Source organism: Patella vulgata, chromosome 2 (assembly GCF_932274485.2).
Source record: "Patella vulgata chromosome 2, xgPatVulg1.2, whole genome shotgun sequence".
NCBI classification, from domain to species: Eukaryota; Metazoa; Mollusca; class Gastropoda; family Patellidae; genus Patella; species Patella vulgata.
Genome location: NC_065880.2, coordinates 69,550,179 through 69,672,074, shown reverse-complemented (window position 1 = coordinate 69,672,074; position 121,896 = coordinate 69,550,179). Strand labels below are relative to the sequence as shown.

General features: G+C 34.5%; 6 protein-coding genes across 9 annotated transcripts; 3 read left to right on the top strand and 3 right to left on the bottom strand.

The window, feature by feature from the left end:
- Window positions 1-330: 330 nt before the first annotated feature.
- Window positions 331-6,697, bottom strand: LOC126811936 (kinetochore protein spc24). Its single transcript, XM_050538002.2, has 5 exons — window positions 6,563-6,697; window positions 5,147-5,332; window positions 3,984-4,218; window positions 3,211-3,287; window positions 331-2,421 (listed from the first exon to the last, which is right to left on the bottom strand). The coding sequence occupies exons 2-5, from the start codon at window positions 5,316-5,318 to the stop codon at window positions 2,315-2,317; spliced, it is 591 nt and encodes a 196-aa protein (XP_050393959.1). The 5' UTR covers window positions 5,319-5,332; window positions 6,563-6,697; the 3' UTR covers window positions 331-2,314.
- Window positions 6,698-6,777: 80 nt separating this feature from the next.
- LOC126811930 (uncharacterized) lies at window positions 6,778-18,979 on the top strand. Its single transcript, XM_050537992.2, has 8 exons — window positions 6,778-6,966; window positions 7,355-7,472; window positions 8,419-9,262; window positions 10,008-10,105; window positions 10,227-10,506; window positions 11,182-11,309; window positions 13,524-13,629; window positions 14,555-18,979. The coding sequence occupies exons 1-8, from the start codon at window positions 6,938-6,940 to the stop codon at window positions 14,731-14,733; spliced, it is 1,782 nt and encodes a 593-aa protein (XP_050393949.2). The 5' UTR covers window positions 6,778-6,937; the 3' UTR covers window positions 14,734-18,979.
- Window positions 18,980-21,221: 2,242 nt separating this feature from the next.
- Window positions 21,222-58,291, bottom strand: LOC126811928 (TBC1 domain family member 16). 2 transcript variants are annotated; one of them, XM_050537989.2, is made up of 11 exons: window positions 58,186-58,291; window positions 36,554-36,856; window positions 34,090-35,482; window positions 32,665-32,831; window positions 31,525-31,692; window positions 30,722-30,870; window positions 30,250-30,384; window positions 29,097-29,283; window positions 28,470-28,567; window positions 27,620-27,848; window positions 21,222-26,966 (listed from the first exon to the last, which is right to left on the bottom strand). In XM_050537989.2, exons 2-11 carry the CDS (start codon window positions 36,767-36,769, stop codon window positions 26,778-26,780), a joined length of 2,931 nt encoding a protein of 976 aa, XP_050393946.1. In that variant the 5' UTR covers window positions 36,770-36,856; window positions 58,186-58,291; the 3' UTR covers window positions 21,222-26,777. The 2 variants fall into 2 exon arrangements, with proteins under 2 accessions (XP_050393946.1, XP_050393947.1); XM_050537990.2 differs by lacking the exon at window positions 58,186-58,291 and adding an exon at window positions 45,842-46,033.
- Window positions 58,292-58,337: 46 nt separating this feature from the next.
- LOC126811935 (proteasome assembly chaperone 1) lies at window positions 58,338-65,290 on the top strand. The gene is made up of 6 exons (XM_050538001.2): window positions 58,338-58,608; window positions 59,554-59,657; window positions 60,411-60,616; window positions 63,638-63,836; window positions 64,479-64,612; window positions 65,171-65,290. The coding sequence occupies exons 1-6, from the start codon at window positions 58,520-58,522 to the stop codon at window positions 65,243-65,245; spliced, it is 807 nt and encodes a 268-aa protein (XP_050393958.1). The 5' UTR covers window positions 58,338-58,519; the 3' UTR covers window positions 65,246-65,290.
- A 353-nt stretch (window positions 65,291-65,643) lies between these two features.
- Window positions 65,644-77,597, bottom strand: LOC126811931 (CAAX prenyl protease 1 homolog). Its single transcript, XM_050537993.2, has 10 exons — window positions 77,419-77,597; window positions 75,233-75,379; window positions 74,050-74,136; window positions 73,486-73,602; window positions 72,279-72,431; window positions 71,326-71,467; window positions 70,190-70,353; window positions 69,183-69,380; window positions 68,638-68,778; window positions 65,644-68,316 (listed from the first exon to the last, which is right to left on the bottom strand). Exons 1-10 carry the CDS (start codon window positions 77,506-77,508, stop codon window positions 68,098-68,100), a joined length of 1,458 nt encoding a protein of 485 aa, XP_050393950.1. The 5' UTR covers window positions 77,509-77,597; the 3' UTR covers window positions 65,644-68,097.
- Window positions 77,598-86,920: 9,323 nt separating this feature from the next.
- On the top strand, window positions 86,921-101,294 carry LOC126810953 (organic cation transporter protein). 3 transcript variants are annotated; one of them, XM_050536383.2, is made up of 10 exons: window positions 86,921-87,216; window positions 88,157-88,385; window positions 89,990-90,093; window positions 92,165-92,319; window positions 92,755-92,923; window positions 95,956-96,189; window positions 96,916-97,142; window positions 97,895-98,076; window positions 98,739-98,890; window positions 99,499-101,294. In XM_050536383.2, exons 1-10 carry the CDS (start codon window positions 87,074-87,076, stop codon window positions 99,575-99,577), a joined length of 1,674 nt encoding a protein of 557 aa, XP_050392340.1. In that variant the 5' UTR covers window positions 86,921-87,073; the 3' UTR covers window positions 99,578-101,294. The 3 variants fall into 3 exon arrangements, with proteins under 3 accessions (XP_050392340.1, XP_050392341.1, XP_050392342.1); XM_050536384.2 differs by lacking the exon at window positions 86,921-87,216 and adding an exon at window positions 87,535-87,549; XM_050536385.2 differs by lacking the exon at window positions 86,921-87,216 and adding an exon at window positions 87,550-87,668.
- Window positions 101,295-121,896: the final 20,602 nt, after the last annotated feature.

Sequence of the window (121,896 nt, the reverse complement as noted above, 5' to 3'; positions counted from 1 at the left end):
CAACCTGCCGATGGTCGTCTGCCAAATGACGTTATTTAGAGGCTGTCGTCTTCCAATTGACACAGGAACGTCAATAATGCTAACAATAATGTGACAGGTTCAAATGGATACCTCATATGGCATGTAGATCAATCCAAAGAATTGTAAATGAACTGAGGTGACAAGAATGTACTTCCACATGAGAAGTGAGTGCATACAAATGGATGTGTAACTCTGATGTTTGTAATCTCTAAATACATAGATGACACAAGATGATCTTTTCCCAAAACAATTTGTAAGCTTATATACCACTTATCCACTAGAAAGTAAATAAAAAAGACAGACTTGAGTTCTTAAAATATTTATTAACCCATCAATGAACAACAAATGTAATATACAGAATCCGATTTAGACAGATTACTGGAATTAAAAACTTCAAATAAAAAGTTAGATGTATAAAATAACTGTTTTCTACAAAACAATGTGCAACATGTGTGTTTAAAATACTAGTATTCACTGCAGTCAACACAAAAAATCTCAAATTAATCAACCAGTACATGCAGATTATTACATTACACAGGCACATACACATATTTTTTTACTAGATAAACCCTGAAGTTAAAATTACTGTTTCCCCATATCAAGAAAATCCAAACTTTTTATGAAATGGATCTATGTATAAGTTATGAGAAATCAATTTTATAGCCTGTGAAATGTAAACTGATTGTATAGTCTATAAGTCCAATTCTGTGACATAAATAAGAAGACAATTCTAGACAGGTTCATTACTCTTGATAACGATAAGAGGATACTTGTCGACACGTCATGCTTTTAGAATAAAACTAGTCATTGTCTCCCTTAATGTGTTTCCCAGTTGCTAAATGCCATACAAAGATTAGGTTCAGTTGTTTTAGGATTTCAAGGGACAATTTGTTCAGAAAATATATGACATTTAAATACCTTCTCACCCATGTATACCACTTATTGTTATCGAGACAATCAGAAATTTTGAACTACTTGTCATAAATATGTACATGGGGAAATATATTTCAAACTAGACTTGACATACAATCTCTGTATATGGGAAAGATACTCTTTAACTGTGATATTAAATTAAAATATATTTAACACCAAAATGTTCCTTTCATTAGTTTACTCAAAGTAGCAGTACCTTGTTTGTTTTAGATTAGTCTCTATCATCCAGAAAAATATGGCTAGATTATCCGGTCTTTAACATTATCACAAACAAAAGTCTAAGGGAGGTAACTAGTCCTAAAACAAGATGTTGACGCCTATGAAATAATTTAAGAATGCTATTTCAGAAAATCCATTTGATTGCATTGCCAGTTCAATATCCAACACTCTTTAATTTTTTTTATAATAAAATTTCTTTTTATGGGCCATATCTAGTTTTTTTTTTTAATTAATCCTAATTCGTCGTCACGATTCATGTTTGTTTATATTAATGCAAGAATTATGGGATTTATTGCGGGAAGGGACGCAACTCTTACTTGACTTGGCCAAAGATATTGGATAATCAGCCAAAGAAAAAAACAAACTCCTGGTTACGCATGGGCAATGGAACTTTTCGTCAAATATTGAAGACTAGGAGGTTCTGGGTGACCGAGACTAGTTTTATGTCTCCTCCAACTATAATGTCTGTTTTGACTTATAGGGATTAGCTACATATTGGTTAAAGATACATTCCCACAAAAGTAATTATCGGGTAGTTATTTCCAATATGTATGGCAATTTTGGCATAATATGGAAAGTAGACACACCCAATCTTACTAGAAAAATACTGGATTTCCTGAAAAACGCTTATGGGGCGTGCACAAGACGAAAAAGTATGGGTATTTCAAAACGACAGTCTGTCAGTTTAGCTGTCTGCTTTAGTGGCATAAGATGTGCCTCTTGAGTGTTGATCTAATGGCTAACAATGAGAGAATTAGACGGTCAGTAGACTGCGATTAAACGGCGGAAAACGAAATTCACATAGGATAATTCAGGAATTTACTTAGGAAGGCTTAAATATTTGTAGTAGATCAAGTCATGTGATAAACACAGATGATTAAAAATAGAATAGTTTTCTGCCGATTAAAATATTTTGAGAGGGATCCAAAGCAAACTGTTGATAGATAAATTAGTTTGAATATGTTTTTAGTCCAAATATATCATCAAATCACACAGTTTGTACGCTGTCAAACATTATGTCTTCATAGGTCAAATTTCTGGGGAATTAATATGGAGGAATCACCGTTGGTGTGGGTAGTTTAAGAGTCAGAAATAAAATAGCACTGGGTTCTGAATAAGTTTATATAATCATCTGGTTCCTTCACCAATCTTCTTCCATTAAATCCCATAAATAATTAGATACGTAGAATTTTGAATGTTGTTTGGTGTTGAGTGAAAATGGTTGTACATCTGATTTCTTACATACATCTAAAGATCTTATTAAGAAAAATATGTAAAAAAAAACAACATATGTTTTATTATGTTTTATAGAATATTATTGTCTGCTTTACAACATTTGATAATGGTTCTATATTCCTGAGATTGCATTACTGTGAACATGATCACTTCATGAAAACTGAAGAGATTGGACCTAATGCAAAGCCATACATAAATATTTTTAGGTTTTCCAATCCTTCCTAAAAAATCTGGTGCATGAAGGGGGGTGGGGGTGTTTTTATTTTGCCAAAGCCTCTCTACTGGGCTAAATGACTTCTCATTAATATCCAGTTTCAAAGCACTATATTTATCTCATAATGATTGTTGTCAATTACATTTATCATAACTTTTATCAGGTTTGCAATATTTGATAATTGAGCCTAAAATTTTCTTTTCTGTAAATGTAGGATACATGTTTCTAACCAGCCACAGTAACTCATTATGGTAAAGAACGTAAACTAAATTAGATGAATAACAAACCAACAGTGAGCTGATGTCCCGCTGCCTCGATCCCAAAATAAATAGATGACACATATTATTTACTTGCCCATCTGAACTTGCAGAAAATGCTCACCATCAAACTTCGTCAAGGTATTGATGTGATGAAACTATACACCAAGTTTTACCACTCTCACTCAATTAGAATAAAAGTTATTGTGTGATCGCAAAGCATCAACACAATGTGGCAAGGTATTGTAAAGCCAACTACAAGTAAATAAACTAATATATTTAGCAGTACTGAAATTGATTAGTTTATATATTAATAATGTGAAAGGATACAGCCTTTAATATCATCTTGTGTAGAATCTAGCTGCCATCTAATATTACTGATATTACAATACAGGTTCACATTATACCTACAAAGGAAAGAACAACCAATGATTATGACATATTTAATAGTGCAGAGAAAATATTCTTGCGATAATATATTGTTACCTCACTATAGCATTGTCAACTACTAGGGGTGAAGGACAATCATTTTTCATTTGCCTTTTCATTTTATAGCATTAAGTAATACATATAATCAGACGTTTACTTAAAGTATCCAGAGCTGCCAAGAGAATTTTTATGTGCCAGAGCAAGACACATTTTGGGCCCCCCACCTCACCTGTGCCAGGACATTACTAAGACTGGATCTGGGGCTCTGTGGCACAAATACTGCATGTCAAATTCTTTTGATTGGCCTATTGTAACTGAAATTGAATCCATGTCAGGACATTATCTACCGTTAAGTTCTTAATCAAATGTTAAATAATCAATTCCAGTACATTTTAGTGTTGATTCTATGGATTTTCCAGTGGTGGGGATGGATGGGATATCCCAAAAAACCCCTTGACAGTTGGAATTTGAAGAAAAGTAGGCACATTGTATGGCGTATGGCAATCTTCATTAGGACTTTATGAACCATTTGATTTCATTTCAGGTCGAGAAAGATTTAATTTCATATTGTCCAAAAAATGGATAATGATGATCAATGGCTTACAGAAACTTTATAATTCCCTTAGAAAAAATATTAAATAATCCATGGTTATTTTAAAAGTCTATCAACATACTTAGCTTTAGGTAGTGAGTAGCTTTTGTTTTTTGTGACATCTAATAAAGTCTTTTTGTATGTTTCTTTTTCTTTTTCTTCTAATTTGACTTTTGATTGTAGTTGTTGACCCTCTTCTGATGCCTTGCCTAATCTTTTCATGGTTTCTTCACATCTTGTTGTCAGCTCAGTTTCCTGGTCCACTAATTTAGATTTTTCGTGTGGATCTTCTAATTCTTGTAATATGCATTGAAGAGCTACAAATACATAAAACTATAAATTTCAAATAAAAGTAACTGGAATGGTAGTAAGATACTTACATGTATTATATAAAGTTTTGTTATTCAGACAATTTTTGATGTAATTTGTTTACCGTACTTTAGATTAGGGATATATTTCTTTCACAGAATGGGGATCACGTGGCTTGGTGGGTAAGACGCTAGCTAGCTAGCCTGGAGGTCGGGTGTTCGATCCCTGCATTGGCCGAGAAAGTTCATCCAGATTTTCCGGCGTGGTTCTCCCTTGTCAGTGATGCAGGACGGAGGGGCTGACAAGGAGAGCTGTCTAGTCGTTCGGATGGGACGAAAAACCGAGGTCCCGTGTACACATTGGCGTGCACGTAAAAGATCCCTTGGCAGTTGGAATTCGATATAAGAGTACGCCGTAGTGCCGCTGTCCGGGCAAAATTTCCCTTATAGCACACTGTATGGCGTATGCCCGTCTTCATTAGCCTAGGTTAGGAGCAGAACAGTAGGACGTTAAACTCCATTTCATTTCATTTCATTTCTTTCACAGAATATGACAGTTTTTGTGATTATGTCAATTTTTTTTACACTTATACATGAATATTTTTAAAAAGTGTTTTTACACATAACAACAATAGTTACATGTACCAGTATCTATTCTTTTTGTGTTCTAAGATTAAATTCTTTGAAATTCTAATTTTATGAGATTCAAGTACCATTAACTGACAGATAAGTTTTTCAGTTGTTCAATTTCACTGCACCAGTCAATTTAGATTGAAATCTTACCGAAATGAGGGCTTATTAATTTGAATAAATTCTTAGTACTAGTACTAGTAGTAGCAGTGCCGAGTTCTAAAAAAAATCCCAAGCAGATAATTATCTTCTGCTTTTAAAAATTTAATATTTATTTATAATAAACTAGAATGAAGGATTATTAGACCTTCTATATCTTCCTTGATCTTTTGGTTGGATTTTTCTTTTAAAATATTTATTTTCTCCCATAATTCTTGAAGTTCTGCTATTTTGGTAAATTCTAATTGTTCTGTTGTTATTACAAGTATAGCTTCTCCAGCATGTGAGACACAATCTTCATACATATCTTCTTCCTCCATATTTAGTCTGTCAACTATAACAATACAAGTGTCATTTTGTAGACCAAAACATATAAATATTTGGAGACAGCACAACATTTTGAAACAATTAAAATCCTAGGGAAGTTACGGTACCCGCGAGGATTTAAAAATGTCTGAGCAGTTGACTTATAATCTACAGACAAAAAGTACTAAAATACACTCTGGTCCCTGACCATTGAGTAGTACCAGTAATATATGGTCCATACGACCAGGTCTACTTGAAATTTTATGTCTAATCTACGAAGTTACGATCAATTAATCAGTAAAAACTGTGTGTTTTTCAGTGGAAGTTAAAGTCTCTTGGTGGTCACTCTTTTAAAGACTTTGGATCTAGATAGTGGAATAAACTACCTTCTCCACAAAAGTCTAAGACTCAATCATCAGTTGAAATCTGACCTGAAAACTTATGTTTTAATTAATTTACTGCATAGTATTCCTTGTAGGCCTATTAGATAGGCAGTAGAGTAATAGGGGTAGCACATCATTTCGGACATATTTTTGGGAGTCCGAAATGACGTAAGTCCAAAATGACGCGGGACCGAAATGACATGTAATCACATTTTGCCATTTATGCACATTTTGTGGATTTAGCACTTTAATAGATATATTCTTTATTTCATATGATTAGTGGATGACCAGTGGCAGTAGCATTACTGATTCTAGGAGACAGCAGCAGTTAGCTTCAGTGACTGACAGTGACTGACTGTGACTGGTCCGTCGTGTCCTCAACTTTTTAATAAACTTTCTTTATGACTTAAGGCTTACTGGGGCGCTGTTGGTTGATCTGACAACTTTTTTCATTCATCTTTTCATTTGTTTTTCTTCTCTTTTATCCATTCTCTTTTAACCCTTTCTAATCTAAACCCTCATTTACTTTTAGTCTTAGGTTTGTATATGGGTTAGGGTTAGTGCCCATTAACTTTTTCCATTTCTGATATCATCTTGTGAAAAAAGGGCCGCCTAAAAAAGTAGTCAGATCAGCCAGCAATGCCAGAAAAAAAGATTTGGGCATCCAGATATTAAAAGAGTACGGTACAATCACAAAGTGAAAGAGACAATGTCTGAATGTAAATGAATGTCAAATAATTCATTAGCCCTGATGATCATGATGGCCTGTCTGTCTTGTCATCAACATCATGATAATCATGATTTGTACTGTAGCCTATTTCATGTCATGCCATGGCCTAGTCTAGATCTAAGGCCCTGACGGTTCCTCAACTTACATCCTGTCCGTTTTATTTATACAATTATCTCGACTTTGTTATAATCGAAGCAAAGTATACAGATGTTTTTGTTTTTAATCAACTTCGAAATTTCCGCCATCTTTAAATAGTTCTCACTCTGATTGGCTATTAAATTTAATCTTCGGCCAATGAAAGCTATAGTATAATGGAAAGTTTTGGTACGGTGAGTCACATGATTTGCGTAGACCCGCTTATCCAAAACGGCGTAATCAAGATGGCATTTCATGGCTGGAAGAGCAAACTAAGAATAATGTGATTTTAGAAATATTTTAGCTAAGAATCTGATGAATGGAAACTTAGGAAGATATTTTGAAATATTGCGAGTTACATTCTTGGCATACAAATAAAACAACAATGGAAGAGGGAACACCAACATCCAGTGGGTAAGGGATTGTGAATTACCATTTGGACACACACACCTGCTCCACGTAATAATATCCACATGAAAGTGAAAGTAGCACTGCCTGTTTTGACATTGACAGCTCATAATGAGCTGCATAATTGACAACTAATAATTATAATGAGCAGCATATTTCCGTTTTGTATGTTTTAACCATGATTATTAAATATGCAATTCATATGTATGAATTTAAAAAGAATTAAGAATATGTAAACCTCTGTATTACAAACTGAAAATGACCATACCATAGTCATGTTTTTTTTATTATAGTTAATTTACAAACAGTACACAAGGCCTAGTGCCTACTCTTGATGTAATTGCCTTTTATAATGTGTGTTTGAAATATATAAATTTTATATCTTTTTTCTTAGATCAAGTCGTCAGATAAAATGGCACACCAATTTATCTGATTTTGCTAACATGGTTAAGGCATTTATCGGATCCAACTATCTTAGCATATCATTCGCCTTTAGTCAGAGTGGACTAGTTGTAAGTATATATTAAATATTATTATTTTATTGAATACTCTTCAGTATAAACTATATCTATTCTTAAAGATAACATAAGTTTATACTTACTCAATATTATTATGTCATTATCAGGATCATTCTCCCAAGCTATCAGCTGCAGGATAAGTCAGGATATGATAATAGCAACAAATCGGTATTGAGATAATGATAATTAGGGTAATCAGGATTTGATACAATGCAACAAATAGTTACTAGTTTTTGATTTCAAATATTATGGAAGATATTGAGTTAAAGGTTTTACTTCTTTAATAGAATTTGGGAGGGTGTTTGCCAGGTTCCTGTTAAGGAAATTTGACAGTTGGCAATGCATGATGCCATCGTCTCCAATTTACACGGACATACAAACAGACAGCTTGTAAAGTGAGAAATTCAACATATTTGACATCAATTTTTATTATGAATTAATAGGATCAAATTGTGATTCAATTTCATTGATGCAATGCATTAATTGTGATATCACATATGTCTATTATCATTATCTCGCGCTTTGAATGTCCACCCCATCAAACCATTTGATGATAAAGCACAAGACCGTGACACTTTTCTCATAAAAGTGTTGTTTTACAATTTTTTTATGTTTGGATCTGCCCCTGCATTCATCACAGGTTTTGTATATCAATAGGTCATTGCACAAAATATGATCAGCAACATGTATATACACGTAATAAATGTCATTCTTGGTATGTTGAAGGAAAGGAAATTTAGAAATTTAATTTAAAAGAAATAATTTTCTGTGTACCACCCTGATCAAAGCATTTAAAATAAAAAGAGATCTTATATTAGAATAGAATAGATTATACAGAGTAACGTCTAGTTATTTAATGTTAATTAAAGCATATTCTACAACTTCAAACATATGTTTCATTAATTATATATGCTCTATGAATTGTATATTTGTTTTTCAGGCTGGAATGATCGGGTTGTTTCTAATTGCAAGCGTAACTGATCACTGCTGTCATCTGATTGTCAAATGTAAAAATTTAGCCATTAAAAAAGTTTTACGTGAACATCGAAAGCAGTTACTGGGGGATATAGCTGAAGAGGAGGAAGAAGATGATCACAGGGATGATTATTTTTCAGAAATGAAAGCTAAAATGAAGCGTAGTTTGACATATGGAGATGTCGGACAGATAGCTCTAGGAAATATCGGATTATATATTGTCAATGCATGTATCTTGTTAACACAATTTGGTTTTTGTGTTGGATATTTTATTTTGATAGGAAACACGATTTACTCCATGTTTCCTTTAGCGACTTGTGACATACTTCGAAATTCAACCAATCAAAGTTTCATTAACATGTCCAACTGTAAAATTAATTCTATCATACAATCTGATCTTCCAAAAGATTTACAGAAATTCCATTTAATTACTGAAGACATGCCAATACATGCCAGACATCCTCAGTTGGCTTTATTAGATAATTTAAAGAGAGAAGTCAGTCGTTTTCCTGATTTAAATTTAACGAATCTGTCTCATCCAGAAACCTCAGGAAATTCTTCATTTTTTGATGATGATGGTTTAGAGAATAGTTTAATGTTGGGAGAAAATAATTCATCATGGACTGTTTTATCTAATCATGTTTATACATCAACGGCTCCATTGCTGCAATATCTTGTACTCATTCCTTTACCTATATTTATTGGTTTCTCCTTTATGAGAAATATCCGCCATCTTGGACCTGTAAGTGTAGCAGCTAATATTTCTATATTGATCGGATGTGTCTCTGTAACTGTATTTCTTCTTGATGGTAAGTTAACATGCTGTATAAACTTGTGCAAATAATTTTAAAATATTTTCTTACATGTAGACAGTTTGTAAACAATTTTGGACTGGAGAAATGAAATGAAATGGGGTTTAATGTCCTACTGATTTCATTACAAAATGGTTCTACCTCTCGGTTGAGAACAACTGTCATCACCTTTTACATATATTAGTTTTACAATAATCTAATATAACATGTATTTTTCTCTCGTTACAAGAAATGCTAAATGTATTTCCTGGATACTGCTTAGCTTATTTTTCGATACAAGATACACTTAGCTTACTTTCTTGACACAAGATAGTTTAGCTTACTTTCTCGATACAAGATACACTTACATGTAGCTTACTTTCTCGATATAAAATACACTTTGCTTACTAGCTTGACACAATATATGCCTACTTCCTCGATACAAGGGAGTGGTGTAGTAGTGTCTACTCTTAGTGAGGTCCCCGAATCAATTGTAGTTTTGGCTGAGAAAGTTCCTTTGGGATTTTTCAGTCTGGTTTTTCGATTGCAAGCAACAGTGTCTAGTTGTTCGGATAGGAAGAACAACTATGATACTGTGTACACATTTTCTTGATACAATATACACGAAGCTTACTTTCTTCATACAATAGGGAAATTATGAAAGCTACATTTCACCCATAATAACAATATGCTATCCCTTATTTTCTTACTCATAAAATGTATATATAGTTCTAATAATAATGATTGATAATTTGTTTTTTAGGGTTTACACTAAGTAAAACATACAAACTTTTTGTCAACATGGAAGGACTTCCAGTATTTTTTGGAATGGTAACTGGTGCGTTTGAAGGTATTGGAACAGTAAGTATAAATTCACTAAATTAAATAGATGGAATACCAAATTGCCAGATGACCTTAATTAATCTGTATATGCTTTCCTAAGTTATTTGTAAGTAACTTTTAATTTTTGTGTTTATTAAAGGTTATCCCGATTGAATCAAGCATGGTCGGGAATCGTCATTTATTTTCTGGTTTTCTACACGGAGCTATCTTATTCCTTTCTGTGGTGTTGTCTTTTTTTGGTATTTTTGGATATTTACGATTTGGAGTGGATGTGGCACAGATGATAAATGGAAATCTTCCATTGGGCAGTGCTTTTTCTCTGACTGTGAATTTATGTTTGTGTATTGGAGTAGTTTTAACTTTTCCTTTAATGTTGTACCCGGTGATAGAGTTGATGGAAATCTATACTTTTACTGACGGTAAGTTTTGAATCATGTAAATTAACTTCATAAGATATCCATTTAACATTGTGCATCATTTTTATTTTTGGGAAACTATCAAACTGTCCACAACTTAAACATGCATTATGCAAGAGCTAAATCTGCCCATTGCAGGTCTTTCTTAATTAGACATTAATTAACATATCCAGATCATAATCAACTCTCGATGCCATTGCTAGCCTGCAGTATTTACTGGGTTTGATTTCATTGTGTGATGATGGATGATTTAACGTCAAAATGGATAATCAAGACTTTGTTTTTTTATCACATAGACTTTAGTAATGTAGATCAAAGCTACGCATACAATTCAATCAATAATATCTTGGTTCAGAGTGGAGCAATTTGACTGAAATTTTCAGCATATTCTTATTATGTTATCTATCTTTTAACAATTATAGCGAGACTTTATCTAATCTCCCATAATGCCCCTTTGATAATAAATGCTAACATATACTTAAATTGATTTCAAAATTAAACTTGATGATTTTCAAAATTAAATTTGATGATTTCCAAAACTAAACTTGATGATTTTCAAAAATGAATATTTTTTCAATGTAAAATCTCTGTTATTTCTTTTCTTTAATGTCTGATACAGTTAAGAGTGGTGTAACATTTTTATTGTCAAATAACCAGAAATAACATGTTTGTATTTAGGTCGTATTTGTGGTCCGAAGAAAAAATGTGTAATCGAAGAAGAAGGACTTGTGACGTCTGATGACAGTCAACCATTGATTGGTGATAAAACATCTGTATTACCTGTAGCTGCTGTAGTTTCACTAAGGGTAAGATGCACAACGACTTTCTGTTTGTTTATTTGTGGTTACTGTTAGTTCTTCAAGAGTTTAATTAAGGTTACCTGGTATCCAATAGTATTATCTGCTGATCTGCTACACGTCCTTGCCGTCAAATAACACCGATATAGGTCATTTAGAAGTTATTTTAAAATCAACGTGAAACGTCAACAATTTTGATAATAGCTATTAAAACTCCATCACCGCACAGATTTCAAGTGCGAATTAAAAATATAAGACCCCAAATACACAAGATGGACTTTAATGTGTGTTATAATAGGGTAAATGAAGTTTCATTTTCAACCAGTTTCAAAATTTTAATCTCTGTCCCACATACTACAATATCATAAATATAAGTTACCGAAGAGGTGATCATTTGAGCACTAGTATTATTAAACTTGAATTATTTCAAATTTTTTTATTGATTATGATATCTGAGTATAATGGTTTACACTCTCGATACTAATATTATGATGAAATGATTTGTTATAGAATAACCCTATACATGTAGCAAATATACATTGTACATGTATGTTTATAATTAAACATGCATTATGCAAGAGCTAAATATGCCTATTGCAGGTCTTTTTTTAGGCCTAAAATGTTATCTAAATTATTAATTAGACATTAATTAACCTAATCAGACCATAATCAACTCTAGATGGCATTGCTAGCCTGCGATCTTTAGTGGATTATGAGCCGATTTACTGCATAACTTTCCTTCACGATTTAACAATTAAATGGATAATGAGACTATGCTGTTTATCGTACTGACTTTAGTAATGATGATCAAGGCTAGCCGGAAATTTCAACCGCTTACATGTAGTTCTTGTTCATAGTGGATCAATTTGAATGAAATTTTCAGCAAATTGCCTTTACATTATCTAGTTTTTAACTATTATAGTGAGAACTGCCAACTCGTTATGGAATCTCCCATAATGTATCTTTAAGTATGCAAGTATTACCAGTACTGTACCTAGAATGTAGTTCTTTTTTTTGTGCCATCATGGTTTTGTAAAAACATTCTGTTATACATGTACATATAATGTCATATTGTCTTTATCAACAATATAAGCAAATTTGACATGTTCCTACATCAGTGCCGCAAGATCTTCCTAAGTATGCCGCGAAATTTTGAACGGCACACTAAGAAAATGCGAAAAACCATGTGATCCCAATTGAGTATTCACAGGTGTCTACTAAGAAGTTCATAGCTGTGTATTTCCTTATTTAGTTTGAGTCATTCTATGTGTCTATGACTAGTCTCTGTCTATGGTTGTATGCCGTCTGACTTACCATGTTTTTATTTTGTAAAATTCAAATATTTTTCATATATATTTAGCCAGGTGTGCCGCTATTTTTTCATGTGTTCCAAGGTGTGCCGTTGGCAAAAAAGGTTGAGAACCACTGTCCTACATATATGACAAAATTTTATGTTAGTATGTATGCTATGTTTATCATAGAAAGCAGGGGACAATTAAAATCTGGCCGTACATCATACTTTTTGGACACAATAACTCTGCTTCTAATTGAGTTGGAATGTAGGTGTTTATTAGGTCGAAGAGGAGCATTAAAAATGTTTATGCTTAGGCTTGGTGTATACGATAGTTTCATAACATCCATACCTTGACTAAGTTCAATAATGAGCATTTTATACACAGTAAAGTGATAAGCAATTTGATTGCTTAAAGTTACATTATGGGAGATTAGATAAAGAGCTGGCAGTTCTCACTATGATAGTTAAAAACTAGATAATGTAAAGGGAATTTGCTGAAAATTTCAGTCAAATTGGTCCACTCTGAACCGAGAATTTAGTGATTGAATTTTCGGCCTAGCCTCGATCATCATTACTAAAGTCGGTACAATAATAAACATAGTCTTGATTAGCCATTTCATGATTAAATTGAATGAAAGTTGAGCAGCAAATTGGTTCCTAATCCAGTAAATATTGCAGACTAGCAATGACATCGAGAGTTGATTATGGTCTGGATAAGTTAATTAATATCTAATTAATAATTAAGACAACATTTCAGGCCTAAAGAATGACCTGCAATAGGCAGATTTAGCTCTTGCATAATGTATGTAAGAATAATAAATGTGCCAGTAATTAATGAGTGTCCTCTATTTATATTGGGGATATCAGCCTCACTTATTACCGTATACCATCAGATTATAAGTTTCATTTTTTGCATTGATATAATTTAGATACCAGCATGGAAGAGAAATATATTGAGAACATTATTGGTATTAATGGCTGCTGGTCTAGCTGTTTTATTTAGAAATAATTTTGCTTATATCTTAGCATTTGTTGGTAAGTACATTTAAAATTGTGTCATTTGCATTATTTGCTAAAATATCAAATTTCTCACAGCTTAATCCATGCCAATACATTTAACATATCTTTGTAAAAACTGAACGAAATTCAATCTTTGATAGGATTATCGATCTATCTTTCACAATATTGTAGTTGGAAAGGGATTCCAATTGTGCTAGAATAACGCAATGAGACTTTATATTTTTCGTGTTAACTTGTTTTCCATTTCACCTCAGCTAATATGAATGAAATGAAATGGGGTTTAACGTCCTACTGTTCTGCTCCTATGCTGGGCTAATGAAGACAAACAGTGTGCTATGAGGGAGGCACTATCGCCTACTCTTATATCGAATTCCAACTGCCAAGGGATCTCTTACGTGCATTCCAATGTATACACGGGACCTCATCTGAAGGACTAGACAGCTGTCCTTGTCAGGCCCTCCGTCCTGCATCACTGACAAGGGGGAACCACGTCGGAAAATCTGAATGAACTTTCTCGGCTAATGCAGGGATCGAACACCCGACCTCCAGGCTAGCGAGCCAGCGTGATCCCCAAAATGTCTAGGGCCCTGGTGTGATGTATTTTAGCAGTGAGTATACTTTGGAACCTCAATACGCATTTGAAGCAGAAGTGAACTTAAGTTCATACATGTAATTACATGTAGCAGGGGTGTTATAATGGTCATATTTGATACAAATTGAGTTTATATGCATATAATCTATCATTTGGACTGTGAAATTAGCTTTGTGTATCTCAATATCGTTTGTGTATCTAAATATCATAACAGCCTATTATGATTGGGTTACTTAGGAAGAAGCTCGAATTTAAAATTAATCTTCATCAACTGCCACGAAATGAACTCAAAAGGACAAATAAACATTTAAAGATTATCTATAATATATTTAAATGTTTTAATTTCAGGTGCAATAGGTAGTTCATTACTAGCCTATATATTACCCTGTATATTTCATATTAAACTCTCCTGGTCTAACATGTCAGTATTTATAAAGTTTAAAGATATATTATTAATTATTGTTGGTAGCTGTTGTTCAATAGTCAGTTGTTATTCTGTTGTTGTTAGAATTGTCAACAACACATAAATACACATTTATTCTCCACTTGAGGGTATATTTTAGGGTATATTTTCTGGACAATTGACATCCTAAATATACAACGATCAATTAAAAAATGTATTCAAACTACCAGGAAAAATTTATCTTTTACCAAACACAGTATATTCTCACAGATATTATTTGTAAAGCCCATTTTATAATCGTATTATATAATTTTAATACTGCCGCCATTGTATATTATGATAAATCGAAGATAAGCATTGGTAGTCGAATAGATGACCCAATTGTGCTCAAAAGAATATATCTTTAAGTCTGAAAGCTACGCCCCCTTTTTCCAATAGTTTTCATATTTTCAGTGTGATTACTAGTTCTTACTTTTCGGTTAATGAAGTAACTTTTGATGATATTTATAATGTTGAGTTTTAACTGTTAATAACAACAGTTTGTTTAAATATATATATATATATATATATACTGGTGTATTTATATTTTTCTACTGAACTTAGTTTTATAAAACTTAGAGATTTTTAATTCTGTGTTGTAGCAGTATTTTTTATCATGGTAATTAAATAAGAGGAAATTGAATGTGATACAATATTTTATATTAATAATCCAATTGATATAATTTATCAATATTATAGTACCGGTAAATGAAATATTTTTATATTTTTCTTTAGTAAAACAAATTGATAATGATCTTAATTTCTATTATTGCCCAAAATATGGGATACTTTTAAAGTATGATTATTGTGAGGGAGAAGAACAGATTATTTTTATATGCCCATATTTTCATGTGGACGTATTATGTGGTTGCCCCAGTCAGACATAAATTGTTATAAACAAATAATTTTAATGAGATTGTTGTGAATTTGGTGTAAAGTGTTTTATTGTAAACATTTCATTTCATTTCATTTAAATCTCAAATTCAATATTTTCCATAATATTCTAAATTAAAATTCGAATTAGAATTCAAGATTGGTCCATTTTAATCAATATTGATGTTGTTATCTTGCCTGGAAAATACATGTATGGGATCCTTATATCAAATATTTAAGACACTGAATATTTTAAAATCAGTACATGAGTTGTTTACTCAATGGTTTCAGGCAACTTTTGTAATGAAAAAAGAAATTCATATCCTACAATACAATGTGGAAGTAATTATTAATGGCTGAATCAAAAACTACAAAATAATAATAAAAAAGAAAAGAGTGTTGAATGGCCTAAGCAGGCATAAATGACTGCCGTAAATTTGGACTCTTTACATATTTCACAGAACATAATTGATTAGAAATTACAATTCTTTTTTGAAAATTGAATATAGATGAATTTATATACATTCATATGTGCTTTAACAGGTCCACAGAATAGAGTCGTATGTCCTTTAAGTACATTCCACTTTTATATGGCCATTTTAGGTGCTCTTTAAATTGATCACTGATGTTAATATGTAGAAAATAGATGTATATAAATTTAAATGGCATTTTATGTGTGTATTTTAAAAATATTTATCAGGAATTGTTTCCAGGAATTTTTGATTTTATAGTCAAATTGACCACAAATGGCAAACATTCAAAATAGTAAAAGGACACTAGCCATTATATTGGTTGTATTGTTAAACTTGAAACTATTGATGTTTGTGTGCAGATTAGGTACAAAAAAAGAAATTTGAGTGGGGGGGTTGACCCAAGTGGTGAGGAAGGGCAAGCTCAGTACTACAGAATTATCAATTCGGCTAATTTTATTTCTGTTTTTTTTTTATGTTCCTCCAATTTCTATTTTCTAACAACTGATCTCCGAAATGCTAATAACTCTTTTAGTTGAAATGTTATATGCCAAGAAAAAAAAATACTTGTGTTTACCCTTATACTTCGCTATATAAAATAGAGTTGGTCGGAGACTCTTTTTATTATTTTTAAATTTCATGGGGTTTGTATTATTTATTTCCAAGTATTTATAGCTTAGTTACTGGATAAGGTTCTTGAAAATAATACCGAAATTTCAGCATCAGAATTTGTTTGGTGAGAATCACACAAACACTGAATTATAGAGCCTGGGAAATGAAGAAAAGAATTTATGGTCAGCGATTTTGGATCATAAAAATGGGGTCAGGTATTTTTTTATTTTGGCCTAATACAGTTTAATTGTCTCTTTAAGAGTGTTCATCCATTATAGATATATTAATACTCATTCATGGGTCAAAGTTTCATCCTGTCACAATGTTTACTAGTACTTGTATTTAAAATAGCCATTTCCTTTTTGTTTTGTTCTCAATTGAAATTTCACTTACATATATATCATCTTTAATGTACTAGATATTCTTTACTGTAGAATCTGTTTTCAAGTTAAGGGGTTGAAGTAGAATTTTGCCTTATAATTTGCCAAATATCTGTCCAGTCCTGATTTGTAGTGAAAAATCCCTGTTCCTGACTATGTGTAGAATGTAAAAATTCCTGTTCCTGACTATGTACAAAATGTAAAATAAAATCTCTGTTCCTGACTATGTACAAAATGTGTAAAATCCTTGTTCCTGACTATGTACAGAATGTAAAAAATCCCTGTTCCTGACTATGTACAGAATGTAAAAAATCTCTGTTCCTGACTGTGTACAGAATGTAAGAAATCCCCGTTCCAGACTGTACAGAATGTAAAAAAATCCCTGTTCTCGATATAGAGAATGTAAAAATCTCTGTTCCTGACTATGTACAGAATGTTTAAAATCCCTGTTCCTGATGAACAGTATATAAAAATCCCTATTTCTATGTACAGAATATAAAAATTCCCATTCCTGACTACATGTATGTAACCTTATACATGTAAAACTTGAATAGAAGTAAAACTGTTTAAGAATGGAATTAAAATACAGCATATACTTGGTTTATGTAAAATCTTAAAACATTTTAACAATGTTAGCTATCATTATATTTTTGTGCGTTTGAAAAAATATTCCTTCTAATTTAAATTCATTTGTGTGATGGGAAATCTGTCTATAAACTTATTACATTAATGGCAGTAAAAATGATTAAATGGATTGATAAAACCAGTGTTCCAGATGATAATATAGATATTTTTGCTTTATGTTGTTTATAGTATATTCTATTGTCTTACACAGCTGATGTTCAATGCTTCAATCTACCTGAACTAATGGTTGTACTTTTATTTATTTTTCATTACTTTTATTTGATTAATATTTGAATAGATAATAATCGGAATAAGTGTTTTTAAACATGTATACAGTATATTGGTTTAGGATTGAATTCAAGCATTTATTTTAGAATTTTATTTCTGTTGTGAAACTCAATCAGTGTAATTCACATTTATATGGACTTTATTACTCTTTGTATACATAAAACCTGTTCTTATATCAAGGAAATTTAGGCAGGTGTACTTGATTAGATATGGAGTGCATTTCATCTTTTATTATTGCATGTTAGCATAGGTTAGAAGTGGAACTTTCCATAAAGAGCCCTCCAAGCTTTAAGGTTGTGCCAGTCTTGCTGCTACTGCATTTTGGATGTTTGATGAATTTTGGCAAATGGAAATAATCATGTGCAATAACATTTATAAAATGTTTTATTTTTGATAACAAGATTGTATGTACATGTATTTCTTTTTTAAAAAAATATAAATGAAGGAAAAGTTGTATATTATGTTGGAAATACATGTAACTTTAGATGTTAATTGTTTTTACCATTGTACAAATTTGTGTGGGCTTTCATTACTTTTTATTTTTCATTGCACAAGGACTATATTAACAAGGCATTATGTGAGATGCAGAGAAATTGAATTGGTTGTTCTTTCTATTATAGTTAAAAATAGTTCAGTCAAATTTACTGAGTGAAACTATGCATGGTTACTTTTATCAAGTTTCAGACAGCAGGCTCTATCAGGGAGAGACGTCATGCATTTCTGAAAGATTTTGGCTTGGTGAGTGATAGAAATGTTTAACGCAGATATGGTGGATTTTATCTAATCCACTCAATATCCAAGCCACCCAGTGGTCTAAAGAGTTGATTATATTGGGCTTGTAATGTGAATAAATGTCTAAAAATTAATTTATACCTCTTTAATCATAAATTGCTCAAGAAATATAACTCTGTATTTTCAAATCGATTGATTTAGGCTATATCTAAATACTTATTACTCTAAACAGTATTGGATTGGAGAATACTACCCTTATTGGGAATTATGTTTCAGAATCTATTTGTTTGTAATGTGGGTGCATTCTGTTATTGCTACTGGTATGGAATAAACATGACTAGTGTTTTGGTTATTTTTGTCTTTTGTTTTAATACATAAAAGCAGGACAGGAAAATGTTCATCAGAGGGGAAAATGAAATGTGCTTTTATACACCAATGGGGCTAATGAAGATAGACATATGCCATTCAGTGTGCTATGAGGCAAATTTTGCGAAGACGGCGTCACCATGACCTACTATTTCAATTTCCAACTGTCAAGGGAATTTGTTTTTTTACCCATCTGAACAACTAGACTTGCTGAGTTCCTCAGAGGTGATGCAAGAACTAATTCCTCTGATTGGGCAGGACAATTTACCAAATACTATCTCATTAATGTAAAAAAAAAAATGACTTCATTATATCAATAATAATGAGTTAATAATGTGACAGTCAGAGGGGTGTGGTGATAGAGAGTTTCCTAGTACAGATACTCATGTTCCACTTGGTTACTTGTGCCACTCTTATTTCACACAGAATTTTGCCAAGGAAAAGAAAAAGTTGAAGAAATATAGAAAGGAAAATATATTGGGCCAAATCTGAAAAGGTGAGTACATGATTCATAAACAAAAGTCTTATGGAATTTTCATGTTTTTGTGTTTTATGTTTCGAATATCTCAGTTTCAAAGTAAATATATATATAGAGAGAAATGAGGTTTAACGTCCACTCAATGCAGACTAGGTCATTTCAGGACTAGCATGGTTCAATTTTATTTAGCAGTGGGAGGACCCGGAGAAAACCCACGAGGTTAGACAGGCGACCCTACCCCTTGTCACTCACAACCGGGGAATGAAAACACTGTGAGTTGACTCAATGACACCTTATGATACAGTGCACACGTGCTAACTATTCGGCCATCCAACCCGCCAAAAGTAAATATAATTAATAGTTAAATCAAATTATTTCTCATTATTCACTAAATCTTTTTGCTAGGCCGATTCAAGGATGGGGTGGGTTTGTTAAGCAAAACGATGCATCAAATATTCTTAGATATACTAGAAAATGGACCTTCGATTTAACCATTATTTAAATTTTCTCAAGGGCAGGGTGGAGAGAACATCCCCCTCCCCCCACACCTACATTTTTGCACCACTCTGGACCACCCATACTATCAGACCTTTAGTCCTCACCACGTCCCTGGTGATAGCTAGCTATATCCATGATTTTGCATATTTTGAGTATTTGACGTTTGAGTACACGAAACAAGACATTAACCGTAAAGTAAGGAAAATAGTCTTCAACCAGAACTCCTTGATGAAGATGCCAACACATGTAATTGTCCTCGCCTTTTGAAGAAAGCAGGGGACTATTACAAATGGGTCTGTCCGTTCGTCACACTTTTTGGGACACAATAACTCTTCTAATTGAGCTAGAATGTCCAAACTTGGTGTAGGCGTTCATTAGGTGAATGTCTTGATGGAGGGCAAAGATGAGCATTTTCTGCTTAGGGTAAGCAATTTGATTTGTTGATGCTTTGGGACACAATATCTTTAGTTCTCATTACATCAATACCTCAATTTTTGATAATGAGCATTTTCTGCTTAGGCTAAGTAGCAATAAGCAATTTGATTGGTCAAGGCTTTGGAACATAACAAGGTAGAATGTTTAAACTTGATGTAGATGTTCACTAGGTAACTGAGTTCAATGATTAACATTTTCCACTAAAGCTTAGTAGAGCTAAGCAGCAGTTTCATTGGTTGGACAAGATAACTTTGATTCTAACTGATGGAGAGTGATGAAACTTAGTGTATAGTTTCACTACCAGGTACTTCAAAACATTGACTGGGTTTGATCGTGAATATTTTATGCTTAGACTAAGTATAGATAATCAGTTTGATTGCTCAATACTTTTGAAAAAAGATAAATGTGCAATTAAATCGATATGTGTCAAGCCTTCTATTGAAGATGGGACTCAACTTGCTACTCACTTGAAATCAGTAATTATGAAATTTTAAATGTAAACTGGTTGTACCCAGAGGTGGTAACTTGAGTCCCACAACTCAAACTTAAGTCCGGCTTAGGTTGCATCAAAGACCCGTCTTGCTACTCGACTCAAAATATTTATCACGACTTGAGACTTTGGCCTGTCCAACATCGTGGGTTTTGTCTGGGTGCTCCTATTTCCTCTCACTGCAAAAGAACCCTACACTCAAGTGACTCTCTGAAATAAAATTGAAGCATATGTGAGTCCCGAAATGACCTAGTTTGTGTTGAGTGGAGGTTAAAAAAAACAATTTCTTTCCCTCTGTAGGGCTAAAATAAAACAAACTAATTAATATAACAGAATGATACATTGTATTTTTACACAATGACTAGTGATTAGGAAGAGAAAAACAAACAATTAACAATGTTAAATAATGTACATAGATGTATAACAGTAAGTAATTATGAGGTTTAATCTGTTGAGAGAATAAAATTTTGAGACCATATTCGGTGACAAGTCAAATTGATCACTTCTTGCATGAATTATAGCCATTTCAAGTCAATTGCATGAATTATAGCCATTTCAAGTCAGTTTCTATTTATGATCTAATTCAAACCCTGTACCACATCAGTTCACAGATTGACCGAATTCGCACTGTTTCTAGAAGTTAATTTAATGCAAGTGGTGTCATCAATGCAAATGATGTGGTGTGGTTTCAGTCCCACATTTATACATGACAAACACACAGACTATATAGCCTATATAAATATATACTGTGTTAGTCCTGAAAGGATGTTAAAACTCAATATTGTCTCTTATGTAAAGAGAAATATAGGAATGTAGTATATGAAAACAACATTTGGTCACAAGAGAAAAAGGTAAACAAGAAAAGATACATGGGCCTTCATTCATTGAATGACAAATTTGAAACCAGACATATATGTATTTAACGGTAGATACATGAACACAAACAAATCTAATCTACAGATCACTAACTAATTGAGTAATCTGAATATATAACAATACTGAACATAACTGGAAGTAGTTATACAAAACAAATCTCCTACTGTTTTATCTACAGATCATATACCACTTGAGTAATTTGAGCTTGCACATGAGATAACAATATTATGAAACATCAATAATACAATAGCATGCAACACAATTAAATTAATAATAAATAGATCTTTCCCAGATTAAACGAGTAATATAAATAATGACACTGATCATACTCACAACAATATTTAACAGTTTAAACTAGTAATATAAATAATGATATTGAATATTGATCATACTCACAACCAATATTTTCCTCACATTTTAAAAGCTAGTAATATAAATGATGACATTGATTGTACTAAGCAAATATTTCACAGTTTAGTAATACAAATAATGACGTTGACCATACTTCATTTCACAGATTAAACTAGTAATATAAATAATGACATTGATCATACTCATAATATTAGCCTACACAATCATTAACAAATAAATTCTACGATAACAGAATATGAAACCTATAGTAGGCCTATATGTAATTTTTGAGTAGCACAGAATGGTATGTGATTCTTTCACAAGATAACAATATACATGTAATTAAAGGAATCTCTATGTTTAAAATGGTAATCTGTGAAAATCTGTGATATTTATATAATGAGTTGTCGAGATATTGCCATCTGAAAAGCTATTTGGAAATAATGTGACTCGCATGAAAAGGTAACCTAAAGTAACTTTAGGAACAACATATACAGCTAAAGAAAAGATCCAGGAAAAAAGGGGAAAAGTATATTCCCCTGAAAAAGTAAGCTTCAAACTTATGGACTGAGACACAGTGACCCATGGTATGTAGCTCTAACACGGCATTGAGATAATTATATCCTTTTAATATCTGTGAATTTGTGGTAAATAAGTACCCTATTGCCTTGTAGTCTTGTAATACGGTGGTATCAATGTTGTTATGTAATATCTGTAGACCTATTATATAGATTGAATAAACTATTGTACCATAATATATGCTATATAATAAATCGTTAGTTATTAAATGCCAGGTAATCTGAGTACTGGTATTTATAATTTATATTTTAAAACTCAAATAAATGTGTAATTCTGTTTTAACAAAACAAACATTTCTACAGGAATGTTAGGTACCCGTACTTCTTAAATTTTACAAAATCCCAATGCTATGTATAATATAGGTACTATAAAAATATTTGATAATTCATTGAAATATTTAAATTTAACCGTGAAATACATGAATAAAAAGAACACAATGCGTAATAATTAACATGAGTGTAATATATACTGATATATTTTATGTACAATCAATAATGATAAATATATATTATTACACTATGAAATAAAGATTACGCTACAACCCACACACAGCTCTAAAACTATAAATATATTACCAGTAGGCAGCAATATGAGTTGGATGTCATTGTTTACGATAATACATGAACAAAATCTAAACTTTTACCATTCCTGGTATATCATTAAAAAGATAGTTTTAGCCTATTTTAACATTATTGTTCATATCGTAAAAGACTTGCAACCGACTCATTTTGCTATGACGAGTCCACATAATATGTAGTCTACAAACACAACTAATATAGTGTCAATCAATGATGAGACTGTAACAATATTAACATATTTATTAACAATATAAAGTTTTTACAATCGGATTAAAATACAGATCCATATTTCGTTTCGTTTTTTATACTTTCGATGGACTCTACTATTTGAAGATTTGACCAGTTGTAGTGGAAGGTCGCATCAGGGGTCAAACGAGCGACTTTTGACCATATGACGTCAGACATTTAATTAACCAATCAGCGTTGATGTTTCTAGTAGGATACCCACAGTTCTGTACTTCACATGCCAATAACTCATGGCAACAGACCCTTTCATCAACTAACCTCTCACCTCAACCAGAATGCGAGTTATATAACAACTAAATTTTTAACTATAAAAAACTAAACAAAATAGGATCTGTGTTTTAATCAGATTGAAGTTTCTATAGACATTGTACAAATACTCAGACAATAATTTTAAATATCTGAAACCATGTCATCATCAATTCTTCTTAGCTATTTTTTGTGGTGATGGCTGCTATCAGATTATATAATTTTAATACATTTTTGTGAGGAGAGTTTCGTGTATACAACGAAAATCTTCATAAAAATGAATACAGCGACAACTTAAAGAAACAAAAACTTAATATACAGCCTTTTCATTTTTTGAGTGTTGAAATCAAAGAACATATCTGTTCGCTCTTAACAAATGAAAAAGCTACTTCCATAACTTAGCTCAATTTAAGAGTTCATGAACATTACCAAAGTATTTCCTAAGTCATCTGTATAAAATATGTAATATATTTTGCTGCAAATCACATGCCACACAGCGCCAATCTTGATTATTTGTTCAAACGTTTATATATTATTACTTATACATCATTTATTAATATTTGAATCCAGAGTATTAATATGTAATTTCTAGCGATTTTGTTCAATGCTTTTTAGCTGCCTGATTCAGTCAAATGTTTAATAGGGAATATATAGTACAATACAATGTTTATACAAGGTAGTTAAATACAATTTATATAATTCATATAATACATCAGTCTCTAAATACACATCTTAATGAGTCTATAAATTTAACTAATTTTTACAAACAAAAGAGGTCCATTCTCAATTGATATTGGAATTCTTATTATGACTGTCATATCGATCATCGTAACCATGTCTGAACATATTACATGAAATAATATTCTATCAGGAATGTTAATAAATATGCAAAATAAATTAATAATAACATTAGTTTTTGTAAATTATAAATAATCTTTCACAAAATTGAGTAATTAAGATTCAATGTTTAAATTTGACTGGAATCTTGGAATGGCAGTATATTGAGATTCAATATGATCAGTATATAATAATCTTGTTCTTCAATTCATCTTAATTAAAGTCCGCAACCACATTAAACGAAAAAACAATAAAATTTTAAAACATAATATAATTTAAATTATATGGAATATTTGTAGATAGCTAAATAAATCTTATAATATCTATAGATTGCTAAATAAATCAATAATGATAAAATTTGTATACTTAAAGACACAACATGCCCAAATAACCTGCAAGTATAGAGATGACACATGTAAACGACTATCCCTAAATGTTATTGGTCCAAATATTATTCAATATAATCAATCCTTAATATTTGTATTATTTAAGCCACCCTTTTTGTTTTAATCTTTAAATACATAACATTTTTGACCTTATATTTGTTCGTATATATACGTATTGCAATAAATGTTCAGCTAATTGTATACAAGCCTTACTAGGTTTATATGTATGATAGCCATCTTAAAATCATGTTGGCTCTTGGTCATGTGTACATAAAGTTATCTTATTTAAATATAAATAATATGCCCGATCAATATCCTGGTAACACAATACATTCATACTATGGTCATAAACAGATATTCTGGTTCTCAGATACAAATTCATCAGGTAATTTATTTTTCTAAAACATAAAAACATTCACACAGATTATGCCATGTTTCTGTTTCCCATGCTAAAGGGAGGTAACTGTAGTAAACATTTCCTGTTGGAAGTCAGAAAGCTCCAGTAGGTTTAATTATAGTGTACATATATAACCCTGATAAATGTAATTGAAATTGACTCATGTTCATCAGGAAGTGAAAACCATCAAGACAAGTGTGCTTATAAATCAAATAAACTTGACATATATAACCCAAGAATTAGTAATTATGTAAGTGAATTCCATTATACAGCATGCCTAAACATGTGATGAAATAAATGTTAGGGTGACCCATGTACACACAGAAATACAGCCCACCGCTGATAGTTCGAGACTACCACTGAAGCGTGCACATTCGCCGTGCCGAGACCAACTTTCTGACAGTATGATACTATAAATAGCCATGGCACGTGCAATTCTCTACAAATCTATCAACTATTACAGCCGTAAAAAAATTATTGTTGACGATTTTGAATAGCAGTAAAATTAAGCTTCTTGGTTATTACAGCAGATTTAGAAATTACGTTTGTTTCATTTTTTAAATCGCTTTATCATTAACTGTACCGTTAAGAGCGGCATCTTTTGGTTTAGTACAAATAATATCTCTGAATCACTCGGGTTAGGCAGGAACATGATACTAGCAGTAGTTTCATTTTACTTTTACAAGCTTCTTAAAACGATTGTTGAGCTACCTAACGTGCTTATTTCTAAATTCAATTTCTTGTTCTAGCTTTCTGCTATGTTTCGTAAAAAAGTAGTCTTGATTATCCCGACCTGTCAATCAGACGTAGAATGGTCGATAGACTGGTTAAGCGAGACAAATTTCAAAACAAGGGCACGTAACCTATCTTTTACTCAAAAGTGTCTGGATGTTATGGACGACTCTTGGAACCAGTTTTCAGTCTATTATTTATACATGATTAATGGTCATAGCTTATTAAGTACAACATGATCGTTTATTTGGTGACTATAATTGTGTGAAACTGATTTGAGGCTTGGCATATATATAAATATTGTGGCGTAATTGTCGAGATATATGGAGATATTTATTTATGGTGGGTCACCCTATAAATGTAGAACTTTGGAATTTGATGTTTGTAATAAGCCACGTGTTCCTTTCAATAAATAAAATCAAAAATATCAAAACCTCTCTCCTACATCAGAATGTTTTAAAGGAACAGAATATTTTTTGCATGACCTTTATTAATTTCCTTAAATAGTACCGGTACTCTAGTTGGAAGTAACCTTGGTAACAAATTCTGGAGGAAGTTATTAAAGGGAGATCACCTCTCTTTCAGAAATAAACAAATAAAATCCGGTATGGACAAAAAAAAAAAACGTGTTCATTACTTGAGATCGATGGTATGATTAGTTAGGGGAACTGGGAGAACTGGGTGTACTAGAATAAGGACATGGAGTATCATCTGGATGTCCAATACATTCTACAGTAGGTACATGTCCACTGTCCCACATACCTGGATCACAATGGGTACAGAGTCCATGTAGAGTGCAGGGGATTTTCCTTCTTTTACGATACTGATGTAATAACCCTCTTGCCTGAAACAATCAAATACAACAGATATATTGATATTTCTGCAAAAACCTAAATCCTATCACATTAAATAAAACACTAGTAGAAAGCAGAATTTTGTACACTTTTCAAAACATTTATTTCTCAAGAAGCTTCAGCTGGTCATGTTACTGTAAACCATTTATCTCCTTTCATATTTTCTAGTGTATTGGTCATGTAACACGGGTTGTTTGAGGGTGAAACACTAAACTGGGGTGAGTTTCAATCTGATTAAAATACAGATCTATATTCCGTTTTTTTTTTTTATATACTTTCGATGGCCTACACTACATGAAGATCTGACCGGTTGTAGCGATAGGTCGCGTCAAAGGTCATATGAGGGGCTTTTAAACCTATGACGTCAGACATTTGAATAACCAATCAGCATTGATGTTACTAATTGATTAACCACAGTTCCGTGCAAAACACGCCTAAAGCTCGACGTAACAGACCGTTTCATTGGCTAATCCCTCACACCATTCCGAACACGTCAATGATAACAACTCTTAGTGTAGTAAAGACAAGTAAAACGAAACTTTGAACTATAAAAACGAAACGAAATAGGATCTGTGTTTTAATCAGATTGGGGTGAGTTTATTGAGGTGATGTTCTTTCATTGTTGCCAGTTGTTTTTACTTACCTTTTTTAAGACCATTCTACCGTTCATGTGTAAAGCTAAGCTACTAAAATGAAGGAGGATTTCATCAGCAGGAAGATTTTGTTCAACAACATCATCACCATAGATACATACGATAGCAACACAAATAAATAGATGAAAATAATCTGTTTGATAATGTGACCAGCAGACTTCCCAAATCACCAAGGCATCACGTTCTGAAAATTCTCTCTTAAAACACAGTAATATCCATCTGAAATATAATAATTATCAAATACATTCATTAAGTGGGGGGTGTTTCTTGGGGGATATATACTAAGTTGGGTGTGTGTGTTTCTTGAGGGTTATGCATTAAGTGGGAGTGAGTTTCTTGAGGGTTACACACTGAATGAGGGGGTGGGGGTGGTTTTTTTTTTGAGGGCTATGCACTAATTATAAGCAGGAGTGAGTTTCTTGAGGGTTATATACTAAGTGAGGGTGGAGGTGAGAGTTATACCCTAAGTGGGGAGGGGTTGCAAGGGGTGTTTCTTGGGGGTTATACACAAAGTGTGCGTGTGTGGGTGTGTGTGTGTGGGTGGGGTCTTTTGCTATTTTGGATTTTCTTTTGAAATTGATTGAGTATGTAAAATTACGATTTTTTAAAATGTTGGATTTCTAGCAATGTCCATGTAAGTATGATTTCAAAAATATTGATTGTTTTTAATTAAAACCATTTGACAATATATAAATTGGGCATCACCATTATCATTTATAAATTTCATTTTCTTTAATATTTATATAGCCAAATGCAATCCGTTTCATATCTTTAAAATTCTATTAAATGAAACAGGTTAATCTTGATCATAACTCTATAGATGATAGACAAAAATAATACCTGTGACAGAATAAAAGTTCCATAGCATCATCTCCTAATTTTACCAAATGTTTGTAAAATTTGGGCACCATTAGATTCAGCAAGTCACGTAAATAGCTCTGGAAATCAATAAAAACATCACTGATTGTTGTTATTTCTTTTTGTGTGTTACTCATCTGGTTGTTCTTCTTGGGGGCAACACTGTTCAAAATAAGCCTAATGCTCTGGCAATTTCAAGTATGATTGACATTAAACTTGGCAAGTTTGTTCCTTGGACAACTGCGCATCGATTGACAGACTTTGATATGTCATGCCCATTACCTGGTCTATATAGCACTATCATACTTGTTTTAATTCTTTAAAATGTTCATTCAAAAGTTCATGTCCTGGTAGGTGTCAAAATACATTTTTTTTACATTTCTTTTGACACCCTCACAGAGGAAGTCATAAGTCTGGTCTATTTCACTAAGCAGGAACAACCAATAAATGTAAAAACAAGTATGTTTTTAATGTCACTTATATTTGAGCAGAAATATAAATCAGATAAAACGCAGAGAGCATAAACAGGTATTACCGGCACAGCTCAGAGGAAAATTTGCACCCCTTACTTTCAAATGAAGAAATTATTGAAATAAAAAGTACACTTACAAGTTGTTTATCCATGTCACTGTCACGAGGTGAACTAACAAATATAGTTCTCTGCATGAGTCCCTCAAAACACCAATAAGCATAAACTTCATGTTGTATTTCTGCTAGAATTGGTGCTAATAAATCTGACATGCCTTGAGTATAACCCATCTGTGGATGAGCTGTAGCGTAGTTCAGCAGTATATTTCTGAAATTAAAAACAAATATGCTAAACCAAACTTTCAAAAATTCATTAGAAATATCCAATTTCCATCACTCTGAATATACTTGACTAGGTTTTTACAATTGCTTCAATCTAAATCAAAACATGCTAGAAATTCAAAAGATGGCTTTTGATCACATAGTGAAGTTCAGCAATAAGAAGTGAAAAATCATACTCGAAAGGTGGAAACTTTTACTGAGAAATATTAGAGAACCTTTGTCAAAATGTTGCCAGAAATAAACGTATGTTCCATATGAATGTGTCACTATTGATAGTCAAACAAATTTAAGGAAATTGTTAACATTTAGTTTCTAAAATTCAGTATGTCTCTTCTCCTCCTACTCGAAATCGAGTACTGGGTTTATATCTTTTTTATAATGTTATCTATTTGTGACAGGGCTGGAACAGTACTAGATCATTGGTCACAAAGGCAAGAGGACTAATGCTTAAAGCAGCCAGTAATTTGTCCTCATAAATTATACCAATTATAGAATATGTACCTGTAACAATTCAGAAATTCTAACAGTTTAATGGTATTTGTAATATTCTTAAATAATGCCCATAATTTATTTCTCGGTAACATCTATTACTGTACACAAATGTTATTTTGGTTGACAACCAATTTAAGAAAGGTTGTTTTCAAATGTTTTATTTGAGAAATGTGGCGGTTTGTAAAATTCACTAAGTACGTAGATGGCCATTATATAGTGTCTTTTAATTGCATACAAAGACTAGATGTGTTTCATAAATTATGAAAATATTGTTTCTTCAATGGATTGAACTTGACAACCCTTTCTATAACACTAGTCCAAGGGAAGCAACTGGTCTTTAAATAAAAACATTAGGGGCTTTTCATATTCGTTAATAGAGTAGAATCACTTTCGTCACAGTTGAAGAATTTCAGGTCAATACCAAAAGGCTAGCTGGTTAAATTGTAAACATGAAACTTACTTTAATATTTCAATGTTGGGATTGTTTTCACCACGGAAATAACGATGACTTCTATCTGTCCTAACAACATCTTTTTCTACTGTACACTGAATAGCTCGCCAGAACCTCTCAGCGTCTTTTTCATTCATAGATTCTCTAAAACAAAATCATAGACAAAAATCATCAAAATCAACAAATATTACATGTAAACAGTTCTAATATGGCAATATGTTGATTATTATCACATTAGAAATTGGGGTGGGATGGGGGGGGGGGGGATGTATATCACAGGGTATGTCATAAAAACAGGAGTATATGCCCAAATGACCTATTTTGTTTTGATTTGAATGAATGTTAAATCTCTCTGTTCTTCACTTTCACGAATAGATTCAAGATGCGATTTGGTTGTGGTGTACATGCTTCAGACAAAAACAAATTTAACATAATAATATTTTATAAAAGATATATTTTTATCAAACAAAATCCTACCTACCTTTGTTTTCTGATATTCTGATACTCAATATATTTATCATTACGGATTTTCTCTCGTTCTTCAAATGTTGAATGAAAAGGATAGAATTTAAGTAAAAATGGCCAAGCTTCATGTCGAAGTAGAGGATCAAGTCCTCCAAAAAATACTGCCTGAAATATCAACAAAAAACAAAACAAATGTTATTTCTGATCACCTCACAAAAGATTAGGAGCTATGGTTGTTAAATGAGCAAGGCACTGGGTCGCTAACCAGAAGTTCCCTTGGATTTTTGAATGTGTTTCCCTTATAGTGGTACAGGAAAGAGGGTCTGGCAAGGTATATGTCTAGCCATTCATATAGGAGGAAAAACTGAACTGCGTGCATGTTGGAATGCAATTTAAATGACCTTTGATAGTTGCAATTCGAAGGAGAGTAGACAAAAACATCTGGGCAACATTTTCCTCAAAGCACTCTACATTGTACATGGTGTATGCCCTTCTTCCTCCCTAATGATAAACATTAGGATTTAGTTACGTGCAATAATACGTCATAGCACGAGATCACAGCTACTTTATGATGACAAGAATGAATTCTTGTCTGAATCTAAATAACTAACTATTTTTGCATGGAAACCGATCTTCTGAGTCAAGAATACATATTTTTGTAAGACTATATAGATACTGGCATGATAAATATAGGGAGTAGAAACGTTTTGGTATTAACATCTTTTTCATCTATGACAACCTGTATGACATTTTTTCAACTAAATTGATTAAAGAACTTTTAAAAATGAAATAATATACCAGTTCAATTAATAAACAAACCTTTCTGAGTTGATAATCATCTTCTATGATGCCATCATCCATCATATGTGATTGCCAAACGTCCTCTGTTACCCTGGGATACACACCTTCCTCAGGATGACACTGGTCGTCGGTGACTTGGGGTTTCATAACTAGAAACTGTCGATATGGTGTGTCGCTATCTTTTGTCTACAACAAAAACACTTTGTTCACTACATATAAGATAAAAACCAGAAAATAAACTACTGAATTCAATATTTTATAGCCTATGCTGTAATTATGGAAATCAAAATTCAACTGCAGATAATCTCCCAGCTATGATTCAATCCGACTAAAATGAGGCCCATCAAAAGATATTACCCAACACATATAGTAGGCACTGACAAAATTTTGAATTCTTCATATCTTTGTAAATACTTAACAGAAGTGAACCAATTTTTGATTAATATTCCTTTTAGAGATTCAACTTTCACAATATTGTAGTTTACAAGGGATTCAATATAATAAATATCAATGGTTTTAAGTAAGGTTCTTCTAAATCACAAACAATAAGATACAAGTTATACAAGCTCTCAAAAATAAATTCTCATTTCATCATCTTAGTTTTAGCGCAATAAGAATTCCTTGTAAACTACAATATTGTGGAGGATGAATCTCTAATATCTGTCCAAAAATGGTTCAATTTCGTTCAGTATTTACAAAGATACATTGAATTAAAATTTCATTGATCTTTGTTGTTCGCTATGCTATAAGCCTGCAGCCATATAATTGTGGGCGAACATAATTGATAGGAGGTTATCTAGCGTTGGTATTTTGATTTCTTAATTAAATAATCAATATGAGCACATATTAGCATGGATTAAAATATGAGAAATTTGATATTTTAGCGGAGATTGCCGAAGAATGCAAATGATGTATCGTTACTTTAATGTGCCAATTTTGTCAAGTTTCATTAAAATAATTAATAATGATCGATTGTTAACTAATGGATTTATTTCTGAACAACATCAAGTTTCTTTATAACATGACAAATGTTGACTTGCAAAAAACCCAACATAAGCCCTTTGTTTTCTTCTTTTATTCTGTCGTGATATGTAAAAATATATATTTTTAAAAAAAAAAAATATATTTTTATATTTATAAAAAATTAAATTTACTTACTTGTGATTTCCTGAAAAGATCCCATTGTTCAAATATTTCTGCTAGCTTATCCAGTCCTCCACTATGAAAATGTAATATTTTATACTGTGATTCAGGACTAGCTATAACAACTTGCCCCTGGGTACATTCGTTATCACTATAAAATAATCGCAACGACCTCATCTGACCTGTAATATATTGAGAACCATATTTACTATTAAAAGACACAACACATTTTATATGGGAAAAAATCAGTAGTTTGTACACAAATAGGATGACATTGAGCGTTCTCTTGTGCTTGATAACAATCAGAGAAGACTTGTCCAAACGTTCAGCTATATGTGTACTAACCAGTGATTGTTTTGTGTTTTATATTGTGTTCAATTGCAAACTGTCACTCAAGGCTTATATTTACTATCAATGTACTAGTTTATTTCTTTGCAATTGTGAAATCACATCATACAGGTAGAGTGACATCAAATGTACATGAATGTCACTTTCATTTGGTTTCCATAATAAATTATATATTAAGTTTCATTTAATTATTCCTCAAATTTAATTTTCTGTCTGCACTGTAAAATTTTGATATATGAATAACATGACAGAAAAACCTCTACTAAGATAAAATATGTTTGACAGAAAAGGAAAAAAAATTGCCCAATGTGCATGGTCTGTGAATTAAACTTGACTCGAAAAGATTTAAAGAGAAACTGTTACAATGGTGATTGTCACTGATCAGTAGATTTAATATTTTATTATTATCACGATTTAACTATAAAATATTGATACTGATATAAGACAATTTGAAGGTGGGCATTGTACATATCAGAATTGGAACACATTTTCACAGTCGTAAAATTAAGCTTTGACTACTTTTTCTCTGCCAGCCGTTCGGATTTTACTAAAAACCTGGGTCCAGTGAACACACTGCCGTGTACGTAAAACACCCCTTGACAGTCGGTGCAGAAAAGTTGGACGTTAAACAGTTTAACTTAAACCCCATTTTATTTCCTTTTTTCTCTGTAGTTATATTATTCTAGTTTATGTCATAACCAACTGCGTGTTTACAATATATCTCAATAGTAAGTGCAGGGGGACTGCACCACACACAAACAAGACACAATATACAGACATCACAAACAACAAACGTACACATCAGATCAAGTGTAAGTATCCATGGACTTTTGAGTCCCAGGCCTGTAGTGATACAGATTTCACTCAAAATGAAAAACGAACTAACAATAGGGGAATATTTCACAAATGTTGTATAATACTAGTGAGTCATGATTGACTACATGTAGGTGCTAAATGAAATATAAATGTAGGCATATTGAATGAAAATACCTTTATATGAGTAACCATTTACATAAAATTTAGTACATGGTAGAAAACGGTTTAGAACTCATTTCAATATGCTTGGATTTGGCACACTGAAAACATACTCACCCAGGTCTACAGAAAATACTCCACAAACTTGTTCTTTGGCACTTTTTCTTTCTTTCCGATAATTAGAATAAGATACTGAGTTCTCTGGGAAAGTCATATTATAGGTAGTTATAGACCCAGCACTACTTGTTGACAACGAGTGAACAGAGTCCTCTTTTGATGGGGAACAAGGAAGTGATTCAGCATCAGAGGAGTAAGGAGTTGGAGGATGGGAGTCAGGTCCCGAAGTTGTTGTGGAAGAAGAAGAAGAAGAAGAATCATTACGGCAACGAGTCACAGAAATATCTGGTGTTAGCATTGGTGTGTTGGGTGGTGGAATAATAAAATTACTTAAATCTAGTTCATTAGGAACTTGTATTCCACACTTAATACTTTCACGTCTCTTACCACTGTCCTCTAGAGTGTCACAATAATAATTAATCTCAGGAATATTCTGACCAATACCGTTTTGTCTTAGTTCAGCCACTAGGCTTTCATATCGACTGTCAGACGGGCTAGGATTGGTTGAATCAGAACTTAAAGATTCAACATCTGTGGATTGAGAACTACTTGTTTCAAATTTACTTTCGTTTTTATTGATGTTTTTTTCGTGGGGATCTTTGGATGCTTCTAGGAAAACATCCTTTTCTTCTGTCACGACTTGAAGTTGATCGCCATCCATGACGATGCTTTTAACAGCCCGAGCAGGATCAGTAGAATCACGAGCTTTAGCATGGAGTTTGTTACGTTTCATCATGGCCGCTAATTGTTCTTCTGAAGTTAATCCATCGCTTTCCTGAGATGATGGATCATCATCTTTAGAAGGAGTGGTATTCAACAAATTTTTAACTTCACCATTAGAGTTACAGTTCTTTTCGTGCAAGTCATTCACATTAACGCCTACTTTCGAAGGCTTGGTTATTAACCCTGTACCTTTTTCATTATTCTGTACACTGGATATATTATGCGTTGTAATGGCTTCCTCAGAGCCAATACCCGAATCTGTTTGAGATTTACAACTAGAGCTTAACTTGTTTCCCAAGCGACATCCTCCATCTTCTTTATGCTGCCAGCTATCCAGGCTGTGAGATTCATCGCGCGAACCAAGAGAAAAATCGGAACTAAGACTTGTATTATCTACACTGTGTTTTTTGTTCTGGACTGGTACTTGATCCTTATCTAACTTTTGTTCACTGAGACAGTTTGAGGTTACACTGGCTTGGTCAACTGGGGATCCAACAGGAGATGGAGAGGTATCTTCATCAGGTTTAGCAAATTCTTGTTTTGGTGCCTTCCTAGGACTGGCCCGTGGAGTAAACCCTTTAGGTTTACTTGGACTACTTTCAATACTTTTTGGATTCTTTTTTAGAGAAGCATTCGGAATCCATGTTAGAAATAATGTTGGACCTTTATCCTAGAAAGAAAAACATACATTTTAAGACATCATAAAGTGACCATTGATCTAGTAACAAGACTTTTTAATAAGATTTCCACAGTATCGTCTTCATTAGCAAAAATCTTATATTAATTTGTACAAAAGATTTCCCCAGTATTGTTTTCATTAGCCCGGACAGAGCAGAAAAGTAGGACGTTAAACTCCATTTTCATTTCATTTCATTTTCCATATTACTTTGTACAAAAGCTTTCCTAGTATTGTCTCCATCAGCCCAGTATTACTTCGTAGAAAAGTCTTGAATACTGGTGACATGATTAGAATCAAATTTTACTTCTAATTGTCCATAGGTAATATAAGAAATATGGAATATTAATAAAGCAGTAAATTAAAATATAGAAATAACTGGCATTTGTTGACATTTATTTGAGATTACCTTTCTGAATAAATCTACATGGACAGACTTTACTTAATTTGTATATAATGAAGATATATTTAATGAAAAGATGAGAATGAAATAGCTGTCTGCGTTTCTAGTTAATATCTTATTAAGTGCACTGAATTTTGGATTCTTCCTTGGTAGATTGTACTGTCACACTATAAGGACCAATAAAGCAATCAGAAACGATTGCTTTATTGTAATCTATATTTAAGAGATACAGACATGTGTATTATCAGGTAGCAATCGATGTACATGTATGGATGGAATATAGTGCACATACATCATTATTTAATTTAAATAGAATCCAAGGCTGTGACAAATTAAATCCTTATTGAACTTATAGCAGGTGGGTGGAAGAATCCTTGGTACAGTGGATCTCAGTGAGACGAATGGGTATAAAAGGAAAAATAATAATGTATATAAGTAATATTTCCCAAGTAATGAAATTGATAATACTGTATTTGAAGAAGGTTAGATCTCGGTGATACGGTTGGGATTAAAAACCAAAAATAATACTTCCAAAGCAACAAACTCGACAAGACTGTATTGGAAGAAGATTAGTTTTAATCCAGTATAAATCTTCTTTAAGTACTGTCTTATTGAGTTCGTTACATGACGAATATTACCCATGCATTATGAAATATACTTACATCATCTTGTTGAGCTCTAACTGTTAAATAACCAGGATGATGTTCTACTTCTAGTGTTAACGGTGCTGGTGGATGTACACACACGTTATTCTTACAATATATAATCTCTCCATCTAATGGTGGTGATTTAACACTATCTGTACCTATACCCAACAAGTTCGTCGCTTTCTTAAATATACTACTAAAAGACATGTTGACATAGGTATCCATAGTCATTTACACATGTAGCTTCATCTGTTCACTGGTTAAGAGAGACTTGAGATTAGAATAACAAGTTCTCACTCCCATTTTAATTCATTTATTCTGGAAAGAAAAAAAAATCCCATTTCTATAATTTATTATAAAATAAAAATTTTCACCAATAACGAAATAAACAAACTTATGCCTATGGTAAATTGATTATCATCAAGTGGTAATTATACTATTATGTAACTGTATATTATCTCTGCTTAGCTGTAATAGAAAATGCTCATTATCGAATTTAGTCAACTCAGACACAGAGAGAGAGACATACAGACAAACCTATTTTAATACTGTCACTCTAAAGTTATGAGCTTGATTTATATTTATCTCACTATTACAAAGAAAGGAAAAAAACAGACATTATTCTTCTAAACTATCAAGGCATACAAAATTGGGGTTCTGGCAAGAGGTTTTTAATTATATAAGTATTGCGCTAATTAAGTTAAAACTAAAAGATAACGATATACAGCTTTTTAATATTCTACGTCAGCCATTGTGGTACAATTCAAATATAAAAATAAACAATAAAACAATATATTTTGATGTTTGGTATGAGAAAGGAAATCAAGTAGGTTTTCTATAAAGGTGATTTTATGACATAGGACACATTCAATCTATTTTTAATTTCTCTCCACACTTTACAGCCTTGGATGGATTTAAAAAAATCCCTTCTGGCTAAATAGAGCACATTAAAGAATATAAATCCCAAAACAACAGATATCAGATTAATACTACCCATTTACCCTCAAAATATTTATCTTATGTTGGATTAAACTAAAGGCAAACAATGATTTTGATATCCCCTTGATAACATGTTTATTTGGTATTGATACTGGTGATAATAAAATTCCTAATTTGATACATGTATATGGTTTAGCACAAAGGCTTAAATACAGAGAAAATAAACCAATTTTGAATGTATTTAAAAAAAATTATTATAGGCCTACTATTTATTTCAAAAAAGAACAAATTATACTCAGTGACAAAGTTCAAGATAGATGGAAACAATCTGAAGGTCTTTTCATCTGAGTTTTTCCCTGCTAATCGTTTAGTAAGATCTGTGATACCCCTGTGGCTTGTTGAGGGGTTTTGCTTTGTATTGTATAATGTGTAGTATATATACAATAATTTTTGTCAATGATGTAACTGTCTATTGCTTGAACATATCTTTACTGTTTCCTAGTTTTTTGCTTTTGCTAAATGTATAAAAAAATATTGTTCAAAACAGAAAAAAAAAGAATAAACCAGACATATACTTTATAAAACATATTCAGTTGATTTGGTACATACAGTCAAGAACCTTATTCAAGTACTCGGTAACTGTTTATACTTGAAATAATTTGCCCTGAGCTTATATTTTTTTTCTTCATTAAACATGTATTTAAGTCAACATATATATACAGTGTAGCTATCATAAAGTACTTGGGGACCTAGCGCTCAATTTAGGCCCTACAGTGGATAACCTCCCTCACCCCACTCCCCAAAAATTTTGAATTTAGTAATTGAAAGTTAAGAATATTTACCTTACTACCTATAAATAGAGCTTGTTTTTTTTTTAAATCCTCAAAACTACCCTGCTAAGCTCTGTATTAGGCCATTAATCATTTTCATGATCTATATAATTCCCATGGAGTACTTGATTCATGATAGTTAACATTAATGATAGACATATAAGTTTAATGATATACATATAAGTTGAATTATTGAATGATGCCTAATGTATCCATAATAACTAATTGGTCTCTTTATTCATAATCTATTGTTTAACACAAAGTGACAGATGTGACAGCATTTGGCAGAAGGCAAAGCAGATCATTTTAATTTCTGTTTTGTTTCATGCATTATGTATTTCAGAATCTTTCAGTTTATTCCAATGACATTTGTAATAATTAAAGCTGCCCACAATTCCTGTGTATTGGTATAATTATCTACATTTTTTTGTACGTAATTAACAACGTCTCTTAGACTAGAAATTATGTATAGCAAATGATAAATGTTACCGTCTATACCTTCAGGCATTTTCTGATGTGTCAAATTGATTTGTTCAAATGACTGAAGATAATGGCCACATACTACTGCATGGAGGCGAACAATGATGAAATTGCGAACAGATAGAATTAATTTCCAGAAGGCTTCTTTTTATAAACGTCTTCCTTGTGTCTTATTCATGAAATAACTAGACAACTGCTTTCACCATGCAATGGTTTTCTTATTCTACTGTATTTAAAATTATGACTTGTACCACCCAAACATCTCCATATTAATGAATTTTAACATGTGTAATAAAGTGTCAAACTCGAACACATCCATCATTTTACTGTATCAAAACAACATACTACTTGCAAGAAATGAAATGGGGTTTAATGCCCTACTGTTCTTCACCAACCAAAATGAAAAATGGCATATTCCATGCAATGTTCTATCAGGGAAATTTCACCCTGACTGTGGCATTTTCAAAGTCTTGGTAGAATTCCAACTGTGACGGGTTACATGCATGGAAATGTGTACATAGAATCTTGATTAATTGATTTTTAATCTCATCGGAGTGACTAGATGATGTTTCTTGCCAGTCCGACCATCCTGCATCATTGCTCTCCCCTTGCAATATTTTACTATAATTATTTAATCCATCCTTTTCCTATTACATCACTCTGATTTCATGATACATGTACCTTGCTGTTGTATATTACTGTGATCTGACATTATTTAATTGACTAAGTCAAATATGGATCATAAAACAAATATGGCACAAAAAAATAACCTGAAAGAATCAGACGAAATTGATAATAATAAATATAGCCTTTAGCAATCAGCTTATTTATATAAAAGATATAATAACTACATGTACATGTAACTATGATAACATCCTCTTAATTCTTTAAATATTCCTAACTTTCTTGTACGATAATTAATTGATCCTTTTCTACATTATGTTCTAAATTAATGATATGAGTCTACTTAAGATACTTGAATGGCGAAAACAATTTATTCCTGGAATACCAAACGTACAACTCTGTCAATGTCCCTTTTAAGAACCAAAATGACTCAGATGTATTGTAAATCAGTTTTAATAAATTGTCATTCAAACTATTTTGTTATTCAATTAAATCTAGTTCAGTTCCCACCTACATGCAGATCATAAGCCATATATATTGGCATCAGAAAACCTATTACTGTCTTGATATATATAATTAAACCTATTATCTGTGGCGCCAATGGCACCACGACAAGTTCCTGCTATATTTAATAGTAATTTAGCTGTCACCTGGGGAATTCTCTTACAAAGCCGGCTTGCTAAACAAATGACAGAACGGTAGAATACATATAATTCATATCTGATGCTAACCTAATCAGCCAAGATAATTAAGAATCAATAAACTGCTAATTGGTATCAACAAGACAGATCAAAGTACATGTAATCATGTAATATTGAAAAGATGTGAATAAATCAAGATATGACTAGGGTTGACAACAAACAATTAAAACTCTCAGGACAAACCAATTTTATTTTCTGTTCTTTGGGAACAACTGTCAAAATTTTGCTTCTTACAATGTATTTCTTTGGGATAACAACTAATTTAAAAACCAAAAGTACAATGTTGCTCTGTTCAAAAGTTTTTAGTTCCAAATATTTAGGTTTTGAAATTTTAAATAAAACATGATTTATCAAGATTCTGAAGAACAGAAAATTAAATTGGATTGCTGTGAGAGGAAACCAGAGCACTGCAATAAACCACCAACATTCAGAAGATGCTCTTATCTCCAAGTCACGTTCATTCAAACAAGGGATTCAAACAGCGATGGCCAGCTAGAGCTTGATATTACATGTAGGTAGGTCATCCCAACTCCCATATGTATAGACACCAGTTAATATTCACAGCCTATTGGTAATATTACTACCAATACCTTCTTGTGAGTCAAGTCTGGAAATAAAGCCACTTGTCACTGCAGTCACTGACAAGACAAATTTAGACACAAATTTAGTCTTTGTCTCAGAAAAAATCTGGTTTTAGATATCGATATTATGAAATCTATCTTTGATGGAGTTTCAAAACCTTATTATTATTATTATTAATAAAATGATATTTATACAGTGCTCATCTTCCACCATAGAGCAATACTCAGAGGCGCTTTACAAAAACATAAATTGAAACAATGCAAAATGTAAATGTACATAAAAGTACATACACATAGAAAATTACATTATCATATGATAAAAATGCAAGATATATAAATTTTTTTAACTAAAAGCCTGTGTATAGAAATGTGTTTTTAGTGATTGTTTGAATATTGTAATAGATTTTGCTGACCTTATGAAAAAAGGGAGCTTATTCCAGAGTTTCCGTGCCTTGAAAAAGAAGGATTGTTCTCCGAAAGAAGAACGATTTACAGAGATGGGTTTAAGAAGAAACGAGTCACTAGATGATCTCAAACACCTGGTTGGCGTATATACAGTGGGTAAATCTTTTATATAAGCGGGTGAAGTGTCATTAAAGCATTTATAACAGTAAAAGTATTTTAAAATTAATGCTGTGCTTAATGGGTAACCAGTGTAAAGAAGCTAAAATTGGAGTTATGTGATCATGTTTTTTCGAAAGAGTTGATCAATCTGGCAGCATACATTCATGAAACTCAAACTAATCACTGGAAGCATAAATAATGGATATCTATAGTTAATTTACCAAAAATGGACATCCCACTTATTTTTTATTCTTAGCAGATTGATATTCATTATTTACAGCTATCAACCTCACACCATTTAACAGTCCAACACTATATAAATCAATCGACATACATACAGGTTGAGATAGAGACATCTTGTCTACCAGACATTTGATGTGCTTCCAAAAGGATGTTCACATCACTTGTCTGCCATCAGGTGAAAAGAGATTGACATTTAAATAAGCTTTCAGCCTAATAATAAGACACCTAAGTAGATGCTGTCTGCCTGCAATTAATGTTAAAACCCGAAGAAAACAGATCAGTACCTTGTAAATACATGTAAATAAACAGTAGTTAAACCGGATGTCTAACAGCAATTCAAAGATTTTATCAGATTTAGAATAGCCTTTTACATACTAATTATCTGAAAATAACCCAATCACCACTGATACAGCATTTTTGGTCGCTAATCTCACTGAAACACTAACAACAACTGTATGACTTGAAAATATATAAAATACATCTACATGGATAGAGTGACATAAATATTACATTATTATGTAACCTCAATTTGCAAGCCTAGTGAACATTTCTGAACCACTCAACATCTGGAGCTGAAACTTTCAGACAAACTATTTGGGATACTTTTTCACATTTTGGTGTTTAACATGGAGGCCTATACTTAAAGGGCGTATAGCTCTATTTTTTTTAAACCATAAAATAGATGAAAATGGTTCTAAAAGCACATATTAATGTAACATGCATGTATGTAAACTGATTTATATTCAATTTTTGAAAATAAATAATGTAATTTCTAATCAAATGTTCAGTGAAATATGTTAACACTGAACAGTTCAAATTGAACAGCAGTCGTTTACGCTTGCTTAGTCCATTCTGAAGTGACGAGTGATAACAGATACATGGGCGAATTTCTGCTCACTAATAATAATTCCTCCGAAGACCAGAAGTTATTTTTCTCGTGTTCTCTTATCTAATGACATTCAATTACTTTTTTGAATCGTCAGATATCCTCTTACAGTCTCATATAACAACTTTTGGTCTTTGAAGGAATTATTAGTGAGCAGAAATTTGCCTGTGTATCTGTTATCACTCGTCACTTCAGTCAGTTATATAGAGGGATAACTCGTGTTTTCCTTTTGCGTTCGTCACTTCCGATTGTTGAAACCTTCTTTACGCATCAATCGTAGCAATGATCTCCGTGTTAAAATTATATTTGGAATGTGTTTAACTAGTTCTATCACATATGTGATAATGACTGACACCAATATTGTCCTTTAACAAAACATGAATATATCTACATGTAACAATATAATTTGCACTTTTTCGTCTTTATTTCATTCAATTATTTCTCTATGTAACGTAAATATCTTAATATAGAATTTCTCCATTTAATGTTTGACAATTTATATATCTACAGATTGCATCAACACATTTAGAACATATATTTTTGATTAATTCCAAGCGAATTCTCTCCATAAATGATCTTGAATGTGGCCTTTCATCTTCTTTTTTTTGTAGTTAGCTCATCAATAGAATCATCAGAGTGAGGGGAAGTAATCTTGTATTCAAAGAAATGGCAAGTGATGAGAAAGAGAGGGCGTTAAAAAGTTGAGAGTGTTTTATAGGAGAAGAAACATTGATTTATCTGAGTATAGTAATAACTTGGAGCTCGTCTAAATACAGGAATAAGAAATAACCTCATCATAGCTTAGTCTGCTATCAGTTGGTCCTCTACTTATGTATCTGGTATATAAGCAGACATTGTTGATCATATAATTATACCCTATAGTAATTATTTCCAATAGAGAATGTATTCCTTTGGTACATAATATTATTACTCTACAATATCCACAGCTATTTAACAACTTTCTTTTCAATATGGTACTAAAATATGGTCGAAAACAAGCATCAATTGCATTCAAATCTAAATATTTGTAAGCTTATCTGAGCTCCTCATATGACAAGTGGTATCTAGTGTTCTAGCATGCAATAAAAGCACACTCTGCTTTGTACACAATACCCAAAGTCACAAGCAGAGTTTTGGCTCATATAGGCAAATATTAAAACAAACCTACATGTATCATATGCACAAGGACAATACTGTTATCCCTCGCTGAATTACCCTACTTTGTGGTGAAATTAAAAGAAATCTATATATTATATGGAAAATGGCAATGACAATGTAAAAGAAAGTACTGGCTCAAGATCAGTATTCATTACAAATGTTATAAAAAATAATGCTTCACTTATAAGAAGATCGAAGTCGTTCTAAGCATATAGATCGCACGCAATCATATCTAATTCTATTATTTGAAATTTCTGTAAACATATAAACTACCCATTAATTGTGACCTCATCTGCACATACTCTGATAAACAGGCAGTCAAATATTTTTGCATCATTTTCGAACTGGTAGAAGGTACAATTAAATAAATTGTATTCAAAATGACACAAAGTATAAGCAAAATCTAACTTTGGAGGCTGGCTCTATATCCACTTCCCCAAAGTGTGTAAAATATTGACTATTTTCAACACGTAATAATGAGATAAAAGTTAAAACATTTTGTACAGTTGTACCTTGTTTCATCCAGCAATGAAGTAAAGATTCCACTTTCAATATGCCAAGAATAATTTGAATCCTATGATAATACCATAAGGCTTACTTATTTTCCTATCGGTATTGATGGCTTTCAGATATAATAATATATTTTTTCTCTCACACCTTTTTGTGTTTGGTTCTTGAATAACTAAAATCGCCATGTGAACATGGAAAATTATATCTACATAGTGGTATATTTAAACCAGGCGCACACTGATTCAAATAAACAATAAATGGAAAATAAAATCGTGTACCTGCTGTTTTGTTTTTCGTATCAATGTATGGCAATAAAAACGTCTTTCTGTTTATGGTTTATCTGAATCAATGTATGTCGATCTTATATCTGAGAAAGATTACTGAGAACAAAAGAATTTCAGTGATCTATAAAAAAATATTTATTACAATCATTTTATAACATCCTGCTATAACATTCTATTTTAAAATTTTTACTTCTATCTAATATTCTGCTATAATATTCTATTTTAAATTTATTCTTATATTTAATATCCTGCTAGTACAGATTTTACAAAATTTATTCTTATATCTAAAAGCAACACATCAAATGGGAGGCTTTATTTCTCATAAACACAGTCCTCTTTTACAAGGTCCATTTCTCTATCAAATTAGAATCAGCAATCAATTTAATGGTATTTTTTCTCTACTGTAGCTGCCTTGGGTTAAAATATCCTTCAATAATTCATGAATGGAAAATCAAATACCAAAACCCATTTACCATTTTCTGACTTTTACTCTCATTCACAAATTACCCAGAAAGCAGAAAAGATGTTGTACTTCTACATGTATGAGCTGTTTATATAAAAAGGTTTACAGTCAATATAATCATAAAAATCTTGTTTTCAGATTACAATATATTTGTCTTATAATTCTGGTATCAAAAACAAATGGACTAATACACCATTAAGAAAAACTGTAGAAATGTTTTTGTTTTTTTTAACATATTACTTTTCTGCACCAGCTGGGCTAATGAAGACGAGAATAGTGTGCTCCGAGGGGAATTTTCCCCAGATGTATGCTCTACTTTAATTTACACTGCCAAGTTCTGTGGTTTGTTCCAACTGAAAAACTAGACGATTTTCCTTGCCAGGCCATCCATCCTGCACAACTGATCCGGAGGGAAACAAGACTAGAAGTTTCCTAAAACCTAGACTCAACGATACTGGCATCAAATTCGAAAAGGGGGGTTGGATGGCTGAATGGTTAGCATGTGCACGCTGTATCATAAAGTCTGTCATTGAGTCAACTGGCGTGGTTTCGATTCCCCGGTTGTACGTGACAAGGAATAGGGTCGCCTGTCCAGCCTTGTGGGTTTACCTCGGGTCCTCCAGTTTCCTCCCACTGCTAAACACCCCTATGTGCAAGCGAAATTATGGAAATAAAATTGAACCATATGTTAGTCCTGAAATAACCTAGTTTGTGTCAAGTGGACATTAAACCCCATTTCTCTCTCTCTCAAATTCGAAAGTAGTAATACATTAAAATCAAAATATATTTCTAAAACTCAAAGAATATAGGATCAAAAACTCTATGTAAACTTGCTATATGAATAAGCAGTTGAGTTCCCCTCGGATGAGCAATTATACGTAGTTATCATGTATGCTGGAAAGTGTATGCTAAGCATACACTGCCTAGTTCTACAAGCACATCACAAATCTACGTGTTATTACTGACATTAACCTTGGCCTATATATTTTGCATTCCTGTGATTTAAAGACCTAAAGTATATGTATACAACAATACCTTACCTGAAAAATCCAATAAACCATTGCTAATAATCCAAACATTCCACGATACTGATAACATATAACAACTAATCCAGTTTCAATCGTCTGTTTTTCTATAAATCCAATATCTTTGCAAGTTCTCTAAATTTCATTAAATCAATTTTAATATTTGATGAAGAAAGAAGGAATAATATTATGATTGGAGGGTTGAGTATTGTGTAAGTCATAGCCAGCTGTTGGTATATTGAATCCAGAGTATTAGGATCAATATTATAGCGACATCATTATGACGTTACATGTACAATGTACTAGTAAAGTAAATCATTAAACATGCTGATGAATCTCCTTTAGGACCACCTCTTACACACTAACAACATTCCTGGCTTTTCTCTAGGGTATTAAACAAATACAATACTCTCAATTAAAATCTACTTGAACATACTTGAATAAATTCTAACATTGTCTTTATGGACCAAAAGGCTTATTTATTACTTCGTTTTAAATTTAAATGTGTTACTTTTCTAAAACTATCAACTCCACTAATAAATTGAGAAGAAAAATTTAGGTTTCCTCAGATTATTAGTATCTTAAGATGAAGAAAGGAAATGAAATATCTGGTTACTAATATAAAATGGTGAGAAGAACATAACTTTCCTTTAAAACTTCTAAAAGAGCACACTTGGTTTTCAGAGCAATGTCAATAACACCGTAAACAGATAAAAGATAAAAAATTCTGTAAGAGAAAATCTCTTGCAAGGTTAATAATAATGTAAATTAAGTAAAAAGAGCACATCTGCTTTTAAAAGCAAGGGTAATAATACTGTAAATAATCAAGCATAAACTTAAGAAAGACAACATCTGAAACACAATTAAAATCTAAAACCTTTACAGAAACCTTAATACTATAACATTAGTAACCATTAAAAGGATTCAAATACATCTAAGTTCAGTGACAAGCTGAATGGCTGGTAATGTGTTAAAACATTCTTAATCACAACAGATGAAAGAATGTCACAAAGATACTTCATACTTTACTTATTTCCTTTCAATACCACATACCATTTGCTTATAAAGATTTGATGCATCGTTTAGAGTTATAATAGCAATCCGTTGCCAACTACAATATTGTGAAAGTTTAATCTCTAATCGGATTAGGATCATCAGTCCAAAAATGGTTCAATTCTGTTCATTATTTACAAAGTTATGATAACTTGAAATCTCATCGATCTATGCTGCCTGAGGGTAACAAGAACAATGTGCCGCTATCTTTTATTGGAGGCAGAGAAACCTGATGGGCCTAACTTAAATCCGATTGAATCTGTGACGGGAGGTTATCTAGCATTGATATTTTGATTTTGTTTTCTGAACTTAAATGTTAAATAGTCAATCTGAGTACATATTTAACGTGTATTAAGCTGTGAGAAATTTGATATTTTAGCAAAAATGCAAATGAGACATCTGGCCTTTAACATATGTAATTTAAAGAATAGTCAATGGTGCAGTATCAAGACATGTCTTCAAGCTCATAGATTGTGGGTGATGTAATTAATAGGACAAAACTGACAACCTACATGTACATGCAATCAAACCTAAAGCCTACAGGTAATCAAATTATTGTCTCTATCATTTCTTCCCGTCTTCATTAGCCCAGTCATTGTAGAAAAGTAGGATGTTAACCCTATCTATCATTTCATAAATTCTATGACTTTCAGATGAGGAACCAGCAACCAACCATCCAGCCATTTGAGACTTTAACCAATAACTACAGGATAAGAAGAATACAGATATTAATAGCCCTTCACAATTCTATATTTAGAGTAATTATATTGATTTTTACACATACATACATATACAAAAAATCAATCGCAACTAAATTAGTACCATAATCAGTAAAAACATAAATACAGTATATCACATGTATGAACAAAGATAATATGTATTATAATGATGCTTATCGTTAGTGAACAATTTTAACTAACTACATGTATACAAGTTACTTACATACAGATGTAAACATAAATATATTATGCTAATAGTACAGCCAGTCAAATCCTCAAGGAATAGGTACTATGTGACTATTCTAAGGCAAGAGTTTGCGAAGAAAATGAAAATATCGAATCCTTTCTATAACTTTTTGATTCAGTCCAGTTCATACCCCCAGATTCGTCAGACTTTTATCTCTGGTCTCCTGGTCTTGTGTTGGAATAATAACAACAATTTACATTAATAGTTTACTCTAGGACAAAATTATCATTATATCAAATCCACAAACAACCCAGATGATTTCAGCATACCAGTGATACTTTGTAAAAAAGTCAGACTGATTCCCCTCTAGAATATACACACTGTTAAATCTTCTAAGGCTTGAGTTTATAGTGTAAAACAGGGGTGGTCAATCTTTTACATACCATGCATCAATTTGTTCACACACGAATTCAGATGCACCATACCCTGGTCTACTTCTTGTAAATAAAACGTATGTTTATAATAGACCTAATGTAATGACCATTACAGAACACAAGTTTGTCTTTCCTTGTTTGATTTATTAAGAACATTTTTCTAAACTGAAATAAAATTATTAATGTGAGAGAAGAAAACATTCGCTAAAAAAGATGTGCTAAAAATAATAACATAGCAAAAAATAATAAGTAGGCTTACTGTCTAACTTTATTATTGTAAAAGGAATGCCATACGCCACTTCTAATCATCCAATGTGTAATGTTGGCTATTCTTGGTATAAAATATTAGTTACAGAATAAGCAGAAAAACTTCACAACCAAGTATGTCACTAATTAAGTCTCTAAAGAGTAAACAGTTTGTTAAAGTCTCTTATCGTCATTTGAGGGATTATCAATCACTTGCAAACTACAATATTGTGAAAGTTGAATCTCTTTAAGGAATATCAGTTCAAGAATGATTCAAATCTGTTCAATATTTGAAAATCTGTCAACATTTGGTATCCTCTGCATGTGATATACCATCTTCATTAGCCCAGTTTGGAGCAGAACAGTAGGACGTTAAACCCCATTTGATTTCATTTATGATATAAACCTGGATATGATCAAAACAAGCCATTGCCACCTATAATCTTTGCTAAAATCCTCTGATGGATCATTTTTTAAACTGAAAAGTTTATGTTCCGTTGTTAAATGCTTTTACTGTCTTAATTAAACTTTAAATTGTCAATTTGAGTACAATAAGATGTCCGAAAAATTAAACTCATAATCATCGACTTTTTAAGTCTCTATTACAGGCAAGGCAGGTAAACTTCACAACCAAATGTTACTTTGTTGAATCTTGAATAGATTGTTCAGAAGCATGTTATTTAAAGTTGATCCATTTTGATAAGACCAAACAAAAAATAATACTGTGTTTACGGTTCCTTAGCCACAAAGAACTGGGTCAAATTTTGTTTTACTTTTTTATGGGAGGGGGGTTGGATGGCCGAATGGTTAGCATGTGCGCGCTGTATCATCAGGCCTGTCATTGAGTCAACTGGTATGGTTTCGAATCCCCAGTTGTACGTGACAAGGAGTGGGGTCGCCTGTCCAACCTTGTGGGTTTTCTCCGGGTCCTCTGGTTTCCCCCCACTGCTAAAGACCCCTACGCGCATACAAATTATTTAAATAAAATTTCAATGGAATTTGTGGGGTAAAATTTGATAGAACTAACTGAACTAATAAATCAATCTTTTAATGCCATACAATGATACTTGCAAAAGTGTTTATTAATTATTTCCTGGCAATTCCAGCTTGATTACTGATTAAGGGCTTGGAAAATCATACTGATTCAAGGTGTTGTACATAACAAAATTTCAGTGTTTGAATTTGTCTGCAGAAATCCATGACAAGACCAACTTGTAGAATCTGGGAAATGAGAGTAAAAAATTAGGGTTGGTAATTTGGGTCACAAAAAAAGATTGTCCAAGTTACTCTAAACACATGGCCTTAACATGTGAAAAGTAATATACCATTGTAAATTTCCACAACAAAACCAAATCAAGTGTTTCACTTCATTTATTTATTTAATATAACAATACTGCAACAATCAATTAATTTACATTGTACAATAACGGAAATATATTGTATGTATGACTCGGTAGTTTAATGATGTTTAATGATATATTAGCATCCTATAAAATCAATATTATTTCTAGATTAGAATAATAATAATAATTTCCAACCTATTAAAGAATTTATAATTTAATATTTTATATTTCTGTATTTATTGATTCTTCATTGAATGAGTTTGTCCTAAGGTTTTCAGAAATAGACATAGGTGTAGAGGGAATGACACATCAAGTGGTGTATCCAGGACCTTCCAAAAGCGGGTGGGTGGGTGGAGGTATGCAGCAAAATTTGAAAGTGTCTTAGGATTGGGGATATACGGCACAGAATAGACAAAAGAGGCATCCCCCCTGAATACACCACAAGTAAATGTCTAAGGGTCGGATTTCAGTTGGAAACATACCTTAAACATACCTTATTACACAATCTGTATAACATAACTGCATAATGTTTGCAATTAAGCAAATGTAATGGCTTCATCTTAACCATATCGGAACTATTTGAGACATCAGGAAATGACTTGGTCTCAAAATTCATTTGACATACATGTACATATTGTACATTGTATAATGTCAAAATCAACTCTTGTGATGGTATAAACCAATCAAAAACTATATAAGGGATGACAATAATCTGATTAAAATACAGATCTATATTTCGTTTTTTTTTTTTTTTATACTTTCGATGGCCACTAAATGAAGATCTGACAAGTTGTACTCAAAGGTCGTGTCAGGGGTCGTACGAGTGGCTTTTGACCCTATGTCGTCAGACATTGATTAATCAATCAGCGTTAGCGTTTCTAGTGATTTACCCACAGTTCTGTGCATGGCACGTCAAGAAGTCACTATAAAAAAACGAAATGAAATAGGATCTGTGTTTTAATCAGATTGGGATAACCATAAAGTAGAAGGCTCAAATCTTTAGTGTCAAAATTATCTTGTTAGTCTTAAAAATGCTCTCCCATGTACAAACTGGGTGATTTGATGATATACTTGGACTAAAAACATATTCAACCTAATTAATCTATCAAACATTTGCATCAAATCCCTGTCAAATCATTGTATTCACCAGGAATACACCAAGTTCTAAAAAGTCTATTTAAAGAAGCCATGTGTGTCATGTGTCTTGGCGGTTGCGGAAACTGGCCAAGTCGAGGGAGAATTCATTGAATATAAAAAAACGATGTCTTTATTCGCTGTCCATTTACCAGAAATATTGAAGCCTAAGTAATTTCTGGGATTATCCCCTGTCCACTTCTTTTTCCGCAGTTTAGTCTAAGAATCTGCTGTACCTCTCACTTTTTCCATGTCCACTCGCCATCATGTTTAACAACATATAATTAAGAACTCATTTTTGTCCTTGGCGCGCTCCATAGTTGTTTTTCAGGGAATCCAGTATTTTACTAAGATTGGGTGTCTCTACATGTTCTTTCCATATATACCAAAATTGCCATACTTTTATTGGAAATAACCACCCAATAAATACTCTTGTGGGAATGCATCTTTAAATGAATGAATTAAATGTGTCAATTTGAATTTGAGGACAATAATTTTCTCTGATTGTAAACATTAATGTCCTATCTCATAATATTAATTTGAATATAAAATACTCATTTCATTGATTCAAACATACACACAGTAGCAATTACACATGCATCCATTCCATAGATCTCAAGATTAAGGGTAATATTCCTGTCTTGACGGTCCAAGTGAATTCATGGTTCGTAATAAAGAAAGGGTTAAGTTAGGTCAGCTTGGTGTGGGGTTAAATCTTTATCCTACAATAAATCAACTTTATGGTCTTCTCGTAGAAACCTTTACATGTTGACGATCTTCTCTGTCATGATATCATAAACTTGGCAATCAATAAAAAAAAACAGTTAACGTATGGACATATGTTTACAAAAACAGGGTACTTAGCTCTCATCCGATTTATGCGGAACTCAACAACATATTTTGTTATTTCTTTAATATCTTTACCTTTCAAAGCTGACAAAATGATTACATTTAATAATGATCACAACTATAGCATACATTTATTTCATTTTAGTTTGCGGAAACATTAAGCAAGCATTATGCAAGAGCTAAATCTGCCTACATGTATTGCAGGTCTTTCCTTAGGCCTGAAATGTTTTCTAAAGTATCAATTAGACATTAATTAACTGATCCAGGTCCTAATCAACTCTCGATGGCATCAGATTTCTCCGATATTAAATAGATTAGAATGGTTCAGCGATACTTTGATTTAATCAAATATGGAGGACCGAGACTTAGCTTCGATCAACCAGTACGGTGGTTGAAATTATTGCACACGTCTGTCAAACCTTCAAAGGCTAATATCTTCGCTTACAATAGAGTAATTAGAATGAAATTTTCAAATTATTCATTTTACATCATCTACTTTCGAACTATTATAGCAAGAATGGCTAGTTCTTTATCTAAATCTTACATAATGTATCTTTAAATGATCATTACAACTGTATTTATGGGCATTCGATCCTTGGTAAATTAGTTAAAGATGTTGTGTTTCAGTTATCAAAGGAATACTGAGTACATAATAATGCCTTACACAACGCGACGTGATGTTGTAAAATTGTCATAAATATGTATTAAAGGATAATTGTGGGAAACTAAGTCAGTCTTTTGTTCACTATCATTGGCACCTTAAAAGCTAATATTTCATTTGCTATTGTCTTTAACAGTTCCGATGTTCTGGAAGATTTTGTATGGCAAACGGTTGTCATGGAAAATTGTTGCTAAATAAGCGATAATATGGTGAATGTATTAAGTGATTACATCCTTATATACCTGCCTGGAAATAAGGCACCTGTCACAGATATTGTCAGGAACAAATTGAGCCTTAGTCAGGCGCAATTCCTCTTGTGCCACTGACTGTCATTTTGTCCGGCACAGATTTGTCTATTTGCAGTGTTTTAGTGATATTTATAATACATGTCTGGTACTACATGTAGTTCCCCGTCAAATCATCCATCACAAAATGTATTCAAATCCAGTAAATATTGTAGGCTAGCGATGGCATCAAGAGTTGATTATGGTCTGGATAAGTTAATTAATAGATTATATGACATTTCAGGCCTAAAGAAATACCTGCAATAGGCAGATTTAGCGCTTGCCTAATGCAAGTTTAAATAACGATAAGAGATATACCCCTTTATTTTCGGTAAAAATGTCCGACATTAAATTTTTTAAATAGTAATACTGGGATAAACCAAAGGAATCTTATAACATATCCCAGCCACAGCCATATATATAGATAGTCTTATTGCCTCAATTGTGATTGGGTAACAAATCACATTTTGGCTAATCCTAAAACTGCCTCTGACACACTATATATATTATGAAATGTCATTGTTTTCAAAGACAGTCATTATTTTATAATTGTTTTATTATAATTTATTTTATTATAATTTATTTCAATGTTTTATATTATTATTAAACTCACAGATTGGGTAACAAAATGGTGACCATGGACAGACTCTCTCTACATATGCTCTGATCCCAGTTAAACACATGTTTTTTCATACAGGCGTCTGTAACGTGGTAAATCTCTATCCAAAATAACATTGAGCTGTGACTAAGTATAATGTTTGAAGTCTATCGCGTCCATGTTTGTGTAAGCAATATTCTCAAATAACTGGTCTGAAACTGATTTTCTTATTTAGGGGAAATAACTCATCGGAACCGATTCTCTATTAGTAGATATAATACCAAAGGTGAGAAACCGTTGTCCAACTTAAGGTGGGATCAAAGTCTACTACCCTACATTTAGTCAACCACTCACCAATTTTCACTAGTTAAACAATTTTAATTCTATGATGACGGTTTAAAAATCTAGACATGACCCACTTCACCGACCAGTGAATGTCTATAAAATATGAATGCCTCTTAAACAAGAAATCTATGTAGATTATGATTTAAATGGGTCTTTTTAAAGTTTTTAAACCTGTAAATGATTGACAACAGTTTTTCTTGTAAATCACAACCTAATATGAATGTTTGCACAAACTCAAATTCATAAATCGGATTGTTCAGTTATGCATCACTATTTATAAACAACATATTCTTACAGGATATGCATGCATTACATGAATTGTACCCTAAAGGTATTTTATAGCAATAAATGACATGTTTAGTTTATTGATATTGGGTGTAACATTATAATTTATGTTGATACAGTTTACATGTGAAATGAAATGGGGTTAACGTCCTGCACCGATTTCACATGTACATGTGTACTACATGTACCTACTCAATGAAATCAAAGCAATGTACCCACTACCTGTTGTAAATTTTAATAAAATTTCTGTTAAATTCGTTTATGGAATACAAACAGATCTTGGAAACTTGAGATGTCTGTCAACTTCCACACAGGCTTTGCGTTCCTGTCATCTATTTCAGACAAGCTTTGCTGGGATAAAATATTAATTTTGCAAGCCTAATGGAAATATATGTAATGCACCTGTCTGGTCACTTCACAGACATTGTCAGACACAAAATCCGGCTTTGTCAGGCACAATCCCTCTGGTGCATTTCATTTTTTTCGACACTAATTTGTCTTTTTTCTGTGTATTTACTGATAATATTGACTAATACACATCTGACACAAAAGTTTAAAATGTCTGGTACAAGTTCAGTAGTTCCTATCCTATCAGACAAAACTAAAATCGTTATTTCCAAGCCTGACATTTTGGTAAATTGTTTTATTGTCTACAATTGAATATATATTTTTTTCCCCAGTAATTCGGTTTACATGTACATGTACATGTACATACAACTAAATAGTTGGTTAATAGACATATAGGGCCGATGGACCTTTCAATACTGAAAACTCAGACCTTGAACTTACACAGAATGTGGACATATTTTCATTGAGAAAATAATTAACTTTTTTGTTCATTATAGGGAATGCGTTTACGATACGGCTGTAAGGGACAGTATTAAAACAATTTGGAATCCAAGTTGAGGAAATTCTTAATAAATCATGTCTATTAAACCATGGTTCTTAGAAATAAGCTGGCCTGGTTGACATCAAAAGAAGCCATTATCTATCTATGAAAGGTCGGTTGTCAAAATGACATTTGTTGCGACATGGCATTATGAAAGAGAGACAAATGCTGTCTGGAACTGACTATATTTAGAATGTTTATTCTTAAAATAACTTATTATTAAATAAATACATGACATGCAAATAGAGAGGGATATAATTTTAAATCAAACATCCACAAGTCTTTGATTCCGGCAATAGGCAAAGCTTTTTTGTGTGAGCTTGGGGCCGTGGGCATGGCCTGTCTGTGTGTCTTGTCTTGTAGGTTTTATTTGCGTGTAGTGCGATCATCCTACACTTACTATTAGATCGGCATTGACAGACAATACAACCTGAAACCAATAGACTACAATCTCTAATTCCTACTTCCCTTAATTCGTTAGCAATTGCACTGCCTAACACCAGGGCTCCTTAGAGTGCCTGAAACCACCTGAGTCAGTGGAACAGCTGAGATGCCCCAAAGGACTGGTATACATATATATGTACAATAAATATTCACATGACTGGCAGTTTGAGGCGGTCTAGGGAGCAGTAGTTTGGGATGATTTTAGATTCCCACTCCCAGGGATATAACCGTAATTACATGTACATATATCCAGGGCTAGAGGGTAAAATTATTTTAGACATGTTGGCCAGAGATTCTATGCAGACTCGAAACACCCAGGGATGGTATTGTACAATGTAGGAAGGGATTTTAAGAAATGGTAAAGTAAGCCAACAAGGAGGTCCTGGATGCAGTGGTTGTCTGCACCTTTCCAGAAACTATATATTACAGCTCATGTGTTGTTCCTTGTGGTGTTACAGTTGTGGTGGTCTGTGAAACATACAGTAGCCTTACACTGCTGGCATATCATATAATAGTCACTAGCCTCAGTAAGCCTAGAAATGACATATCTTTCAACCACTCATATAGTTTTTCACCTACATATATGCATTTCTGTTTTGAGGGGTAGTAAACTTATCTAATACATGAAGATTAAATAGATAAATATTGTAATTTTATATCTTGTGTAGAGTAAACATTATAATTCAAGACAAATATATGCCTATAATTTCTGTTCACCAGATATGAACAAACCTCCATATCCAATAGTAAGTACAGGAGAACCACACTACACACAAAACAAAGCTGACAAGAAAAACCTCTGACAAGATAATCTACATAGGCATTGCAATAAATAAACAACAAACATCACATAAAGTGAATGGATACGGGGGGCAGAATGTTGAATGTGAAAAATTCATAAATATAACTTGTGAGAAATTAAAATGTGTCATATTTTCAAGAAAAAAATACTTTTATCTTGAACTCCAGGTCATTTCAGCCATTTATGGCCAAAAAGAAATACATGTAAATGTAGCAACATTATTATATTTGTTTTCTTCATCCATTTTAAAATTTCAGCTTAAGATCTACATGTACAATAAGCTTCTTATTAAACCATAACAAACAGAAGGGCTAAAAACTATTTTTTAGACACAATTTACAAGATTAAGACAAAAAAGTAGGTTAGATACCAGCTTGGCATTGATGTACATGTACATGGACAGAATTGAGTTATTGTTCTGACTTATCGGCAGCTGATTAGAAGACATTAAAGACGGTTGCAGAGAATCAAAAACACACTTTTATGGATAACAATTACTATGGTTTATTTCACTGCGACATTTCAACAAGGTTTCACAAGTCGTTATCAAGCATAAGGTTGACAGCCACATCTCCATATTGCAGAGAATAATAGAAAATACTTGTAATTTGAACTTAAGATGCCATAACTTTTAAGTTATGACTTTTTGATTTTTTAAATTTGTGTATCATTTGAAAGACTGTATTTGCTGCTGGTTTTCTTTTTAATAAAATGTTTTCTTCTGATCAGTTAAAAAATAATTCTATCATCCCATATATACATGTATCTACAATATTGTTTCAATTAGTTACAAATACTTCGATTTTGACTTTTACTTTTCATTTAAGGAAGATATTTGGTGATAAAATCTCATTCCAAGTATTTTTTAGTATTCTAGTATATGCCAGCTTGGTTAGAGATCCCATTATCACAATAATTTGCCTACAAATTGCCTTATAACCAATGGCCAAAAGTTATTTCATGTATCATTGTTAGATGCTACTTTCGTACAGCGCAGCGAAATTATGAAGTTCAAGGACTAACATGGAGCATGAGGTGTGACAGGATTAGCCTACCCTTAGGATTATATAAGTTACATCCTAACAGATAACAATTATGCTAGAAAAAAACAATTAGGCTACAATATCCAAACGATTTTAGTCAACCATTTCTACTTCTTTCACTCATGAAGCGGCACTCTCTGTGTGCAGTGCGTGTTGTATAGATGTACATGTAACTATAAAAAAATGTTATTTTAAACGGAATGTGGTCATAACGGCCCCAAGCCATAATGACCAAAAAAGATTTTGGTCAAAACGGCCCTCTTCCTTTGGTCATAATGGCAGTTTTGTTATAACGGCCAAAATATTTAGTCATTTACATCATATGTAGTTATGGGACCAAATTTTGGGGCCATTATATTATGACCACATTTTTAGGCTGTTATGCCATGGTCTAGGGCCATTATAACTGTTCATAACCCTTTTAAACATATTTTTATTGGTGTGCACGATCCCCTTGACTTTTTAAAATTAAATTTGGCAATCATTTTTGATCCAACTCCCTTTTTTCTAACTTTTATTACTGAAACCCCATTTAAACTCATACCTGCAAAAATTTTCATGCATGTTATAGTTATCAACGTGAATGACAATGAGAAAAATTTTTTACGGTTTCACAATCCAATGCCCCAATGGCAATATTCCAAGCTAGGCCTAATCCTAATAATAGTAATTGGCTTTAAAATAAATATTCAATTCATCATAAATATGACACTTGTCGATTGCTTCTGTGAAACAAATAATGATCTATTACCTGCCATATTTTTTGAACGCTATTTAGAGGGGAGCGTGCAAAATGAAGAAAAAAAAAAGAAAAGAAAAAAATTCAACCTGACTTACATGACAATTATGACAGTCATGCCTCTCACAGTCTCAGTCTCAGAGATGCCGGCTGCCAAGTGACGGTTTTTTACGCTAAAAATATTAATTTGGTTTGCTGTAAAACTGTGTTTGTTCATGAAGCTGCCAGTCGGCAATTCCTGTTTGTCTAACAAAATTGAACAAAGCTTAAAGAGCATAACAGATGCGAAATTTATTTGACTTACCCTGACAGTCGCATCCATTGTTGTTTTCGTCTTTCGTGTATTGCACGATGACAGTCTTGAAAATCCAGTCTATTTTACATCAAACTAGATAAATACGGACTGGATAGCAAGTCTATCCATATGGCGCTTAAAAATTTGTGCATAAAATAAACGCTGTATAAATAAACAAAGGTCACGTGACAATGTTTAGCGCCGTAAACTCAACCCCCCTTACTAAAACATAATAATGAGAAATGACATATAACATCTAAAAACATGTCACATTTTCAAACGATTTAGAAATGAATTTATACCACAATTTCAATGCGAGAATTTGCGAGAAGCACCTGTTAAAATGGCGACTTTCTTTGGAGAAATTTTGCCGGTCAGCTCCAGAGCTGTTGAAGAAGAGGATGATGATGATGATTTGCCATCATATTACAGGTTTCCCTTAGTTTTTAATATCCTCCACTGATTTCATCCAATCAAAGTGAGCTTGAGTTACGGAATCTTTAAATACAATAAGCACAGTTCCCCCCCCCCCCCGATGATCGTTGAAAAAAGTCACTCCAACGATTCTATGATGATTAGTTTTTTTGTGTTTTGCAATGTACAGTAAACCTCGCATAAGTCAGATTCGTATAAGTCGGATCTTCACTCAACTCGGAGAAAATCGTTTGGACCCTGTGATCCTGCATGTTTTTCTTATTAAATTTCTGCACGTAAGTCGGATTAACTAAGTCAGATTGGCACTATGTTCACAGCATGCTGTTAAAAATACGTCCCCCTACGCCAAATACAGGGCAGCGCACAAATTTGTGCAACTCTTAAGACGAAACGAAATTGAAATTTTTGAAAAAATTTGATTTTAATTGAGCTAGACAAAGCAATAATTGACTGAAGTTTCTCAGCTTTTCAACGATTCTAATTTTTCCCCACCCCAGCTTACCTAAATTTCGTTTCGTCTTATATGGCCAAGCCACGTAAATCGGTACGCCGACCCACATCTAGACCTCAATGGCATCCGCCAAAGCCTTTAGCAGAAGGGGACAGATTTTTATCAGCATGTTGTGTTGCACATACTGACTCTAGCGAGGTAAGCAAGGTCTCATTTTCTCACTAAAATGTTCCTTTACATTGTTCAGGCGTTCACCGAAACTGAAACACGACCGTTTAGCAGTAAAAAGTTGCCTAGTAAAATTGACTGGGAAACGATTTTATTTCGACAAGGATTCAATAAGACGGTTCCTGAACGTACAGGGTGATAATGAGACCTACGTTCAGAGCCAACTTGGATCTTCACGCAACTCGGATAAAATTGGTCAGTCCATTTAGATCCGACTTATGCAGTAACAATATCTTTTTTTTCTCAAAAATCATTTATTTCAGTAACTCAAAAGTGTGTTGGACAGATGATGTAACAGGCCAATTAAATAAAAATGGAAAGTTGACTTGTTCTGTGTTGATGATAGCAACAGATAATGTCTCATGTGGTAAGCCTTTATATTTCACAGTTTTAGATTTTAACAAGGAATTGTTAATCATGAAATAACATACCCTCTCTTATTTTATAGATATATAAATATATAGTCCAAATTTTCAAAGTCAAAATGCTGAATTTAAATAAACAGATACAAACTTTTTTATCAGACGTTATAAATATGCTGATTATACCTGGGTCCTGGGTACATGCGTATACAGTCATTTACTCTGCTTTGTTAATTGTTTATCAGGTTGCATGTCACTTCTCTGGAGTTTTTTTTCACAATACACTATAAATATTTGATGTAATTTGAAATTTAAACATTGTAATATATATAACCCTAAGAAAAAACAAATTAAGTCTGTTTTCAGTGACCTTCAGTCTGCACTTTTTATCTATGTTGTTTATCGCATGAGACTGGACTACAATGTACATGTACTTTGGAGATGAAGTCAGTTTAACCCTTTAGCACTTAAGACCATCCCAAACTGCCCAAACTAGGATTCCATAGACCTCACCTTCACGTGCATAGTTGTGGTACAGGCAAGGAAAACTATTCACACATGTTAGGTAGTTTGAGGCAATCTAAGGAAGAGCTGTTTTACTTCAGTCCAGACATGTACCTTTTCTCTAATTTCCTTCAAATAACTGGGGTAGTCAATATTTACATGTACCATTTGCTATAGGGTTAATCATGACACCAATGTTAAGATGTTGTCTCCACTGGGACAATTGTGATTTTGTATTTATTTTCTATTGACAGCTTTTCTGGAAGCATATCTGAGATCTGATGACGATACGTTACTTGGTGGTGTGTTTTGTGGAGTTAGTGATGAAGAACAGTTATCATTACAATCAAAAATTAATAAAATAAGTACTATCTACAGAGTTGCAAAATATCCATCTATATTTGTCTGTCAGTGTCAAACAAAAGTCCATCCTGAACAAAGTTTTTCATGGGTTCAGCAGGTACATATACTTTGTGTGACTTATGTAACTACATATTGTATTTTAATCTGGGATTAATAGAAAATATCATCTGTTGATATATTCGCTATTTGTGTTTCAGTGTAATATATGCTTTTAAATGCCCTGATCTCCATTTGAGAGATTTTTAATATTTTGCAAACTACTATAAATAAAAGTTGAAGTTCTAAAAGGAATACAAGTCCAAAAATGATTCAAATCCGTCTAGTATGATATACAAAGATATGTTCAATTGAAAATTTGTCAACATTATGCAGGTGTTATCAAAACAAGCCAGCACTATATTTCACCTTTGCTTGGAACTTGTTTAATCTGATTGAGAAACACAGGCCAGGAAATTTTGTTTCCATTATAATTAAATGATATGTAAATAATTTGACAACATTTTAGTGTCGATTAAGCCATAAAAATTATATATCCGAAAAATGTAATTGATGATCAGTGGCTTTAAATGTCATTTCCAAATTAATTAGAAAATCCCTTCTGTGTGAACCATCGTAAATTTTAAACGGATTTCTTCGATTATGAACAAACTACTTAACTTTGGTTATTATAAACTTACCTGTGTGTTTGTAATGAACTCCCGTTCGATAAAATCCATTGCACAACTAATTATCACAACGATGAGAACAAGTTCTCTCTTGAAAAATTTGAAAATTTACTTGTAATTTCGACAGAGTCGATGTCAACAATGTCTTCGTGACATATTGGTCGAATCCAATATACCTGTTGCGGGGGTTGGTTAACATTGAAAGATAGTTTGACAGCGCGATCATTTTGATCGTATATGGGTTTGGGCGACGAAAAATATCAATTGAAGGCAATTACATAGGAGATTTATATGGAAACCATTGATCGCCAGTCTATCAAATTTTCTTCACAATTAAAATATCACCGATTGCACGGATACTCGTAAAAATAAAGTCATGTATAAACTATAAATATCCTATCTTCTTTATGTTATAAATAATTTAACAAGGATCATGAAGCTTACCTCCGAATTCTCTGAGTGTATTTTTAATTTTATACGCATTCTTTCGATCGAATAATAACCGCTTCAGTAACATCTTTAAGCGTGTTGCGGCAGCCCTCAGCGTGTCTATTGGGTGCCCGTTGGGTATATAATGCTACTAAGCCCGTATGACCCCGTAAGAAGCGGAACATTAATTCTCGATTCGACAGTTTTGACCGAAGTGTGATAAAGCCCGTAAAACGAATGTATAGTTGTGTTTGTGCGGCATGCGTGTTCAAAAGTAAATAATCCCATCCGAGTCGCTAATCAAATAATTAGAACAAAATATTTCAAAAAGTAAAGCTATAAAATTTGCAGAGATTTTACTAGAATGTAAAAGACGGTAAATAAATACAGGAATGCGGGTAGTTATGTGTGCGAACGCTCAAACTCAATGCCAATTGTCGTAGGTATCCAGACCACTCGGACCAAAGACTACTCGGACTAAGACCAGTCGGACCAAAACAAGACCAGTCGGACCAATTAAATTATATTATAAGGCTAGGCAATATGCTATTTATTTATTATTAAATCACAATACAAAGAAGCAAATAATTGTTATACGGAATTCTTATATTTAGAGTTGTTTGGTTCAATTTTGTGTACGGAAAATAAATCAACGATTAGTTTTAAAATTAATTAATAATGGTGTCAAAAAAAAATATCAATCTAATTTTTCTTTACTCTTGCAATGAGACTCGGTATGTCCAGACTTTTGACAGTTTCTACATATACGGGTATACTGTTCTTGTCTGATAGCCTAATTTTACTTTTTCCACATTCGCGGTATCCCCAGTGGTTTCATTCCGTTCTACCCCACTAACCCCTGGGTTACTATATATGGGGGGGGGGGGAGACACGTTTTCAAGTTATCCGCCCTTGATGCGTTAATATAAACAGCACATAATAATACGAAGACCGAACGTTTATATGCCCCTTATTAAACGTGACTACAAGTGTGGTTCTCGATATTTTGCGATTTGGAATACAATTATCAATTTATTCAAACAACACGTAATTATTAGTTCGAGTAGTCATATTAAAACACACACAATTATCAATTTATTCAAATAACACTTTATTATTGGTTCGAGTAGTCATATTAAAATAAACACAATTATCAATTTATTAAAATAACACTTTATTATTGGTTCGAGTAATCATATTAAAACAAACGCAATTATCAATTTATTAAAACAACACTTTATTATTGGTCCGAGTCGTCTTTCTGTTGGGTCCGAATAGTCTTTTTGTATGGTCCGAGTAGTCTTTTTGTATGGTCCGAGTAGTCTATTTGTTTGGGCTGAGTGGTCTATCAGTTGGTCCGACTGGTCTTTGGTCCGAGTGGTCATGGATTCTTGTCGTAATTGTACTTGAATTTCTGTCACCCCTAATACGAAATGATATCTTCCGCAGAGTGACGTAACCATCTTCCATATTGGTATTTTTCTCTGGGAAAAGTTTGTGATATTTCAATTTTTCAAGAGAGAACTTGTTTTCATCGTTGTGATAATTAGTTGTGCAATGGATTTTATCGAACGGGAGTTCATTACAAACACACAGGTAAGTTTATAATAACCAAAGTTAAGTAGTTTGTTCATAATCGAAGAAATCCGTTTAAAATTTACCAAGACTCAGACAGTAATACTAATAATCAATGTTTATCAGTAAACATATTCCCAGTATGAGCAATGTGAGAGTATTTTACTCTAAAAGAATTAGGGAGCCATAGTGGCTCAGTGAGTAAAATGCTGGCTCGCTAACCAAGAGGTCTTGGGTTTTGATCTCCAGCATGGTTTCCCCTTGTCAGAGGTGCAGGACGGAGGGCCTGACAAGGGACCATTTCCTTCATAGCACACTGTATGGCATATGCCTGTCTTCATTAGTCCAGTTGATGCAGAAAAGTGGGATGTCAAATCCCATTTCATTTTAATTGTGAAAAATTGTATCGGGAGCACAGCACTACTTTACATTATTTTTTTTTGTTTCAGATTTTTTCAAACCTAGACTGTACAAATTGTGATATAGTTGTGTTATCTAGTGCTGTTACATGTGACTATAAAACTGATGTTCCATTATCTGAAATAAAAACTCCATTTTTAAAAGCCCTGTACACAGATCAAATGAAGCCATCTTGTATATGTTCAACTTTAGAACAACCTAATATCATTTCATCTTTACCAGCACAAAGTTAGTACAGTGTTATACTCTACAGACAGTGCTCTATATAGATAATAGAAATCATAATTACATTAAACAACCCTCTACATGCACATGTTTGAATATATGTTGGTGTACATGTAAGCTATGTATAAAAATAAGAATCAGTCCTTTTGAGAAATATAATTCACAAATGAGCATCTTATTGAAATGAATAGTTTTGGAAGCCAAGGTGGTCCAGTGAGTAATGCACTGGCTCACTAACCAGGAGGTCCTAATTTTTGATCTCAGTGTAGTCAGAGAAAGTACCTCTTGATTTTCTAGCCAGATTCCACCTTGTCAGTGTCTAGTCGTTCAGATGGGACGGAAAAAATAGATCCCGGGTGTAAAAGAGCTGGTTGGATTTGATGATGTGTTGGCGAAAATGCTGCAGCCCATGCAAAAAATTGCCCTCACAGCACTCTGTGATACCATGGGGATGGCGATAATTAGGTCTGGAACATGCCAGAGATCAAAACAAACTTTCTCATCCAACTCCGGAAGTTGCAACCTTACACAGCACACTGCAAGGCATTTGTCCTGTCTTCATTCACCTCTTTGGTCAAGAAAAGTAGGATGTCATAACACATTTCATTTATCAACCTATTATTATATTAATGATCTGTTTTTCAGTTTTAGCATACAGTCAGATTAATGAACTAAAATCTAGTTTGTTTGTGTGCTATACAGATGTGATACATTTTGACATAACAACAGTGAAAGCCTTTTTACCAGTTTTAAAGTTACCAACCTTAAAGAATTTACAGGTAGATTACTTTTTCATGATAGTTCATATAACTCAAGAGGAAGCCTATATCTCATTGTAATATACAGATATGAGGAGAATAGATTTCAATTTAAGTTGGACTTCGTTATTATTGTAACTTGTTTTACATGATTAACTGTGTTGTGAATTTGGGGTGAAGGAGGCTGAGTTGGTAGCTGAATTGTCTAATGTGTGCACTTTGCAGGGTTTCTCCAGGTCCTGCTAAAGATCCATACGCGCAAGCAATTTATTGAAATAAAATTGGCCCACAGGTTAGTCCTGAAATAACCTGGTTTGTGTGGAGTGGATGTTAAACCCCATTCATCTCTCTGTGTTGTAAATGAAGCCTGACATAGAAACAGTGTCTAGTTCTTTGGATGGGACAGAAACTAGGATCCTGTGTATACTAAAGAATATTTTGATGAGTCTGCAGAAACCCTGTTAAATGGCACATCAAGTTTTCTGTAGTATTAATTGACTTACAAATGAATTATATAATTTGTATGAAGGGGCACAGTTGATCTCTTTACATGAGTATATTTGTTTTTTTTTATTACAGATTAATCCTGATGCAGAGAAGAAATTAATACAAATAATGAAACGAAATAATGATGGTTCATTGTTATATTTATAAACATAATATATCGTATTTAATGTAAATAAAACAAGTGTCTCTTCATATTTTGAAGTTTATTCTGATGGATAAAAATTTGGACTAATTTCCCAGTAAGGGATATTCTAATAATACTTGTACTGCTCATGTACATTGAAGTGGTCCTATGATTTGCTCTTGTGTGCCCAGAATTAAACTAGGCCATTATTTTGTTAGTGAGGGTTAACATCGCAGACAAATGTTTTCTTAGAAACTTGCCAGAAGAGCCTGTTGTGATTGAGAGTCTAGTCCAGTGTAGGGCAGGTATTGGAGGATGAAAAGGGTAATTTGTAGCCACTATTCCTGGAGTTAAAAAGTGCAGTAATGCCTTCAAGAAACAGTGTCAACTAATGTGTTATAATAAGAAGATAATAAAATCATAACATTATAAAACTGTATTTCAAAACATGATTTTATAACCTGATCTATCAACAATAGTTTCTTTATAAAATCATATTTAATATAACATATACAATGAAATTTACAATAAAGCCACTTGACATTTATAATAAAATAAATAAAATGATGGTGTGCATATTTATACTTCTAAATGAATGTCAACAAGAAACACAAGCGGAAATGGGTTTTGATTCACTGTAGCTTACTTGTAATTAGAATCAGAAGTAGAAAATATATATAATGCCCTTAAAATACACTCGATTTGAACTGCATACATGCAACAATAATGATAATTAGTGAGTAGGGCATTTCAAATGGGGTTTAATGTCCACTCAACAAAACTAGGTTATTTAAGGACTAACATAGTACAATTTTATTTCAATGATTCACTTGCATGTAGGAAGTCTTTAGCAGTGGAAGGAACCAGAGAAAATCCATGATGTCAGGCAGACGAGCCTACTCATTATCAGGTACAAAATGCGTGATCAAACCACACCAATTGACTCAATGACTGACCTTATGATCTAAAATGAACATTAGGCACCACTCCTATTTCAAACTACACTACTATTTGTACTTGTTACATCTGATTTTCTCCTCTGTCAATTGTGGACAAAAGAAACTGAAGTGTGAAATGGAATGACTTCAAATGAATTATATTATTAGTCATTTATTTTACAATCACAATATACATTTATGCAGGTAGGTCTTACTGTATAATATTTAAAACAGGATTTATTTCAATCAATCAACTGATTATTATGACAAACAATGTCTATTTATTTAAAACTATTAGGATTAATGTCACACTAAGCTGGCTTAAATTTTGTAAATTTTGAATGCATAGATTACATAATTATTCCAATACTATTTGTTTATATCATAATAACAATTGTCTGAATCTGAAGGCGTGATACCAGTACAGAAATACCATCAATGAAAGCAGATTGTCCTTAATATTTATGAATGGAAAAATGGGTCTCTGCTCTTCTATCACCATGATAAAGATATGAATTACAAATGAATATAATTGTACATACATATAAATATACATGTACTTACAAAAAAAACAAGGAAAATTGTATACATTTCATTTTAATTTTCACTTCTGAAATCATCCAACCGTTGACCCATGTAATAGTGATGGACAGATTCATATTTTAGATTTTATAGACTAGTTTCTCTGGTTTAGATGATCATTTCTTCACTACCTCAAGCAATTACATAACATCTGAGAGACTGAGTTCTGCATTAGCATACCATATCTGTCATATAGTAGCTATGGGGATAATATATGCTGTAATCATTATTACTTTATAAATAAAATTTCACTTCAAATTCTCAATGCACAGAAAGCAAGACATTGTTTAACATTATTTAACATATATATTATTAAAAAAAATTCAACCACCTATTGTTTTCATGTATTCAAACAGTATATTTAACATCATTCAAATTGTAATTAAAGCTGCTCATCATCATTTGCAATTTTTTCGGACAATATCTAATTTTTCACAGCTTAATCCACACTACAATCAATAATCTATCATTTAATAAAGGAAAGAAAATCCAAATATCAATGGTAGATAACCCCCTGCTTGAATTCAGTCTGATTGAAAAAGAGGCCAATCAAAATATTTTAGCGAAGGTTATTTGGCTTGTTTTGACCATATTAAGCCTGGGACAGACAAGCATATTTTTTTGCCTGATCGCACTGATTTAAATTCAGCAGCAATTTTTTTTATGAACGATCATGAACGGCTAGATGTAGCGATCGTCTGGAGAGCGTGGCCCACTCCACGAGTAAATTACGTCGATATCATGTGATCTCAATGATGTCTCCGATTGGCTCAACAATGTATGCTGAACATGGACAGATGAGCGGGTGAATGGTTCACCAAGCAGAATAATTGTTGCCGTGAACGGCACACAGGCGATTTTTTAGAACAATTTTTATAATCGGCACAATTGGGTGAGAAAATACGCTCGTCTGCCCTAGACTTTATGTTATCCCATCTCTAGAGGGTGCCAAATTTTGACCAATTTTCAATTTATTATATCTTTGTAAACACAGAACAGAATTGAATATTTTTTCACTGATATTCCTCTTAGTGATTCAATTTATACAAGTTTGCAAAGGTCAAAATATCCCTAAAATGACAATCAGCGACTTTAAAAGATTAGGCCATTTCGCAATATTAAGGCTTGTGACATACATCTTATTCTGTAACTTGAGTTACCTGACTTTGTTGTACAATATGTTAACTGAATGATGACTGATGATAGCAATGATCAGTTATCTGTTATTGCAATTATTCAATACATCCAGACTACTGACACATCTTTCAACTTGCAAAATTTTTGATAACAAAGTCAGGTAATACAGCACGACATATAGACTACCAGTCGTTGAGATCTTAGTAATAATGTCATGTTTATTCTGTTTTTTCTAAAGCATTAAGACGTTCTATTAATGGTGGATGGGAATAATGCCATGTTGAGAATAACCAGTCTGATATAGGAAATCCCAAGTTGTCTTTATTCAGTTTAATCAATGCTGATCGCAGAGCTGTAGCTCTCTGTAATTTCTTGGCAAAAGCATCTGCTTGAAATTCAAATTTCCTACTTAAAGCTGTCATACAGAATGACAAAATCTGAAAAGAAAAAAAAAATGTTTTGATATTTTTGTGAATCCAGTAGAGTAGTGCTAACATAAATATTTGAAAATTGTAATTCAAATTGTTTTTCTGGGACAAACCAAATGATTTATCAGTGCATTTCTGACCCAGTCCTATGGACCCAAGGAACATTTAAAGTATGTTGGAACAAATTTGTTGAAATAATTCAAGTTAAGTTTCAAGTTTCTTAATTTGCACATTAAAAGCTGTAAAATGCTTACAGCTGCATGAGAAACAGGAACTATATGTTCACCTTAAAAGCAGATAAATAGCAAAATGAATGTTATAAAAACCTACCTCATTATAAGGTGAGAAAACAAACTGGAATATGATTAGTAGACCAATCAATGTTGGTTGTGTATTAAAGCCAAAAGCTGTAAACAGTTCTTTACGATTGATTAACATAGCAAACATCATAAAACATAGAAATGTATTCACCTGAAAAGAAAATTGCAAGATTATGTTTCATATGAGATTTTTACATTATGAATTTATTTCAAATTGTCATATAAATTGCATCAGTATGTTTTCTGATGTTTTATTTACAATGAACACTTGGTTCATGTAAATAATCACTACCCTAGTTTCTGGGAAAAAAAATGAAATAAGTGATATAATTCATATCGATATATGCCTGTACAGTCTGAAGCTATTGTTTCAGTTCTCCAGAGTCTCTGTATCGTAAGACTGAATACTAGTACTTGGGGGAGCCCCAGCTACTTATGTTACTTGAGCAGTTTGGGGCAATCTCAGCAACCAAAGCGTTAAAGAGGGAAAAAAATTAATTTTTTAAAAACTCTTTACATGAATATGCTTCAAATATTCAGAAAAGATCAATTTACCTGGCTAATAACAAGATTTTTAAGAACATGATTTAGTTTCCAATGTCCTAATTCATGAGATAAAACAGCCAAAACTTCTTCATTATTACAACCAACTTTCTTCCTATCTTTAGCTTCCGTCTTCTCTTCATCATCTTTTGTTGTTTTATCATCTTCTGATTTCTCTGTAACTTCATCTCCCTTGGCTTTATCTTCTGACTATCAACAGAATATTATTTATCATTTTCTTTTAATACAATGAATTCATAATTCGATCAGCCATTAAATGTATATCACAATAATGTATGGACATTTGTTCAAACTAGTGTTCTAGATAAATTCTATGAAATAAAGATGTTGATTTAACTACCAATAATGTGAATGAGTATCTTTAAAATTCTAAGAACTTGTTAAATATTATTAATGCTTATTGTAATTATCAAATTGCTTGATTAAAGTAATAATCACAGATTGATAACAACACTCTAAATGATACAAAAACATAGCAGAAGGCAAACATTGTTATGGTAGACCAAGGTTTTGGCCATCAACGGTAAGGCTACCAAGGCTAAATAGGTATTAAATGGTGCTATTACTAGAGAGCGAGAAAGAAATGTGGTTTAATATCCACTCAACATAAACCAGACTAACATACAGTACAATTTTATTTCAGTGAAGACACAGAGAAAACCCACAAAGTTAAGCGTGACCTCCACGCCTTTTCACATAGAAGCTTTGAAACGAAACCACACCACTTGACTCAATAACAGATATTATGATCGAAAGATAACGTCTTAGGCCACTCGACCACCCAACTCCCTCCTGGTGCTATAAGGAGCTAACTGGATGTAGCGAGAGACTAGCCTTATGAAATAGAACATGCTTGAATAAGAAAACAAGAAGAAATTCGTCTACGGATTCGACAAATGGCATCACAGATTCATGAGACAATCTCACAGACAAATCTCATTGTTTAAACCCCCTCTTTTAGGTTTTGTCAGAGATTGATTGTGGTTTACTATTCATACCTCTTCTTTAATACTATCATCTGTTTCTTTCTTTTCTGTTTCATCTGTTTTCTTATCATCATCAGGAAGAGTGAAATCTTCTAACAAAGTATCAAATAATACAATTCTTTTATTCTTAAAAAATCCATAAAAATAAGCATTACTGTGAGAAGATCTCTTCGAACCTGGAATAAGAAAATTATACATACATTATGCAAGAGCTAAATCTGTTGCAGGTCTTTCTTTATGCCTGAAATGTTATCTAAATTATTAATTAGACATTAATTAACTTATCCAGACCTTAATCAACTCTCGATGCCATCGTTAGCATGCGATTTTTGGAAATCGTAAAAATGGATAATCGAGACATTGTTTTTTATTGTACCGACTTTAGTAATGATGATCGATGATAGGCCTAAAATTGAATCGCTAATATCTCGGTTCAGAATGGAGCAATTTAACTGAAATTTTCAGCGTATTGTATCTATTTGTTTTTAACTATTATAGTGATAGTGAGAACTGTCAATTCTTTATCTAATCTCCCATAATGCCCCCTCAATATCTTAATACAAGAAGTTGAGCTTGTGGTTCATATCTCAAATAAAACTTTTATCAATGATGAGAAAGTTTGGTTTAATATGAGTAGTTTCATTACGGTGTTCTGTTTAAAAGATGTTTCCCACAATTCCCTCCAACACTAGAGTAAAGCACGATTAAACAAGCCATTTCACTGAATAATCTACCACTCTAAACAGGTTATTTGAAAATTCTTCCTGATCCAACTTTTGTAAAGACAAATTCAATGAAATTTGTTCTATGAAAAACCCCAAATGGAAATAGGATCTGTGTCTTAATCAGATTTTAAAGCAGGGTATGTGAAAAAAAACTTGCTAAGATTAATATTAATCTTTTACTGTTCTAACAAATTGTTATAATCTCATGTTTCCTCATCAGTTTGGTTAGTTTGGGACCAACACTTTACTGATTAATATAATAGGATTTTTCAGTGACAACCATGGGTCATAAAAGATAATTGCTTTAAATGTAAATTTAGACATTTTGGGGTATTAATTTGTTTTTCTAAAAAGTATATTTTGACATGGCCTTATTTGGTTTTCTGGCCTTAGTTAATTTCTCTCAATCTGATTAATACATACCATCAACAACGTAAAGTTTCTTTAAAGGGAAGTTTATACTTTCAGCTAACTTTTCGATATTCCTTCGTAATTCTCCATCAGGTAAAGGTGTAAATTTATCAAACAGTGGTGCTATATAATCAGCATAGATTGTCACTAATAACTGTAATAAAATATAAATTTATCAAACAGTGGTGCTATATAATCAGCATAGATTGTCACTAATAACTGTGATAAAATATAAATCTATCAAACAGTGGTGCTATATAATCAGCATAGATTGTCACTGCAATAAATATATCAAATAGTGGTGCTATATAATCAGCATAGATTGTCACTGCAATAAAATATAAATGACAAGAGTTGATATCTACATAGTTGCAATCCTTATAAATTCAAAATAAAAAACATTCTAGAAAAGGTGACACAATATACTCCTTAAGATATCATATATAATTGGATTTCTGTTTCAATTACTTGTACCAATATATTTTGAAACACACAGTAACCTATTTAAAGTCCCTGATTGTCATTTGAGGGTTTTTTCTGTGATATCACTTCTGTGGAAGCAGACATTAAATAAAGCTATTTCACACACACTTGAGGGATTTTTAATCTCTTGTAAATTACAATATTGTGAAAGTTGAATCTCTAAATGGAATAAGGTTAAATGTTGTTCCGTTTACCAAGATATTAAGAAGAATTGAAAATTTGTCAACATTCATCATCCTCTGTCAACGATATAAACAGGATATTGTTAAAACAAGCCAATACCATCTATAATCTCTGCTAAAATATTTTAAGCTGATTGAATTCAAGCCGAGAGATTATCTTGTGTGGATATCTTGATTTAGTTTTCTGTATGGAAATAGATTTTAGTGTGGATAAAGCCGGGAAAAATGTGATCAATGGAAATAACCATCAGTGGCTTTATCACCAATATTAAATAGATGTAAACATGTGTTTTTACATACCAGTGACATAACTAGGGTAAACAGCCACACATATATAAAGAAATAATCTCCTCCAATTTTAATAATATATAATAATGAGGCTGTAATTGGTAAAGCTATACACTGCATAACAACAATCTTCTTTATCTGGTCTTTGAAGAAAAATCCCAATGTCTGGAATAAGTAAATTGGAAAATAAATTCCATTAACTGAGGTTTCTGAACCTAATTAAAATGTAAAAGAAGCATTTTCTCTTGTACAAAATTCTGGGGGGAATTCACTTCACAGCACATACCAAATGACATTTTGTCAGATCTCAGAGAAAAAAAGACATGTATATGAAATTAATTTGTACATAAAGGTGGCAACAAGCGTGATAAGAACTGTATCCAACCACGGTATAAAGATTTAATCCAGAAAGCCCTTGATTAACTTTTCATCCATCCTACCCAACGATATCATCAGGATCCATTCTTTCCTGCGTTGTAACAGGAATTCTTCCCCCACCCTCTCTTTAACATACTTTTAGTATGGAGTTTTAACCTTGTGGCAATCTTGGGAGTTAAATATATTCTACATAGATAGATAGTTGGTATGTTACTAATTTGACTTCATTACAGTAAAATATTTTTACATTGTACACAAGAATTTCACTAATGCATGTTGTAGGTAAAACGTGTTGAAATACACATATGCACATAACCCTGTATTCAGCTATTAATTAGCATGCATTCAAAAATTGATTATTTATAGGCATGAAATATCAAGAAATTCTAAATTCAAATAGTTTCCAGGGAAAATGAAGAATTTCCAGAGAAAAAAACACTTAATGTGTCAAAAAAAAGGGTTGTTAAATTATCTCTTTTCGTTAACAGATTTATACACCCCAAACAAAAGAGAGAAAGTCATTTTGAGACTAACATAAAGTTCAATTTCATTTCAGTAATTTGCTTGCATGCAGGGGTCTTTAGCTGAGGGAGGAAAATGGAGGACTTGGAGATAACCCATAAGGTTGGATAGGCGACCTTACTCCTTGTCACATACAAGCGGGGAATTTAAACTCTGCCACTTGACTCAATGACAGACATCTTTATCTGACATGCACATGTTAAACCATTCAGCCACGGAAATGCCCCTCAGGAAATACATGTAAAAGTGACCCATGGATGAAGGCAGAGAGATATTACCCACCCTTAGGGATATATTTATATAGCTGTAGTATAATTACCTGTTTGTTAAAGCCATGTTTTTCTTCTATAACAAATGTACTATACAGGGACCAGGGTAATGATGTCACAACAGAAAATAAAGTTGCTAGTAATGTAAATACTATTGATTGAGTAATCTGCAAAATCAAGCAATAAATTAATTACAAAACATGAGATGTTATCTTCTTTATAGAACTGGTTGTTATTTGGACTATAACTGGTCCTAAGCTGGTTTCAAATTCTACAGCAGTACATAATTAAAGATCTTTTTGGTTAATAACACACACGTCTTTCGATTTTGGTCATTCCATGTTGTAAAAAGTTTACATATAAAACCCAATGTTCATGAAATATCTGTCCTGCCGGATTATGACAAATCATACAGTCTATTCTTTTCCAAACTCTTACAGTTATACAAATGTATGTGTTATGTACATACTACATCCACAGAAAATAATACTGGTACCCAAATTCCAATCCAAAAATATTACAGGATTCAAAACCACATAATTGTTAAAAACATAGAAGTTATTTGTTCTTTTCAAATGTACAGTTTAAATTGATTAGTCATATACTTTACTTACCTCATATTCTGGACCATAATCATATCTTGCCAAAATTTTACCAGATTTCGTCCACAGCCAAGGTAGTCCACCAATTAATAATATAAACTAAATTATTGAAATTAAAATATGTTTTGAGATCATTTTACAAGAGAACACAATCAAATCATGAAATGAAATGCGGTTTAACCTCCGACTCAAACAAATCATAGTACAGAGTAGTATTAAAAAAAATAACAATTTTTAACATTAAAAATGTTCTTTCTATAGATAACCAATTTTATCACTCAATTCTACAGTAGATATCGCTTGAGTGATTACTTTCATATGCTACTAATAAATGAAATCTTCTACTCATCTTTTGTTTTGTTTTTTTACATTAAATATCACCTTGTGTTGATATTTTTTGATATCAAAATTGACTCGTAGGAGATTTTCTATTTGTGTTCCACTATCAACACAGCAAGTCAAAAATTAAACCAAATTAACATAAGTAAACAAGCTGACTTCCACTTAACCTTTCAGAACAAAAATTTAATCTTGTCCCATCTCTAATGAAATTAACACATCACATCAACTCTGTTCAATAATTTACATATAGCTCTGCTTAAACTTGAATCTTGTATGTTCAATGGTTTACAAAATATATACTTTTGTATCTTTTTAGATACTTATAAGTTCTTTCTTTACAGTACACACAAAAAAAAAAAATTAAAACACCAAACTGACAGATAAAAGCTTAAATAAGGAGGTTAAGACAATTCACAATCCAAACCCTTATTTGGAAAGCATATTATTTTACTTAATTCTTCAAATCAATGTTGTTTAACTTTATGGTCTTTACAAGTTTATATTGGTTCCTATTGATTTCACAATGCAACATTTTTTGTACAAGTCAAAACTACATTCAACAGATCAACATATATGAACAGCTGTGACAGTGTAAGCCCTCTGGGCAGTTGACTTGATGGGATATGTATCATGGAATGCTCTGTGAATTTATCTGACATGCTTTAAAAATATCAATGAATCTCTGGAAAATATGAATTTCTGTGTCTGACATAATGACACCAGTTGTATTGGGCATTAGTTTGATAATGCCAAAATTTGAGCCTGACCTTGCTAGTGATGAGATGCCAAGACTTAGTTCAATTTTGACAGCTAAATATAGGACACTGACTTTCTTATCTATTATCACACTTACAGTAGACTCAATCTGTGAATACAAGTTCGACCAAAACCCAAAATTACTCTTATCTAACCCATACAATCTGGCTTTTTCAAATGTTTCTTGGTCTAAGACTTTCTCTAATTCATTAGGTACAACTGTTGCTGTTCTGTAAATCTTTCTCTAAAACAAAAATAAAGTATGGTAAATTATTGGCTACAGAAAAAGGGGTCTATTGTCTGAACCATCGTAAATTTTAAACGGATTTCTTCGATTATGATTATGATCAAACTACTTATCTTTGGTTATTGTAAACTAACCTGTGTGTTTGAAATCAACTCCTGTTAAATAAAATCCATTGCACAATTTAATATCCCAAAGAATAAAAAAGTTCTCTTTTGAAAAAATTGACGTATTTTCTTGTATTTTTGACTGAGTTCAAGACAACATATGGCTTTTCTCCCGTGTTGGACGAAACCATTGAATCTGTTGCGGGGTATGACAGAGATTTTGACAACCACGTGTTGCAATCACAACAAAGCTTTCTCATTTCGATCGTTTGAGTTTGGGCAACAAAAAATATCAACTGAAGACAGTTTTGACTGTATTGTGATATGGTGCAATATATATTCTTTATCAATTATTTTTTTTTTTAATTTATTGTAAATAATACTTAAATCACACCATAGCCCCCTACTTTCAATAGAAGGCTTAATCTCGCTTTAACTACATACACCTTATCAGATGTTGTAAAACTCATAGTCGTTGCTTCAGGAACATGCATATAGCCCCATAATTTTAAATACCCTGTACATGTACGTTAATCATGTATATATCAGATTAAAGATATTCATGGGTAAAATTTAAGACCCGTAAAACGAATGTCATTGTTTTTGTGTCGTATTTGTGTTCAAAAGAAAATTCATTCGCCCGACTCTAATAAAAAATATGATTAAACAAAATATTTCAAAAGGTAAAAGCTATAATCTTTGCAGAGATTTTACTAGAATGTTAAAGATAGTAACAAAATAAAGGAATACGGGCAGTTATGTGTGTGAACGCCCAAACTCAATGCCGAGCCGGGATTACACAAAACTTGAATTGTCGTAAAAGTACCACAAACCGTGACATCTTGTAACCCCTTTATACAAAATGATCTCTCCCGAAGAGTGACGTAATCAGCTTCCATTTTGGTATTTCTCCATGTCAAAAGTTTGTGAGAATTCAATTTTTCAAGAGATAACTTTTTTATTCGTTGGGATATTAAATTGTGCAATGGATTTTAATTAACGGGAGTTGATTTCAAACACACAGGTAAGTTTATAATAACCAAAGTTAAACATACATTATGCAAGAGCAAAATCGGCCTATTGCAGGTCTTTCTTTAGGCCTGAAATGTTATAAAAACCATTAATTAGACATTAATTAACTTATCCAGACCATAATCAGCTCTCGATGTCAAGGCTTGCCTGCGATATTTGTTGGATTGCAGTCCAATTTGCTGCAAAACTTTCCTTCGTGATTAACAATTAAATGGATAATCAAGACTATTAGTTCTGTCATATCGGCTTCAGTAATGATGATCGAGGCTAAGCGGAACTTTCATCCGCTTGGTTCTTGTGACATAGTGGATCAATTTGACTGAAATTTTCAGCAAGTTGCCTTTACATTATGTAGTTTTTAACTATTATAGTGAGAACTGCCAACTCGTTATCTAATCTCCCATAATGTATCTTTAAGTATTTTTTAACAGCGTGTTGTTTTGCTCGTACTGGTTCTATCGAGGTAAGCAAGGTCTTATTTTCTCACTAAGGTGTTCATTTATATTGTTCAGGCAGGCACGGGGACTGACACGCGACGTTTAGCAGTAAAAAGTTGCCCAGTAAGATTGACTGGGGCAGATCTCAGTTTCGACAAGGATTCAATAGAACTATTAGAAGAGTTCCTGCGTACGGTACAGGCCGAGTGAAATGAGACCTACGTTCAGAGCTGAACTAGGAATTCAGGAGATTCGGAGGATATTGTGTTTGTCCGTCTTCATTAGCTCGGTTGGTACACAAATGCAGGATATTAAATCCCATTTCCTTTTCAGCATTCCATGGCTTAAACATTAGGTGGCTACGACTACGTATTGCCCGACTGAGCCGGTGAGGTCTTGCGAGTTTTCAGGCATTGCAGACTGCTGTTGAGACATTGACGGGCAGTTTAACAGAAGTGGTTACCTGTCGATAAGATAAATACGTCTCCCATCCATAAACGATCCATAGAAAAACTAATACCGATCGAAATATTTCAACATCACTAATTTCCATTATGTCAATATGGTAATAAACAAAATATGTGATTATAAATGATGATAAAACAATTTTTGCACTTCCACGCTCGCCTGCAGAGTTATCAACAGGGGCAGATAACTATGTTTATTATTGCTCGATTTACCAGTAGTAAAAATGTAAAACGGAAAAAGAAAAAAAAAAGAAGAAAATTAAAAGATAAAATAGGCCTACAGATTGCCAAACAATGAAATATACTCCCAAAAAACTTTTTATTAGGACCGAAATTTATGAATAATAATAATTGTCACAATATTTTAGTTGTCGGCAAAACAACTAATCACCGCCGAAATTAACTTATAAACACCAGAATATACTTACTAACACCGGAATTCACTGGAAATCACTTCGAAGATATCAGAATTCGCCCGCAAGAGCTTCGAACTATTTATTTATATTTTGCATTACTTAGAAACACTGAAAATCCCGAAATTCACTTCGAAAACATATAAACACCGGATTTCACTAATATTTTGCATCAATATAAATCACCTACAATCACCGGAATTCACTTAGAAAACATATAAACACCGGAATTCACTTTCAAATAATAAATTACTTTAAAACAAAGAAAATCACCGGAATTCACTTTGAAAACATATAAACACCGGAGTTCACTGTCAAAATATCGGATTGGAACTTAAGACCTTCCTATTTACAAATAGTTGCATTAATAATAAATTACTTCAAACCACCGGAATTCATTTTGAGAAAATCGGAATTCGCCCACAAGACAATTGTATTTACTTATATTTTGCATTAATATTAATACTATAGAAGTAAAATAAATAAAACGACATTTTCAGGTGGTCAACTAAATGTAGTTGCCTCCCTTATTTAACAGTTCCCTTAAAATGGCACCTCCTTAAAGGGACAATAACACTCTTGATGGCCTGACAGCTCCAGTAAATAAATATTAGCCTTATGCTAAGTATTAGATGTTTAAGTGTCCTACCAGTTGTGTAAATTATCCATTACATCCTATTTTACTTGTCCAGAGGGTTCGAAAATATTTTTAAATCCAAGTCACATTTGAAAAGGTTTACGTTAGGCTTTTCAAATGATTTAGTTGAATTTTTCCAATTTTTTTAAATTAGGTGTGTTAAGATGAAATTTGTATCATCAATTAATTGGAATACTGTAAAATAGTACAATTTGTTGACCAGAATAAAAATTGGGACATATTATTCTGTTACAACAAGAGTGGTATTGAGCCTTTAAGGGAGAGAGAGAGAGAGAGAGAGAGAGAGAGACGTACACGCGACCCGACTCCTCAGTAGAGTCGCCTAACCAACCTCGTGGGTTTTCTCCGGGCCCTCCTCCCCCCCACTCATGCTAAAGACCCCTATACGCGCAAGCGAATTGTTGAAATAAAATCGAACCATGTGTTAGTCCCTAAATGACCTAGTTTGTTTCTCTCTCTCTCTCTCTCTCTCTCTCTCTCTCTCTTGTCTATTTCAAGATTCCAAAAAATAGAGCCACACGCCCTTTTAAAAATGGAATTAATTACAATATTTACGGACATATTAAGCTCTGAAAGTGGCTGTTCTTAGGAGCATAAAATCTCTACTGAAAAGAAAAGTCTCGAGAGAGCCAACAGACCCACCCGTTTTGATTATATTAGATGGTTGAAAATGCATAATGCTTACTCTCACGCAATCTGATTAAAACACAGATCCAATTTTCGTTTTTATAGTTCAACATTTCGATTTTACTTGTCTTTACTACATTTGGATCTGGAACACTGATCGATATGATAATATATCAGTGATCTGGAAGCGTTGTAATTTAACTCGTGCTCTGCTTGAAATTGGGGGTCAGCCAATCAAATGGTCTGTCGAATCGAGCGTTTGACCTTTTTTGCGCGGAACTGTGGGTAGACATTAGCGGCACACTCGGCAAACCTCGGCAGATTCCGGTGTCGGGGTTTGCAGAATGATTAGCGGCAATAGAAATCAAAACAAAGCAAAAGTAGATAAAAAATATATGGCGGTCGCTAATTGCATGGTTAATCGAATGACTGACGTAATCGGGTCAAATGTCGCTTGCTTGGTACCTGACGTCATAGAACGTGAACTCCCACTATAACTTGTGAGTTAGACCTTGTTCCAACTAAATTCCTCCTGGATTACGTGAGTGTGCTTCTCCCAGTCATTACGTGTATCATTAATAAAAGCTTGGAATGTGGCGTTGTTCCCCAAAGTCTCAAAGAAACAGTTGTTAAGCCTCTTTTAAAGGAACCTGATCGTGATGTTTCCTCTCTATCAAACTACCACCCTGTCTCCAATTTATCTTTTGTTTCTAATATACTGGAGAAGGCTGTAAAATATCAACTTATGGGCCATCTGATTCATCATGATCTTATGGATGAATTCCAATGAGCATATCGTGTTGGACACAGCACTGAAAAAAATGATATAAGAATGTCTGTGGATGCTGGAAGTATCTCCACATTGGTCCCCTTGGACTTATCCGCAGCTTTCAACACGATCAATCATGACAGGCTGCATGGGTGGCTTAAATATGACTTTGCTCTAGATGGTATGATATTAAATTGGTTTGATTCATACCTTACTAATAGACGCCAATCTGTTCTAGTAGATAAAATGAAATAAGACGACAAGATTCAGTTAAACTGTGGAGTTCCACAAGGATCAGTCCTTGAACATGTCCTTTTTGTGATGTATACTAAGAATTTTGGACAGCTAATCGATAAACATGGTCTAGCAGATGATACACAGCTGATTGCAAATTACTCCATTTCAAAAACTATTCCATCCCCTAATTATTCTGAAATCAAATTGTGTACATGTGACATTAAAGATTGGATGACAAGAAACATGTTGAAATTAAATTACAATAAAACACAATGTATCTTAATTATTTGGTCCAAATGATGTGGTTGTAGGAGATGCAATAATTGCACCATCAGGCACTGTGAAAAATTTAGGGTCCAATCTAAGCATATTACCGAAATTTGTGGAAAATGCCGTTTTCAGCCCAGGAACATTGGCCATATAAGACTCTTAATTAGCCAGGAAGCAGCTGCTATACTTGTATGTTCTTTGGTATTCTCAAGGATTGACTGCTGTAACAGCTTGTTAGCTGAAACATCTAGTGCCTATATTAAAAAATCTTCAACTTGTGCAAAATACTGTAGCTCTAAGTGTTACTAGTTTATCAAAATACTCTCATATAACTTATGTTCTGAAATCACTCCATTGGCTGCCAATAAATGAAAGAACCATATTTAAAAAAATCCTGTCCTTGACTTATCAGTGTGTGAATGGCTTAGCTCCAAAATACTTATCCGACCTTATGCCAAATACATCTTCCCTCGCGTAACCTCCGGTCAAACTGACTTCAGGAGTTGTGTTGCCCAAGGTGGAAGGTAAAATCATTCGGATACAGTTTGTGCTCAGTGAATGCGCCTAAACAGTAGACCATTAAATCATGAAATCATCTCAAACTCTTTCTTGTTTTAAATCAAGACTTAAACAGAGTCAATAAAATTAATATAACTGTATGCGCTGTGAGCATGCCTCTATGCATGGCGTACTAGCGCTATATAAATGTACATATTATTATTATTATTAAAATTGACGCTAATTCGCGCATATTCAGGCCGGACGCAATACGAAGCCAACGACCAACGTGCCCATATCAGTATGGGCGCCACATAAAGCCGAGAGACAATGGTTGGGCGCCCACGATGAGGTTGGTGGGGCGCCCAACCAATGTCACTTGGTTTTCTGGGCGCCTCGCCAATCATGTCGTTATATATGAGCCCCCAACCCCCAAGTGGTAAGGCGCCTCATAATGACCCATACGACTACCACCAAAACTGATCGGGCGCCCAAAACGGCTTGATCTGTGGGGTGCCTTATCCCGGAAGGGCTCCCATAATGACATGATAGTTGGGGCGCCTTATAATGACAATATATGATTGTCGGGCCGCTCATAATGCATAAAGCTGGGTAAGATTGGTTGGGCGCCCACGACTTGATCAAACGGCATGATTTGTGGGGTGTCCATCCCGGAGGGGCGCCCATAATGCCGAGATTGGTGGCCGTCCAAGACGAGATCATGGGCGCCCATAATATAATTGGCGGGGCGCCCATTATGCCGATTGAGATTGATTAGTCGCACTCTAACCAGATTCCGAACTTTTCGTTTTTCTCATAAATTATTATAGGTACGTTAAAGTCGTATCCCTTCCTTCAAAGTTTTATAATGTTCATATCAACATATCATAATACGCCATTATCGCAAATTCAACCTCACAATTGAAATTTTCCGTCACTTTCAGTGCAAACCCTATTTTCCAAAATTTTCTGCGGGCAGAGCACCCTAGACCCTCCGAAGGCAGGTGTATCCACGGTACCGTCCGCTGTGGACCGCTAAGTGTATGTACATCGGCGTACCCAGAAGCCCAATCGGCGCCCCAGAAGCCTTTGCCCCCCCCCCCAATTTTGGGCTAGCTACAGGCCTGATATTCTCACTATTTTATGTTTCCAATGGTCGCCAGCTGTTACAGCCCAGTGAGATACTAGCTTTATATTTTTCTCTACGTTTTGCCTTTGCAAATTCACTAACCAGGTAAGGAAGTTGACCTCATTAGTCATATCTACAAGTGTAAAATCTCGAAAATGGCCATTTTTGCCTTTGAAAATGTGATAATTTTAATATTTTCTCTTAATATGTCAACGATTATACTCCATTGCAATATGTCATCTATTTCATGTCGCTTATACAATAAAATCATTAATGCTACTCTCTGTTTCATTGTAAAATCTGCAAATTACATCCAGTAAGAAATAGGAGATATAATCTGATGACGTAAATAATTTGAAAAAAATATTCCTAAAACAATATATCCACGTGTTTATTAATCTCAAAATAATAGGCAAAAACAATTGTGTGACGCTGATATTAGTTGTAAATAGGTGATGTGATGTAAACTGTACACTATGTTAACAGATGGTTGTCGTCTGTACTATGAGTGTACTCTCGAATCATTTCAAGGTGTAATACTTTGACATACTTTGGTTGAACCCAATTTAAAAAAATAAATAAATAAAGATGCAAATGTTTGGAGAAGTTGTTATTATCAAGTTAAATAACAGTTAAATTTGAATCTGACAAAAGCATCCACTATCCTAGATTAGTCCATTGGAAATAATGGCTACGGTATTGTTTCTGTCAGCGTAAATCATATATTTGGTTCTTTATACCCCCCATACCCTCTCCCATGTCAGCTTAAAAATGGAGTTTAAGACCATACACGCTGAACCGTTATTTTATTAAAATTATTCAAATGGAAACCATTCGACTGTTGAAAAAATGGAACGCTTTTGAGAGCGCTGAATCACCGCCCTCGTGATGGATTATAATCTAAAGAACGGCTTAGATCCAGTTTGAAGAGGTCGAATTTATTTGTGGTACTGCGTGACATTTTTTACTATAGTGAATAACAACCGTTATCCATTAAATAGTAATAGCTCGTGGGGCCCCAGTATTGCTAAGGTGAGCTCACAGACTTGTTACCGAAGCTGGCCAGATTCTAATCACATGGATGGCGACAAATTGAAAAAGTTTGTCGTAACAATACAAAATGTCGTTGCCAATATTTCACTTACTTGTACCGGTACCAATACAAGAAATGTACTAAAAGTTTTCTTGGCATATTTACTGACCTAGTTTTGGGTCATAACCCGATATCTGGCATTGACCTATTTCAATACACGTGATCCTTAAATCTCCGTATAGTACCATTATAAATTGTTCCAGATTATTATGCCACCTGTTATGTAAGAATAAAGACTACTGCTGAAATATAAAACCAAACTCTTAAAAGAAAAAAAAGAAAACCAAGTAAATCTACTTTTCGTTTGTGTTTTAAAAGTGAAAACATTCCGACGTAGTACTCCTTTGTCAATAATGAAGTGTGCATGTAAAATAACACTTGGCAGTTGGAATTCAATTGCTGCCCGGGGAAATTTCTCTCATAGCGCACTGTGTGACGTATAACCGTCCTACTGTTCTGCACCGACTGGGCGGATGAAGACGAGCATATGCTATACATTTTTCTATGATGAAAAGTTGCACGGACACCGACAGCCAGAGCCCTCACAAGACTATGAGGCGCCCCAGGGCATAAGTTTCAGTGACGTCCCCACCCCTCCTTGGCATACTAAAACAGCCTTTTTCAGTGTCTGCGCTCAGTGGATTTTTTTATGATTATAAGAAATTTTTAAATACAATTTTTTGTTCAGAATATTCTTACAAAATAAATAATTCGCCGCCCCCTAGCTTAGAGGTGCTGTCCCCGGGAATATGCCCCCCTCAGCCTCCCATATGCGAGGGCCCTGCTGGCAGTACGGCCTACTCTTATTTTTAATTCCAACTGTCAAGGGTTCTTTTACGTGTACGCCAATGTGTACACGAGACCTATGTTTTTCGTCCCATCCGAACGACTATACGTTGCCCCTTGCCAGGCCCTCCGTCCAGCACCACTGGCAATGACGAAACACGTCGGAAAATCCAGGTTAGCGAGTCGTCTTACTCACTGAGCCACCGCGGCCCCAACTGGGTCGCTAAAGTCTCGGGTTCGTTCCTGGTGATATCTGAAAGCGTCCGACGTGGAAATTTACCAGAGAAAGAAATCACAATATATATATAGACAAACTCGTGTTCTTACTCTCCAAATTCCATTCTAAACTGTCGACACCAACAAATATCTTGTGTTTTTATTAACCACGGCGCACTCTTATTCATTTCTTTTTCAGCTTGATACAAAAAAACCCCAAAAAACAAAAAAACAAAAAATAAAACTAGTACGGCACGTATCATGAGATCACTAATATCATCAGATATTTAAGGCGACTTGCTATTTTCAGTGACAACGCCTACGTCTGTAATTATGGAATATTATACCAGACAAAATGGCAATTTTGTTGTTGAGTACGGCATTACATATTTAAACATGTGAAAGAGATCCGCGATTCTCAACACTAGTCGATCCATTAATGGGTTGCACTCCTATGTAAAAGACAGCACACCCCTGACCCTCTTACTCCCATCCTGAAAAGAAGACACAAAGTAGGTCATTTTGGGACCTATATATGGTACAGACTTTACGATCTAAAGCGTTAGACCATTCAGTCATACTCCCACCCCTAACACATGGGTGGCTGAGTGGTCTAAGGTTAGTTAGTGTTAGTTGTATTTTACGTCCGCTTCCACCGAGGTGATATCGCAGACAATGACGTGTTATGTGTACAAGGTGCATTAATTTACAATGTGATTAGTGAGAAATATTAGGATGGTTAGGTTTTCATATATATGTACATAGGACAATAAACAACAGTAGGATAACATGTGCAAAGGACGAAACAGGTGCCAGTAGACATTTACAAACATGCGATTTGACGGAACAGACATGGACAAAGACGGACATTTTCACAGACATAGACATATTATGTACATATATATATATTTTGGGTCGATTGGGTTGGTCTGGTCGTTCTGTCCGGTAGAATGGCAGGGCGGTGCAACTCTAAGTGGTCTAAGGTCTGCGCTTTAGTTCATAAGGTATGTCACGGAGTTAAGTGGCCTGGCTTCGATTACCAGCTTCTAGGGTTGCTTGTTCATACGAAAGCCGTATTAAATATACATGTATAGGGCTTTGGTTCCACCTCGCGTTTTTCTGATTCCCTGCCCCCCCCCCCCACAGCTAAAGATCACTATTATTGATATAAATTGAATCATGGGTAAGTTTGTGTCAAGTGGACGTTAAACACCATTTCTCTCTCTCTCTCGCGTTTTGATTGGAGGTAAATAACCTATTACGTTGTAACAGTTTACTCCGTATTGACCAGTGATCTATATATACAGATAAGATATTATAAATATATATATTACGTCTTGACATATTTTATTACCTAGACATCAATCATACATACATGAGTGTAAATACAGGTAAATAGATGACCTAGTTTTTTTTTTCTGACTGGGGTTCTCTATAATAACAAAAACAATATAAAGGATACACCAATTTAAATTTATATTCTTCGAGAACACTTAAAATTATGCCTCCAATTTCTTCAGGAAGAAAGCTAATTAAAAAACAAAAGCACTCATTTGCTCTTCAGCTTTATGTTCCAATTATTAATGTTAGTTCTCACTATCACGATTTATATTTGCTATGATTGAAATCGTGGTTTTATTCGTGGAGTAATCGTGGTGATCCTATCAGGTCTTTTCATATATTGAGGTCAGTAGTAGCAATCATGTTGATTGTATCGAAATGTTTCCAAACGTATCTGCACAATCCTATCGTAACGCAGTGGAAACCTAGCATAAATTAATTGAAAGGGTTGGTTGTCGTCCACGTATAAACAACTTTCTTCTCATTTTGATCAAATTTAAATGGTTTGAATAATACTTTATATTTTAAGACTAAACTCGCAGACGCCTACGGGCGTCTTTACAGAACGTTAAAATGAAACAGGAAGAGTATTCAGATTTATACGTCTAGCGTTCAACACAGATCACATAATGTTCTTAGAAAATACTAAGCGTTTAAATCCGAACACTGGACTCGTTTCGTAATGAAAACAAAATGAAACAGATTTTGAACACCAGAACGTGTCCATTTGTGTTTTGCCGCCACTTAGTATTGGATAAGCTGCCATAGAATTACAATGAATGCTGGGCAAAATGTCTCTGATAGCACAGCGCATGGCGTAAAATTGCCTGCATTGGCCCGGTTGGTGCACAGAAATTTCTATTTTAATTACGTTTAACGATGGGATATAACATTTGAATCCCGATTCTTCCGCAACCATACATTCTGGCCAGATTAAAATAATGACCAAAAGTCAATATTGACCACTATTATCATAACCACCTTAACCCTGGCAGTAAATATGACATTGACAACGTTATAAGTATAAGATATCGGCATGCAGTGTGTAACGTATACTAAACATCCCTACGTGAACTGTGCGAAAACCAGTGTTAGCTGATTATCAAAAGCTGTGTTAATTTGTTCTGCAGGTATCACCCAGGGTTCAAGCTGTCAGAACCAGAATTAGGCATTTTGCATCTACTTAATATGATGTTATATCTTTGAGATTATTTTCGAGTATGTTAAAAGCAAAGAGACGCGAATCTTGGTTACATTGACTTAAATATTATGTCATACTAAATGTTATATAATGTGCCCAAATAGCGGTCAGTAGATTTCTGGCTGAAACAAGCAAACTGCGTGTAGAAACTGGAATATATATAAAAATAGGGGTTTATCAGCTGCATATCTAATTGTAGAATAGAGAAGTCAGTTGGGTAGATTATATCCAATGAAATTGATGGTAGTGTATTGTAGGTATAATATCTAGTGTCGGCACTTGATAAAAACACTAAGGACAAAGACAGTCTATTGTTTCATATATGATATATGTTATCAACATCTTGAGTCTGATTACAGACACTAGTAGGAATTATTCATCATAGACTGTCCACAACTTCAGCAGAGATCATCATGAAGTTTGACGTAATTGCGGGAAAGATAGGCGAGTTTGGTCTTTACCAAAAACGTGTATATTTTCTACTATGTCTTCCAGCACTTTTTGCAGGAATTCAGACAATGATTTCAGTTTTTACTCTCGGTGTTCCAAAACACAGGTAAGTTTTTAAACTTACTTAATTAATAATTTTCTGCGGATCTTGTTTTTACCTGGTTACGTCAAAAATTGATCTTTTTCTATTTTTGAAAAAGTGACATTGATTTCATTTTTATTTATATGAATGCGATTCTATTAAATATATTTTTGTGTTAAAATATATACACTTTCGCGTATTTTTAGAAAATGATCGTAATCAAATAGTTAACCCATTTCTGAGCCAAAATATAGAAGGAAAAAACAAACATTGTTAAGTAGTTAGATTTGTGCACACTGTTGTTCTATTACACATTCTAAATGTGATTTTGGTCTCTTGGATACAACTTGTGATGGGGTTCGTTCACGAGACAGTGTGCACTTACTTGTTCCGCGTCTTTCGATACCATTTCAGTTAGGTTCATCGTTTGGCTTGTGATGAGTATAGATGTACCTAACAGCTTGATTGTCTCGGCTGTATTAATGAATTGCTTTTCTATATTTTTTGAGCAGTTATTTGTAGACTTCACGTCCGTTCGTTAGTGCATGGGACTTAACGTTCGCTTCCACATAGGGTGATATCACAGACAAGTTCATCCCTGGCCATTGGTTAAATTTGATTCATTTATATTGTGAACATATGCTGCTTGTTTTCTATATCCGTATTTATATTATGCCTGTTAGCATTCTAACGTTATGCTAGAGTTTTATTCGCTACAACCCAACACAATACTCATCCAAGAACATTATTATAAACTGTTATACAAACAAAAAATGTGTCGGGCATCTTGTATCATTCTACTGTTCCGTGAGAACTGCCAGCTCTTTATCTAAATCTTACATAATGAAATGAAATGAAATGGGGTTTAACGTCCTACTTACATAATGTATCTTTATCAGCATATGAGGGAAGTTGGTTATTGTGCTTTACTTTTTAAAAATGTATTTTTAAAATCTATTTCTAGATGTGCCATTCCATCCTTAAATAACGATTCGTATGAAGTAATCGATGATTCCCATAGATCATTGATTAATCAATCCATTCCCATCAGCGTATCATTCAAAGGTCAGAGGTCATACGATAAGTGTCATCTTATCGATGCCGGAGCCAACAGAAGTGAAGGATCCGGTCAACATGAATGCAGCATGTGGGTCTATGATAAGGAATTCTTTGATGACACAGTTGTTACTAAAGTAAGTTCTTTGAACTAGTTCCATACACTTGGTAATCTTGTTGTTTCCGCTGTTGCTCTTCTTCTTGTCGCGACTCAAATAAAAAAAGACTAAAGCTCCACCAATTGCGCGTTGACTGACAGACTTCTAGATTTGATACGACATCACAATTCCAAGATGGTTACGATGACGTTTTAAACACCACACATTATCGAGAGTGGATTAGAATCACCAATCCCGCCTCATTACTGAATCCAACAGCTCTTTTGCACATCTACGAGCTCTACTCCCTGAAGTTTGCCGAAGAATGCCAGTTGATATCAGGGGCGTTGTGACCCGACAAAAAAACCTAACAATATATGTGGGAAGGGGGGAGGGTCTCTCCCAGGACCGCCGAGTAATATTGGGCTGTGTGAAAAATGCTGGAGTCGATTTGTAGCATATCTGACCCATGGTATATGTTTGATACTGGTTGAGTATTATGATTATGATTATAATGTTGAGTTGAAAACCGCAAAGGGCGCAAAAACTCAAGGGGGCGCAAAAACTTAGCCCTGTTGCTGGTCAAACGGTAGGCTTACTTGGTGGTCCTATCTATAGTGCTAGTCACAAGTCTCTATTTGTTGATGATGGTTGCCCTGTACCTATCGGGCAAATGTAGAGGGGCATACGCCGTGCAGTGTGCTATTGGCGAAATTTTGCCCGAACGTGTACAGAGGACCTCGATTTTTCTTTGCACCCTTACGAAACGACTAGACTCTGTTTCTTACCACGCCCTTGCCCCCTCATTCACTGAGCCCACCATGTCTCCTGCTGATAAAGAAGATTGTCAGCTCATTGATAAAGTTCAGTATCAGCTAATAATTTTGCGTGATCAGCACAAATTCGTAATGGGCAGCATATTGTTTATGAACTGCTGTAAACTTTCACAGTCTATAATTACAATTCAAGGGCGGTACTATTACAGGAAGGGTTTAATTTTGTACCCCCCCCCCCCAAAAAAAAAGACATAATATAAAAAAAAGAACAAAAACCCAAACAAAAATTGCAAAAAGGTTGCGATTACAAATATGGTGTATGTCTTGATGACAAGGGAAATGAATTTGGGGTTTAACGTTATACTTTTCTGCACAAAATGGGATAATGAAGCAGGTCGTCTTTTTGAATAGCATGGCCATATGTACATAATGTTATCAGATAAGAAAATATTTTCTAATCATTCATAAAACCACGTCTTCGCAATATCTTGATGAACGATCAAACATCATATAAAATTTTCCCCTGCATGTCCTTGACCTGAGACAGGTCAGTGTCCTGGTTGTACTGTACTGTAAACTAAACTGGTATCATTGCCAGCTGATCAGATGTCTGTTATGGATTAATATCAAGCCCAATTGTAGAGTCTTAACCGTACATCACTACTACCCCCACCCCGCACACCCAAATAATTTAGCTAAAAAGTCGAGGAATAGTGCCGCGTATCAATGAGTTTAATCCAAATTTCAATGTAAGATTATGCGAACCTATCAGTAGAGTCTAATGTCACTAAACATTAGGAAGAGGACGGTGATAATGACCAAAAAATTTATTGTTTTTACTTTGACAAATTTTAATTTCTTTTGCAGTTTAATTTGGTGTGTGAAGATAAACTAGCAAGAGCCCATGCTAGAATGATATTAATGAGCGGATATCTCCTAGGGTCAGTTTTAACAGGGATCATAGCTGACGCGTAAGTAGTCATTACGAATAACAGGAGAACCGCCACATACATAAAAAACAAATGAAATGAAATGGGGTTTAACGTCCTACTGTTCTGCCCCGACTGGGCTAATGAAGACAGGCTTGCGCCATACAGTGTCCTATGAGGGAAATTTTGCCTCGACAACGGCGCTGCGGCCTACTCTTATATCGAATTACAACAGTCAAGAGATCGTTTACGTGCACGCCAATGTGTACACGGGTCCTCGTTTGTTTGTCCCATCCGAACGACTAGACAGCTGTCCTTGTCAGTCCCTCCGTCCTGCATCACTGACAATGGGAAACCATGCCGGAAAATACCGATGAACTTTTTCGGCCAACACCGGGATCGAACCAGCGACCTCCAGGCTAGCGTCTTCCTGACGCGGCTCCCCATAATTAAACATACACCCAGAAGACAAACTGGGCACAAGACAAACTGGGGACAATACATACAATATACGGACATTGCAAAATTGCAAAGTCGGCGGTAAGCGTCCATTGTACTGTATACAGTACCTGACTTGAACTGAAACAAGCAATCTGATTAAAACACAGATCCTATTTCGTTTCGTTTTTATAGTTCAAACTTTCGTTTTACTTGTCTTTACTACACTATGATCTGTTTTATAACCCGCGTTCCTATTACCAAATGAAACGGTCTGTTACGGCGAGTTTTTGGCGTGAGTTGCATGGAACTGTGAGTAATCCACTAGTAACATCAACGCTGATTGGTTAATCAAATGTCTAACGTCGTAGTGTCAAAAGCCGCTCGTGTGACCTCTGACGCGACCTCCCGCTGCAACTGGTCAGATCTTCATGTAGGGGAGGCCATCGAAAGTATAAAAATACGAAACGAAGTACAGATCTGTATTTTAATCAGATTGTGAAACAGGCTTCATAACAACAAGGGAGACAATCCCCGATAATGAGAATATTTTTCCAACATCGTATTATAGTAACTAGTGCATGTCATGATCGAGTGTGTATTTTCGCGATATCTCAATGTTAATACGTTGACAAAAATAGTTCATATTAAATATTCTGCTTATAAAATTAGAGAAAAAAACCCCACGTCCAATGAATTTTTGATAGCAATCAATAGGGTTTCTAATATCATAATAATGAAGTTCATTTGATGATTTTAACATTTGTACATATATACATATTCCTGTCACTGGACTGACTGGTAAAGGAGGATATTGATTCAATCTGATTAAAACACAGATCCTATTTCGTTTCGTTTTTTATAGTTTAAAATTTCGTTTTATTTGTCTGTACTACACTAGGATATGAAAGAGTTGTTATATAACCTACGTTCTGGATGGCGTGAGGTATTAGCCAATGAAACCATCTGTTACGGTGACTTCTTGGCGTGCCAGGCACGGAACTGTGGGTAAACCACTAGAAACATCAACGCTGATTGATTAATCAATGTCTGACGTCATACAAAACCCAGATTAGGCATGGGCCCCGCGGTTCATGGCAAAAATAGAAAAAATTCAAATTTCAGATAAAAGTTTCACGGTAATCGATCTAGCGGCGCGAGGGCGGAGACTGAGCTATCACTCAACCTTCTGTGTGAAGTGCCACTCAATCCGGTGATTTCACTTGTTATAACAGTTATATTATGCTATTTCCGCGCACTGTATGCCATTCGAAACTGAATAGATTTTGTATGTGATCAGATATCATGTAATTATATTTGTATTACAGACCGTTTAATTGTGTGTTACACATGCGTGCCATTCAAAGGGATATGAAATAATCTTTTCGTCGCGCTAGGGGCCCCGCGATTCTAGTTAGGCACAGGGCCTCGTTCCGGTTAAGCTGGGCTTTGACGTCATAGGGTCAAAAGGAACTCGTACGACTCCTGACGCGACCTTTCAGTAAAACTGGTCAGATCTTCATGTAGTAGAGGCCATCGAAAGTATTAAAAAACCAAACGAAATATAGATCTGTATTTTAATCAGATTGATATTGATTCGTCATAAGATTATCAAGGTAAATGTTTTGAAGCCCCATTCGGGTGATATAATTGATTAAATTACTATATATTTCAGGGTTGGTCGTAAGATGGCGTTGATGTTGCTGATTGTCATACATTCTACGTCATCAATTGCTACTGCATGGGCACCATCATTCATCGTTTACGTATGTCTACGATTTTTTACCGGGATATCTAATAGTGGACTTTTCCTTGTTGTTTTTGTTTTAGGTACGTACCTTTGATTTTATGGTACCAGAATAAAGATATTTAGAGAACAGGGTAAACAAATTTACCCGTTTTAACTAGTTTAAAGTGGATTTAAAACTTTCCTCAAGAAAATAAATTTAATCAAATGTCTTATTCCAAATAACTCTAGGCCCAGCTAATTATCGAAATCCAGTATTTGGTTCAAAGCTTAGAACGTTAATATCTCAGCGATGGATTGACAGATATGTCTCACAATTTGTCTGCGATTTGAAAAACCTCGGATAACTTCATATAGACGAAGATTTCAAGAGAAGGCAAAACCAGTTAAATAGTTATACTATAAATTCTATTAACCCTCGCCCTATATTTATATAGGGAAATGGTGCTAATATTTATAACAGCTACCAGGTTTTTATAACTTGTTCATAAACATTTGACCTGACTTATATTCTACAGGTGTTGAACTTGTTGGGCCGTCTAAACGAATGTTGGCAGGCATTATAGTTGAGTATTTCTGGGCGTTTGGAGTCATGATATTAGGAGGCGTGGCCTATGCGTTGAGAGACTGGCAGCTTCTTCAGATGACCTTCGCCTTCCCGTCTATAATACTTCTGTCGTATTGGTGGTTAGTATGACTATAATTAATAATCTTTGAGTGGCATTTAGTGATTGGGCTCATTAAAAAAACAGAATTTCTATGGAAAACAATCACTGGTTTAAGACATAATATAGCACGACGTTTCGACGAGTATTCTCTTATCGTTTTCATGAATTGTTGTCCTTGTCTCAATCAAAAATATAGGCCTTTTGTGATAGTTATAAGATATAAGTCAATAATGCATGATACAATGGCTGGCTGAAAAGTTCTAAACCTGAAAAGGATAGATCAATTGGGCTGAAGCAACCAAGTACAATCATTGAATGAATAGACATAAGAATTGCAACTGTAGTGTTATTATTGTCTTCGTACCAGATAATCTCCTGAACTTACCCATTGAAACCACCAGAAATGGACAAAACTGGCTATAGGGCAGCCATCAAGTACCTGCAACTGAAAGGACTAGCCCTAACCCAGCTTCATGTCGAAATGGCCCCACTTTAGGAGACGATGCCTTGATGTCACAGAGAGCCTTGACAATAACTCGCGCCATGGAAGGCCATCAACATCAACCATTCAAGAAAACATTACCCGGATGAATGACAGGCTAATGGCTAATCACCGATATTACCAGTGTTGTGGGCATCTATCATAAGAGGGTTGGGCAAATTACCACCAACGAGTTAGGAATGACAAACGTTTCTGCAAGAAGGGTGCCAAAGCCCTTGACTGCTAATCAGAAACGTGTCAGATTCCTTACGTCCTGTGACAATCTGCGCCGTTTTGAAGCAGATCCTGATATTTTTGTGGCTAGATTTGGTCCCGCCAGATTTCCACCTGTTTCCAGAAATGGAAAAGGGATCAGCTGGTCGTCATGATGACGTCATGTCAGCTGTGAACGACTTGTTTTAGGGGGGCTTAAGAAAATATCTTCCTGGCCGGCATGTGGGCCTTGGAACATCGCTGGCAAAAGTGTGTACATCTCGAAACCATCGACTTTGTACAGGTCTTTCACAGATAGGCTTAGAACTTTTCCAGCCCGCTGTCGATCGTACAGTTAAGATACAAAACAGACCATGGGTATAACAAGAGCCGGGAGGGGATTGGACACTTGATTTTTGACAAGAATGTCTTGGGGTTTAATCTCAGAATAAGGCATAAAGAACATGATATATACTATTCAAAAAAAGTAGGGGATATTTGATTTTTAAGTGTTATATGAAACTGACAAAGAAACAAATGACAAAATGAAAGGAAGTGCACATTCATCGATTTATTCCAAATGATCGTTAGACTAAGTAAGGCACAGACTGACCATTATAAGGGTAAAATGATACCCGGGGTCAAACAGCAAAGTTACCACAGCATCACAACCAAGTCAGTAACGGGTAAATCCTCCTCTGTTTGCCAAACATGCATTGATCCGACGTGGCATACTCCTAATGAGACGTCTAAGGTCATTTTGGTCCAGATTGTCCCATTCCTGTTGCAACGCAGCAGCGAGTTCTTGGACATTGGCAGGACGTTGTTGACGTTGACGTAACCTCTGTCCAAGCATGTCCCAGACATGCTCGATGGGGGGGAGGTCGGGACTCAGTGCTGGCCAAGGTAATGTGGTGATGTTCTGTTGTTGGAGGTAACCTGTAACGATCCTGGCCCTGTGACATCTTGCGTTGTCATCCTGGAAGATGAAACGGCGGCCATGACGTCGTGCGAACGGCACAACATGGACTGCCAAGATGTTGTCCCGGTAGTACTGGCCTGTAACACGCCCTGCAACAACATGTAAAGCCGTTCTTCCAGCAACAGTGATGCCTCCCCACACCATAACAGAACCACCCCCAAATCGATCATGTCTGATGACGTTAACGTCTTGGAAGCGCTCGTTTCGACGACGCCACACCCTCCTACGTCTGTTCAAAAAATCAACAGTGAACCTTGACTCATCTGAAAACATCACATTGCTCCAGCGTCGATTATCCCAGTGTTGACGATCCCTACACCAACGACGTCTTGCCTGAATGTGATGATCTCTCAAACAAGGGATCACGCGAAGACGTCGGGCGCGAAGGTGACCCCTATGCAGTCTATTCCGAATCGTCTGGCCACTCACTCTCACACCAGTGTCTGTTTGAAGACGAGCGCTGATCTGATTTGCTGTGATGACACGATTTCTCAAGGCCAAGGTACGGATAAATCGATCCTGGGCTTGAGTTGTCGCCCTTGGTCGACCTGAGCGTGGTCTGTCCTGTACAGATTGTGTATCACGGTATCTGGACCATAGCCTGCTTATGACAGACTGAGAAACATTCATCGTCCGCGCCACAACCGCCTGTGTTGTGCCGATCTGTAGCATGCCAAGGGCACGTAACCTTTCATTTTGGGTAAGCCGACGCATATCAAAATTTGTTTTCTGGTCACTAAAACAATTAAACTGATGTTTCCACCCTGGAATTCAATGCCACAATGACTGTAACATTCAAAGTCAGAGTCGTGCAAATCTTGGGTTGGACCCCCATGATGATCCCAAGCCTCACCTGCATTCCATGCGGTAGCTATTGGTGCGTTTGGGCGTCACATGTAACTGGAAATGTTTCTTCTGTTAGGTTCTATAGTGACTTTTTTCGTAGTCATTTGCATATTTTAGTATTATGCCCCCAAAATCAAATATCCCCTACTTTTTTTGAATAGTATATAATAAACGGCCCTAGAGATAGAGCATTCATGGCTGTATTGTCTGGTCGTGTGAACGGTGTTGGCGTGGTTCCCCATTGTCAAGGAGGTCCTGTGTACACATTGACATGCACAAAAGTTCCTTTGGCAGATGGAATTCGATATAAGAGTAGACTTTAGCGCCGCTGTCCTGGCAAAATTTCCCTCATAGCACAATGCATGACGTATGCCCGTCTTCATTAGCCCAGTCGGAGCAGAACAGTAGAGCGTTAAACCCAGTTTTAGTTCATTTCATTTTGCAGACCAGTAGTACGTTCATTTCCGTCTTCATATTCCGGTTATTGCAGAAAGGTAGAACGTTAAAATTCATTTCATTTATGTTGTAGGCTTATACCTGAATCACCTAGGTGGTTAATGGCGAAAAGACGCCACGAAGAAGCTGAAACGATTATAAGAGATATGGCGAGAGTGAACCAAGTTAAATTACCAAAATCATTGTTTAAACAGGATGACGTTACCGGAGAACTTGTTTCACAAGAAAACCTCCATAAAGTTGACGTTTGGCAAGTCTTCAAATCACCTATATTGGTTTTTAGAACAGTTGTCATCTTTATTAACTGGTAAATTTCCATTTAAATATAACACATTCTTATGTCATACCCTTTGGAATGTTGTTCTACCACATACGATATGTCATCACGTGCATGGTGGGTGCCGTTCTTCTATTTACGTCATAGGCAAAGACACAATGGAATTTGAGAGAAAAAAAAAACAACGACTTTGTGTAATTTTTCTAAAGTCATATTGCATTGATATAACAACCTTGACATTACTTTATTTTGTGGAATAAAATGGCGATATTTTGCTCTCATTTTAAGTCAAACATAGGCGGTGACGTAATTCCCTCACCCCCTGTCAAACGCGCGTCCGGTTAGTATAGATAAATAAGAGACAAAGACAGAGGCAGAGACAGAGAGGTTTAACTTCCACTAGACGCAAACTAGGTCATTACCGGACTAACATATGGTGAAATTTTATTATTATAAATCGCTTGCCCATATGCGTCTTTAACAGTGGGAGGAAACCTGAAAACCCGTAAAAAAGTTAGTCAGGCAACACTACTCCTTGTCACTTACGAGCTTATGGTCGATAAACGATTTAAAGCGCACACATTAGACCACCCCATCACATAACCACCCACCACCCGTCCCCCGCCCTGTTCACTACCCCACCCTCGGAAGAAATAAGATAAGATTCTATTTATGGGTTAAACGCAAGCACGACGCGATCCAAATTTCTTGTGAATTTATGTATCACACCAATAACTGTTTTTTTCTCTACTCTAGGTTTGTAGTTAGCATGGTTTTCTACGGTCTGAGTATGAATGCTGATTCATTGGGTGGTAATGTTTACGTGAACTTTGAACTGTTGACTTTTATGGAAGTAGTCGCCTATGTTCTATGTCTGTTATTCTTGAACAGATTGGGAAGAAAAAAAGTTCACTGTACCAGTATGTTGGTTGGCGGATTAGCATGTATTGGTACCTTATTTGTTAATCTCTATGGCGATGAATGTAAGTAAATTTTATTAAACATAAATACAGGGGTTCACAGGGGAGGGGAGGGGCGAGGGTCAAGAGGGGTCATGGGCCCAATCAGCCGAGAGTAACAAAAATAAATACACTTCATCCTCGCACCCACTAAAATATATAATGGCTAGGAACTATGGACAGAAATAATTTGTGCGTTTTCTCATCATGTCACGCATTCTTCATCGAAACAAGGGACCCAAGGAAACCAGATATGGTCCCAGGGTTCAGAGTTTCCCAGTTCGCCATTGGATGGTCGATCACATTTCGGAATTACTCGATAACTTCCGGTAATTTCCGGTGTATACTGATAAATCAAGCAGGCGGAAGGGTTAACCCAGAATGAAGGAGAGGGTATTCCGGTTCAAATGGTCATATAGATAGAGGAAGCTTTTTTCAGAACCTTGTTCTTTAAACCCAACATAAACATCTCCATTATATATACAAATCGTGTCCGACATTGATATCTTATTTATTTGGGATATAAGTTCGGGAAAGGTGGACGTTAAAAATACCAATTATCCCAGTGCTGACGATAATGATTGTTGTTATCTCATCGCTGACGATGATGTCTTTATTCACCGACACAGAATCTTTATCATAATCATCCTAGCACTGACGATGACGATTGCGTCACTGCGCAACGGACTACAAATATAACCATCCAAACATTGGACCAATCATAAGTTGTATTGTTTCGTAGTATATTCAGAAATGTTCTTTTTTATCTGTTGCAGCTCTTAATTGGATAAACATAATTTTAGCTCTCATTGGTAAAATTGGTGCTGCTGCAGGGTTTGCTGTTATATTTTTTTACTCAGCGGAACTATTTCCTACAGTGCTTCGTAATTCCTTTATGGGTGCTGGTAGTGTATTTGCTAGAATTGGTGGAATGGTATCTCCGTACATAGCGGATTTGGTAAAATAATTTCTTCAAAATAAATAAAAATTTCGTCGATGTTTTATGACAAAGTATGGGAAACAATGTTCTCATCTGAAAACTTGGAAAAGGTGTTCTAGTTCGTTGTGTTAAGATAATAGCGTTTGCAAGGTTCGGCTTTGTTTCAGTAGAATACAAGACCAGCATATATTACTTCGGATGAGACGAAAACCGAGATCCATTGTACACATTGGCGTGCACGTAAAATAACCCTTGACTGGAAGTTGAAATAAGAGTAAAATCCCATCATAGCATACTGTATGGCGTCCGTCTTCATCAGCCTAATTGGAGCAGAACAGTAGGACTTTAATCCCCATTTCATTTATTTACTATGGGAAACTCTGGCCCTTTCTGAATATGGAGTTGTTTGATGCGTCCGTTTGCTCCTTTCAAACCAGTTGTTACCCGCGTGAGAGAGGAGGGCGGTATATCCACTATCCATTGAAAATCACGTTTTTAGTCACTTACACAAACGCAGTGCACTTGGGAGACAAATCGCCATCTGTACATAGAATATATTACATCTGGTATTGTGAGCCGTCTTGAATAAATGACATAGATATAGATTATCTTTTCCTCAAATATCCATTTTAAAAGATTAAATATAAATAAAAAACACCGCCTCTTAATTTCTGTTTCAGGGCTCAGTGGTAGGAGGTAACTTCGGACCGTCCTTACCATTACTGATATGTGGTCTGGCTTCTATATTTGCTGGATGTGCTGCTCTAACTTTACCCGAAACACTCCATAAAGATCTCCCTGAAACTATAAACGATGCTAAAAAATTTGGCAGGTGAGTGAAATCTGTGTCATCAGATTTTAATATTCCTTTTGATTGGTAATGGAATATTGATGCCATGGCGTATTATGAGGGGTATTTTTCTGAAGTGTCGGATGTTGAGTAAAGAGTTTCGAGTTGATGTATTGATGTAAATAATTTCATATATTCGAGTTTGAGTTTTCGAGTTTGGATGTAAACAATTTCATATATTCGATTTGACGTTTTCGAGTTTCGATTACTAAAATATGTATTCAAATAACTAAAATATATATTTAAATAGCTAAAATATAAATAGCTTAAAAATATATTTAAATAGCTAAAATATACATTGAAATAAATTAAACATTTATATTTAAATAGCTAAAATATACGTTTAGATAACCAAAACATAATATATATTATATTATCTAGATAATCTCATCATAATTATGTTTTGATAACTTCATCATATTTGTAAATAATTCTATTTTTTTTGTAGTATTTTTGTATAATATTTGTTGTATTTTTTATTTGTTTGATATTTGTATAAAATAAACATTTAGATTACTAAAATATATATTTAGAAAATACACATTTTAAATGATATACCATATAATATAAACTGTTTGTTTTGTTTGTAGAGAACCCGTGGTCAAACCAGATAGTGTTAAAGAAGAAGGGAGAGAAATGTTACCGAAAGACGTTACCTCACAAGTTTAACAGAATTATAGCTTTGATATCCCTTTTATATACATTTGTTAAAATATCATATCATTGACAATGTTTCATAATATTTCTTTATAGAAGTGTTATTTGTATATAATTACACACGTATCATTTATATCATAACCCTTATTTTTATATATTCATTGGAATAGCAAGAAGTATGTTTAAAATAATGTTACGAATAATGGACAATCTGATTCTTGTCGAGTGATCCATTAACTACTTAGTGGTTATTTAATCATCCTATTGGAGACGTAGACTAGGAACTTCCCAGAAACATTAAAACCAATTGATACAACTATGGACTACATTTTATATTCTAATAACCATACTCATCAAAGTTCACTCCCCGGTGTTGAATCATTGTCTTCTGGAGAAAATGGATGTCAACAGACAATAAAACATGTTTATGAATGAGTTTATGTGATATACTTTGATAAGATAAACAAAACACAACACGGGGTAGCCTATAATAATATGTGTAGGATAAAGCAGGGACTCGGGTTATGCTGGGGAAAGAAAGACTGAAGGAAATAACCGGAGAAAAAGAAAAACCGAGGCCGGGAGGCCGAGCTTTTTCTGTCGAGGGATTTTTCTGAAGTCGAGGACTTTATCTTGCTTATTAATCATTTATGTTTATATGTACGCAAAATGAAAATATCACAGAATTCCCGTAAGAAAAACCGTATATCATGTTTTCTTATGGAAAAAAACCTAGCCTGGAAGAATCACCTGTTACAGTTTTAAAGAAAAACTTTCAGAAGAATAACCCCAAATTCCCCCTTTATATATCCAAAGCCGGGGCCCGTCTTTCAGACCGCAAGTTATTCCGGGCATAGAATATACCCCAAAGAGCAAAGAGATTTACCTTTATAGGTTTATAAATACATATAACTACTTCTCTGTTATTAAAATGACGATGTTTCGTAACAATACAGATCATGTTTTCAAGTTAATGAAACATATACTTAAATAACAAAGAAGTGGTTATATCCATATATACTTTGTGTTGGGTTTTGTTGTTTTATAGTTAACTTTGTGCTTCTAGAAGTGATAGTCAAGATAAACACTCGGCGTTTAGATAAAACCGCCTAAAACATGAATTGATTGACCATGTTAATAATACTGATCGGATAAATTAAAAACACACTGGAAGGGTAGCATCTGATTTGTCCAACTAATATCTGATATGATCAAAACAAATAATTTAAACAATTAAACAGGCATTATGCACTAGCTAAATCTATATATTATGTTATCTATATTATTAATTAGACGTTTATTAACATGACAAGACCATAATAAACGCTTGATGCCATTGGATTGCTCTGATTTTAAGTAGATAAGAACGGTTCGGTTGTTTAATGATTTAATTTAAAAGTGGAGAAGCGAGACTAAGATTCACTGACCAGTACGGTGTTTACGATCAATGCACACATCTTGTCAAGGCTACAACTATTGATAACTTCGCTCAAAATAAAGTACGAGGTAATTTGAATGGAATTTTCAATATATTCATTTTGTATTATGTATTTTTGAAATATTATCTAAATCTTACATAATGTACCCAGATCATCCATTTAATTATTTTACACGCTTACATTAGATGGTAATGTGATCGTGAACTGTTGTCATATTGTCCGTATGCCCTCCACTCTTAAGTTATTCGTACTAACTTTTTGTAGTTTTTTAAAAAAATTTTAACAAAATTTAAGAAGAAGAGTTTAAAGACGCCCTCTGTTAATCTTCTATTTGAAACAAAATCATTTCCAGACTTATTGTCATTATGGCTTAGTTTAACGGAGCGGAATTCTTGACAGAATCTCAAAAATTTCCTTTGGAAGATGGCGGCTGGCGGGTGGCGGGGTGATGGTGTGTGTGTGTGTGTGGAGGGGGGTGGGGGGTGGGGGGTGGGGGGTGGGGGGGTGTTGTTGGGCTTATAGTTATTTCCCTTGCCCGCAATACTTTTTCGCGGACTACAGGCTGCTTTTCAATATTATCAATAATTTGCTTTATTGCAACTTGTGGAGATAAGGAGTCATGTTCCAATTACTACCCTTGATTCCACAACTTTTAGCACGCGGATTTATATTTTTGATATTTCTAACTTGTGTAAATGATTGTTATTATTTTTATGTTCATCTTGTTCTAGAATCTTACTGCTATGTTTCAATATGCAAAAAAGTTAATAGTTCGGGTGTTTTTTTGTTTGTTTTTTTTTTAATTAAACCACCCCCCAAAAAAAACCGTAAACGTAAGTAAATGTTCTGAGGACAAAGCTGCTGGTGAGTACATCAATGATTGCCTGACTATCCATACCCTGTAAACATAATATAAAGAAATGCTATACTGTATGTATATAGCCGACGTGATGTTACTGAAATAAATAATTTTCTTACTTATACTTTCTTCTTCATTTACTTACTAAAGATACTATTATGTAAGGGCTAAATATGCCTATTGTACTGTAGGTCTCTGTTCTAGTTTCAAATGTTATATGAGTCAACAGGCGTGGTTTCGATTCCCCGGTTGTACGTGACAAAGAGTAGGGTTGCCTGTCCTACCTCGTGGGGTTTCTCCGGGTCGTTCGGTTTCATGTCACTGCTAAAGACCCCTACGCGCAAGCGAATTATTGAAATAAAATTGAACCATATGTTTGTCCCGAAATGACCTAGTTTGTGTCGAGTGGACGTTACCCCCTTCACTCTCTCTCTCTCTCTCTTTATTACGAATAAACAACATTTGTCATTATAGCAAATACGTATAGCTTTTTTTCCATCTTACATAATGCATCGTATGGCTACAGGACAACAGGGTGTGTTCAGGAATTTGAGCAAGTGAGGCTTCGGGCTGGACAATGTCAATTTTGGCGTAATGTCTGGCGATTATCCGAGAATATTATAAAATCAGAAGCTCCGAGACAATATCTCTGCTCTTAGGTGCATACATGTATAGGATTAGAGTATGGCCAAACCGGCGGTAATGCTTCAAACCTTTGTTTGTTCGACGTTATGAATGTCACCCCCCCCCCCCCCATGGACTCTCGTTCCGGATACGCGCCTGGACTACTTTTAACATCTTATAGGCGACGTTTGCTCTTTATTCTCCACACTATCACCCCATTTAAATTTAATTAATGACGGCTAGGTCATGCACGAGGGAAGTGCCAATTTAAGATAGACTTTATGGACTGGAGGGCCTTGATGCGGGTTCTCATTTAATAGAATAGTTGACTTTGCTTTGTTGTGCTTTTGTATTCAAATAAAATGGAATGGGCTTTAGCGCCCTACTCTTCTGCTAATGAAAACTGGTATAGACCACGCAGTGTTAATCGTTCGTTTACATACACAGACCTCGGATTTCGTCACATCCGAACGATGAACCTCCTGGTTACTCATTGAGCCACCGCAGCTAGCTTTGTATTTAAAGGAGGTGGGTCTATTTGATTTACTTCTCGCTCAGTGTTATCGCTACCATTTAGTAAGCGGAAATCGGTCTGTGTATACATCTTCTTGTTTTTCTTGGGAAAATAGTCTAAGGCTCTGTCAATTAGTGTAAGATCAATATCCTTGGCATATATAATTATGCTTGTTCTTTGGTCAAATTTACATCTATTGACGGACTGGGTGTCATGCTCGATTCCTGGTTCGTAGTTCGCTAGATGAAAAACGTTTGTCTATTTGTTTATGTCTGGGAAGTGGTTAAATAAACTGTCAATCGTCAGTGCATATATGGAGACAGACTTATCTGTTGACGTCATAAGCAAATAAAATGTTGATTATGATATATTCTAGTGTCGTTTTTTATTCATACACATATTAACCTTATTAATCAACGGTACATTCCTGCTTTAAGAACAACATATATCTTTATTATTTATGTAGTTTATATATCGCTTGACCCAGAAAAAAACGAGTACACCATTAAAGGGACAATAACACTCTTGCTGGCTTGACAACTACGGAAAATAAAAAATAGCCTTATTCTAAGTACTAGATGTGTTAGTGTCCTACCTGTTGTGTAAATTATCCATTAAATCCTATTTTACTTGTCCAAAGGGTTCAAAAATATTTTTAAATCCAAGTCACATTTGAAAAGCTTTACGTCAGGCTTTTCAAATCATTTAGTTGAATTTTCCCAATTTTTTAAATTAGGTGTGTTAAGATGAAATTTGTATCATCAATTAATTGGAATATTGTAAAATAGTACAATTTGTTGACCAGAATAAAGATTGGGACATATTATTCAGTTACAACAAGAGTGGTATTGAGCCTTTAAAGTGGAATAAATTCAAAAGAGGTTTTATCTATAAGAGTAAACTTTAATCAAAGACATCGCGTAAACAAATCGACATAAAATCAAATGAAATCGATAATTTCATATTTGACCTAGCCTCTATCATTCAATTATTAGGAGGTTCTGGGTGACCGAGACTATATTTGAACCTAATTAAAGAGGGTTTGTCATTTTATAATTACCCTCTTCCAACAGTGGTGGATCCAACACCCAAAACACAGTGCTTATCTGGAGACTTAACCTCTCCCCGAAATTCTTAAACCTAATCCACAATTTCGCTAATAATCACGTGCTCTAACCTGGCAAGAAAAAAAAGCGTCTAGTCGTTCGGATGAAACGAAAAACCGAGGCCCATCCGTGGCACGCACGGAGAAGAATCCTTGACAGTTGGAATTCGATGAAGAGTAATCAGAATACGCCGCTGTTTACCAAAGAATTTTCTCAGCAAACTGTATGGCGTCTAGCTGGGTTCATTATTCCGATTGGTGCAGAAAAATAGGACATTAAATCACATTTCCTTAAGTAGTGTAGAAAATTAAAACAGAAATACACAAGTTGTAAAAAGGTAATGCAGGAATGGGACTATGAATGCGTCAACTTATTCAGAAAATCTTGGATCTATTCTATCAATTCTGATTGATTTTATAAACCTAAATCACAAGGTATTCTAAAGAGGGTGGTTAAGTTCGAAACGGAAGACCCGGAACACCGAATATGGATAGGGATCAACCTCCCATGAATTATTTATTTTTATTACATTATTTTGTAAAACTTAGGCCTACTATATCTTTTTGTATTATATATTATGTAATGTGTTTAATTTTATTATGTATCTTTTTTTATTTTATGTACATTGTATTATGATTGATTGTATTATGTATCTTTTTATTTTATATATTATATGCATCTTTTTATTTTATATATTATATGCATCTTTTTTTTTATTTTATATAATATGGATTATTTATCTTTATATTTTATATATTATGTACCTTTATTATTTTAAGGATGGAGTATCATTTGTTATGTATTATCTTTATATTTTATACATTATGGATTATATATTTCTTTTTATTTTTATATATGATGAATTATATTTCTTTTTATGTTAAGAATTATATATTTTTGTCATATATTACGAAATATATATCTTTTTTACTATATACATTATGAATTGTATTTCTGCTTTTATCTATTATATTCAGAATTATATATCTTCTGTTATGTTATGGAATATATCGTTTTTGTTTTATACATTGTAGATTATATATTTCCTTTTTCTTTTACATATTACGGATTATATAATATTTCCTTTATTCTATATATTATTGATTATATTTCTCTTTGAAGAGAACCTCCAAGGCCCAAATTCCAGCAGATGAAGGGCATTACTATTTTAATTAAAGCGACGTTTGTCGTAATGTAGCTTAAAAATGTATTGGCGGGTTAAAATGTCGTGATGTCGGGTTGTCAGGTTGTCGGCCATCTTCCTCTCATTATACAGTATGTACATGTACACTGATCCTGGTATTGGGCAAGAAATTTTCCCAGGATTTTGCTGCGGGGTTTCTCCCTGTTGGTAGTGCAGGGCGAAAGGTCTGGCAAAGAATAGTGTCTAGTTGTGTATATGGGACAAACAATCCAAGCTCCTGTGTATAAAGAACCCTTCACAGTTGGAATTCGATGAAGAAATGTCACCGTCCCTAGAAAATTGCCGTCATACCTATCTTCAATAGTCCGATTGGTGCAGAAAAGTAGGAAAATTAAATGACATGAAATGGGGTTTAACGTCCTACGTCCTAAATGCTGCAAAATCCCGTGGAACTTTCTTGACCAACACCAGCATCTGTGTACATAATCATACTGTATATTGAGAGGAAGATGGCCAACAACCCGACATCGCGATATTTTAACCCGTCAATAAGACACCTTCGAATTTACGACTTTTTATTGTCGTGGTTTCGGGTGGAAATGTCGTATTGTCGGGTGAAAACGTTTAGATGTCGGGTTGTGATGTTGGGTTAAATGTCGTGATGTCGGGTTGTCGCCTTATGAAGGGCGTGAATATCGAAGGGAACCAAAATCTTCGGGTTATAAACATGTATTTCAAGTTTCATCGAAATCGGTTCAAAATTGTGACCTCTAGAGGGTTCACACCCTTGATTTACCAGATGTTTACACTATTTGCGTACGAGGGACGTCCATTTTGTCCGGCAGTTTTGGCCTGATTTTAACGAAATTCGAACTCAACAAACATTACGGTGTAACGGTGATACATTCGAACGTTTTTTTTTTAAATCGGATAATAATTGTGACCTCTAGAGGGACCACAAGCTAAAAACGTGATTTTTCGTACAATCAGGGGCCATAATTCAGGAAGTTACCATTCGATATGTACGAAAATCAAAAGGAACCAAGATATTTGGGTTATAAACATGCATTTCAAGTTTCATAAAAATCAGATGAAAATTGTGACCTCGAGAGGGTCCACAACCCTGATACACAATATTTTGACAATATTTGCGAACGAGGGGCGGCCATTTTGTCAGTCAGTTTCAGTCCGATTTTTACGAAATTCGAGCCCAATCATCTTTAGGGTGTAACGGTGATATATTTACACGTTTTTTTTTAAATCGGATAAAAATTGTGATCTCTATAGGGTCCACAGGCTAAAAACGCGATTTTTCGTACAATCAAGGGCCATAATTCAGGAAGTTATGGCCCGATATGCGCGAATATCGACAGGAACCGAGATCTGTGGGTTATAAACATAATATTTCAAGTTTAAACCAAATTAGATAAGAATTGTAACCTCTACAGTGTTCACAAGCTAAAAACGTGATTTTTCGTACAATCAGGGGCCATAATCCAGTTACAGTCCGATACATGCCAATATCGAAAGCAACCGAGATCTTCAAGTTTCATTGAAATCGGATAAAATCGGATGTGACCTGTAGAGTGTTCACAAGCAATTGTGGACGGATGGACGGACGGACAGGGGCGACGACAATATACGTCCACATGAAAATGTGGGCGTATAAAAAGGGCTCTGCGAGCATTCTACAAAGAATTATTCAGTTATATTCTCTAACACATATCTCCTTAAAGGGATAACCCTGATCATGACAATTCATACACTCTTAATTTATGATGGATCGAGATCATCTAGATTTAAGTCTTTCATCCGTCTTATTCTCACTGCACGTATTTCTTTCACCCTCAGCCTTTCTCTCAACTCCAATAATCTTTTCTCTCTATTCATTTGGGCATTCATCATTTTTTCTTTCTGAAATTCCTCCTTTTCTCTCATTACTAGTACTGCTGCCAGCTTTGGCATTATATTGCCTTCTTCAAGTTTCTATTGAACAAAATAGAGAAAACAATTTTAATTTATTCAACACTGGATTGAACTCATGGGGTTTAGGACAATCAGAATTTTCGGACAGAGGAGAAAGTCAGAAATCCAGGTCGGCACAGAATAGGATTTCGGTTGCAGAGCCAATAAGGCTGTATTGGCCTATAATTTCTAGTAACTGTTAGCGGCCTTGAATGGCAGGAAAACGCGATCGGGGCCGTCTAATGTTCGAAATACCACCCTGTTAAAAAAAAGCTCATTGTGCTGGTGTACCTATGGACTACCGTCTGTGGTGCTGACTCGGAAAGCGTGTCTAATGGTTTTGATGGGACGAAAAAACGTGCTAAACCGATGTGCATATTGGGCGTTTTCGACAGCTTAAATTTTAAGACCTGCTGGCAGAAAATTCGTTTTCTTGGAACAATAATTTGACACGCAACCATAAAACTATAAACTGTAGTTATATAGTCGCAAAATGACCTGATATTGTGTCGACGAGATGTTAACCATTCGTTTCCATATGGAGACAATAGTATTACTGACCTCTCGTCCATTTATGTTTTGTTTTTGAGTTCCCTTCTCCAATTAACTCTCTCTTTGTCTACTAAGGGTTTCCAGCTTTGCTGGGTGTCCTTCTGGTAGTGTTGGGTTGATGTGAAGGATTTCGAAGGTGAAACCAGCCGAGGTTTGCGTTCCACCTCGACTGACCAAAGAAGCGCCGATATGATCTCCAGTTATTTGTCTTCTGCTTCTTACTATCTCTGACTTATTTTGTTTTTCTCTCAATCTATCTCTTAATTCTTTTAATCTCATTTCTCTATTTTGTTCGGCGGCAACCATTTTATCTTTGTGTAATTCTTGTTTTTCTATGATCTTTTTTTGTGTGAGTTTTTCAAATACTGCCCTCTTTTCTGCACATTCATGATGGAACCTCTTGATCATACCATCTTTTATTTCCTATTGAAAACAAAAAGGTATTAAATGACGGGTTGTGCTTATTTTTACATCCACAAACTGTGACTAATTGTGCTTACTCTTACTGTAACAAAAGATTTCTGGGCGAATCCAACCTTTTCGAAAAGAAGGTAGTCGGTGATTATTTAAGAGTATGTCGTCAATACTAGAATTAATATTCGAAAATCATATCTAAATAAAGATAAAGATGAGGCATATAAGATCATATCGTCCGTAGTTTGTATTCTTATGCTACTCTCACCGGCGAATATCCTTGCATGCGATTATGAAAATTTGAAATTCGCGGCAAATTCCTCAAAAATAATAAGAATGGTCTGGAGAAACACTGACAAAAAAGCTGCTGGCGAATTTCTTACGAATCCTTGTGAATGCTTACGGATCCCCCTGTAAATGTTTGCGAACACATTACGAATGAAACGACTACACAACGCATGCGTGGCGAATTGCGTAGAAAACCCTCATTAGAATTTCGGAACCATTGATGAAACATTTATAAGGCCTCGCTGTTTTCAATATTTCTCCAGACTAATCGTATCATTTTCGACAAATCTGCCATGAATTTCGAATTTTTATATAATGCTTCCAACAAATTATATATTACGACCGCTGCTAGTTAAATCCTTACAAATGTCTTACGATCATCACAACCTTACCGTCAGTTGTGGTTGTTTACGAAAGTGTTGAGAAAGCAACGAGAATATTAATTTTAGGAGCATGTTCTTAATATTCACCCCCCCCCCCCATTTACAACCGCGAATGCTCACGAACACCTACGACGGTCTCTGCGAATCAGTGGCGAATTGTATTCGTAAGCCAATTCGCCCTTGTCTACAGTTGCAGTAGATGGGCCCGGTAGATTGGGTATGGATGGAGTAATGGTACTTCTTTTTAGCTAACCTTTCGCCTTTTCTCTGCCCTTTCCAACTTGGCTGTTATCTGTTCCTCTGTGACACCTTTAACATCTCTTCTTTGCCATTTTGCCGGGCCTAGTTTCCTGGGACTAGCCTCCACTATTTCAAAACTTGCACCTCAAAACACTTGAACATTAGGTCGGCTAATCCACTCCTGTTGATTTCTTGCTAGAGTTGGTGATGAACATGTCTTCGTTCTTCTATTTTTGGTTACGAGAAAGAGCTCAGATTTATTTGTAAATCTACCATTTCCTGGATTTTCTGTATTTTTAACCAATATTGGTTTAACTCTGTTGATAGGGTTAGAATAAATACATCCCATTTTTATATTTTTATCAAACTTTTGATAAATCCGTAAAGTGAAAAGTGCGCAACACTATCTAGGCATAGATAAGACGTTACTGGGTAACCTGTAGTGCATCATGGGATTGGACACAATTGCGTGACGTTACTTTGAATTTAGGGGTTGCGCGCTTCTCTTGCCTCCTTAGGCAATGTACACATTGACTGGTTATTTCAGGCATTGTACACATTGCCTGATTGTAGACATTGACTGTAACATATATATTTTACGCTAGGCCTAATATATCAATGACTTTTCCGAATTCATTTCGGGGCGTATTACTTGTCCAATACCAAGACTTATTAATATTTATACTTATGTTTTATTGAAGGAAATTATACTTATTTGACAAATAACAGGATGTTTACAACAAAGAAACTGAAGTGTTTAGCTATGGTCTTTAATATTGTAAGAAATCCAATCGTGAACAAAGATTCTAACAATATACCCCCCAAAAAACAAAAAAAAACCCCTAAAAACATCATACAAATCTGGTATACAGATTTTAATGAAGTGATGTTTTCATAATAAACTTGTGATAGGTAACAAGCTAGGGGATCTGAGGGTACCAATGTTGCTGATTTATTTATACACTCACTAAATTTCAGTTAATGTTGGCTTATTTTATACTCAATAACATTTAGTTAGTGTTTAGTTACTTACTCAATAACTTTTAGTTTATGTTCGGTTATCAAGATGGCCCGTCGTTTTCTCTTTTTCTGTTAGGTCTTTAAACCTTTTATTTATACACTCACTAAATTTCAGTTAATGTTGGGTTATTTTTATACTTAGGCATAATACCGTTTAGTTAAAGATACATTATGGGAGATAAGATAAAGAGATGGCAGTTCTCGCTATAATAGTTAAAAACTAGATAGTGTAAAGGTAATTTGCTGAAAATTTCAGTCAAATTGATCCACTATGAGCCGAGAAAGAAGCGAGTGAAAATTTTGCATAGTCTGGGTCATCATTACTAAAATCATTAATATAAACAGCATAGTCTCGATTATCTACTTTTTTTGATTTAATTATCAGTGGCCGTTAGCGGCCTTGACATCGAGAGTTTATTATGATTGGATAAGTTAATTAATGTCTAATTGATAATTTAGATAACATTTCAGGCCCAAAGAAAGACTTGTAATAAGTAGATTTTGCTCTTGCATAATGCATGTTTAATGTTTAGTTATTTAGGGCATTTTCAATAACTTTTCGTTTTGTTGGGTTTTCAAGATAGCCCGCCGTTTTCTCTTTGTCTGTTAGTTTTTTAAACTTTTTCTCTATTTGAAATTCGTCATTTCTTATACGCCTACATTTTTGTGAAATTATATATTAACTGTGCGGATTTTCAGTTTGTCATTTGCAAGGCAGGGATTAACATATCATTGATCATATCGTAACCAAATAAAATTGACTTCCTGCAGTCCCGCGACCCTTTAATTACTAAATCTGCGGGGAGAGTGTGGCGGGGCTTGAATAGTTTTGTTTGCGGACAACAAATGGTCTAACCGTATTCACTCTCTGTCCGAATGCCAACATATTTCTGAAGTTAAATATTTAAAATTCTAAAATCTTCTCGTTATGAGAAAGAGGACTAAACGGACGGCGTCTGACGGAGGTCAGACTCGGGTTTTTAGGCGAGTATCCGTCAAACCTCGCTAATACGAACTTCAGATATATCGAAGTTGTTTGCACACTTTCTATCATCGCTTGACAAATGATCCCACTCCGAAATGTACATCGCGAAATAATCGAGGAACGACACTGCTATATTTCATGTAAGATTTTTTTATTTTTGTATATATTTTTTGTATATTTTATGTACCCCCCACAATTTTGTTATACTTGTTAAATCTTTCTTTTGAACTGACTTATTGGAATTAAACCACACATTATACAGTGTGACCAATAAACCCTTAAATTCAAACGATTTATCGTTTTTTCACACTTACTATATTTCCAGTTTCATTCCTTTACGTTACAATTTAAGAAAATCAGTACACACTTGAGCACAAGCCTTAATCAATCCGCCAATGGATTGGCCGCATTTGCGAAATTGATTCCAACCACCGCCAGGCTTTTACCAACCACCGCCAGGCTTCTACCAACCACCGCCAGGATTCCAGCGCCTACAAAACCAAGGCCTACCAAACCAGCGCCAACCAAGCCAAGGCCAACCAAACCAAGGCTTACCAAACCAACGCCGACCAAACCAAGGCCTACCAAACAGCGCCGACCAAACCAGCGCCGATCAAACTCACTTCTTCCCGATTCCGACTAGACAACCAGATCGCCTATCAAAACATCAACAGCTACAACCAATTGATCCCCACTGTATTTCACCAAACGCCACCGCACTACCAAACATCGAGGGCAAAGTAGAATTGAAAGGAAACGACCCAATCTACGGCGAGCGAGATCATCAACTGCTAGATAGGGAATTTATAAACTAGAATCAGGGCAAAGGAATGAGAAGCCGTCTTTGGAACAAACAGTTGTCAATTTGAGCGTCAGACTTCTCAGCCTCCTAGAACTTAACATATTTGACAAAGGTCTCAAGTTTATTCCACTCTAACAATAACATCCATAGACGCCATTTTTCAGGCAACTGATCGCTTTCAAAGAACTCTTTCGTTGGCTTATTTTTTCAGGAACAAACCCGGCAGAGGTAAAAAAGTATTCACAGAATAATCCACATGGAAACCACCTAAAAAGTCATTATCACCAGGAATCCTAAAAACTTTCCACGAAATGAACACATAAATATCATCTCTTCAAACCACGATCACAAAAACCAAATCTCAACCGAACAACAAACACCCCCAAAAAAGACAAAAACATATTAATTAAGAAAATCGACAAAGGCTCGTGTTGTCTCATAATGAATCGCACAGACTATATCTCTGAGGCAGAAAACAATTAAATAATCATAAACATTACACTCAATTAAACCAAACCATATTTAAGGACATTGTAACCTTAATAAACAACATCTTACATGAATTGCAAGACAAGGTATAAATAACAGCAAAACAATATGATTATTTATCCGCTAAATCTGACTGCCGACAACGACATCTCTAATACGCTACCAAAAATACATAAAAATCCAGAAACGGAATGGTTTACACCTAATAAATTACCCAAGGAACGCCCAATAATATCAGACCCTGTCAGCGAATCATACAACGTTATCACAAAATATAGACCATTTCTTATTACCCCTAGCATGCCAACACCCATCCTACCTAAAAGACACTAACGATTTTATTCAGAAAATCAAACAGTTAAGAGTCCCTGAACACACCATTTAAATATCCATCCACGTACAGAGCATATACACGAACATCGATAATGACACAGGTATTGAAGCAGTTAGGAAAGCATTTCATAGGAACCCGCAAGAATCCAGGCCGGACGAAGAAATCCTCAAATTACTCGGCATTTGTCTGAGGAGGAATGACTTCGCTTTCAACGACCAAGTATACCTCCAGTCATCCAGAACTGCGATGGGAAAACGATTTGCCTCGCGTTATGCAAATCTCTTCATGACACTGTGGGAAAGGGAAGTTCTGCAACTCTGCCCATTAAAGCCAGATTTCTATGGAGGTTGTCTAGATGACGTTTTCATAGTCTGGACGTACACACTAGACGAATTTTGGACATTTTTCAACATTCTAAACAATCATCATCCATCTGTCAAATTTAAGTCATAACAGCATAGATTTCCTTGACACTACCGTTTTTAAAATTAGCAACATCAAAATCACAGGCCAATTGGAAACTAAAGTATTTTTCAAAGAAACTGATACACATCAATTATTGTTCAAACGCTTCTTCCACCCAAAACATACCTTGTCTGGCATTTTAAAATCTCAGATTCTCCGTTTTCATAGGATATGCACTCAGAAGACCGACTTGGAGTCAGCATGTACGCTGGTATCTAGCAAAACAACACTCTAGCTGAAATTGCCGCTAAAGAAACAAATAATATGCAATCAGAAGTTAAAACTAAAACTTGTGGCCACCCACGATGTCAAACATGCAAAATCATAAACATATCCGACCATTTACATAACAAAACATCTGGCATACAATTCCCAATATGGAGGTCGGGTGTTCGATCCCTGCATTGGCCGAGAAAGTTCATCCCGATTTTCCGGCGTGGCCCCCCTTGTCAGTGATGCAAGACGGAGGGCCTGACAAGGACATCTGTCTAGTCGTTCGGATGGGACGAAAAACCGAGGTCCCGTGTACACATTGTCGTGCACGTAAAAAATCCCTTGACAGATGGAATTCGATATAAGAGTAGGCCATAGTGCCGCTGTCCGGGCAAAATTTCCCTCATAGCACACTGTATGGCGTATGCCCGTCTTCATTAGCCCAGTTCGGAGCAGAACAGTAGGACGTTAAACCCCATTTCATTTCATTTCAATTACCAATATTAGACAAACTTTCATGCAATATAGTTCAAACATAATTTATCTAATTCCATGTAGACACTGTGGCAAACAATACGTAGGGGAGCCTCAAAATGCACTTCGGGAAAGAATTAACGGTCACCGGGCAGAAATAGTCACCAAAATAATAGACAAACCGGTCTCAATTCACCTCAACCAACCAAATCATGACATTTCTGATCTCATTGTCACACCAATATAAAAGACTACGAGTGATTTTGAAACCCCAGATCAAAATCAAAACGTTTAGGCTAACAATAGAAAAATTCTGGATTAACAAATTGAAAACAACAGCCCCTCAAGGTTTGAATATTCATATGGCTAGCGCAATAGCCCCCCAGTGTAGTCCCATTTAGCGCAACAGCAGCAAGTGCGTACAAAATCATCAGAAAACACTATACTGTTGTATAGCCATATATTAGTTCTAAGCATGTATTATTGTGGTCTGTATCCTGCTACTAAGGATACATGATTTATCTCCCTTACATATTGCCTGTTGGAAGACTTGATAACTTGTATGTTTTGGGAGTGAGCTCCCCTGGGAGGAGGTGAATAAACATGTGCCTATGAAAGAAGTCTTTTGTTTCTATGAATGTCTTCCAATGAAAATATCTGAATACGTGTGGGTTTGACCATTCACAACATGGTGGAGATGCCAAAAAGTTCCCCAATATAAGTATTTGACGCTGATTTTTATTGGATGGCTGATTTTCACTCCGATTTTCATGGATTGAATTGAGATTAATTGTGTTCCATTAGGTACCAGTGATTTCTGTGTGAGAAATGTCAGACTTTCAAACTACTAATTAGTGGTTGAGACTAATTCGAAGATCAACTTGAAAACTTAGTAACTACAATAGTTTACTCTAGCTAACATTAGCTGATTGGATTTTATTATTACTTGTGATTTGTCGCAGCATTATTCTTAGTATCGTATGCCTACTATAGCCACCATAGATAGGTCTAACCTACAGTAGAGTGGGGTAACATTTTAAATGTAGTGCAGTGGCCTTTTATTTCAACTTGTGTTGATCTCCTGTATACAGCAACTCGATCATAACCATTAATACAGATAAACTGATTGAGTGATTAGCTAAGTTTTTCAACATTGCTTGTAACTGAATTGTTTAACTTTGACAGTCCTCCATTGGATATGTGTTTGACCGTTTTAAGCAGTGTGTAAAGGACTTGTGGAAGCCGTCCATTTCAAAGAACAGTTCCAATTGTTTTTTTACCAGCCAGGACATTCATTGCAATTTCACTGTAACCTACATGTGATTACAGACTTTAAAATTTGTTCTTTTGTAAATTCTAGCTAAATAACAAATATTATATATATAATAGACAGTTTTGTATTGTTTTCATTTGAACTATTAATTGGGTTCCTCGATTTCTTTCATCTATGAAATTTACAAACCTAATAATTAGTAATATTGTCAGATAATTTTTATATCAAGTGTAACACTTTTGATAGGTCATTTTTTTTGGATTTTCATTCTAGTAATTCCATTTTTGTGAAACTGTTAAAGTTTCTAAATATATATACATGTAATTGGTAAATACTGTTACTATTACTATTTAAATCACATGATTAATCATTTTTTTGCCTTTCAGCTCCCTACCATCCTTTTGACGTTGATCAATTTACGTAAACTTTAGTTAGTTATTCATTATGGAGAAAATGATCGATCGATTCGATGGCAATATTATTGATAGGGACAATGCTAGGGCCCACACGTTAAGCTTTGAGGACTATCTATATCAAACGGACATATCGCCCGAGGATGGAGATTTGGAACATGTAGTTCGCCTTTTTAAACAGTCACTGAAGGGTTCTGCTCGGTTATGGGTTGAAAACCGTGATTTCGATTCATATGCTAGTCTAAAAGAACAGTTTATCAATAAGTTTTCTCCTACCAAGACTACTCTGGGTTTGTTTTCGCAATATTCTAGCTTACAGTATGACTGTTCTCTTTCTCCAATTGATAATCTAGAGAGGATTACAAAACTAGCTTCACAGTTGGATTATAATGCTTCTCAAATCCGAGATAAGTTTATATCAGTTCTACCTAATAATTGTAAGCAGTCAGTCATCATGGTCAGTTCTGATGACACACCAGTAGAGATCCTTGCTGCTAAGGCCCAGCGATACTTTGATGTCAGTTCCAGTGTTCCCTCTTCAACAGTGAAAGAAGTATCCTTCAGTATGTCTGAATTACAGGATGAGGTCTCAAATTTAACATTGGATTTGAGTACTCCTTCCCCATACACCGATAGTTCTGTCAGGAAGGTCCAGTCAGACCGTCGACTACATAGATCCCCATCAACAGACAGAAACGTTTCTCAATCTAGGTCTCATCGCTCTCAATCACCACATAACTCTCGTTCATTTTATAGGACTCAATCACCTCTTAGGGATCACTCTACTTTCCGCAATAGATCACCGTATCCTTATAATTCTCAATCTAGGTTTCATCGCTCTCAATCACCACATAATTCTCGTTCATTTTATAGGACTCAATCACCTCTTAGGGATCAATCTACTTTCCGCAATAGATCACCGTATCCTTATAATTCTCGTTCATCATATAGCACACAATTTCCTTCTAAGCATCGGTCTGAAACTCAATCTCCTCATCCATCCAGACCACGTGTCATATTTTGTGATTATTGTCTTTATCCTGGCCATACTTGGCAGTTTTGTTACGTTCGTCAAGAGCATCTTTCTCATCGACAGTTGTCACAGAACGAGCCTACCCATCCAAATGGTCCTACCATATCTCGTCAGGATTTTTGAATTCGGGAACATTTGATAATCATGCTCCACAAATGTTCCCCAATTCCAATTTTGTAACAAAAGCCATTTCTGCAAATGCGGACCAAGACGTTATTGTTCAGTTAAATCGTTCTAACTTTTGTAAAGGTGTTTTACCTGATAAGAAATCAGTTATTATTTTGTTTGACAGTGGTGCATCCAAGTCTTTAGTATCACAGTCTGTTATTAACTCATCTTCATATCTGTCAAGTCTTTCTGTACATACGTTGGAAAATAGTTTAAATTTTCGTATGGGTAATGGTCAAATATTGACTTGCTTTTCGTTCATGATGGTTAAAATTTTTATACAAGGCTCTTGTTTTAATGTTAAAGTTCATATTGCCCCACATTTGGTTGGTATTGATTTAATCTTTGGTCAAGAAACCCTGTCAGAGTTAAAAGGGTCTTTACAATTTGATACAAATCAATTTCATTGCAAGTCTAAGGAAGTATCATTTACTCCGACCCACAGTGTTTATATTCGCCCTGGCCATACACGTTATGTAACCTTATATGGTAACGTGCCATCTATATACCGGAATCGTGAAGTTCTTCTTAAGAAAGTGTCAAAGGCACCATCTTCCTCGTTTATATTAGCAACATTGCAACGCAATAAAACCATCGTACCTATATCTAATCCCGGTAAGAAGACTCTTCATCTTAGACCTTCTCAACATTTATTTTATTTTAACACTGACAATCTCTTTTTATGTGATTCATCAGATTTTGTGCACCATTCACAACAAATTTCTCATCATTCTCAGAGTACTCTTTCACCTCATAAACCTGAGTTAGAGATTCTTAAGCAGACTATCAATTTGTCTGACGGTTGTATCTTGTCGCCTACTCAGAGAGAGGAGTTTCTGGAGCTTCTAACTAAACATAAGGATGCCTTTAGTTTGTACGGCGAGATAGGTCACTGTCCAAATTTAGAAGTAGATATAGAAGTCACTGATTCGCGTCCATTTTATATTCGTCCATATCACACAAATGAAAGCGATAAACAAGTTATTGATGCAGAACTTGACAAATTAGTCAAGCAAGGTATTATAGCCGAGGGTCATCAATCTTATACCTCTCCGATATTGGTATTGCCCAAGAAAGGCAGCACTGAGAAACGCGTTGTCGTCGATTTTCGTCATTTAAACAACCGCATTAAAAGGTATAATCATCCCTTCCCTTTACTGGCTTCAACATTACAGCGGATAGGTAATGCCTCTCCCAAAGTTCTCAGTTGTTTGGATTTAAAATCTGCCTTTTTCTCTTTGCCCCTTGCCCCTAATGCCCAACAATATACTGGAATCTCATCATATCATGGCGGTCGACATTTCTATTTTAAAAGGCTAACCCAGGGCCTAAGTGTCTCGCCTGCCATTTTCCAGACAAAAATGGATAAAATCCTATCTGCAGTTCCTGACAGCCGCCATTACTGCATTGCACACCATGATGATATTATTATCTTTAGTAAAGATGCCCAGGATCATAGTAAGCATCTTCAGTCAGTCTTCAAAGCCCTGATAGATAATGGTTTAAAGATTTCCCCTGGTAAATGCTCATTCTTCAGGCGTGAGGTCGTCTATATGGGCCACGTCATAAAGGTAAATGATGATGGACTTGTAATTCTGAAGGCTTTAGCAGATCGTTGTCAGTCTATTCAGCATCTCATCCGTCCTAAGTCCAGTAAAGAGGTACGTCGATTCATAGGAGCTGTAAACTACGTATCCAATTTTCTTCCTAGATTACAAGAAGTAATGCAACCTCTCCATAGCATTTCATCAAAAAAGTCCAAGTTTGCATGGTCCAATGTACATGAAGAGGCCTTTCAGAAAGTTAAATCTCTGTTAACTACACCACCAGTCTTGTATCTTCCAACGGCAACAGGTCATCTTACTCTCTATAGCGATACAAGCCGTTCTGCAACTGGCTCATATTTGACACAAGTCATTAATGGCAAGGAAAGGATCTTAGGTTATTACTCAAAGAAATTACCTCCAGCATGTGCCAATTACAGTGTCACTGAACTAGAAATGTTTGGTTTGCTAATAAACATCACCCATTTTCAGTACCTTCTCCAAGGAGTAGAATTCACTGCTGTCGTGGATCATTCTGCCATTGTACACATTCTCAGTTCTAAGAAAGAACCTTGTACTCAACGCCTTAAGAGGATTATCATCAAGCTTTCGCAATATTCCTTCCAAACATGTTATAAAAAAGGTACAGAGATGGTATTAGCTGATTTTTTGTCCAGGAGCTCCACTGATACTCATGATTGTGAAATTGATCAAGTGGTCCCCACAGCCTTTGCCTTTTCAGACTTTGCTTTTCCCATTCTCTCGCCAGTTAATCGACCTGTTACTCGTCGATATGCAAAGGAACAACAAATACCTATCCCAGATCTGTTTCCCAAATCTAAAGCTTCCTCAACTGTTTGCATACCATCTTCAGTATCTCAAGAAGATATACCTCCAACCACTCCTACGTCTGATTTCAACCCAGATTCAGAATCATTTGATAACCAGTCTCAGGCACAGATCCCACATAAGAATGTTTCCAACCAGGTTATCAACCCCGCTAAACCATCAAAGCCCCCTTCTTCGACTAACGTGCCCACTCACCAAAATACAACCTATTTGGGTAAACACAGACCAGTAGTATCCACAACAGAAACTCGTCCCGAGGAGCGTCTTGTTGACAAACCTGAGGATGGAATCGATGATTCAATTCCGATAGACTTGTGTATTCCTCCCAAACCCCTACTTCACAATTGTGAAAAGGTTGTTTCTTCTCATTTTCCAAAGCAAGCTGAACTGACCAAACTCTATAATGTTATTAAGCGTAAGATAATCAGAGATTACAACTTACCTTTTGATCAGAATAAACTTCGCTTAGAACAGGAAACATCTCCTTATTTCAAACAAGTTTATGACTATCTGGCACATGATATCTTGCCTAGCAATCGTAAAGCTGCTAAACGTTTAAAACTACAGTCAGAGGAGTATATTTTAGCAGAACAGCTTTTATTTCGCCTCCTGGTACATGATGATGATCGCTTTACTCTTCAGTTAGCCGTTCCGGAATCAATGTGTAATGGCTTAATCCATCAGTATCATGATAGCCAGTTATGCAATCATCAAGGTGTTGTTCGTACCTATTTAACCCTACGGAAGTTATTCTATTTTCCAAACATGTTTCAGCGAATTACACAGTATGTCAATACATGTTCAACCTGCCAACAATTCAAGCCCAAAACTGATACAGCCAGAGTTTTTCATCCTCGAATCCCTGAGGAATATAATGTTTTCAGCAAATTAAGCATTGATTTTAAGTCTATGCCCACATCAGTTTCTGGTTTCAAACACCTTCTTGTTGTATGCGATGAGATAACACGTTTTGTTATTTGTGTTCCTACAAAGTCTGTCGATGCAGAAACAGTTTGCGAAGCTTTAATTCAGAAGGTTGTTTGCCTATTTGGTCCTCCATCAGTTATCATATCTGATGCTGCTTCAAGTTTCACTGGAAAACTAGTGTCTTCACTCTGCACAGCCCTTGGTATTAGTCAGAAAGTGATTAGTGTTGCCAATCATGGTAGCCTTCTAGTCGAACGACACATCAGGTCAATTTCAGACTTCTTAAAGGTCAACTTAAATCAATATGGAACCGATTGGGTCAGATACGTGTCTACGTGCTGCTATGCATACAACTCCTTTTCTTCATCACGATTAGGTAGTCTTTGTCCTTACGAATTAGTGTTTGGTCGTAAACCGAAAAATCTTACTCATCTCAATTGGCAATTTGATGGCATTTGTCGCTCCTATTCGGATTATATTTCCCAATTGAAGGACAGATTTGATCATATGTCGAAGACCATAATGGATCTCCAGAAACGTCAGCAGGAATCACAAAACATAAGTGTTGCTCATAATCTGAGTAAGAATCCTGTTTACGGATTGGGTCAGCTGGTTTATGTTCTCAAGCCTTCGTCTTCCAGCTTAACCTCAAATTCACGAAAAATCAAGGCCGATTGGTGTGGTCCTTTGGTTGTCCATCAGGTACTCGATCGAACCCATTACGTTCTTGCCACATTGGATGGCAGGGTGCTTCCGGATGTCTATTCTATTAATAGACTAAAGCCATGTTTTGTACGGTCGCCTAATTTTCAAACTAAAATTACCCATATTGATCAACTGCAAAAGGAGCTGGGTAATGTTCCAGCCAATAATGCTCATACCCTTACTGAAATTAATCCTTTATGTTTAATTACTGATGAGAATGATATTGTACTACATTCATTCAATGAGACTGTAATCCCTTATAATAGGATCACAAAACCAGTTGTACTTTGACTTCAAAAACTGCGTTTTTGATTTCAGTCGGGGGGATGTTGTATAGCCATATATTAGTTCTAAGCATGTATTATTGTGGTCTGTATCCTGCTACTAAGGATACATGATTTATCTCCCTTACATATTGCCTGTTGGAAGACTTGATAACTTGTATGTTTTGGGAGTGAGCTCCCCTGGGAGGAGGTGAATAAACATGTGCCTATGAAAGAAGTCTTTTGTTTCTATGAATGTCTTCCAATGAAAATATCTGAATACGTGTGGGTTTGACCATTCACAACAATACTGATCTCCACGAAAATTACCCCCAAATCTTCACACAGAAACTTATAATTGCATATTCATAAAAATAAAAATCTGAACGACATCTTAGTGCACATTAAATTAGACTAAACAAGACCAGTCCTCACCTTAACCCAAAACAAACAATATATCAAACCCTAGCCCTAACCGATTAGTAAATAAAATCAACTACACAAGAATCCCTATAGCCCTCACCCGGTGATAGTGGAACAAACATATTTAAAAAAAACAAAAAAAAAAATGCTTACCCTCGGAAGTTGTTGTAGTCTCTACCTTCCAGGTCGCATTTGAATGCGCACAATTCTCGTTAACAAAAATGTCTGTGTGATAGAGACTAGTATTGATGGCGGCACAGAGTGTATTTTTACTCTGTGGCGGTTATCTCGATCAAGCGCAGATTGTAAGTTTTATAATATTACTGACGGCTTCATAAAACTTTCCACACTGATTACATTCAACACTGTAAAGACTGATATGCATAATATCAATAACAACTTCTGTGATGTCTGTACATTCAT

What these genes read in the sequence shown, in the direction of transcription:
- LOC126811928 (XM_050537989.2), bottom strand. Translation starts at nt 36,769, where the DNA reads ATGACTATGGATACCTATGTCAACATGTCTTTTAGTAGTATATTTAAG. An exon ending in CAGAATATCAGAAAACAAAG is followed by an intron (nt 30,385 to 30,721) that starts GTAGGTAGGATT and finishes ATTTTGTTTTAG; the next exon opens with AGAATCTATGAATGAAAAAG. An exon ending in GTAGAATGGTCTTAAAAAAG is followed by an intron (nt 26,967 to 27,619) that starts GTAAGTAAAAAC and finishes TGATTGTTTCAG; the next exon opens with GCAAGAGGGTTATTACATCA.
- LOC126811931 (XM_050537993.2), bottom strand. Translation starts at nt 77,508, where the DNA reads ATGGAAATTAGTGATGTTGAAATATTTCGATCGGTATTAGTTTTTCTA. An exon ending in CGTATTTATCTTATCGACAG is followed by an intron (nt 75,380 to 77,418) that starts GTAACCACTTCT and finishes TTTTTGTTTTAG; the next exon opens with AGAAAGATTTACAGAACAGC. An exon ending in ATGATAGTATTAAAGAAGAG is followed by an intron (nt 69,381 to 70,189) that starts GTATGAATAGTA and finishes TTCTGTTGATAG; the next exon opens with TCAGAAGATAAAGCCAAGGG.
- LOC126811936 (XM_050538002.2), bottom strand. Translation starts at nt 5,318, where the DNA reads ATGGAGGAAGAAGATATGTATGAAGATTGTGTCTCACATGCTGGAGAA. An exon ending in GATCAAGGAAGATATAGAAG is followed by an intron (nt 4,219 to 5,146) that starts GTCTAATAATCC and finishes ATGTATTTGTAG; the next exon opens with CTCTTCAATGCATATTACAA. An exon ending in ACAAGATGATATTAAAGGCT is followed by an intron (nt 2,422 to 3,210) that starts GTATCCTTTCAC and finishes TAAGATCTTTAG; the next exon opens with ATGTATGTAAGAAATCAGAT.
- LOC126811930 (XM_050537992.2), top strand. Translation starts at nt 6,938, where the DNA reads ATGGAAGAGGGAACACCAACATCCAGTGG. An exon ending in TTAGTCAGAGTGGACTAGTT is followed by an intron (nt 7,473 to 8,418) that starts GTAAGTATATAT and finishes TTTGTTTTTCAG; the next exon opens with GCTGGAATGATCGGGTTGTT. An exon ending in TTATATCTTAGCATTTGTTG is followed by an intron (nt 13,630 to 14,554) that starts GTAAGTACATTT and finishes TTTTAATTTCAG; the next exon opens with GTGCAATAGGTAGTTCATTA.
- LOC126810953 (XM_050536383.2), top strand. Translation starts at nt 87,074, where the DNA reads ATGAAGTTTGACGTAATTGCGGGAAAGATAGGCGAGTTTGGTCTTTAC. An exon ending in CTCGGTGTTCCAAAACACAG is followed by an intron (nt 87,217 to 88,156) that starts GTAAGTTTTTAA and finishes ATCTATTTCTAG; the next exon opens with ATGTGCCATTCCATCCTTAA. An exon ending in GTTGTCATCTTTATTAACTG is followed by an intron (nt 96,190 to 96,915) that starts GTAAATTTCCAT and finishes TCTCTACTCTAG; the next exon opens with GTTTGTAGTTAGCATGGTTT.
- LOC126811935 (XM_050538001.2), top strand. Translation starts at nt 58,520, where the DNA reads ATGGCGACTTTCTTTGGAGAAATTTTGCCGGTCAGCTCCAGAGCTGTT. An exon ending in GATTTGCCATCATATTACAG is followed by an intron (nt 58,609 to 59,553) that starts GTTTCCCTTAGT and finishes CATTTATTTCAG; the next exon opens with TAACTCAAAAGTGTGTTGGA. An exon ending in AACAGATAATGTCTCATGTG is followed by an intron (nt 59,658 to 60,410) that starts GTAAGCCTTTAT and finishes TTCTATTGACAG; the next exon opens with CTTTTCTGGAAGCATATCTG.